The following is a 139,330-nucleotide window of genomic DNA, read 5'->3' on the forward strand; positions in this document are numbered from 1 at the left end:
CAGGGGCTGTGACCCCTCACCGTGGACGCTGGCGGTGACAGAGTGCATGTGGTCAGGGCAGAGCGTGTGCGCACACTGAGGAGCGGCTTAGGTCCGGAGCAGGGCGGGTCGGGGCTTTGATGGGGTGGTTGCTCTGGCTCCTGACTCACCTGCCCTCACGTGTCCCCCACCCCACTGTCCACCTCTTTTGGCCCCGGGCTTTCTGTTAACCTTCTCCCGGGTCCTGCTGCCGTCTGGACCTCGCCATGGTGACAGTGAGTGCACGCCTTGCTTCTGCAGGCCTGCTGGCCCCTGGGCGCGGTCTCCTGTGTCCTGGCCTGCCAGTGCCATCGGGATGGCCCCACCCCTGAGCTCCTCCGTAGCAGTGTCCTCTCGATGACTCTGGGGAGCCCTGTTGCCCTTGTCACATGAGCCCCCGGGCCTTCTGGGAGTCTCCTGGCCTCCCCCTGCCTTGGGCCAGGCCAGATCTGGTCTCTTCCTCCCTTCACCTGTGTTGGCGTCTCTGGCATCTCTCCATCTTAGAGAGCGACGTGGCGGGGAGCACTGCATTGAGCTAAATGCAGGGGTGGCCAGCAGACCTTTGTGGTCTGGCAGTGCTGGAGGCTGAAGTCTGGGGTCAGGAGGAAGCAGGGTTGGTTTCCATCATGGTTTCTCTCTGGATGCCCTAAAGCCTCCTGTGCTCACAGGCAGGGCTTTGGGAGGGGGTGGACCACAGGGCTCAAGGCTGACTGCTGTAGGGGTGGGGCTGGGTGAGGCGGTCATGAGGTGTGACCCGAAGGGAGTGTCCTTGTCCCCAGCTACTCCTTCTCTGCCTCCTGGCAGCCGTGATGTGAGCAGCTTCCTCCACTAGGCCCTTCCGCCATGATGTTCCTGCCTCGAAGCCTGCGACCATGGACCGAACCCCTGGACTGTGAGAGTGACAGCCTGGCCCAGAGCCTGGGCTCTGCCCTTCGATGTGGGGACACTGACTTGAGTTCACAGGGCTGCTGTGTATGTGAAGCTGCTTGGCAGATGGCAAGAAACTGCCCAGAGCCCAGGTTGGCTCTGCCCATCCCTGGTACGGCCATGTGTTCTTTAAGACTTCTGTTCTGAATTTACCAGGACAAGACTCACAGTGCCAGGCTCTGCGCTGTGAGCAGAGGGATGGAGTTGGGAGCCACCCCAGGACCTAGGAGACAGCACCCTGGGAAGAGCCTGGAGGAGGCAGGAAGGAACTGGGCCTCCAGGCCAGAAGGGGAGGGAAGTCAGGGGTGTAGAGGGCCCGACTGGCTCAGGGTACAGTGAGGGCTGCAGGTCTGGCAGGAGAACCAGGGCGCAGTGGGCAGCCTGCCGGACAGGGCATGGGGCACCATCGACAGAAGACTGGCAGGCTGGCCTCAGTGACCCCAGCAGTGTTGGTCTGGTGGGGCAGAAGGGACGCGTGGGCGCCCTGCCTGGCTCCAGAGGCTGGCACGTGCACACGAGCCCGCTTTCTGCCCCTGTGCCCCCGCTGTGAGGGGTCCCTGGCACCCTCCCCCTCCTGCCTACCCAGGGACGGAACTGGAGGCGCCAGTGGGGCAGCAGCCAGGTTGGAGCCTCCCGGAGCAGGACACTGCGGTGCACCAGGAGGGATGCGCTCCGCTCTGCCCCATAAAACCACCCCAACAACCCTGCCGGAACAGGGCCTCAGCTCCATGAAATTAGGAACTCGAGCTGCTTGGGTCCACCTGCTGCCCGGTAGAGAAGGGGACACTGACAAGGGCACGCCCGACCCCAATATGGGGAGAAGGTTGGGACTCTGCCTGGAATCCTCTGGGGCCAGGGGCATCACCAGCGTGCTTCTTAGTTCTGATGCTGGGCGTGGTGGCACAGGCCTGTGAGTCCAGCACTCTGGGAGGCTGAGGCAGAAGGGTTCCGAGTTCAAACCCAGCCTGGGAAACTTAGCAACCTAATGAGACACTGTCCCAAGATGAATGAATGAATAAACAAAATGGGGCTGGGGATAAGGCTAAGTGCAAGGCCCTGGGTTCAATCCCCAGTACTGCAAAAATAAAGTCAGTTGAAGATGGCGGCCACCCAGTACGAATGGACCATGGCAGATCCGGCTCCCTGGTTGGTTAAATCTGGGTTGCTCCAGCAGGCAGAGAGGCGGGTGGCTGCAGAGGGAAAGGGGTTTATGGAGGATGGAGGACCTCAAGCAAGTAATGTACTCCGTGTCAGCCCTGCTCTTTTCTGGCCGCCTTGTGTGACCAGTGCTGGTGGGGATCATGCTGGGCTCAGGGTTCCAGGCGGCATCTGCTGTGCTGATGCCCCTCCGGGACAGACAGGCCGTGTGCGCGAGCATGTGTGGTGAGGGCCTCCCTCTCAAAGGGGCTGGTTGCGTGGCCCAGGGCCAGCCTGTGCCAGACCCTGTGTCACCTGCCCCTTTGCCCACCGCCTTCCTGTTGAGTTTGGCCAGTGGGGGACTAGCTGGAGGCTGGCAGGGAGGAGGACAGAGAGAGGAGCACCCCTCTGTCCCCTTTCTTTAGGGCCAGGATTCTGCAGGTGGCTGCATCCTCCATGGCCACAGCTGCTGCCTCAGGTTCACAGTTCAGTTCTGCCCGTGTTCCTGGAACGATTTCAGCCTGAGAGGGTCAAAGTCCCCTGTCACTGGGGGGACCCCTTGCTAGCTGGGGTGTGGGTGAATCTGGCTCCAACAGAGCCGGGGCAGGGCTGGGTGGCCCAAGGGGGCTTCCCTGGTGTAGTATGGCCCTAATGGGGCCCTGCGGGCTGGGGTGGGGGCCTTTCCCCCGAGGGCCAACTCTTGGCCCCTGCAGCACAGAGGCCAGGGTGGCAGGGGTTCCACGTTCATCATGGGGCACACAAGGTCACTGCCTAGGGTAGGACAATTTGGCCTTTGATGACCCGAATGGCAGAGAGGGGCACCGGCTGCATGGGGCGGGGCCGTGTGGCCTGACACCCCAACGCTTATTACCAGAAGCAGTGCTTCCCCTCCCCCTCCACCGGGGTTTCTGGGTTCCCTTGACTTGCTGTGTGCCCACAGTTACTGCTTCTCCTGGAGACTTTGCTGGGGCCCTGCTCGGTGCCAGGTCCCGGAGCCCACTGGTGCTGTGACTGTGTCTGCACCATCACAAGGAGGAGGACTCCAGGGGTAAACTGAGGCACAGGGGGTGGGGCTCCCCTGGGCTCTGGGAACCTGTGGGGAGCTGGGCTTTGAGCCCAGTCAGCTCCCTGGCCAGTGGCTTCTTTTCACATTCCATCGTGTTAACATGTTTGCCGCAAGTGTGATTACGTCTCTGTGGAAGGCACTGCTCGAGGACGTCACACGCCCTAGTTCTTTCACTACCCTCCCCCCTTTCCCTGATCGGTCCTCTTTCCTGCTGAAAAAGCGCTATCTCCTGTTTCCTATTATTTACCTTTCCCTTTGTTCTTGTTTATTTCTACTTTGGATCTCTCATATTAGAGAAATATGAGAAACCATTAAATATCATGTGATATTTAAGGTTATGAGCCTGATTTATTTCACTTAACATGATGGTCGCAGGGTGCATCCGTTTTCCTACGAATGACCTGTTTATCCTTCTTCATGGCAGAGTAGTACTCCGTTGTGTGTGAATACCTCATTTGCCTTATCCATGCTTCTGCTGATGGACTCGCAGGCCGTGCTGCCCAGATTCAGCGACTGTGGATTGTGCTGCTATACATGAGGGTTGCGCGCGTCTCTGAAGTTCTGGAGAGATGCTTACCAGCAGGCTGCTCAGCTCAGGGGCGGGGAGGTCAGCCTATGAGAAGGAACGGAAGTGGGTCCCGAGAAAAGCCTGGCTGTCCGGTCCTGCAGCCCCGGGGAGGCAGGGGCGCGACTCCGGAAGACGCTTCCTGGAGGAGAAAGCGTAATGTCGGCGGGGCGTGGGGGAGGCGAACGCAGGGAGCAGGGTTCCGAGGAAGCAGCGCAGCCTCAGGCTGGGGGACCTGGGTGAGGCTGCTCCGTGAGGAAGCTGCAGGAGGAGCGGGGTCCTCAGAGGACCAGGCGCGCTGATGACCGGACAGGGAGCTGTGGGCCTGGGGGGAGGGGGAGGGGTCTCGTTTTGTCAGTGGGGGCGGGGAGGCCCAGGGAGCTGCAGGACTCCCGGTCACACTGGTGTGACCGCGACAGGTGTACAGCAGACACCGCGGTGCCTCCAGTCCCCGTGGTGTGGGGTGGGGTGGCCTCGTCACCCCTCAAAGCTCCTCTGCAGGGTCACCTGGCCGGTCCCTCCCGATGTCCACCCGGCCCCTCGGGCTGCAGGTATTGTAGCTGCATGGGGCGGGGTCCCAGCTGCACCTCCCGGCAGCCCAGGGCAGGGGGGAGGGCACTGCCCCTGGTCCATGAGGAGGGGTCGCTGAGGCCACCCAAGGCCACAGGCATCAACTTGTAGCCATTCCTGAAGGCTCCCATTAGGGTTCTGATTTGCATTTCTCTTATGGTTAAAAATGCTGGGCATTCTTTTTGTGTGCTTATCTGGGACTATTTTTTATTTTTTGGTTTTGTGAGACAGGGTCTCACTGCGTAGTTCAGGCTGGCCTTGAACTCACTATGTAGCCCAGGCTGGCCTCAAATTCAAGGCGACCCTCCTGCCTCAGCTTCCTGAGTGCTGGCGTTACAGGTGTGTGCCACACCCAGCCCTGAGACATTTAAACGTGTCCCAGTCCTGCGTTTTACACGTAGGTCTGTGGGCCATCTGGAGCCTTTTCTGTGAGGTGTGAGGCTTCTGTCCGGGTTTTGGTTCATTTGTTTTGGCAGATGGCTGCCACTGGCTTTGGCACCACGGGTTGGAAGGACAACCCCTCTCCCCAGGCCCCGGGCCTGGCAGAACTGGCTCCTTCGCTTTTCTGTAGCCTGCAGGGGTCTGCAGGGTTCGGTTAACCAGGCCCTGCCCTGTCTTTCTTGCAGGAGTGAGTCCCCAGCATTGGTTCCCAGGGGGGTGACCTTTCCACCCTCTGCTCGTGTGACTGCTCTCAGACATGGGGAGCATAGGGTCCGCGGGTCCTGGAGCTCGCTGCACGTCGGCACAGGGTTAGGGGAGCAGGACCGAGGCAGGAGAAAGAGACAGGTGAAGCAAGCGCGGGCAGCTCGACGGCCCAGATCCAAGCCCTGCACATTTGTGACGCAGACAATGTCACCAGCATCCCCGTGCCGGGGCCCCTGGCCAGCGTGAGGTGCCAAGGAGCACTGTTCGACCGTCTACTCCCCGCGGTTAGGGCCAGTCGCCCCTCTTTTTTTTCCTAGGTGGATCTCCACCCTTTTCCCGGGAGGCGGGGACCCTCCGGTTTGAACCCTGCCTTCACGTCCTGCTCTTTCTCATAACGGCCACCAGAGGGCGCCACGATCCAGTGGCCGCTGTTCTCGGTGCTGAATTCTGACCGCGGGTGGAGTGAGTGAACGCAAACGAAAAGGTCCCGATTTTAGCAACCACACAACACCCTTCTTGGGAGTTAGCCCTGCTACTGTGACCACTCCTGACACCCACCGAGCATGTGCCTGTGTCACGAGTGTCCGGTTGGGTGGGAAGCGGGCCCGGCCCGGCACAGAGCCCCTCCCTGGGAGCCCAGTTCCCCCCTGCGGCTGCGTGCAAGGCCTCGGACTCCGGTGGGAGTTTTTGATCATTGGTTTCCTGGAACACCGGTGTCTGGAGAGCCGTGCGCCTAGGATTGGACCTCATTTCCGCTTGCACCGTCAGAGCACCTCGGAAGTGAAAGCGAATGGACCTATTGGCTTTGAGCCGTGGCGCGGGTGTGATTCAGCCTCGCGGCGTCATCAGGCATTTATGGGAATACTGGTGCATAGACAGAATTTTCTGAGATGAGTTATAAGCAGATTCTTTCAAAAGACGTGGACTCTCTTGCCCACCATGATCTGCGATCCCTGAACAGTCTTGGCCCACCCTCTGCCTCCATCCTGCCAGGGTATTTTTTTGTTTTCTTATTTCTATTTTTTTAAATTAATTAATTAATTAATTTATTTATTTATTGGTAGTGGGGATTGAACTTGGGACCTTGCACTTGCGAGGCAGGTGCTGGAACCACTGAGCTAAATCCCCGGCCCTGTTTTTTGTTTTTTTAAATAAAAACCTACATATAAGAAAAGATATTGTTGCATGGTTTTTAAAAAATGTGAGCTTCCTTCTAGCCACACTGTGGGAGACGGGTCTGAAAGCTTACGATGCCTTGCTTTGATTAATCAAGCGCTTCCTGGCTGGGCACGGTGCCGGTCCGAGAGAGCCCTGCTGCTGGATGGGTCCCTTGGAAACGTGCGTGATTTCGGGCGCTGCGACCGGAAATGTCTTCATCCTCCTGGACACTGGATTTACATTCGGGGGGATTTATCCAAGAAAATTATCCATAAAAAGTGATAAATCTTTATGCCTAAAGATACCTACTGCAGAATTATTTAACAATAGACACAACACAGAACAAACCCGGAATCCACCCAAAGGTGCAGCAGTGGGGCAGAGCTTTGCAGCTGTAACACTGTTGGTCTCTGGGAGTCGGTGAGGATTTGTTTCGCTGGAGTCGCTGCAGACACCGGGCAAAGGGTGTTTGTTCCTCAAGGTTTTTATCTCAAAGGAAAGTGTTGCGCACTCCCTCTTCATCTCCGTGTGCAAACAAAAGGCTTGGGTTTAGGATGAGAAGAATGGGTGACATGGACTTGGGGTGGCTGGAGCTGAGAGACAGAGCTGATTCTTGAGCACAGAAGTTGGGGGTCTGCAGACCAGGCTGGCGGCACTGCTGGACCCCGCCGGACCTAGGCTCCTGCTGCCTCCTCTCTGCTGGGCTTGGCCGCGACCAGCTGTGCCTGTGCTGCTGCCTTCGCCTTTGGAGACCGAAGGGCCGTGTGTGCACATGGTCGGGCGGGGCTCACCGGGTCATTTTCTGCCCTCTCTGTGGAGGTTGCCCATTTTGGGGACTTGAAGATTTCCTGTTCAAGGCAGATCCAGCCCTGCCGGCAGCCCTGGGGACTCAGGAAGAGAGGGATGAGGTCCCATGAGGCTTGTGGTGTCACGGAGCCCATGTGAAAGCAGTATGGCTGCCCTGGCCTCCTACATTGGGGACGAGATTCCTGGGCATGGCTTTGCTCTGGGTCATGGGTGCCAGCTGGCCTTTGGTTGTGTAAGAAATTTTTTTTTTTTTGAGACAGGTTCTTGCTCTGCATTTCAGGCTGGAGAATTCACTATGTAGCCTAGGCTGCCCTTAAACTCATGGCGATCCTCCTGCCTCAGCCTCCCAGGGGTGTGCTACCATGCCCTGCATCCTGCCATCTTATTCCTGATGTTTGCAACCTATAGCACAGCTTAGGAAACATAAGAAAGTGAATGTCTGTACCTTCGCCACCCTGATAACGGGACAGAATCTTCCAGTACAGTAGCAGCCTCATGTGCACCTCAGCTGGACCTCACCCACCCCACCTCCGAAATGGCCGCTCCCTTGGGCTTTGTGTCAGTGGCTCCGCGGGCTTTACTTTAGTGCTGCACCCTTAAACAATGTGTTGTCTGTGGTCTTCGCTGCTGTTGAAATGAAATCATGCAGTGAGTTCTTGGCCACCTGCTAGTGTGGTTTTGAAGATTTTTCACACTGTGAGGGGTGTGGCCGTGGCCACTCACTCTCGCTGCTGTGTGGCATTTGATTTGTAAATAGGCCACGGTTGACTTTTTGGTTTTACTGTTGCTGGTGTTGGGTCACTCTGTTTCCGGTCCTGCATGTTTTCAGATCCGTCTTCCGGTGATGAGCATCCCGGGAGTCTGCAGGGCATGGTGGGGTGGACTGCTGAGCCCAGGGCTCCTGAGCGAGCTCATCTTTACCAAGGATCCAGGCTGTCTGCACAGGGGCCACCAGCTCTAAGCCTCCGGTTACCTTCCCTCCCTCCCTGTCTGCTGCTTCCTCGCTGCTGTGCAGAAAGCAGTGCAGGGTGGAGTGTGGGGCACAGGCCTGGAGACTCGGCCCGGAGGGGCGGCCGGTGGGCTGGGCAGGGGACAGAGGAGCAGAGATGACCCCGCAGGAGCTTGGGCTGTGCCGGCCCAGCCAGCTGTCCTGGCCGCCCCCAGATGGCCGCCTCCCTGTGTCCTGGTCGCGGCAGGAGCTGCCCTCGGAAGCGCTGCCGACCGTGGGCAGGAAGTCCCTCCTCGGGGACACCCGGGCTGGTGGCACATCTGCTCTCTTGGCAGCCTTGCATGGGTTGACAGAACCTGATTACCAGGTTTCCTTCCTTCAGTGCTTTCTGCACCTGGACCCTCAGCTTACTTACCTGGCTGCAGGAGTTGCAAGGGTGTGGCAGTGCAGCGCGTGTCTGCTTTCTTTCTCTCTTTCCTTCCTTTCTTTCATTCTGTTCCTTTTCTCTTTCCTCCCTTCCTTGCTCTCTTCCTTTCTTTTGTGTGGGGCTGGGGCTTGAACCCTGGGCCTTAGCATTGAGCTACACCGTCCTTTAAACTTTTTTTTTTAACTTGAGACAGCGTCTTGCCGAGTTGCTAAGTTGCCCAGGCTGGGCTCAAACTTGGGATCCTCCTGCCTTCCACACACGGTGCTGGGTTGCAGCTGTGCCACGACACCCAGCTGTGCACATCTGGCTTTCTATTTCTACTAGTGTCAGTTTGGGTGGGCTGTGTCTCTTCTGTGTTTTCACAATATTTTCTCCTTTTCTTTAAATCTCCGTGTCATGTCCATGTTCGTATGAGGCCATTCCTCCACACTTAGTGTTTCCCAGGGCTTATGCAATTTACTGATCTTTCCAGAGAGAGACGTGTGGTTCGTGGGAGACCCACTGGGCCTGACCCCTCCTCCATGGTGCAGCTACTCAGAGTCCACCCAAGGTCCGAAAATAGTAAGACAAAAATTCCAGAAGCAAATCATGCATGCATTTTATTTATTTATATTTATTTATTTATTTTGGTACTGGGGATCGACTTGGGACCTTGCACTTGCGAGGCAGGCGCCGGAACCACTGAGCTAAATCCCCGGCCCTATGCATGCATTTTAAATCACATGCGCTTCTGAGCATTGTCCTGAGATGTCACGCTGTCGCATTCTGCCCAGCCTTGTCCTTCCTGGGGCGCGTGTCGCCCCTTCCTCACCTAGAGAGTCCATGCTGTACACACCACACACCTGCCAGGCCCTCGGCAGCCTCCTGGTCATCAGCTGGATGCCGTCACCCTTACTACGCTGCATGGCTATAGCTGTCCTTGGTTATTGCTGCTCCTCTCTAACCGTGCCTGACTTACAATTCAGCTCGATCGTGGAGATGCATACATGGGTAGGGGCCGGTGCTTCCCTGGATTTGGTCAGGCACCGGGTGTCGGAGCAGCACCAGCACACCTGTGGCTGCCGGAACAGAGCCACAGCCGGGCTGGCTAAAAGCCAGGGAAGTTTCCTACCCCTAGGTGTGAGGCCGGGAGTCTGTGACCCTGGAGTGGGCAGGGCTGCTTCCTTCTGGTCCAACCTCTCTCCAGTCTGGTCTCTCATTCCCGGCCCTTGAGTCATCACCTGGCCTCCGCTCCCAGCATCACATGGCCTCTCCCCGTGGGCAGGTCCGAGCCCGACTTTCCCTTTCTATAAAGACCCCAGTGCGATTGGATTCAGCACATCAGTGACCTCCACTTCTCCAACGACATCAGCGATAATCTGATCTCCAAGTGTGTCACATTCTGAAGTACTTCAGCCTATAAATTCGAGGGGACATAACTAATCCATAGTTGTGCAGGCCAGAGGGGGCTTCGGGTGTGTAAAAGCATCCTGTGTGGTGTGCGTGTGCCACGTGTTTATCAAGTCCCTTCTCGGGGCAGGCCTGGGGCAGCAGCAGATGGCAGGTGACGTCTGGCCCTCACGTAACCCAAGCACCAGGGGCAGAAGCACCTTCGTGACAGGCTCCTATGCCTGTCACCTTCACAGCTGGACGGAATCAGAGGGACACAGCACCTTGGAGACCCACCTGGCTCTCTGAGCCGGAACATGCATGGTGCACAACTGCTCAGCGGACAAAGGCAGAAACTGTCCGGCCACAGTGGCTGCTCTGGGAAGACTGAGCAGGTGAGAGACGTGGAAAGGGTTTTCCTGGGTTTTGTTACTGTGGCAGGACTTGTATACTCGGTGTGATCACAAAATGCAGTGAGGGTTGAAATTTTAAAGTGATTGCAGTAAGAGATGTAGTGCCAAGAACCTCCCCCAAGTCCTCCCCCGCTGTGAACACACTCACCCGGGGTTCTTGCACTCTGTGAAGGGCTCTGGAGTCCTTTGAGGGGAGCTTTCCGTCTTCCTGCATAGAGGCTCTACCCCGTCCACCGCAGCCCGGGAGCTTCTCTCCTCCTTCCGCCCTGCACTAGAGATGGGGCACATAGGGCGACCACACTGCATTTGCTCTCTGTGACTGCTTGTGTCACTCAGCATAATAATGTCCCCGAGGGTCCCCATGTTGTAGCCTATGCCAGAACTTCCTTCCTTTCCAAGGCTGAATAGTGTCTGTAAAGAGGGTTTTAGTCTGTAAATTACCATGCCATTAAACACCTCTGACTTAGTTACTTTTCTTTTGTTACTGAGACAAAATACCCAACACTGAAAGTTAAAGGAAAGGTTTATTTAGCTCACAGTTTGTAGAGGTTTCAGTCCATCATTCAGTCCAAGGGAGAGTGGCACATGGCAGAGGGGCATCACAGAGGATAAACGGCTTATGGTGCTAGCAAAAGCAACAAGCGGGCCAGGGATTTAGCTCAGTGGTGCCGCGCCTGCCTTGCAAAGGGAAGGACCCGAGTTTGATCCCCGGTACCAAAAAAAAGAAGCAACAAGGGACCTTAGTAGGTCTTTCTGCTCCTTTTATCTTACCCAGGCTACTTAGGGTGGGCAGCACTCACACCCTTAATCCCGGTGCCCTTGAGCCTAGCATTGCACCATGAATCAGTCCCAGGATCACACACTCTGGATTCAGTCATCTCTGAAAAAGCCCCATGCATGAGGCTTTGGGGGGACATCCGGACACAGCCTCAAGTTCTACACGGTGCTGTGGTTCATAACTGGATGCACATTCTGCTCCTGGACCCATCTGTGTTTGCTGCAGCTGCAGTGGACACTTCCTGGACACGCGAACAGCGCCTACCTGCATCCCTGTCCCCCTGGTGAGGGGCTTCCTGGGTGCCCAGGTGGGCTGGCTGGGTGGTACTCGGAGCCCTGGGATCCTGGGGGTCTCTTGCCCTTTTGGTCCCAGCTGCTTACCTGTCAATAGGGATTATGATCCAACCTGCCTCAGAGAGGTGGTACGAGGTCAAACGAGACAAAGGCCCGACCGGTTGGGCTGGTATGAAATCAATTAGTTTGGAGTTGCAGGCAGAAATAAAGGTGTTCAATCACACAGATAAAGACAGAGAGAAGCGGAGGCTGCAGGGGTCAGGCAGGTAGTAAGAGTACAGTGGTTCGAACCCAGGTTCCCAACCTCAGCACAGGCCCTTTCTCCTCCCTGGGTGTCTCAATCACTCGCCTCATCATGGGGACACAATACCTGACAGCCACAGCTTAGAGGAGGAGGGGTGTATTTTGGTTCATGGTTGCAGAGGTCTCAGCCCGTGGCAGGCTGGCTTCAAGGCAGAAGGGGCCTGGTGGAAGGGCCTGGTGGAGGAGAACTGCTCACAGCATGGGGCACAGGAAGCAGAGAGTGAAGGAGCCACAGAGGTAGATAAACCCTTCCGGGCCACGCCTGGGTGATGCCTCTTCCCACCAGGCCCCGCCTCCTGACAGCAGTCAGCTCTGAGCCTTGAGATCCACCACCTTCCAAAAGCCCACCTATGAGAGTGGGAGACTCTGCAGACACCTAGATCTAAACCATGACACTGGGGAAGTGGAGGCCAATGTTTCTATACCTGCTGGTCCTGCAGAGGTGGGGGCTGCAGTCAGTGCAGGGGGGGCAGCGAGACTGGAACCCAGCCCTCGTGGTCACCAGCTCCTCAGGGAATCAGGGTTGCTTGCACCTAATGAGTGGGGTAGGGGTGCTGGCCTTGCATTCTCTGCTCCGAGGGAGGGAGGCAGCGTCATGCGTATTCATTTATGGAAAACCAGGGCACAGTCTTGGAGTCCCTCAGCTCCTCCCTCTCCTGCTGGAGCCCAGGGACCAGCACCAGGTTTGCTCCCTCCCATTGGCCCTGGAGGACACAGGACAGGACAGTCCCTGTGGCACAGAAGGGCTGCCACTGCACCAGGCACTCGACTTAGCCCCAGGAGACGGGAGGACTGGCAGCCATCTGTTCTTCCTTTCTCCTTAATTGGCACAACATTCACACATTCAGCAATTTCAAAGTGTGAAGTTTGGTGGTGTTTAGTACATTCACAAGGTACACAACCCTCATCACATCTAATTCCAGAACATTTCCCTCACTCTGTGATCCTCCTGCCTCTGCCTCCCAAGTGCTGGAAGACAGGCATGCCCGCTCTCCCCAGCTCCTGTAACAGTGAGCATTCCAGCTTCCAGGCTGATCCCATCAGCTGCTGTCACTGACACCTAGCTTCCCAGTGTGACCTTGAACATGGACTCTCCCCATTTCACAGATGAAGAAACCGAGGCCCAGCAAAGACAATGAACTTGCTGGAGAGGGCAATGAAGGACAGCGATTTGCCCACCACATGCCACTCCCATCCTTCCAGTTCCCGCCCAGGTCCTTAAGAAATGTTCTCTGCCTCTCGTGCCTCAGTTTCTTTGTGTGCTTACACAGAGAATCCCGAGGGCTGCTGGGAGGAGCACGGGGCCCATGCAGGATGCACCCTGGGCTGGGCCTGCCACACCGGCTCTGTCTCAGGCAGCCTCTCCCCGGGTGTGACGAGGGTTGTCAGTGCCGGAGAGACCCCGCCCAGAAGGACAACAGCTGCTTTTCTGTGAGGACAGCCCCATGGACAGGCTGGCGTGGAGGGGTGCTGTGACCGGCTGGACTCACGCGGACCTGGGGGGAGCTGGGGACAGGGACCCAGGCTGCCTACCTGTAGGCCTTCGCTGCAGTAGCCAGCAAGGCCAGAGATGCAGGCGGAGGGGACAGGGACCAGGTCCCCTGGGTCAGCATGGCCATTCCCACAGTGAGGCCCGCGGGGAGTCCTTGGCTTCCTTCCCTCAGTTCTGACCAAACTCGGCAGCGCACCCCCCATTGCCAGGTCCAAGCACAAGTGTGTCCAGCTGCTGACACCAGGCAGGGCTCTGTGTCAGGGTCACCCCAAGCTGGGAGGCTCCAAACCACGTGATCGAGCCTGGTGCAGTGGGACACACTTGTCAACCCAGCTCTCTCGGAGGCTGAGGCAGGAGGAGGGCCACTTAGTGACTTAGAGAGACCTCGTCTCCAAATGAAAAAAGGAAAAGGGCCGGGGGTAGAGCTCAGTATGAAGGCCCTGCGGTCCCTCCCCAGTGCTGCAAAAACAAACCAAAAATCAACCCTGCAGAAGCGGGTTGTCTTGTGGTTCTAAAGGCTGGAGCCTGTGGTCATGGCGCGGGGGCCTTGGAAGCTCTGAACCCTGCCCACTCCTGGGTTCTGTGGTCCTGGACCCCAGGAGCTCCTTCTAGACAGGGTCTCCCCAGTCTCTGCCTTACCCAGCCATATCTGTCTGGGCCGAGGCCCAGGGGATCTCTTTCCAGGGGCTCCGACCTTCAACCTTTGGGAGCCCAGCAGGGGTCTGGTTTAAAGGTCTGGGCTTGGGAGCTGGGCTGGGCCGGGGAAGGGGCGATCCGATCGGGGGTTTGGGAGAGGTGGCATGAGGTGGCGGGCAAGGGGCTGCCATGCAGGTTCGGGGCACAGGAGGCCAGAGGGCGACTGGGCTGGGGGACCTGTGTCCCCAAATCCAGGAGTGGGGACGGCCACAGGGGGCCCTTGGGGACAGGGACAAGGCTTTGACCAAAAGGCTCTGTGCAGTGTTTGTTCCCCCACGTGAAGCCACCGTGTCCCTCCCCCCAAGGACGCAGCGTGGAGGTGCCACACCAGAAGCAGAGGTCGGGGACCTGCCGGCACCTTGACCTTGGACTGCAGGGCTGTGAGCAGCTGCTTCCCATGCTCTGTGACTGAACTCCTAGTGCCACCAGCTTCACCTGCCAACCCAGCTCCAGTGCCCCCAGCTGTGGGGGCCAGGGGAGCCCCTGGGATTAACGCCCTCCTGTCTGGTCACTTTCCTAGCAGGGTGTCAGGGAGAGACAGGTGTCGCAGGGCTGCCTTCTTCCACTTCCTGAAATCCTGTCTTTGCAGCTCACATCCGGGTCCTTACTGCTCCCCATTCCCAGCTGGCAGGGGTCCTAGGACCCTCGGTTGCTGGCCCACGGCCTGTGTGTAAACATCTCCCAGAAGTGACAGGACCCCCCCCCCCGCCCCCGGGCAGGTGCTCTAACGCTTGCTGCCGGTGCTTGCCTGTTGCTCTCCCTAGCTCTTCTGAGAGAGTTCTGGGTCCTGCGAGATCTTCACACTGGAGAGGTGCTGCTTTCCTATGGCCTGCTGGCTAAGGGTGACAGAATAGAGCCGATGTGATGTTTTCTCCAAAGAGAAGTCCGTGACTAGCCCCCTGCCCCCAGGCATCTGAGTTGTGTCCCCCCTGGGAATGTGCTGGCACCCTCCCCTTGGGCACTGTGACTGTCACTGAATTTGGGAACAGGATCTTTGCTGCTGGTCAGTGAAGAGGGGGCGCTGCAGGGTTCTAGCAGGTCCTGCTCCCATGTGACAGTGTCCTAATAAGAAGAGCCACCGTGGCTGGGAATTTAGCTCAGTGGTTCTGCCGCCTGCCTTGCAAGTGCAAGGTCCCGAGTTCAATGCCCTGTACCAGAAAAAAAAACCAAGAAGAGGCACGGAGGTGCCAGGAGAAGGCCACGTGGAGCCAGGCAGAGACTGGAGCATCAGGGTCGGAGGCCACAGGAGAATCCAGGAGCCAGTGTGGGGCAGGCCCTTCCCCACCTTCATGGAGGGTGCAGCTCTGCCTTGATTTCAGGTTTCCAGCTCCCTGGGCTGTGCGGGAACACATTTTGGTTTTAAGCCACCCCTGTGTGGCACTTTTCTCTGGCAGCTGAGAAAACAAGCATTGCCTGGCTGACCTGTGTCTGCGCACCTCTGTCCCCATTCTGGGGCACGTCCTGGGCCCTGGGTGCCCGAGATGACACAGTAAGGTCTGTGCACGCAGGGAGGGAGGCACGGAGCCAAGAACACCAGGGACCTGGGGTCACTGGAGCAGGCTGAGCCCCAGCTTATGCTGGTGCTGAGGCCTCAGGCCAGCCAGGTGATGCCTTTGACCTCAGCCACCCCTTCCACGAAGGTGGCCATGGCAGTACTGCCTTGAGCAGTGGGAGATCAAAGGGGACAGATGCGATGGCACCTGGGCAGGACCTGATCCCACTTGAACACCTGGGAGGTGCCCGATCCTACCTGTTCTGCAGTAAATGCTTCTTAAATTGAACGAAGCAGAATAACAAACCATCAAGTTGGTTCATTCAATCAATGAAATTAAATTTCTCTCAATATCATAGCTCCACAGAATTGACAAGATTAATTGCACAATATTTTCATCCACTACTTAGATAAATAGGAAATGAATAACTCAATTATACCAGGTTTTATACTTTCTGAAAAGACAAAAGAACTGAAAGGGAGGTAAATGATTTTTTTCCTTACACAAAATGAATTCAGCCCTCATTAACAAGGTTCTGCTTTCGTATTCTTCTGCTTCCTAAATTCAAGAACTCCAATTTATGCACCTGCATCTGTATCGGGATATTTTTAGCTTGCCTCAGAATTAGTGGTGATTTCATTTATTGTCACCAAGGACGTGCAAGATATTTTCCTGAGTTAGCTGGAACCAGAGGTGATTCATGCAAGGAGAGAGTAGGCAAAGTCCACAGGGCTGGTGCTCCCTGGGGTGCGGGCTGCACCCTGTGCCCCACCACCTTCTCAGGGGTTCCCTGTACCCCAAGGCTGTGTCATGGCGGGACGGAGCTGCCCCTGGCCTGGTGGGCCACCCTCAGCCAGCTGGCCCCGCCTGTCCACCTCCTGCCTGACCTACCTGTGCAGTGCCCACATACCCGCTGTGACTTCCTCCAGCCCATCGGGAGGGAGCAGCAAAGACAGGGCCCGTCTGCTCAGCCTTCACTGTCTTCACCATCTGCTTAACATCGCCCTCCCCACAGTCACACCGTGCCTCTCCCAGGAAGCCTTCCTTTTACTAATCCAGTGCCTCTCCCATCCTGGGGAGACTGTCCTCTCCACTTCCTGGACACTGTGCGCTCCCTGCCTCAGCCTAGAGCCCACAGCTCCTCTGTTGGGACCTGACCCCCGCTCCGTACAAGCCAGACCTCAGCTTGGTGCCTGTTCCTTGGCCAGACCCTGTCGCACCCAGGGCCTCTGCATTCACTGCACACCAGAGCCCTGGGGGTGTGCTCCTTCCTGAGTGCTGTGGGGACTCGGGATGCTGCAGCTTTACTGAGTGGACGCTTGCTAAGTGCTTGAAACTGAGTGAATCAAGAGATGTCCGTTGGTGAATTTGCTAGCCCTGAGATGGAATCAAGTTATCCCAGCTACAGCAAGACTCTTTAAAACCTTCATACTTGGAGCAAAGTTACTCACATTATTAAATACAATTCCCTAAGATGCAACAAAGTGCAAGGAAGCCTGATTGTGCACCAGCTAGTGCTGTGCAAGCAGCTTTCTAAGGTGTGCTTTGTGGGGTCCGAGCTCCCCGGGTGTAACCGTAGATGACCCTATCTTTGGAACTGAAGCAAACTCCAGTGAAACTTAGAGCTCTTCAGCACTTGTCATTTCTGCAGCACCACCAGGCGCTCAAGTGTACACGAGACTGTTGTGCACAGCACTGGGTCCAGGCGGGGTCTCATCCTTGCTCTCTTCCTCATCAGTTTCACTGTCACCACCACCATCACCATCATCACCATCACTGTCATCATCATCATCATCATCATCATCATCATCATCATCATCATCATCATCAACACCATCACCATCACTACCATCCGTCATAATCATCAACACTTTCACCACCATCGGGTCAGCTCACCACCAGGAAGCTAACAGACGTTGGGCACTTGCCCCATCCCAGACACTCTCCTAAGCCTTTAGCTGGTTTCCTCATGTAACTCTCCCATAAACCCCTGCAATAGGCACCATCAATGTACCTCATGTCTGACCCTGTCATCATCCCTGTCCCCCCACACTCACTTCTTAGTGGCCTGTAGAACCTCAGAGGAGGTTGGTTTGCATTTTGTTTCCATGTGAACAGGGTCTATACTGGATGTTGGTAGAGCTCAGATTTGGGCTGAGTTCACACCTGGTATTTGGTGCCCTTGGCTCTGATTTTCTCCTCATTCCTCTGTTCCTGTCCTTGCCCTGTTGGCTGCTTCTTAAAGCTCTGGAGACAGCAAGTTTTGATGGCAGCTTAGTCATGCTGAATGTTCAGAAGGAGGATGGCCCTTGGGTGAAATGCCACAAAACAATAAAATTCACCAGCGCTCTCTCTTTTTGCAAGAGCCGATCCTTCCAGGGTCTGTCTGCTTTTGATTGTCTTTTGATGCCTCTGGGAGTGTGATAGTGAGTTTCCTGTTACTGTAACACAATGGCAGAAGTCATCAATGCAGAAAGAGGAAAGGGTTATTTTGGCTCACAGTTTAGGTGGTTTCAGTCCGTGGTCAGTCGGCCTTGTTGATTTTGGGTCAGTGGCAGCACCATACACTATGGGAGGAACACATGGCAGAGTGAGCTGGTCACCTCACGGCAACCAGAAAGCAAAAGAGAGAAAAGAACAGAATGGGTGTCCCAGAACCTCCTTAAGGGCCTGAGACCCCACTAAGGTTCCCACCACCTCTCAGTGGGGCCAGGCTAGTGACTAGGACTGTAAACCTGGGCCTGTGTGGCCACTCCAGACCCGAAGGGTACAGGTAGTTATGTTCGTGTTTGGTCTGAGTTCACCGTTGTTCCTCCTGGGAGGACTGATCTGATGCGAGTTCTTTTGCATTACTGAGAGCGGAACTCTTGGTACTCCATTCTTTTTAAATTTCTGAGTACTCTTTCTTATCTGCATTCTGCAGAGCATTTACCCACTCATTCTTCTGCTGATGGGCATGTGAGCTGTTGACAGGTTTCCGGTTCTTATGAATGCAGCTCCCATGAGCATCTATGTGGGAGTCTTTGGTAGGGACAGAAGTGTCCTGCTGTATAAACTTCCAGGTCCGAGGTCCAGGTCTCCCTCAGAGCCTGGGTCCAAGGAGGGTTACACAGGCTGTGTGTTGAGGACAGTGGCCAGGCTGCATGGGGATGTGGGAGCTAGCGGGGACTCGCAGCCAGGGTGAGGGCGGCCCGGGAGAGAGGCAGATGGGCAGTGATGGCTGCAACAGTTTGAAGGCAGAGCTGATGGGATTTGCTGACAGATAGGCGTGGGAGAGAGATGGGGCCAGGATGACTCCTAGAGCTTTCGGCCAAGTGACTGGAAGCACTGAGTGATGCAGAGTGATGCAAACGCTCAGTATCGATCTGGGGAAATGATGAGGGACACTTATTGGAAGCACGGGGACGGGAAGTGCATGACGTCACCGGGCTGTTGTCCTGCCAAGCTCTTTATGAACACAGTGTCTGGAAAGGGTTTGACTTCTTAGTTGCTTGTTTATTGTCTTTCTATCCTGCTGGAAGACAATCCAGGGAGCAGCTCAGGTTCTGACAGGTACAGGATCTGAGAATATTATGACACAAAAGGAAAGAAGGAGAGGAGAATGGAAGGAAACAGGAGGAGGAGGGAGGCTGGGCAGGAAGGAGGGACTTGCTGGCAGAAGCCACTGTCCCTGCCCTTCACTCAACCTAATGCCCGCTCATCCACCTGCACAGCCCTGTGGGGCACCACACACCCATGGGGGACTTGCTTGTCTCTCCTGAAGAGAGGTCCTGAGGGGTCTCCAGGGTGTGCCGAACTCAGGGCTTGAGGCTCAGGCTGGGCCTTGCCTTGGGGGTCCCCAATGACCATGCAAGTTTCCCATGGTGGAAGTTGCTTGTTTCAGCCCCGAGCAGTGCTGGTGGCAGGAATAATTGCGCCACGTGGAAGGACCACTCTGCCTCCTCGACCCCAGGTACCTATGACCCAGCCCCCGGCACCGGCTGGTTCCTGCTGCCCCGGGTGCAGCCTTTTGGGTGCCTAAAGACAGACATGTGGCCCCCAAATCCTACCTTTTCCAGGCCGGCTCCTCCTGTGCACCCGATGCCGCCTCTCTGCCCCACCAAATGAGTCCTGAGCCCCACTCTATCCATGGCCCTGTGCTGAGCTCTGGGGCCACGATCACATGGACCCTGGTCCTTGTCCTCACAGAGGCACGTGGGCCATTGCTGGTGCAGCGTGGGCCAGCTGCGACTTCCTGTGGCTCCGTGAGCAGCCAGGGTGCTGACAGGGCTGGGTAGCGGGGCCTCTGCAGCCCAGGGCTGCCCGAGCTCCAGCTTCCTTGTCCGTGAAACAGGCTGATGGTCATGCCTTCCTCGGGGGGACAAGGACATACCTCCTTTCTCTGCTTTCTGTGGCCAGCCCAGTGCTGAGGACCTGTGCTGAGGGAATAAAAGATGATTGCCTCGAGGGCGAATGGGGCCATGATCCCTAAACCCACAAGTGCTCCAGGATGGTGTCCTTGGAGGGGCTCGGGAGGCCCTGAGATCAGGGCTGGGCAACCCCGAGGGTCTTGGTGAACTTTGGCTGGAGGAGGGTCCAGACCAGTGCTGCTCCGGAGTCTGCTCTGTCCCTGAAGCAGCGAGGCTTGCCGGGCGCAGGCACACCCTGCTTGGGCCCTTGAACCCCTTCCCAGTAGCAGCCTGGTGATTGTCGCCTCTGCTCCAGAACCAGCAGTTCTGTTTTATGGCAGCAGCTGAGGCGAACATGTGGCAGCCAAACCTGGCATCCTGGGCACTGTGCAACGGAAGCGTGGAGTCTGGGCTTCTATTTGTCAGAAAATACCATCCCAGATCACTGAATAATTCAGAGCTAATTAGCCCCACTTAAAACGCCTTGGATCACGGTGTTTATTTCTCCCCCAGCGTTGCGTAGGTGCCCAAGCTGGCTGGCTGCAGCAGGCCCACGAGCTGCTGTTGCACCTGCTGAGGGTTCGAATCCCTGCCGGCCTGTGTGCATGTGTGTGTGAGTGTGTGTGTGTGTGTGCGCGCGCCATTGACAGCTTCAAAGTGGCATCGTTAATGCAGCCATTCTGTGCGTGTCAGGTTTTATTACCATTAACACCCAGCTCCCCCGGGGGCCTGCAAGGTCTCAGATCTCTCAAATTACAGCTGTTTGTCTGGGGTCAGGGTTTGGAGCTCTTCGAGCTGGGTGCCAGGGGTGTGTGTCACCCAGGCCCTGGGGCTACGCACCAGGCTCAGCTCACAGGAACCAGCTCCCTTTCTTCCTGGTCACAACCAAGGTGGCAGCTTGGGAGAGGCTCTAGGTGCTTCGGGGCGGCCCCTCCTGGGCTCACCTTGGTGGGGCCCTGGGGCTGTGGGCTGCTTCCCAATGAGGGGAGCTCCAAGTGGCTGCCCTGGGCGGCAGGGCCCACAGGGGGCTGATGACACCTGTCTCCCCACCTTCATTCTGCGGCTGAGGAAAAGAATCAGTCCCTTCCGTCCTAGTGGCTGGCTTTCTCTCTCTCTCTCTCTCTCTCTCTCTCTCTCTCTCTGTCTTTCTTTTATTCCTTTTCTTCTTTTTTTCTCTTTGAGCGAGTCTCGCTATGTAGTCCAGCCTGGCCTCAAACTCACAGCCATCCTCTGCCTCAGCCTCCAAAGTGCTGGGACTACAGCCGTGCGCCACTATGCCGGGCCTCTAGCGGTTTTCATTTGCTTGGCCCTGATCTGGGTCACCTCGGGCTGGGGACAGTTCTGGCTTGGGGATATAGTGGCAAAACAAAAACCAAAAACCAAAAACCTCCCGGAGGTTTCCTCCCCTCAAGCTCAAATCCAGTGGGAGGACAGATGGGACAGGAGTGACAAATGCACCCACCTCACGGCAGGCGTGAGGGGGGAGGACCCGGGGCTCTGGCTCACACCTCATGCAGGCCGGTGGGGAGAGGGCACTGTAAACCACAGGCATCGGTGCGGCGGGTGACTTAGGGTCACCTTTAGGGGCCCCCTGAGACCTGGTCAGGTGTCACTCGGGGCGTCTACAAGGGAGTTTCTGGGGAGATTATCTGGGAGTCTGCGGGGTCAACGAGGACAGCTTTGTGCCCGGGGTGGGCAGACAGCATCCAGGGACCAGGGCCTGGGAACCAGGACAGAAACAGGGAGTGGGGCTCCCTCTGGTTAGGAAAGGGGACGCTGCCTCCTGTCCTCAGATGCAGAGCTACAGGCTCCCCAGCTTCGACTCTGGGGCTCACAGCAGCAAACCTGAACTGTCTGGCCTTCACTTCAGACTGCAGGCCACATTCTCGCGGCCCTGTTTCTGTGGCCTCTCACCTGGACTGACCACACTGGCACATCCCAGGGTCTTGTTTATAGGTTGCCTCTGAGGGGCCCTCTCTGCCTGCATAATCATGTGCGCCAATGCCCCTAAGTGTCCCCTCTCAGGTATCTACCTCTCTGTATCCTGTTGGCTCCATCCCTCCATCCCTGGAGCTTTCCAGGCAGAGGCAACAGCACATGCAAAGGCCCTGAGGTAGGACTGTGTTTGGATGTTGGAGGAGCTGCAAGAAGACGGATGAGCAGAGAGAAGGGTGGGCACAAGGCTGGGGGTGGGCAGGGTCTGTGAGAGAGCAGGGGGCACTTGGGATTGTTCTTGGCATATTCATACCCGTTTCACTCCTGCAAGTGTCCCTGGAGCCAGCCCTTTGGAGGCCCTGCAGGAGGTGAGTCCCTCCCACCACGCAGTTCATGGTCTCTTTTTCATTCAGCCACTCAGCATGTGTCACAGAGTCTGAGCTCAGGGGCTGGGTCCCCAATCTGGTGGCAGAGCTTGAAGTCAAGAGCAGGTACACAGCTGCTGTCCGATCCTCACCCCTCGGGCAGCTTCCTGCTGCCTGCACCCAGCAGGCCGCTCCACAAGGTTCTCTGGGCCCTGGGATGCCTGGCTGCCCACAATTTCTTGAGGTAGACGACATCCCAGAGGGAGAAAGAAGGACTGGGAATCCGCCTGTTGCTTATCTGTCACCCACAAAGTCGAGTAGACTCAGGACTCCTTTTCTTCTTTTTCCTTTTTTTCTTCAGGTACCGCAAATCAAACTCAGGACCTTGTGGTTGCCAGGCAGGTGCAGTGCCACTGAACTAAATCCCTGGCTTGTGATGCCTGTTTCGATAGCAGCCTCATTAAGAAATGTGGAGGAGGGCCGGGAATTTAGCTCAGTGGTTCCACTGCCTGCCTTGCAACCAGAAGGACCGAAGTTCGATCCCTGGTAACAAAAAAAAAAAAAAAAAAAGGAAATGCGATGCAGAGAGGTGACAGGGTGGCCAGAGGGAGATGGGGAAGAGCCCTTCCCTGTGGTGATGGTGTATGGATTGGACCCAGAACGGCGCCCAGCGACTCTGACCCCTCAGTGGGTTAATTCACTGTGGGATAATAATTGAACGGACCACTGGGCGGGGTGCACCCGCAGGACTGGAGGCTGAGTAGGAGGAAGTGGGTCACTGGGGGCGCCCCCAAAGTGTGCAGCTTGTGCCCTCTGCCTCCCCTGTCACAGTGATAGAAAACTAATACAGATGGCTGGAATCACCTGTGTCCCCAGGAAGTTGCTCACACAGCCCGGGAGCTCACTAGGGTCAGAGCGTGTGGAGGGATGGATCTGCCGGAGGCTGGAGCTGCAGCTGGTGTCCTGTTCCCTGGGCTGTGCACAATTATCACTTAGTAATAAATCAAAGCATCTGAGGGCTGTATGCTAAGCCTGCAGCCTGTTATTCTGTGCTCCTCCTCCTCTTGCAGTTTTCCACTCCAACATTAACAGAAGGAACCACTACCTCCAGCTGTTCTGTGAATGGGCATGGGGTAGGCAAATCTCTATTGCTCTGACACAATACCTAAAGAATCAAGCTAGAGGAGGAGAGCATTATTAAGGCTCAGGGTTTCAGAGGGTTCAGTCCGTGGTAAGCTAGCTCTTTGCTAAGCCTGTGCTGAGGCAGAAACATCATGGTGGAAGGGCATGGTGGAGTCAAGCTGCTCACCTCATGGCAGTCAGGAAGGGAGAGGGTGAGGGAGGCAAGAAAGCCAAAGAAAGGGCCTGGGGCAAGTGGAAGTCCCAAGGTCGTTTGTCTGTGACCCACTTCCTTCAACCAGACCCCACCTCCTAAGTTCCTAGACCTCCCTGTAACACAGCCATGTTGAGTTCATGAGTTCACAACTAAATGGCTGCTGGGGTTGGGGCCTGGCTGGAGGACACAGGGCACTGTGGGTGCATGTGGAGAGTGTATCTTCTCCCAGCCTCTTTTCTCTCCTGTGGCAGAGTCTGCAGAGTGTGGGGAAACCCAAGCGGCAGCCACACTCTGGGAAGAGGTCACTGTGTCCCCCCAGGAAGCCCATTTCCACTTTCTGCACCTGCGCGGGGCCCAGCATGAAGGCCTCTCGCCGTGCCTGCCCTGCACACCTGTGCACTTCCCTGGATACGTGCCTGGTGCCCGCGTGCTGGCCCCTCCTTCTGCACCACTGGCTTCTGCAGTTCGAGACTGGCTCTGCTTCACCTCCTCTCACCCAGCATCCGTTGCTGAGCCTGCCCAGGGCGGCCCCTGGTCTGGCGACCAGCGCTGCTGTTGCTGTGTTGCCCAGAGCTCACCCAGGGGGGTGCAGTCTCACCGAGGGCAGGGTCTGGATCCAGGAAGCATCTGGAGCCATTTGTTGAGTGGGTGACCGAGTGGATGACCGAGTGGCTGAGCGGGTGAATGAATGCAGGCATGGTCAGCACGAGGGAGGCATGTCACGTCACCTTAGGCTGATGGTGGTGAGGAATAGAGGTCCCCTGCGTGCCTAGACATGGCATGGGTTGAGACCAGGCCTTCGGGTTGGATAGACACTTCCTGCCCCTCCTTGGCAGACAAGCCTGCTGGTCCAGGTCCTGTGCTGGCCTGGAGACCCGCTTTGGAGCTGAACAATAGGAGGGACCTAAGGTGCTTGACCAGGAACCCACCAGGGGGCTGAATGCTGGGTGCAGCCCAGGCACGGGGCAAATGACACGTTTGGATTTGAAAAGGCCAGAGTATCTACCAGCCGGGGGTTTGCCTCCATTCCTGCTCATTCTGTTGATTTATGGCTGTTGCTAGGCAACAGAGTACACGGAGTCGGGTGTGATTTGAAAGCTATGGCTCCAAGAAGGGAAGCCATTCGTGGGGGTGGGGACCCCGCTCCTCAGGGAAGTCTTCCCCTGCAGAAAGGCCCGGGCAAGGCACCTGGTATGTGCAGGGCGGGGTCCAGCCCCCAAGTGGGTGGAGCGTGGTCCAGGGCTTCTCCTGTCCGTTTTGACATCCCCTGCAGCTCCACACAGGCTGCACAGTCGCTGACACCCACCACGTGCCCAGCTCCAGTGCGACAGCAAGGACGACAAAGCCCCACTCCAAGGCTCTGGTGACAAGCAATGGTCACGATGAACGGGCAAATGTATTTGATGCTGTTAAAAACGCTATGGGAGAAAAGAAAAAGAAAAGCACAGAGGCCCAGGAGTAGGGGTGTGTGTGTGTGTGTGTGTGTGTGTGTGTGTGTGTGTGGCATTGGTGGCATCATGGAAAAGTTGACCTTTGAGCAACATCTGGAAGGAAGTGAGGAACTGACCCTTGCAGACCCCTGAGGCACAAGAGAGGGGCAGCAGGTGCAAAGGCCCTGAGGCCGGGACCTGTGTGCAGTGTGGGTGGGACAGCAGGGAGGCCCCAGGCCCAGAACACACCCTTGACGACAGACAGGTCAGAATCCTCAGCCCAAGTCCAGTCCCACCCTGGCACCCAGACCCTGCAGCCAGGCCTCCCCCTTGCCAAAGGCCAGCCCACTCCTCTTAGAACAGCCTGCTCTGATGTCCTTGCTGCTGCCTGGGCCTGCAGAGCGGAGGCAAGCACTGGGTGCAGGCAGGTCAGCACTGCAGGCCCCGGGGGAGCTGCCCGGGCACCTGGTGCTGTGGGGGTGGGTGCTCTCGGAGGAGGTCAGGGCACCGAGCTGAGTGTGCTCGCCCTGTGCCTGGAGGAGCAGCCTGAGGGGGACAGAATGAGGCCACCGGAGAGAGGAAGAGGGGACAGGCAGGGGTGGGGCAGGGTCTGTGACAGTCAAGCCCACGGTTCCTGGGGCTGAGCCACCTCCCAGGGCCTGGCCCGTGTCCTCCTTGTGCTGCGCAACCTCAGACTGTTTCTGTTGCTTGCCACCAGAATCCGGTCTGGCTCCCTCACGGTTTCTGGTGTCCCCAGGCCCTGCAGCAAGGCCAGCAGGTGGAGCTTGGCCTCAGCCCTGGCCATGTCCCCTGCCCGGCCCTGCTCCCAGGTGCCCCAGCTGCCCTGCCCACCTGAGCCACCTCCTGGCTAAGGCCCTCTGGGTTTAACAACGCACTGGGGGTGACACTGGCTCCACCTCCCGACCAGGGCTGCTTGGCCTGTGAGCGGCACCATGGCCTCAGGGAGGGGCAGCGGGAAGCTGCAGGAATGAGTGGCAGTGGCCACCTGGCCTGGTCACCACCGGGTCACTAATTCACGCGACAAACATGAAGCGCCCTGCTGCCTGCCTGGCCCTGGCACCCACACAGTGAACCACATACTAGTCTCTGTCCTCCTGGAGCCGCCACTGCAGTGGGGACCAGAAAACAAGGTGAGCTGGGGCTGGTGTGTGAGTGATGTCTTTGAAGGGGCGCTGTGGGAAGCAGAGCAGTGGCTGAGACGCCAGCGGGTGCAGCCTGTGTCCCAGCAGGAAGAGATTTGGGCCCCTCTGGGCCCAGGGGAGGCTGAGCAGATGCTGTGCGACCTCTTCAAGCCTCAGTTTTCCCATCTGTGAAATGGAGACACGGAAGTCCGCACCCCAGGTACAGTGGAGGTGAAGCGAAGCACACTGGGTGGAGCCTCTGTCCGGCCAGTGGGGTGTGCGGTGTGTAACCTGAGCTTATGCCCCCGACTCACCTTCCTGCTGAGGCCTGAGATGTGTGTACCCGACACACGGTGCCCCGACATCTCTCTCCCCGACAGGCTGAGCAGGGGAGTAGGAAGGCAAAACTAGTCCTGGGGACATGGCTGGTAGTTTTGACATTTCCCTGTTCATCAGTCCCACCTGTCCCTTGGACTGTGGTATCCCTGAGTCCTTGAGGGTAGTTTCTGCTCCGATGTCTACTGTAGCCTTGATTTTCTTTTGAGACAGAATCTCACTATGTAGCCCGAGCTGGCCTCCAACTTGTGGTGATCCTCCTGCCTCAGCCTCCTGAGTGCTGGGATTATAGGCATGCCTCACCATAACTGGCTGCAGCCTTGATTCTTAATTTATGTATTTGGTACTGGTGATTGAACCCAGGGCCTTTGTACTGAGCTACAGCCACAGGCCTTTGTTAAATTTACAATTTGGGGGAGAGGGGACTGGAGGTTAAACCCACCATTTTGCACTGAATTATATCCCAGCCACCCCTCCTCTTGCTGAGACAGGGTCTCACTGAGTCACTAAGTTGCCCAGGCTGTGCTCAAACTTGCTGTCCCCCTTCCTGCCTCACCATTCTGGAGTGCTGGGACAACAGGCATGTGGCACCACACCCAGCTAAATCATTTTTAAGGGAAATAGTGAATGGTGAATAAATGCTCTAAGGACTCAGCAAAGACCTCAGTCACTGAAGTAACCAGGAGGACTTCGTGGAGGCGGTGGGGCTGGAAGCAGCAGTGGGGAAGAAGATCTTGTTTCCTGATGTCCCAGGCCTGGAGGGAGGTGGAGGTGAACGCCTGACCTTCAGGGCTCTCAAGAGGCCGGCGCTGGCTGGAGGGATGGCGGTGGAGGCTGCAGGCCCGGCTGGCAAGTGCTGTGAATTATTGATCACAGACAGGAATGTGCAGCCGGGGCCATTTCCCTCCCAGGCCAAACTGCTCAATCAGGTTTAACTGCCGGTTTTCTAAATTCCCTCAGGGCTGGGCTGGGGGAGGGATTAGCTTTGTGTCCATTAATTCTGCCTGAATCCGGTGTGCAAGGGTAAAATTGGATGCTGTCCACTTCTCCTTGGTATAAAGTTAGAAAGAGTGGGTGGATGTATCAGGTGCTGAAGGGGGCCCCACACTGTCTGCCATTGCAAGAGGCTCCTCTCTGTGCACCCAACCCTCGAGTCCTGACTCACTTGTTTGAGTGGTGGGCTGGCAGGATCTGTGGAAATCAGGGGTGAGGAACTCCCCAGGCAGCTGCAGGGCACCAGGCTGTGTATATTGCCTCCGCCGTTCTCCCTGAGGCACAGAGACAGTGAAGAGGACATCCGCTGACCCTTTAGAAATAGGAACAGGCAGCTGGTCTCCTGGCCATAGTCTGCCAACCTCTGCTGTAGAAGAAAACAGGACAAACATTTTTTGTGGCCTTGAGTTAGCTGAAGATTTCTTAGAGATGACAGTCAAAGAATGACCCATAAAAGAGAAAAGCTGACTTGGATTCCATAAAAATGGAAAATACCTCCTCTTTGAAAGATATATTAAGAAAATGAAAATAGTAGCCCTAAACTAGGAGAAAATCTTTCTAGAGCATATATAGTATCTGATAAATGGCTTGTATCCAGAATACATAAAGAACCCCCAGGACTCAATAGTAAGAAAATGAATAAGCTAACTAATAAGGGGGGAAGTCTGGTCAGACAGTTCATCCAAGATGGTGAGTCAGTATATGAAAAGATGGGCTGGTTGCTTGCTGCTTGCTGCCTTCTGCCTGCCATGCACCATTTCCCCTTTGCCAAGCCATCCTGCCTTGGAGCCAGCCAACTGTGAACTGAAACCTCTACGAACTGTGAGCTATGATAAACCTCTCCTCCTTAAAAAAAAAAGATGAACATTGTTAGCATCATGGGATAATGCAAATTAAGGCCACAATGAGACACCACTACACACCTGAGAATGGCTAACACTAAAAAGGCTGCCTATGTCCAATTTTGGTAAGATGTGGAGGAACTGGAACTGTTATACGGTGCTGGTGGGAATGTGAAACTACAGAGGCACTTTGGAAATGGTGTGGAATACACTCTCCACCATTTACAACTATTCCATAAGTTGCAAGAAAAGTGCAAGAAAATTATTAGCTAATCCTATCTCTAAACATAGATGCAAAAACTCAAATTAAAATATCACCAAAATAAATATGAATATATCTGTACATTGAGCATGTAGCAATTCACTCTAGGAATTCAAGGATGGTTACAGACAAAATTGTGAATTAACTGATTCTATTGATAGATGACAGGTAAAAGCCCTATGATCACATCAGTAGATACAGCAAACCAAAGCAACCACACCAGATTGATTTCAAATCTCATTCTTGGTAAACTCTCTCAGAAAACTAGGAAGAGAATCCTCAATCTGAGAGAAGACACCACTCAAACCAACAGCCAACATCACTTCATGGGAAAGCTAAATCCCCGGCCCTTCCCCGATAGGATTTTTGATGGGATCTGAAAGGATGAAAAGCTGAAAAGCTGAACATTTATACAGAAGAGCAGAAGTCCAGAAAAGCTGAGACAGTGCCACCTGCCCCACTCAAGACTGACTGTTTACACTGTGCTACCCAAGATAGAGGTGGACACAAGGCCAGCAGAACAGAGCAGAGTGGGGAAATGGACTCATGAGCTCGGGAACTTGGGTGGAAGAGAGCTGGGTAGACATCAGCAGAGCAGGCAGGGAATGGGTTGGCTGTGAGTTTCCTTACATGGAAAGGCATGTAACAAGGCTGCTGCTTACCCTACACGGAGAGGTGTATTCTAGGCAGGCTACATCTCTAAACTTGCAGCTTCACAGGCAAATGCAAAGGAAGGCCATTCTGTAGGCTGCCTTCCTAGCTCAAGAGGATGAGGAGTATGATCAAAGAGGACACAAAAGGCACAATTAAAAAATAACATTGACAAACTTTGTTCAATTAGCATTATCAACTTATTTTTTTATTTTATGAAAATATAAAATTGACTGTCATATGAAATAATAAGAGAATAACGGTAGTTATTACACTGTGTATCATTATCTTCATAGTAGTTACTCAGTACAAGACATAAACCAAGAAGATTCTTATGAAAAATAAAGAGTAACACAAACTTTTTCAATGACCTAAGATAAAGTAGTAGTATATATAAAACAAGTTAGCATATATATTGAATTATTTTTAGAATAGTGGAATATGTAATTTAGGGAAGTAATTGAACTTGTTACTACTTCCTATTTATTTCTCTTCTATTTTTCTCTCTGTCTCACTCTCTCTGTGTATATGTGTATATATGGTTTGTTTCTCATGTAAGAAAAACCATGTGATAGTTGAGCTTCTGTTTCTGACTTATTTCACTTAACATTATGGTCTCAGGTGCATCCATCTGCCTATAAGTGCCCCAAGTTTATCTTTGTTTTTAGACAAGGTCTTGCTACATAGTTCAGGCTGGCCTTGAACTCATTACGTAGCCCAGGTTGGCCTCAAGTTCTTGGTGATCCTCCTGCCTCATCCTCCCAAGTGCTGGGATTACAGCACACCACAGCTGTACTGATTACAGTACCACCACACCTGGCTAAATTTATCTTTCTTTATGGCATCCTAGTATTTTGTTGTGTATAAATATCAGATTTTCTTTATCCATTCATTTGTTGATGGGCATATATGCTGTTTCCAAGATCTAGCTATGATACATTGTGCTGCAACATTAGCCACTGCTATAAGAGGAGTCTCATAAACAATATTAACAGAAAGGCAACAGATCAGAAGAGAATTGTCCAATACACATTGAAAAACAGAGTCTGGATGGAACTGTTATGTGAAAAGCTCCAGGAAGCCAGTCAGAAGAAAGGCCACACAAGCCACCCAGTGGACAAATGGGCAAAGGGAAAGAACAGGCAATTCAAAAAAGAAGACATGAGGGCCGGGGATTTAGCTCAGTGGTTTCGCCGCCTGCTGTGCAAGCGCAAGGACCAGAGTTCGATCCCCGGTACCAAAAAAACCCCCCAAAAAACAAAAAACAAAAAAGAAGACATGAAAGCCGCGGGGGAAAGATTCCCAGCCTGTCAGTAAACAGGAACTGAAAATTAAACAATCAGCAGATCAGCTCATGGTCAACTTCACATGAAATTAGTTCCTCTACAGCATCCCTGAGGACGAGATACCCTGCAGTAGGAGTGTAAATTATTTCTCGATTTGGCAGCAAGTTGGAAGTTAAACACCCACCTTCACTAGTATGCAGGGCCCAGCATACCCCAACAGTCTCCCCTCCATTTCCTCGAAATGGTCACCGGATTCTGGGGCACTGTAGACTCTTTTAGGGAAGCATTCCAGCTTCTTGGTGTCCTGAACAAAGAATTTGACAAGACACATGAAAACAGGTAGTGATGTTTTACACTTATTAAGGTAGATAAGAAGTACTCTGCGGAGTGAGGCCCACTGGGAGAAGCTGGCAGTGGCCACGAGGTTAATGGCAGAGTTCTTTGTATCTCTCCTTCTTCAGCCTGACCTCAGATCTAGGCTGTCCTATCAAAAACCGGCTTGGTTTGGAGCCAGAGGTGAAGATAACACTTTCTGATTGGTCTCCTTGTGGAGCTTGGAAACTGGCTCCTGTGCACCCAGTCTCTGTGATTGACAGGTCACGCCCACTGGTCCAGCCAGTTTGCCCCACCCTCATCTCCTACCTCCACACCTTTACATGGGTTTGGGAAAATGGGCAAAGGAGGTCACTGCAATGTTGTCTGAAACTCTAAAAGGTTGGAGACAACCTAAATATCCATCAACAGGAGTGGAGACAGGCTAGAAGAAATAACAAATCAGCTACAGTCAGTGATATGCTGGGAAATGCTTATCAACATGCTGTCACTTTGTTGCATTGGTGACTTCCAGGATGTAAATTGTCCCCCGTGGCTGATTCCTTGCTGCCCCATGGCATCTCTGGACCTCAAGCAGGGAAGAGGCTCAGATGGCTCTTGGAGGGGCTGTTGGGAGTGAGCGCCAGCACCCCATTGACGGCTGCCTTCCAGCGTCCGGATCAATGCAGACGAGACGGGGAGCGGAGAAAATAATGCCTAGGGAGGAAAAGTAATTTGCAATATGGGGTGATCAATGTGATAACGTTTATATAAATTTTGAAATTACACAAAATGAAATAATGTATGTGTATGTGTCAAAGAACAGAACGCGGATGAGAGAAAGCAATTCAGGGACAGTGTTTACCTCTGGAAAAAAGACGGGGAGGGGCAGGGCTGGGGGAGTTTCTCATTCATGTTTCACTCCGTCCCTCCCTCCCTCTTTTCATTTTATTTTACTTATTTATGTATTTATTTATTTATTTTTGGTACCGGGATTGAATTCAGGACCTTGTGCTTGCAAGGCAGGTGCCAGAACCACTGAGCTAAATCCCCGGCCCCCTCTTTTTATTTTTTAAATGAAAAGAGCTGAAGCAAATATGTCAGGATACTGAGGATGATTCATTTAAATCAATATTCAAAAGATTGCAATGAAGCAGGTCTTGCTTTACTTAAACTGTGTCATTAACACAGGTAAAACGCAGGAAATAAAAACTACCTGGAAAGGTCAGTGACACATCCAAAGGGAAGGTGTTGCTGGGCCTCCCGAGACACTGTGCACCCAGAGGCTTGGCGCCCTGGCCTGGGTATGTCAGAGGCCCTGGGGCTGTCATTCTGCTGGAGGACAGAGCTGCCTGCTGGCCCCATTTTAGCTGCCTCTACGAGGCTACAGCAGGTGGCTCAAGGTGCCAGGTGAGCCTCGAAGCCCAGCTCTGCACCTGGGTGGTGACAGCAGGGCCGCTGCAGAGTAGCCACAGCCAGGATCCACATGGACTCCAGGACATGTCAGCGCTGCCACATGCGAGCTCGGGACTTGGGGAAAATCACGCAGCACCTCTGTTAGCATTTATAACTGAGAACCTGTGTCGCCTGCTTCATTGTGCAGCCCTTCTGGAGGAGGACTGTCCTGCGCTCTTCCCGGGCCACATGGCTGTGTGACCTGGTGGCCCTCGCTGTCCCGTGGGGCTCAGTGGCGTGGGGCTCTGTGACGTGTGGGCCAGTGACCCTCTAGGTGTGAGCTCAGGCCCTGGCTCTCTTCTACCTCTTCATGCGGCCAGCAGAGAATAAATGTGTGGCTGTGGCTTTGGCCTGGGTACCGGCATAGACCAGAGTCACAGCCTTGCCACCCTGCATGGGCACGTGGCACGGTGAGGTGCCCGTAAGCTATGGTGTAGCTGCTGCCCAGGAGCTGGTCCCTTCGGGCTGCAGGCTGCTCCTGTTCTGGGACAGGCAGGACAGGGTGTAGTGGTCAGGACAGGGAGGGCTTGCGGCAGTGACAGGCAGCTTGAAGGGCAGAGTGATACCCCAGCCTGCTTGTTCTCCTCACTCTGCACCTGAATAGGGTCCTTGCTCTTCGCTGTCACTCGGGGTCCTGGCTGCCAGTCACCCTCTCCTGTGACTGTTATCAGCACACGCTCGCAGCATACAGCGATCACGCTCCTCGTGGGGAGGTGGCAATGGACATAACACATCTTCATTCTTCTTTCTTCCCGTTGCCTCCTGCTCCCCCTTGGTCTCCTTCCCATTTAAGGAAGATTTACCTCCCTACTTCCTACTACCTATCTGTTGTCTTGCTCTTTATTTATACTTTGGATTTCTCTCATAAGAGAAACCATGTGATACTTAAGCTTCAGCGTCTGATTTAATTCACTTAACATTATGGTCTCAAGGTGCATCCGTTTTCCTACAAGTGACTCAAGTTTATCCTTCTTTATGGCAGAGTAGTGCTCCATTGTGTATAAACATGTTTTCTTTGTGCATTCATCTGTGGAGGGACACATAGGCCCCTTCCAAGATTTAGCTATTGTGAGGTCGCTCCATCTTAATGGGTGCTTTTCCAAGGCCTCGAGGCAAACCACACAGAGGCTCCCATGCCTTTTGGAAGAGTCACTTCGCTCTCCAGCCACACATGCATTGTCCAAAGTATCTCAGGACCGTGGAAGTTTCTAGAGGGACAGGAAGTGGGGACGCAGAGAGCACAGAGGGAGAAGCAGGTGTAGTTGGCAGCTGAGGAGCTGGTTAAATTTGCAGTAGGGGGCGCACATTGGAAAGACCTTTTGGTGGTGCTGACGACTGAACCCAGAGCCTTCGCACTGAGCTCTTATGCCCTTTTCAATTCATATTTTGAGACAGGATCTTGGTGAGTTGCCCAGACTGGCCTTGAACCTTTGACCTCCTGCCCCAGCCTCCCAAGGTGCTGGCTTTACTGTGTGTGCTGCTGTGCCTGCTGGGAAGAGCCCTGAATGCAGACAGCATGCATGCCCGGGAGCCTGGAGATCTGGGGGCCCTGGGGGAGGCGGCCTGGATTTGGCAAGCCTCCGGGCTGGCTGGAGAGGGGGTGGGAAGGTGTGGCGAGCCGGGGCTGCCCCTGGTGGCAGGAGGAGCAGGCCAGTCCCATGCAGGGAAGGGATGGGGGCTCAACAGGGGTGGTGAGCGGCTGAGCCCACAACCTGTGGCAGTGGCTCTGTGAGGGAGGCTGGACAGCAGCAGGAGCTCTGTTCCTAGGAAGCTGCCCAGTGTCCGCAGCACAGCTTGACACCCACAGCTTGTCACGCGGGTGTCCTGGCAGTGCACACAGGGACGCTGAGATGTGAGAGCGCTGTCCTTTGCAGCCTCCGATCTGCAAAGCCATTGCAAAGGGCCACTAGCAGCGGGCAAATGGCCCTGTGCTTCCACAAATGAATACTACACAGCAGTGAAAATGAACAAATCACAGCTATGTATGTAAAAACATGAGTCTCAGAAACAAAATGTTGAGCAAAAATGAAAACAAAATTTGTACCCTATCAGTCTACTTGCCTAAACTAGCAAAACCACAGAGTTAGAAGTCAAGGTGGGGTTATCTTTGGGGGGGTCTTAGTCTTTCGGGGCTGCTATGACAATACCATTGCCTGGATGGCATAAGTAATGCACGTGTGTTTCTCACAGTGCCAGAGCTGCTGATGTTTTCCAGATCCCAAGAGTGGGGCCGGGGAGGACGGGGGCCTGGGGGGCAGGTGTGCCCTCTTTCCTGCCAAGGCCGCAGGTACAGCAGTGCTGCCCCGTGGCCGTGCGCTCAGGCGAACATTTAACTCTGCGCGTGCATCTGCCAATTTGGACAGCAGGATCGACTCCTGCAGCCCTGGAGGCCGGAAGTCCAAGGTCAGGGCGCCCGCCCCTTTGCTCCGGGGGAGGCTCCCTTCCTGGTGTGCAGCCGCCAGGCTCTTGTGGCTGTCCACAGGTAGCCCGGAGGGGCCGAGCGAGCTTTCCGTCGGCATCAGACAGCCCCACACAGGGCTTGGGCGGGGCCACATCTGCTCAGGTGTACTTTCCTGAAGCCCAGGCACTGGGAGGTGAGCCTGGCAGGGGCCTGAGGAGGAGCGACCTCTGTCCTGACCCAGCCAGAAGCAGCGGCGGGGCAGTATGAGCTGCCTGTGGGGGTGCCTGGGGTGGACAAGGACAGTGGGCTGGCGCCGCTCATGTCCGCTGGCGCAGGAGCCAGAAAGTCATTCGCACCACCCCCGTGCTGTGAGACCGGCTCCTTTTTTGGATGTCGCGTGGGAAGGTGATGAGAAGCCGCTACAGGGAGGGAGCAATCTTCATCGCAGGAGGAAGCAGGGGTGTGGCTGTGTCCTCCGCACCAGGACTGTGAACCCGGTACGGGCACAGGAGGGGCCCTCCGTTTGCCACTCTAGCCCCGTGCTGGGAAGTGCTGCATGTAGTAGGTGCTCAATAAACACACACCGTAAAGGAATGATGGGCAGGCGTGGTGGTGCACATCTGTAATCCCACCACTCTGGGAGGCTGAAGCGGGAGGACTGCAAGTTCAACCCCTGCCTGGGCAATTTAGCAAGACTTTGTCTCAAAATAAAAAATGGGCTGGGGATGTAGCTCAAAGCAAAGGCCCTGGGCTCAACGTTCAATCCCAAGTAAAGGGGGGTGTCATGAAGAGGGCGCTCTCCCTGATGCAGCCCCCACGAGGACAGACCCCTGTTAGGCAGAGGAGGCTGTGCTGGTCCGGCCCCCTTGCTGGCTGGCAGGACTGGAACCCCGGCTGCCTGTCCAGTGTGTGAGGCTGCAGCCACTTTGCAGTCCTGAGGTAGAGGTGAGCCTGGTGTAGGCAGAGTCGGGGTTGGGCTAGGCTGTGGGGTGTGGGGTGTGGGGCGTTGGGGAAGACCAGGTGCTAGTGAGAACGTGCAGGGCTGATGGGGGAGAGGATGGGACCCGCACCTTCCTAGGGGAGGGAGCGCTGCGAAAAGGCCCAGGCTGGACAGCTGCAGGGATGATGGAGGAAGGGAAGACGGGAGGGAGGAGAAGGCTGGCTCTGCTGCTGGCGGAGCCTGGGCGTAGGGCTGGCAGCCGGGGTGCGGGCTGCAGTGCCCCGCCCTCACCTGCACGGAGAGAGGCTCCGCCGCCGAGGTCACGCGCGACGCCAGGGGAGGCCGACCTGCGAGCCTGGCCCTGCGGGGCGCTGCCCACGCGCAGCTCTTCGCTCAGCTGCTCCGCGGCCCTGGCCCTAGTCTGTTCCCTTCCTGCCCACGCCAGCCGCGCCCACCCCGCCAGCCCTCCGGTCGCGGTCCTCTGCCAGCCTCCTCCGGACTCCGGTGCCCCTGCCCGAGCACCTGGGCACCCGAGGAGCCCCCGCCCCCACCCGGGCCGGCGACCTCCCTTCCCTCCCCTCCCCCGCGGCCCAGCACCCAGGTACCCGCCAGGCCGGGTCCCCCGCACCTGCCGGGCGGCCGAGGGGCGGGGTCGGCGCGGGGGAGGGGCCTGCGGAACGACGCGGCCGCCCCCGCCCGCCCGGCTCTCGGCGCAGCGCAGCGCAGCGCCGCGCGCGTCCCCAGGCCGCCGCCGCCTCTCGCGGGCGCACGACGCAGCGCGCTCGGCCCGGCCGGGATGCGCGCCCCGGGCCCCGCGCGCCCCAACCCGCGGCCGCCCGCGCCCCGCCCGCCCCCGGCCGCGATGCCCGTCCCTCGGGGCCCCGGCGGCCCGCGCCCCTGCTAGGCTGCGGCGGCATGGCCCGCGCGCCCGGCGCGACCTCTGCGGATTGCATCGGTGCGCGGCGGCGGGGCATGCCCAGGGCACCGGGCACGGCCTTCAATGGGCGAGGACACGGACACGCGGAAAATTAACCACAGCTTCCTGCGGGACCACAGCTATGTGACCGAAGGTAACGTACGTGTAGTCTGAGACCCCCTCCGGCCTGCCGCGGCGTGGGGATGCCGTCGCACCGAATGCCCTCCGAAGGTTTGGACCGCGCGCGTGTGTCTTGTGCCCCCGCCCCACCCCGTCACCCACCCGCCCGGCCCGGAAGGGAGGGAGGGGGCCCCGAACCGACCCTGCCGCCCCGCGCCCTCCTCCGCGCCGCCCTCCGGGCAGCGCCCGCCCGTGGCATCCTTTTCCAGAGGCCCTGCTGCGCCCTTCTCTTGCAGACCTTGGCTTGGCCCCGGAGCTGGGGCCGCCCACTCCCTGGAGACGAAGAGGGACCCAGAAAAATAAAGATAGAAAATAAATTAATGAAATCTATCGCCAGGTCCCCCAGAGGCGCTCCCGGCCTGGGCCCGCTTCGATTCCTAGGGAGTCGGGCCGGGACGGGAGTGGCCGCCCTCCCCCTCAGGGCTCCCAGAAAAGTGGGCTGTGCCGCCCGGACAGGCCCCGCGCCCCGAACGCCCCAAGTTGCTCGTTCCGCCCAGCCCCCACCCAAGGCTGACGGGACCCGGAGCCTCCGCGCCCCTCGCCCGCCCGAGGTCCAGAACTTCTGGGGTCCCTCTGCTCGGCCAGGCCGGGGCGCAGCCGGGGCGCGAGGGACCCCCGTGGAGGCTGCGGGGACCCTGCCGCGCGGGCCGCAGCGCTGGGGGCACTCGTGCCGCGACCTCCGGTGCGGGGAGGGGGCACCCCCCGGCCTGGTCCCGGCACGGTGGGTTTTGCAGAGGCCCCGGGGGAGGGGCTGGCCCAGGTCCCGCCGGCTGGCGCTCCTGGGTGGCCGAGCCAGGGACCCGCGTGGGCCCGCTCCGTGGCCGCGCTCCCCACCCGCCTCCCCGAGGCCGCGTTCGCCGGGCGAGCCGGTGCGGAGCAGAACCGCTGAGTCACGCTCGCTGCGGGCGCGGGAGGAGCGGGGCCGCTGGGGCTGGGACGGGGACCCGGACAGGGACGGGAGCCACGCGGACGGCCGAGCTCTGCTCTTTGTCGCCGGCTTAGTGAGGGGGAGCAGATCGCGTGTCCGGGGTGGGGCCGGAGGAGGCCTCGGCTGCCGGCAGGTGCCCGTTGGCCTCGGCGCACTGGACACAAAGCTCGCGCCGACCTTCAGTGCGTTTCCAGACGCGAATCCCTTTCGGCCCTGGGCAGCCCCCCCCCCCCCCATAAGTCCGCCAGCTCCTAGCAGGGAACACGGCGGGGGGTGAGGGCTCAGGCTTCCCGAGCACCCTCAGGCGCAGAGCTGCGGGTTCCCTATCCCCTGCAGCCTGCACTCTGGCAAGGAGCCCCGCGACCCCAGCGAGGCTCAGTTTCCCCGTCTGTGAATCAGGCGCGGGTAAGAAGCTCCTGCGCCCCACACTAGCGTCCGGAGTCTCTGGTCAGAGTTCATGGGAAGGAGGCCCAGGGTGTTGAGCACCACAGGGTGCCCGGCCCTCCCACTCCAGGGCTCACGATGAAGGACGAAGGACGGAGGCTCAGGTGCTGGGGACACAGAGAGGAACCAGCTCAGGAGGCCAGAGTCGAGAACAGGCAGCAGTAACTGTCAGGATTCAGTGAAGATTCTGGCCTCCCTATATGGACTTGGTGTTCACACTGTTGTATCTCGAGTGTATTTTATGCTCTGAGCATGAGATAGGTCACGGACCTGACCTATGTCAGACAAACATGTGTTAAAATTCTGCCTTTGATTCCACTGGCTGTGTTACCTTGGGCAGATTACTAAACCTCTCTGAGCTTTGCTTTCTTTCTTTTTTTTTTTAAAGGATGACTTTTTTGGGGGGGGGGATTGAACTCTGGACCTTGAGCTTTCGAGGCAGGTGCCGGAACCACTGAGCTAAAGTCCCAGTCCTGCTTTTTTTCTTGATAAAGGGAGCAATAATACTCACTTTTCTCCGGGGATTGTTCAGATAGTTGGTGATTGTGCTGAGGTAGAAAGTATGTGGCATAGAACTTAGACGACTTAGCCTGTGGAACACATTCAATAAATGGCACTGTTATAGTCCGTCATATAACCGGAAGAGCGGGAATGAGCAGTGGATGTTGAAATTCAGTTTGCCAAAATTCAGGGGTGCAATTTCCTGGTTGGGTGAAGCATTTTCTTTCTGGTCTCAGGGTCTTGCACTGGCAGTTGCTCTGCCTGGAACCTCCCTCCCGCCTCCTCTTTGCTGACTCATAGGAACCCTTCCTGGCCTCAGTCAGAAATCATCTTTGCCAGCTCCATAAGATCCTGTTAGTCATTCACACCTTGTTGTGAGTTAGTCAGGACAGCTTGGGCAGGGTTCTTCTTGTGCTCAGTTTCAGCTGAGCTCAGCTGTATTGAAGGTTGTTGGGATCTTTAGGTGTGGGTGCAGCGCACACTGAACTTGGGGGTGTGGGGTGAGCAGTGAAGTAGAGACTCTTACGACAGTGGGGGGATCTGGGGGGAAGGGACCCAGGGAAGTGAGGAAGCTGGAGAGCCAGTGTTCCCAGAAAGGATGCTCCTGACGGTGGGGCTGGAGCTCAGCTCCAGCATGAGCGAGGCAGGTGTTGATAGCAGGGCCCTCCAAGGAGCAAGGCCGTGGGTGGATCTGAATCTGGCACCCGGGCAGTTTCCCTGGAGGGGAATCAACTTCAGCGGCTCCTGGATACCAGTTCTCTGCCTGAGCCTGACCCGCACTGGAGAGGGAAGACCTAGCACTCGGGAACCAGTACCCCTGGGGCAGCCGTCTCCCGATCCAGCACCTGTCTCCCTCCCCCCACACAGTGCATGCATGGTCCTGGAAAGGGACCTGGGCCACAGCGGGTTCTGGTTGGTCCCAGGGTGATGTCCTCTCTTTGGCAGGGACTGGATCCAGAGTGCACGTGGGAGTCAGTCAGAGGTGGAGTGGGAAGTAAGAGAGCTGCAGTCCTCCCTCTTGGGACACGGATGCGGAGGAGTGAGGGTGTCCTGTCCACCTCCAGAATTCTAGTTACACTAGCACTGAGCTTCCAACAGTGCACTTTGAGCCAGGTCTGTTCCTTGAGGCCCACAGCGCCCCCTCCCCCCACCTTGAAGCAAGTCTGGGGAACCCCAAGGCTGCCTCAGATCCTGCAGCAGACTGGAGATTCGGGGAACCCAGGTAGCTGGTAGCCTCCAGGTTCACCTCTTTGATTTCATTCCTGTGAAGGTTGCCAAGCCCAGGGTGCAGCTCCCAAACCTGGTCTGGGAGACCGAGTTCCCGCCTGGCTCTGGGTCAGTGGTCTTGGGGGGCTTCCGTTTCCCTGGGCCTCAGTTTCCCTGAGCTCTGGTTGTCACAGGCTTAATGGACAAAGGCTGTGTGGATGCCGAAGTTGCACAGGGGTGGGGTTGGCTGCTGCCACCTTCGTCCCCATCATAAGCAACATAATCGTTCTTCATCAGTCACTGCGTTCTTAATCAGTCCCATGTTCTTTTTGAAGGATGAAATCAAGTGCTAATGAAGCGTTTCTGTATCCTTGCTGCTTATCTTCTTGTCTTGATTTTGGTTTTTGTCCTTAAAGCTTTAAGAGCTGAGGTGACATCTTGATGAGCTGTCTCATCACCTTCGACCTGGCCTCAGGGCTGGAGAGGCACTGGGGCTTCGTGGGGAGGGGACAGGTGGCACATCAAGGGCCCCTGATGTTGATCTTGCTAGCAATCTGTAGTTTTCCTTCCAACCTTCCTTAAATGCCCAAGTCTGTTTTTAATAAAAGCTGAAACCTCTTTTTACGTAAACTATGTTGAAGCTGCTTTTCGAATTTAGCTGAGTACATAGGATTTTCCAGGGCTTCACTGCAGGCTTGGAGGTCTCATGCATCCCCCGGGATAGAAGGTCCTGTGCTTGCTTCGTACCCTGTGTTGTTGTCTGGAAATGCGTTCCTCTGGGGCCAGCCCTGGTGTGGACTGCACACTTTGGCCTGTAAGGACTGACACCCGGTTCGGAGATCTTGGAACCCGCAGGAAGTGAATGAAATGAGTTGCTTTCCTGCAGCTCCGAGAAGCTCCGGTGGGAAGCAGATGCGAGTCTGAAATGTGAACTGTGGCTCCAGTAATTCTACTTCCCGACTCAGTGCTGGGGTCCCTGCGTGGGGCCCAAGGAGGTCACCCCCAAGAGGAGATGGGGGCTCAGCTCACACCTGTGGAGTAGATTCACCTACTTCTGCCACAGAAAAAGAATTTTTAGGATTCATCAGGAGAGGGATAGATTTATCAGGGCCGGGGATTTAGCTCAGTGGGACCACGCCTGCCTCACAAGCACAAGGTCCTGAGTTTGACCCCTATACCAAGAAAAGAAAAGAAAAGAGAAAAGATTTATCAGGCAGAAAGCAAAACATGGAAGGCCGCTCGGTGGGTGAGGTGTGTTATGGCCCAGATGGGGACATTATGTGTTTGGAGGGGTGGAAGTCTGGAATTTGCCAATCTGTAGAAGAGCTGGGCACAGTGTATAGGTGAGAAGTAGGAAGTGCCCATTTTGCAGGCTTACTGTATATTTTTTAAGACTTAGGAAAAAAATTTGGGGCTAAATGTCTTATAATGAGAAATTATAACCTTGGGCAATTCTGTGCCTTGAAGCTGCAGCTTTCTTAAAAGTGCAATTTAAAAATCACCCCTTCCCCTGTTTCCTTTCTACCTGTCTTTTATTTCTTCTACCCCGCCTTACTCTTCCATTATCACTTAAAATTGGAATGGTCCAGAATGCTGAGCTATGGAAATCGTGCTAAGAAAACTTTCTCTTTATTTTTGCTAAGTCGCAAATAACACCATGACAGATACGGAGGAAATGAAGAAGTGTTAGATTTTATACGTTTTCTTCCACCCCGGGCCTGGGACACACTTAACCCCACTTCCGACCATAGGTCGACTCCTTGGCCCCGCCCCTTCCTGGCTTTTCTGATTGATGGGAACCGTGAGAGCCTGGCATACATTGGACAGCTTTTCCCAAGGGGGCGGGATCCGAGCTTTAAGGGTCCCTGTTCTGGGGACGGTGACCCCATGTTCAGTTTTTTCCTCCTTTGCCATTTTGGAAGTCTTGTGTATTCTCGGGTCGTTATAGAGGAGACAGGTAATAGGGGCCACAGTGTCACCCCCAGATCCGAAGCATTCATAGCTGTCATCTGTTGGGTGATAGACGAGTCAGTGCAGAACTCCTTGCTGTGGTCTAGGCTGCTTTCTGCCCTTCTGTGATGAACGCTGAGTGAGTGAACTCTGTTCTTGAAGATTCCCTGCCCTGTCTTTCCCTCAGAGTGGGAAACAGTGTTCTTCAGAGAGAGAATCTTGGATGGCACGTGCAATTTGATGTAAAAGTTATGAATAATGTTCTTGATATATCCCACTGGATTATTCTGAGTTTCTCTATTTCACCACATGCTGAGCGACATTCAGTAGTCTAATTTATTTGACCTTTGTAAATTCCCTAGATGAAAAAATGTTTGTTTCAATTCCTGTCTGAAAACCAATGAGGTTGAACTCCCTTTTCCTTCTGTTCACAGCAGCTGCTGACTGCCCTTAGGTGCCGGGATGCACAAAGGTCAAGGTCAAGGTCAAGGTCAGCGGCATCAGCAGATATTTCTGGAGGATACGGAGGAGCTAGGAGGGTGAGAGTAGGCAAGAGGAAGGAGAGAGGAAAGCTGAGGTCATAGCTCCAGGTCCTTCCAGGGGACAGAGAAGGAGGCATCTGGAGCAGGGACAGATCTGGGTGGCCATGCTGAGGAGGGGGAATGGACAGGGGACAGACGAGGCCCCTCCCAGGAAGCAGGGAGGAGACCGACTTCCTCCGGCCTGGTGGAAGCATGTGCAGGCTCCTCCAGGGGCCTCTGTTGGGTGTGAAGACGCTTAACACCTGTTCCTGTCCCTGCTTCCCAGTGCCCCCCTTCTATGGCCCCTGCCTCCTTGCCCGGCCCTGTCCCCTCCTAGAGCGCCTGCTCCGGGTTCATTATGTGGACACGTGCCAGGCTGTGTTCTTCTGGAAACATGGGCCGAGGGACTTGGGTGCCAATGAGACAGTGGCCACCTGAGCACCTGGCTAACGTTGGGCGTGGACCCTGCACCCACACAAAGCCCTGGCGGGGTCTGCTGGTTAAACCAGGCCCTGCAAAGGCAGACATCTTGGCAAGGTGACCCAAGTAGCTAGGCGTGTTAGCACATGGCTGTAATCCTAGCATTCTTGGAGGACGAGGCAGGAGGATCACAAGTTCAAACCCAGCATGAGGAATTTAGTGACATAGTGAGAACCTGTCTCAGCATAGAACAAAAAAGGCTGGGGATGTAGCTCAGAGGGAAGGTCTTGGGCTCAGTCCCCAGTACAGGAAAAAAGTGACCCACGTGGACTTTTGGATTAAATAATGGTAAAGCGGACACAATGGCCATTGTTGTGGTTTGTTGCTTGGCAAGTGCCTGCTCTCTGCTGGACATGACGCTGTGGGCACCACCGTCACCCAATGTGGTGGGCATTATGTCCCCATTTTCAGGGGAGAAAACAGGTGTGGGCACTTGCCTAGTGTGGTACAGTTAGGAAGGACCATCGGGCAGGGCTTGCCCCCTCCTGATGTGACACCATGCTCAGAAGGTGTTGGGATTGGAACCTGGTGCTGCAGGGGATCTGCAGGGTGCTGTCTGCAGTACCCTTGGGAGCCAGGCACACCTGGGAGCGGCCGGGCTGCCCAGCACCCTTGCTCAGTGGGGCCATTGTCCACCAGAGCCGGCTGAATGACCCATTGAGGCAGAACAAAGGCTGCCCACAGGACCCGGCCCCCCGGGAGGACACTGCCCCCTGCAGGCACTGGCCAGGGCCCATCTGGGCCTCGCAGCTGGTGAGGCTGGGACCTGGGCCTGGACTCTGGCTGAGCTGGGCTCTGGCACCACATCGGGCCTTTGGCAGCGTCTGTGGCCTCTGAGCCGAGTCCCCATCCACACAGCAGTGAGAATGTCCACCCGCCTAGGCTTTTAGCCAAGATTACATGAAATAAGGTATGAACCACACACAAGTCAGAGTCAAAAGGGGCAATGTTGATTATTAACTACTGACATTTTAAAAAAGTAATTCCAAAATGGTTTTATGAAAGCTTTGAAATATGTACTAAAGTAGAGAAAATAATATGTTGCATTGCTACTAATCCAGTCCCTTTAGATTTTGTTCTGCTTCCACCATTTCCATACCCACTCCTCTTCCTGGCTTTTGGCTGAAGAATTATTTTTAAGCAAATGCAAGGCTCCTGTGGTTACATCACCAGGCCTCTGAATGCTGAGGAGTTTTCTTGCATAACCAAATACCACTAACCCACCCAACAGTGCATACTAATTCCTGGTTATCTAAGTTCTGGCCCAGGTCCCGAGTTGTCTCACAGATGCCTTTACCATGGGTTGGTTTCACCCAGTCTCAGTCCTGCCGTTCTTTTTCTTAAGTTTTTCCTGATGTGGACCAGGCAGCCCTCCGTCTCATTTCCAGATCCCTGACGGGCTGACACGTGGATGGGCGTTGCAGAAGGGTTACAGGGCCGCCGTCCTGTCTCTGACCCCTGCCAGACTGGCATTGGCTGCTGGTGCCCGGGAACCAGCCCTGGGGCGGCCCCTCTTCAGCAGGGCCCCTCCCTACCAGTAGGTGCCTGCCCAGCGTCCTGGTCTTGGGGGGTGGCTCAGCCAGGCCACCTGGTGACAGTAGCTGCTCCTGCCTCCGGGGCTGTGGCTGGGTTTGAGGGAGATGGTGCCAGAACCCAGCTCCTGGTGCAGCTGATGTGGACCCTGCCTGCCTGCTCCGGCTTCCAAGTGCTTGCTTTTTATTTATTTTTTAGTACTGGGGATTGAGCCCAGGGCCTTCACACTTAGCTACTTCCCCGATCCTTTTAAATTTTTTGTTTATTTAAAAAAAATTTTTTTTTTGGTACCAGGGATCGAACTCAGGTCCTTGTGCTTGCAAGGCAGGCGGCGCAACCACTGAGCTAAATCCCTGGCCCTACTTTTTTAAGTTTTTAAGACAAGGTCTTAAACTGGGTTGCCCAGGCTGGCCTGGAACTTGCAGTCCTCCTGGCTCATCCTCCCAGAGTGCTGGGATTACAGTCCTGCAGCACCGTCCCAGCTCCAGCCAATGGTTTCTGAGAAGCGAGAGTGTGCTGTGGCCAGCTTGTTCCATTTGCAGGCAACACTGTAGTTACAGTGGCTGCAGAGAGCTCCCGGGTCAGTGGCTTCACACCGGGGAGCTCTGCTCTGGTAACTGTCACAGGTGGTGGCAGTCGACTCCACCGAGTAGTGGGGCTCAGGCCCCACACCCTGCCAGCCCCTCATCCTTTCCCTTCTCTGAGAAAGAGTGTGGGGGAGGTGCCCTCCATTCTGACCCACGAGGGCCGGGCCCAGAAGTGCCGCCCGCCACCCTGGAGCCTGACGGCCCCGCCCAGCTGCATAGGAGGCAGCAGGTGGCCCTCTCGTTGGGGAGCCCGGGCCCACCCTTCGTGGGGCAGAGGGCGTGGACCTTGGTGACAGCGAGCCGCTGTTGCCCCCTGAGCTGACAAGACAAACTGCCACATTTCAGTCTGAAAAATCCTAAGAATTGCGCACCGGAGGCCTCGCTTGACCCCTAACCCTTGGGTCCCTGCCTCGGTGTCCGTGTGCACACAGGGGGATGGAGGGCAGAGGCTCCCGTCCTCGGGGAGGCTGGGGACACTGTCTTGGGAGCCTGGGGTCTGAGCTGGACCCTGAGAGCCAAGTGGGCCGAGCGCAGGTGGATCAGGCAGGAGGGGCTCAGGCTGCTGGCTTGGGGAGCTCAGCTTGGAGAGGGGCTGTCCCCCAGGCTTAGCAGCTGTGTCTGCTGGGCCGGGCACAGCGGAAGGGAGATAGGAAGGTTTGGCGAAAGGCTTTGAGTGCAGTGAGAAGGAGTTGGATTTCATCTTGTTGACATTATGGAATCACATAGAGGTGGTTCCCCCCTCCTTTGAAAGTATTTTAATTTCTATTGTTTGATTGTTTTACCACAAAAAAACACTGGACATGTACTCATTGGAGGGAATTCAGAAAACATAGAAAGAGAAAAGGAGAAATAAAATCCTACCACTGGCTTATTTTTCTTTGCGTATGTGTATTCATCCCATCTATTGGTCCGTCTGTCTGTTGGTTTAGCTATCTAGCTATCTATCTAATCTGTCTCTTTCTTTCTGTCTCTCTCTATCCATCCCCACATTTACTCCTTCAGTGAAAATCACAGGCTTTGAGCGCCTACCATGTGCTCATCTTTTATCCACTTTTCAGCTTTCCCATAATCCTATCTGTGGACAGTTTTCCAGGTTAGAAAACACGGAGCACGTTGCACCAGTCTGCTCTGGCCACCGTAGCAAAGCCCTGGGGACCACGGGCTGTGACAGCGCAGGGTGATTAATTTCCACTCCAGACAGGGAGGTCTAAAGTTGGGTGTCAGCGGGGCCGGCCCCTCCTGGGGCTCCCTGCTTGGCTTGCAGTGGGTCTTCTCTCTGAGTCCTCACGTGGCCGTCCTTGGCAGGACACCAGGGCTACTGCACCAGGGCCGCCCGTGTGAGCACATCTTACTTTAATCACCTCTAGGATGGCCTGAGTGCAGTCACATTCTGAGGTCCTGGCATTAGGGGGACAGCCATCATTGGAACGATCCGTCATGTGCTTTAATTGGCTCCACCCTGGCGGTGTCAGGGAGACACTCAGTCTGCACAGAGTCATCAACAGTGCAGTGATGGGTGCCTTTGCACATCTTGGTGATTTTCCTGGGAGGTGGAATGGCTGCTTTTGAGTCTGTTAACACAGGTTTTCTTGACAACCAAACCCGGAGGTGTCTGTGGCTCCTCCCCCAGGGCCTCTTGGACCCATGTGTTCCATATTTGCTGAGGTAACCATGGGACAAGCCGTGCTTCTTGACGCACCAGCTTTCCTCGAGGTTGAGCCTCCTTGGCTGTGCTGATTGGCTATGGTGTTCCTCCAGCCGTGGGTGGTGCATATGCTTTGCCTGTTTTTCCACATCAGGTGTCATCTCTGTCCCTGACACAGCCCCTTGGCTTGTCGTTTGCCTCTGGTTGTTTAATTCTGTGTGTCTAGGTGCTGGGTTTGGCCGTCTGTAATTCAGGACTCTCCCCAGGAGTTGGATCTTCCGGTTCCTTGGCTGTGACAGGAACCCACAGAGCGCAGTGGGGGTGATGCTGTATGGCTTTGGAGGCCAGGTCGCCGCAGAGCCAGCTTTGTCTTTTCGGGACGCTTGGTTTTGGAAGCCGGCCACCCTGTGTCGGAAGCCCAGGCAGGCTGTGGCGAGGTCCACGGAGGGGGGGAGCTACCAGCCAGAGGTGAGGGGACCATGGAGATGGCAGAACCCCCCCGCCCCCGACAAGCCTCCAGGATGGAGGGAAGAGAGCCATCTCCACCTCCCCCTGCCTGGGGGCTTCTGTGTAGAGCCCTCCAGTCGGGTGCTTTGGTGCCCAGCTGCGGGCCGCTGGCTTGTTCCTGGGTGCCCACCTCCACCTTTTCCTGCTCCTTCCGAGGCCCTGTGTCCCGCCGCTGCACACTCTCCTGATTCTGCAGTTCCTGGGAGCCTCTCGCCCTCTTCCTTCTTGGCATATGTTTGCCTCCTGATGGCTGAGGAGCTCAGACACAAGTGCCTGCTCCAGCCTGGAGGAGCTCAGCTCAGCGCAGTCACAGACAGCACTGGAATCCAGGGCTTCCTGCCTCGTCCGAACTTGGCTCAGGACCTGCTCTTCACTGGTGCCCGGGGGATGTCTTTGATTGGCAGAGTGAGCAGGCAGAGGCAGCTGTGTGTGACCTCAGCCAGTGCGCGTCACCCCGCTTCTGGTCAGACACCCGGGCAGCAGCCTTCACCTGGCCCAGTCCACGCACATCGATTTCAGTTACCATGGATTCAGGGATGCCGGCCCACAGCAGTGCCACTAGGGTCTCACTCGGGAACTGTGAGTGTCCCACAGAGCGGCACTATGTGGCTCACTCCGCAGTCCCCAGATGGACCCTGTGACTTGTTCCACGCACAGCTGTTCACCCACAGACAGCACTGTGCTAAACAGGACTGCTTCCTTGTCTCCCCACTACATGCAGCCCAAATGGACCAAGCCATTCCCAGGGACAGATGCACATGACATTTCACAGATACAGATAATTAGCTGAGTATGGTAGTGGAGGTCTGTAATCCCAGAACTTGGGAGGCTGAGGCAGGAGGATTGCCATGAGTTCGAGGCCAGCCTGGGCTACAAAGTGAGTTCAAGGACAGCCTGAACTATGTAGCAGGACCCTGTTTCAAGAAACCAAAAAACAAAAACCAAAAAACCAGATGACTGAAAGAAAGAATTGGCCAAGTGGTCATTCAGCAAAGACAAGAAACATGATAATGTGCTTGTGAAGCATGCAAGAGGCCCTGGATCCATCCCAGCACCCATTGGGAAAAAGAAAACCCACAGAATGATGTTGCCGGACGTGGGGCCTGAGTTGAATACAGATGGAGCTGCAGAAGAAGTGGAGCATCCTGGGAATGCAGAAGCTGCCGCCCCTCAAGAGGCTGCCCTGGCCCAGAGTATCTGCGCAGACGTGAACTTCTGCATGGAAATGTAGAAAGTCCACGAGTCCCGGAGGACGAGGTGCTGGGGGAAGTGAGGAAAACACCTGGTGTTGAAGGAGCTCTTGAAGGTCTTGCATAATGTTGAATCCTCAGCTGAAATCCTGACTGTGTTCCCCATGTCTGAAATGCCAGTGTCCTAAATAAATAGCAATTTACTTTTAGTTCCCTGTACATTTGTAACAGTCAGTACGTGAGTTTTTAATGTCTTGACAAAGAGTTTTAAAGGTCGCAGGGTGACTGTAAATCTCTTTGATTGCTAGGATGGCTTTGGACAGTTTCCGCCTGGGGGGTCGTTTTTGGGGGTTGCAGGTGGCTGTGCGAAGTGAGAACTGCTTGCCGTCCCCCAGATGGGCAGCATGGCACCGGGGAGCCCGTCCATCCGCAGGCAGAGGCCATCCTGAGGTTTCTGTCCCTGGCCCGGATCACAGTCACTGTTCCCTGTACTGGCTGTAGCAGCTCAGGAAGAGGAAGTAACTGGGATCCCCGGCCGTGGTCAGGCAGCCCACAGGTCCCTGAGAAGGGTGGGCCAGCCTCTCTGCTCTGGAACGACCCAGATGGAGCAGTCATGAGACTGGATGACAGTGGTTTCTACACCAGCTTTCAACGAGAAAGGTGATAAAAACAACTGTGAATTTTTTATAGCCCCAAGGAGAGGCCAGGCTCTTTATTGAAGCTGTGAAAACATAATCCATCATCATGCGTCCCAGGCCATCAGACCCGGGAGCTAAGTTGCATTCCTGTTAAGGTGCTCCTGGTGGAGAGATTGTAATCATATTTCTGTATTTTATCTCAGTATAGAAACACTTGAAAATGCAAAAAGTAGTATTAAAAGGGGTGGTGTTGGGGGGAGTAATGTCCTTGGTTTCAGTGCCCCAGAAACATTGTTGGCATTTTATACACTTGTTGCTATTGATCCCCCCTAGATTGTAACATAAATAACAGTTTTGTATCATTTAAAATATTAAGCACACTGTAAACATTTCCTCCCTTTATCATAGACTGAGTAAACAGTTTTTATCAGCTGCATAGTATTCCATGGCGTGGGGATTCTTATTCAGTCAACAGCTATGTGTGGATTCATTCATCAAATTGTGTTGTCTGTAGTTAATGTGTGCATGGGGCAGGAGGATGCAGGGAGGAGGGACAGGGCCAGGCCTCTCCCCCAGACTTCTGGAACCAGGGTGACATAACAGATTGCCCTAATCCAGCGTGGTTGGCAGGGGGCCCTGTTGCAGTGGCCCAGGAGCAGGTGGCATGAAAGATTCAAAGGCTACTTGGTGGCCAAGGAGCAGTTGGTGCTACACACCATAGGGAGCAGGGCACAGCAGGACGAGGGCATCCAGGCAGGAGGGGCCTTGTGGCCACACACAGAGGTGAGACTCGCTGGCATGCCAGGCTGGCTGGGAGCATTACTTGGCATCTTGGAGACCCCAGCAAGTGTGGTGGAGTCTGTCCAGGCAGGGAAGGAGGGGGCAGCTGAGTGTGAGGACAGTCTCAGGATCCCAGAAGGGGACGTGGGGGTCACAGGAGGCAAGGGAGGCATGGGCGCTTCCGGCAAAGGCCAGAAAGTGCCAGGGAGATCCCAGAGCTGAAGTGAAGGCACTGTTTGGCGAGGTGTCCAGGCCACGTTGAAGCTGCTTGGGTGTAGAGGAGGGAAGGCCAGGTGTCCTCTCGGGGTCACTGGTAAATCCCAGACCCCAGGGCGGGGAGGCCTAGAATGTGGTGGGTGGAAGATCGGGAGCTCTTCTTGTCTTAGTCCCTTTCTCGCTGCTGGGACACAATACCTGACATCCTCAGTGTAAAGGAAGAAAGGTTGATTTTGGCTCACAGTTTCAGAAGTTTCAGTCCATGGTAAGCTAGCTCTAATGCAGAAACAGCATGTCAGATGGGCCTGGCGGAGGACAACTGCTCACATTATGGTGGCCAGGAAGCAGAGAGAGAAGCGAGGAGCTGGGGAGGGAGATGAACCCTTGCAGCCCATGCCCCAGGGACCACCTATTCCGAGCAGCTCCCCCAGCACATTTAGCTCTGATCAGCTTTGAATTCTTTGGTGGGCTATTCCACTTGTGAATGCAGGCCCCCCATGATCCAGTCACCCTCCCAAAGCCCTGCCTCTGAGCACACGAGGCTTTTGGGGAGCATTCTGGATCTAAACCATAACACCCCTCTATTATTTGACCTCCACTGGCCCTACTTCAATGTTTCTGATTCAGGTGTGATGACTATTCCTGTATTTCCGAGTATTCCCCTTTCTGGCTCTCTAGCAATGCAGTTTCTTGGCGAAAGGCTAGGCATGTTAAGCTTTGCATATCATGGTGCCTACTAAGCTAGAGTTCAAACTGGCAAAATATTTTTGCATGAGTTTTAAGAATCAGTGTGCACCTCCATAGATTAGAGGCAACTTGCTAGTGTTTGTCTTTCTAAGATAGTGTTGCTGTGTGGGACTCGCCTGTAGGCCTCTGTCCCCCCTAGGAGGTGGTGACCATGACACTTCAGGAAATGAGCCTCAGAGCGCCGAGTCACACACCCAGTCACATCCGGGGGACATGGTTACAGCGGCCAACACTGGGGCGCCCGTTTATTCTGTCCCCTGCTTCTGTGGGGCAGGAGTTTGGGCAGAGCGTTAGCCGGCAGATCTTCCATGCAGTGTCGCCTGCCCAGCCTCCCTTTGAAGCTGAGATGGTTTTGCCACACCTCATGCGTTGGGGGGCAATGGCTGAGGGCTGGGCCCCCTCTCCAGGAGGCTGTCTGGGGACAGTGGGACCCCTTAGTGGCGGCTGGTGTTCCCAGGTTAGGATGCTCAGGTGAAGCCACCTGGCCTTCCCTGAGGTCCCTGAAGGCTCCCAGCATCTGGATGTGGGCGAGGCCTGCATTTTTGTCCAGGAGCCGATGGACAGGGCAGGATGGGTAGGGCTGCCATGGGCGCTTGGCTGTCTGACCTTTGGTTCTGCCCCCTGCGAAGCCACAGGCTCTCATCCTCCCGCCTGGGCAGAGGAGGCCTTGGCGTCCCTCTCCAAAAGCAGCAAACGCATCCCTTCCTTTTGCTCACTGAAATCCAGAAGCGAGGAGGTGAGTGGAAGCTTTCCTTAGGGGCAGGCTGGACCTGGGGCACCTGCATCCCGAGCGTGCAGGAGGGGACTCTCAGTGCATACCGCGTAGCTGGGCACCCGGGTCCTCGCCCCTCCTGTCCGCTCTGCAGGTTGGAGGTGCCCGCATCAGGGCTCGGTGGCCACGTGGGGCTGCACCGCTGTCTGTGTGGGGAACAGCTTGGGAACTGTGAGCAGGCTGGTCTTCTGCCCGGCTGACTCGGTGCAGCCTGGTGTCAGGAAGGACGCGGCAACCTCCGGATCTGCCCCTTTGCCCATGGAAGCTGTGTTAGCGCCAGCATGGTGGTCTGGGCCCAGGCGGGTGCCCTTTGGGACGCTTCAGACTTGGGCAGGACCGGGTATCATCGATTGAGCCCCAGCCACCCAGCCCAGCCCCGCAGAGGACAAGGCTGTGAGGGAGAAGGGGGAGTTCAGTGTACACAGGAGGAAGCCACCAAGGTGTCCTTTGTCCCGTCCTCCCTGGCTACCTCCAGCCTGGGGGGCTGAGACTTCAGTATGCTTTCTCTCTAAACAGGCAGCCATAAAGCCTATCAGCAGCACAGCACCTTCTCCATAAAACAGGTTCCTCGGGATTTATGACCCAGGCCCTCCTCCAGGCCGGCAAAGTGAAGCGAGGGAGGCGCCCCGCCCCCAACCCCTCTGCCGCAGGGAGCAGACAGGAAGCACTTTTGCCGCACATGTGCTGGGGCGTGGGTGCCAGTGAGAAGTTGGATGTCACTGGGGATCATGGTTATTTAAGAATGAGCTGGGGTCCGGGGATTTAGCTCAGTGGTTTCACCACCTGCTGTGCAAGCACAAGGACCTGAGTTTGATCCCTGGTACCAAAAAAGAAAAGAAAAAAAAAAAAAGAATGAGCTGGGGTTCTTAGGAGGCTGAGGCAGGAGGATTGCAAGTTCATAGTCAGTCTGGGCAATTTAGTCGGGGGAAAGGGCTGGGGGTGTGACTCAGTGGCAGAGCGCTTGCCTAGAGAGTGGAAGGCCCTGGGTTTCATCCCCAGCACAGTAAAAAGGAGCTGGGAGAGCAGCGGAAGTTGTTGCCTGTGCTGAGAAGCTGGGCCCTGTAGGAAGGAAGGGGTCCGAGGTGGCGGCTGGGACTCTGCAGAGTCCTCCAGTGTGCAGTGTGTTGACACGTTGGTGATACGGGTGTCCACGGGGAGTTTGGCCATGCAGTCATTGACAAGTCTGTGACCTGTGTCCCTGAGCCAGGCCGTGTGGGCAGTGGTCAGCGCGGGGACAGTGTGGGAGGAGCCTGCGGCCCAGGTGCCGGCCTGGGCGGGCTTCCAGGAGGAGGGAGGGTGGGAAAGCTCAAGAGTGCCCGGAAGGCAGTGAGGCAGGAGTTGGGGGTACTGGAGAAGAGAGTGAGGGGACCCGGAGTGCGGGGTCCTGCAGGGTGGGCAGGAGGGGCTGTGCAGCCGCCCAGCTGAGGTGTCCTGACCTGCCTGAGACCCCTCTCCCAGGTGGGACGTGTCGCCTCCAGTGGGCAGACAGGGAAACTGAGGCAGGAGCGTCATAGCTTAGGAGTGGATGTCTGGGGCTTGAACCCAGGTTTGTAGTCTCCACGCCCAGTTCTTGCTTAGGTCGACCTGAACCTCCCTACACCCGGGCTCGGGGCGGCCATCCTGGACTGGGGCTGGATCCTTTGGACCCTTCTCACTGCCTTCTTTCATCACTGGCTTGGTGGCCCTGCTGGCAGAGCTGCCCTGAGGGGCCGGGCCCTGAGCTGACCCGCTGAGCTCATTTGCTGTCTCCCTTCCTGGACTTTGAGCTTTGAGCGTGAGGCTGATGAAGATGTCCTTTTCTCCCTCCTCTGACCCAGATAAAGGCTGGGGTAACTGTTCACCCCATAAGAGGAGCTGCTGTATTCAGGTTAGAAATGGGGGAGTTAGCCAGATGCTGTGGCATGTACCTGAAATCCCAGCACTTTGGGAGGCTGAGGCAGGAGGATCCCAAGTTCAAGTCCTGGCTGAGTGGAGCAGCGACTTAGTATGACCCTCTCTCAAAATAAGAAATAAAAAAGGGCTGGGGATGCAGCTCAGTGGGAAGGCCCTGAGTTCAGTCCTCAGCACTGCAGTGAATGAATGAATGAACGGGAATACTGAGGGCCGGTGTTTCTTTTTTTTGGTACCAGGGATTGAACTTGGGACCTTGGGCTTGCGAGGCAGGCGGCAGAACCACTGAGCTGAATCCCCGGGCCAAACAGCAACTCTGTCGGCGCCTGTAGAGTAGGTTCTGGAGCCCGGCCCACCAGACACGGCCATTGGTGCTGTCCCCGCCCACACCCCAAAGCTGAGAGCGTTGGAGCTCAGAGAGGCCAGGCCCTCACCCAGAGCCACAGGACCGACCGGGTTGGTGGAATTGGGGTTTGGCCACCGAGATGACTCCTGGCAGATGCGGTTCCCACAGCACCCAATGTCTCCCAGCATTAATTCTGCTCCTGCAGGAAACTCCACCCCAAGGCAGACAGCTGGATGGCGGTGAATCTGGGGGGATCCTGGCCATTCGATTACTGTGGCAGGTGGGTGGGCTGCAGAGGCCTCGGTGGTTGGGGCTGGGTCCCCATTCCCCATCTAGGTCTGGCTGGTTCTCTGGAATGTACCCCACGAGATTTGGCTCCTAGAGAGAGGAGAAGACCAGCACTCAGCACAGGTCCCTGGTGGAGATGTTGCCGGCTGCCAGAACTTGAGGGCTGGGCTGCAGCCTGTGAGCCCCCTGGGATGGCACTCAGGACCAGGGACTTGGGGCCGTGTGTGGGTGGGCTGAATGTGGGGCACCTGGAGACTGTGGGTTTCCATCTAGTCTTGCAGCCCCACGGCTTGGGGGTCCCTCCTCTCTGGACTCAGTGGAGAGGACGGGGCTGTTACTGAAAGTGACTCTGTGTGTTCCTGAGGCCCAGCGCCTCAGAGTAGACAGAGGTGTACGGGAGGACAGGACACCCAGACACGACTGTCCCTGAGTAGCTGCGGGTGTCACTGTAGGGGCAGACGCAGTCCCTGCCTCTTGAGTGTCTGGTCTTGTATTCCTCGATCCTGCACGATGCCAGCAGTTGGTGCATGACGGGGGGCTGCACTTGCCCCTTGCAGAGCTGTTCCGAAGAAACTCGCTCCAGGGAGCTGGTTCCCAGAGGCCCCCCCGGCTGAGTGCATAGGCAGGGACACTCCTGCCACCTGCTGGGGTGGGTGGTGGCCCCTGGGGTCTGTGCACCCCTTGTGACCATGGCCACTGGCTTGTGGTTCTGTTGCTGGCCTGGGGCAAGGGAATGGCTGGGCACAGATGAGGGGCTGAGAGGTGGTAGTTCTGGTCCTTGCTCTGTGTTCCAGCTGGAGGCCTTGGAAGGTCACCTGACTTCTCATCAGTGCACTTCGGCCCTGGCAGCTCAGGCTGCAGCGGGAGCGGAGGGGCCCTGGGGCTGAGGGAGGCCTCTCGGTCCCTCAGTGTCCCTGGCAAAGCAGGGGCAGGGTTGGTTTCTCAAATCCCAGCACGGCTGTGGGGGCCGCACAGGAAATGGAAGGAAGGGCATTGCTTGGGCCTGGCTCTGAGAAAGTAGCAGCAGATGCTCGCTGTGGTCCTGACAGCTCCTCCTCACCAGCCTGATGCTCTCTGGACCCCTCTTGAGCCGAGGTCTTCCGTCTGTCAGCTGTCTTGGTGACTGCCAATGTCGTGCTGGGTCATGGCGTGGTTCCTGGATGGGGAGGGCCACAGGGCTTCCTACCCTCTTGCCCAGTCGAGGCAGGGGTCTGGACGCCACTGCCGCATGAGCAACCGGGCAAGCCAGAGAGCTTCCCATGCGCTCAGGACACTCGGTCCTGCGAGAGGCGCACCCTGGTCCCTGGCTCTTGGCTAACTGTGAGCCGTTCAGAGGCTTCTAGAGTCACACGAAGCCTCTGGATCCGACTCCAGGCCGCGTCCCTGCAAACGGCGGCCTGGCAAGGGTGTTATGGCGCCTCTCCCGGGGAGATGGATGGATGCTGTGCCCATAGGATTGCCAGTTTCCTCTTTTCCACTAAATCCCTGCACCCCATAAAGCAGAGGGAGGGAAGAAAGGTTAGGTGGCCCGTATGTGAGTGGGGCGGGGAGCGGGGAGTGGGGAGCAGGGGGGGGGACTGGAGACACCTGGGTCTCAGATTTCCTGGACATCCTGGAGGCCTGGGAGCACCTGCCTCCCTGCAGAACTGCATTTCTTCTGAGCTGGTCCTCCGCGCGCAGGCGAGAGTAACAGCCACTGTGGGGTTATTTCAAGGGGGTTCCCATGGAAACAGGCGTGGGCGGCTCCCCTCAGCACATGTGCAGTGGAGTTGGCTGAGGTGGTGGCGCAGCCCGGCTGGAGGGTGCGAGGGGCCTGCTCTGCACCATGGGACCTTCGAGAGCCTGGCGCCCCTTACATGCCCCGCTCCAGCCCCTGGCTCGTTGGTGTGGGGTGCAGACAGCTCCTCAGGGGTCCAGTCCTGGCCTCGGCCGAAATATCTTTCTGTAAGAGGCACAACTTCTGGCTTCCTTCTTGGGAGAGCTCCGTGCCCGGCCGTCACTCCTCCCCCGAGACCTTTCCCCACGTGGCCCAGTCAAGTCTGAGGACCCCCATTTTGTCCTGCAGACTCGTCACCCACCCACCCTATAGCTGACAGGATTTTGTTTTCAACAAGCAGAGCCCTTTGCTGGGAGAGAACGCCCGAGCCTCGACCCCCGCCCGTCAGATGATGAGTAGGGCGGGTGGTGCTGCCCCGCCCACCTCTGAGAATCCCAGAGCAGCGTGAAGGTGGCTGAGCAGGAGTCACAGCACTCCCGTGACACTGGTCTGGTGGCCCATGATGCTCTCCCAGAGGCAGGGAGACCGCTGGGAGCTGGTGCCCTGCAGAGTGGCCCCTGGCCCTGGGGTCTCCAGCTCCCAAAGGCCCCGGCTGGGTGGCTGTGTTGGATTCGTGCCCTGGGCCTGTGAGGCTGGTGATGTTAACCTCCACTCTACAGGTGGGGAAACTGAGGCTGGGGCGGGGGAGTATGATCCTGGCCCATGCCTGGAGGAGGCAGAGCTGGGATTCCGGCCCAGGTCTGGCTACCACCCAGTGATCTTTGCAAGGATCCAAGGTTGAGGGGGCTGGGAGACACCCTGGGTTCTGGTGACTGGGGTTAGGTCTGGTATTTCCCAGGTAGTTCCTGCGGGCCAGACACTGTCCTGAGCGCTTTGCTTCAATCTTCAACATCCCCCTGAGACTAGGTACCATTGTTTGTGGATTTTCTACAGGAGGAAACTGAGGCACAAAGAGGTTAGGTAATGTATCCAGGGCACTCAGCCAGAAGCAGCATCAAGAAACACTGGTCTCAGGGTCCGAGAAGAGGGTCCAGAGCAGCTGCCTGTGTTGGGAGACCTGGCGGCCTTGGAGGTGGGACACATGGCGAGGTGGAGTCCGGGCCTGCCTCAGAGTGTCTCGGGGACGGCTTTCCGAGCACATGGGCCTCGGTGCTGAGAAAGCACTGGGCTCCCCTGGGCGGTCAGAGTCACGCATTTAAAATTCCCCTTGCCCTGAGGCGTGAACTTTGCAGTCTGGCCAGTCTGTGCTCAGGGTGTATGTTGGGGTAGGCTGCCCCTGGTCCCTGAGTACTAGTTAGCAGGGAGGCGGGCTGGGGTGTCTCTGACTCTGCTCCCCCAGTTCGCCCATTTGCAAACTTAGTTCCACAGCTTCCTTTCCATGGGACGAGTTAAGTGCGTAGTTGCAGATTCCAGCAGGGCTTCCTGGCACTGGACGGAGTCTGGAATGTTTTGAGCAGTTGTGGAGCGATGGTGAGGAGGGTGACACAAGGGTGCAGGTCCGTGGGGTCCGGGGCGGCCGCCTTCCCTGTCTGGGATCTGCACAGTGAGTCTGAGGAGACGCTGCTGAGGGCACGGCCCCATCACGTGGAAGCAAGGAGGTGCTTTAGTTTGCACCACGAGCAGCTTCCTGGAGGTGAAAAAATTGGGAACCCAAACCCCATGCAGTATTCTCCACATGGCAGGATAATTGGCTCCGAGGCCATGGGAAAAGAAGAAATGAGGGGGTTTGATAATTTGGAGAAACCTTGGGGAGATTCGCAGCTGGGCTGCATGAGCATCCCGAGATGGCAGCGCGAAGTATTTGGAACTCCCCGTCGTCCTGGCTGCCCAGGGCAGGTTAGATAACCTCCCTCAGCCTGGGTCTTTTTGTATGTAAAATGAGGATCCTCCTGCCTCAGCTTTCTGAGTGCTGGGATTACAGGTATGTGCCACCGTGCCTGGAGGATCGCCGTGAATTCCAGGCCACCCTGGGCTACAGAGTGAGTTCAGGGCCAGCCTGAACTACATAGTGAGAACCTGTTTCAAAAAACAAAACAAAATAAAACAAAAATTAAGTAAATAAAATGGGAGGCAAAGCAGTGAGGCTTTGGTGCTGTCTGGAAGAATAAATAAGAAAATGGGTCTGCCAGGGCAGTTCGGCCCGGCCCTCCTCCCTGCTCTCCACTCCCCGAATGTGGCCTTGCTCCCCGAATGTCTGATGTCTGTCCCTGAAGACAGGTCTCTGGCCTGTGTGGGGCTTGGGGCAGTCAAGTACACTACCGGTCCTGATTTGCCTACTCTTTCCTAAAAGGCGTTTGAACCAGGCCAGGGTCCCAGATACCATTGTGGGCGGAGAGGGCTGCAGGGCGGCCTGTGTGTGACCAGGGCGGGGCTGCAGGCTGCTGTCGGCTTGGATTGGCACTGTGCCCGCCCCAGCCTGGGCTGCGTGGGCGAAGGAGATGGCAGAGAAGAACGCACTGGAGCCATCTGCCTCACCCTTGGACCAGATGGGCTGCAGAGACTCCTGGGGGTGGTGGGCGGGGTGCGTTTGCCCAGCACCCAGCACCCAGCACCCAGCACCTTCCGGAGGCTCCGCACAGCCCGAGGAGCGCCACCTTGCCTCTGTGTTCACAGTGGCCATGAACACGGGGCCCACAGGGGCCGAGTCACTGGCGAAGGTGACGCAGCCTGGGAGTTTGAGCCAGGGCTCCCTGACTCCCAGCTGTGTCTCTCGTGCTGGCTACTGAGGTGCAGCTGAGAGCCATGCAGTGGCTCATGAGAAAGACCCTGCGTGGGGTGACTCCTACAGGACAGAGCTGGGCCCTCCTCAGTGCCTGATGCCCCCAGGGCCTACTGTGCCCTTGGGCATTGCCTGACCGTCCGTCCTGTGTCCCGCAGCTCCGATGGACAGCCAGGCAGAGCTGGGGCTGGACAGTGCCCTGTGTGAATCACAAAGTGCCCTTTGCCGACAAAAACCTGTCTAACTGGGGATGGAGGCAAGCTTCTGTAGTCCTAGCTGCTCTGGAAGCTGAGGCAGGAGGGTTGCAATTTTGAAGCCACCCTGGGCGGCTTAGGAAAACCTGTCTCAACATGAAAATAAAATGAAAAAGGCTGGGGATGTAACTCAGTGGTAGAACGCTTGCGTGGGATCCATGAAACCCTGGGGTTCACCCCCAGCACTGTCAGAACCAAACCAGAGCAGATCTTCCCAGTTAGTTGGTATGAAGCAGGTAGCTCTGGGAACACAGTAGGTGCCCAGTTTGTCTTGATGCCTGAGATAATCACCATGATCATCACTGTGGTCCCGTGTCCCCTCCGGCCAGCCCACTGGGCCATGCTTGGGGTACACAGTGGGACTGAAGCCACCTGAACTAAACTAAACTGAATGGTCAGTAAGCCACATGGTCATGGGTTGGTGGCACCAGGAGCTGAGAGAATTGTCTGCTGCCCACAGCCTGAGGGGAGGACAGGCCTCCTGCCAGGGCCAGATGGCCAGAGCGGCAGGCTAGGTGCTCGATGCTGTGCGGGAGATGGCATGTTAGGAACAGTCTGGTGGCCTCCTCGGGGCACAGGCTGGAGTCTTGCTCTAGGCTCCCTGGCCTCTGGCAGTCTGAGTCACAGCAGGATGTGGCAACCTGAGGAATGTGAAGGGAGAGGAGGTGTCCCCTTGGCCACCTGCCTTCTCCTGCCCGTGGCCAGAGCCTGGCTCAGCCTGGGTTCACTCTGGGCCTGCTGGTGGCCTGGTGGCTTCTACGGTGGCCTGTGGGGTGCAGAGGGGCAGGAAGGAGACACAGAGGACTGAGAGCATCAGGTGATCTGATGGTGACGCTGAAGGAGGGACCACGACTGGAGGGGTCCCAGGACTGAGGTGTCTGTGGCTGCCCAGAACACGGGCAAGGTGGGGCAGGGTCTCCTAAGGGTGCAGGGGTGCCCAGCCCTCCCTTTCTTTCTTGTCATGGTCACTCTGTGTCTCTTATCCTTTTATCGGAGTCCCTGCACTCCTCCCTGGGTGGCAGAGGCCTAGGCACAGGAGAGGGCGGGGCCTGGGTGTGCTGAGCTGAGCTGAAGAGCTGGCTGGGCTCCTTGGGAGGATGCCACAGTGTGGGCGTGTGGTCAGTGAGGCTGGGGTTGGGCTGCAGACCCGGAGGCCTTGTAGGGCAGGTGCAGGAGCTGGGATCCCTGCACTGGAGGGTTGGGGACAGGCTGTGAGCTGAGGAGGGGAGGCCAGGCAGGTGGAGAAGGGTTGCTGTGGTGTCTGTGTGGCGAGGGGCTTGAGGGAGGAGCTGGAGGCAGGGCTGTGCCTGGTGCGTCAGGCCTCTGCTGGTCCTGTGCCGTGTGGTGCTCCCGAGCAGAGACCCGTGGTGCTTTCTCTCCAGGGCTGCACTTGGCCCTGTGGGCCGCTGTCCTCCGGTAGCTGGAACCCTCTGCTCATGCATCTGCAGAACTGCAGTGCAAGGCAGCCTCACCCAGGGACCACTAGGACCTGAGGGACGACTACCTCAGAGGTGTCACCTGCTCTGTCCCCAGAGCTCTGGAGGGACTAGGCCACCTGTCCTTCTTCCAGTCCCAGGCTCACCCCCCACACTTTCTGGTCTCTCGGAAGCTCTTCCCAGTCACTTCCACACCATTCCCCCCGCCCCGCCCCCGGCCCAGCTCAGGAGGCCCCGGGCCAGTAGAGGGAGCACAGGGCTGGGGCAGCAGTGCAGGTGCGGTGACAGTGGAGGAGGGGCTGTCTGCTGTCTCAGGAGGTACCTGAGGCACAGGTGGGAGGCTCCAGGCCGGAGGCTGCGTGTCAGCACCACGGACAGCGCCAGCGGCTTCCCAAGGGGTGTGTTAGCAGGGCTCCCAGGCTTGGGGCAGCTCTGCCCATGCTGTCCCACTGCAGAGAGCTGCTGGCTGCTGTGGGTGCTGCGCTGTCCCAGGGGCTGGGGCCTCCCTGGGGAGGTGCTGAGGAGCCCCATGTGCCCACCCTGCAGACCTGGTCCCTGGGGAAGGATCTGATGGGATCTTGGGTTCCGTTCCTGCCTCTGGGGCTGGGGCTGGGCTGGACTTGGCTAGAACGGATGCTCAGGGGTGGGGCCCTGGAGATGACATCCTTCCCCCCCAGGACTTCCTGGAAGTGAACTTGCTGGACATCGCTGGGCTGTCCCTCTGTCCCTCCATCCAACACGTTGTCTCGGTCTGTTTTGTGCTGCTGTTGCAGATTGCCAGAGGCTGGGAGGAATTTATTTATAAGGAAGAGGAATTTATTTCTTACAGTTCTGAAGGCCGAGAAGCCCCAGATCAAGGGGCTAGCACCCTGCAAGGGTCCCCTGGTGGGAGGCAGAGGTGCAGGGAGGGTAGGAGCCAGCCAGAGGGAGCCCAGTCTTTCCAACAAACCCAATTTTATGCTAATTACCTCTCCCGGGTAGAGGACATGAATTGGTCCTGAGGGTGTCCTGGGTCCCGGTCAGTTCTCTAGGTCCCACCTCCCAGCAGTGATGCCTCGGGGATTAAATTTCCTGCAAATGAAAACTGGGCATGGTGGCACAGGCCTGTAACCCCAGCTGTCCGGAAGCTGAGGCAGGAGGATTGCCAGGAGTTCAAGGACAGCCTGGGTTACATAGTGAGCCCCTGTCTCAAAGCAAAACAGAAGAAAATGTTTCCTCCATGTGAAACTTGGGGAACAGTGCAGCGCTTAGCATTTCCACTTAGGGAGAGGAAACTGAGCCTGTGGGGGTGGAGTTGGGATTGGGCATGAAGGAGGCCAGCCCCGGGGCGGGGCTTGGCTGTGAGTGGGTGACTAGAATCCTCCCTCACCCTGATCACATCTCCCTAATTTAGCAGAAAATAAGAGGAAAGGGCTTTTTCATCTCTGCCTCTTCTGGGTGGAAAGGAGCTATTTTGAAGCATGTTAAAATTAGCTTTCTAATTTTCTTTTAATCTGTGTCTGCTTTGGAGCATTAGAAACAGGAAACCCTGTGAACGCGGTGCCATAAATCAGTGCAGGGCACCTCCGCAGGCACGCGTCGTTTCTACAAGCGTGCACTGCCGTGCATTTGTAATAAATCTGATTCTTTATCTTTTGGGGCCCCAACCTGGAGTAATTAGTCATTTCTGCTGATCCTGCAGAGTAGTGCCCGTGCGGGGTTAATGGGAGCAGATTTCCAGGAGCTGCCGGGCTGGTTCCTCTGAATGTCCTTCCATGTCCCCTCTGCCCATTTCTGGAGGACAAACTGCTGGAAACCAGGGAGGCAGCGATGGTGACAAGTGGTGTTTCCAGGATCCTTGGGTTCTCGGCACATCCCTGGCACTGGTCAGGGTCTCAGAAAGAAAGGACCTTTTGTCTGCCCTGCGTGTTGCCAGGTTACTTGCCCGATCCAGTCCTGTGCTGGCTTCTGCTCTGTGTCCATGCTGATCACGTTCCTTCCTCCTCAACTCCTCTTGGCCAGGAGCCACCTGTAAGCACTCGAATATTATTCACCTCCTGTTTCCTTAGTAACCAGCACATCCAGCCCCAATGGAAGTGACTGAAGAGGAGCCCCAGATTCTGCCCTCGTGAGACCCAGGCATCCCCAAGGCCAAGGGGTCTCCAGTGCTGCGAACCCATGTGTGCATGGCATCAGGGCCCTAGACCAAAAGTGGTTGGCGTCAACCCCTGATAATCGGTGTGATGTGTCCCTAGGCATTAGCAGAAGTCAGAACAGTCCTATACAGATTGGGCTTTAAAAACCTGTTAATACCCCATAAGGAATACTGCAGCGAATCTAGCCTTTCCTCGGAGGAAAAGGGGAAGGTCGTTCAGTGGAAGGGGCTGGAAGGCAGGGCGCTGAAAGGGACGGGGCTTGTCTGAGCCTGGAGCGGGGGGGATCGCATGCTCCGTGGGGCCCTGTTGCCCTGCAGTGCGCCCTGCCAGCCCCTGGTGGGTTCGTTGAAGCTGCTCACAGCCAGCTCAGGACGCAGCACATTGACGCCGAAGCTGTGCTGAAACCCAGCCCTCCCAGGGCGCTGACCTAGTTCTCCTGTTTATGGGTCATGTGGGACCTGGTTTGCTTTGTGGAACCCGTGGGCCACGCAGAGGCAGGAAGGTTGCAGACAGTGAGGACCAGGCTGTGACTCCAGACTGCTGCTCAGGTGCAGGATTGGAAGAGGGGGGCCAGGCTCTCTGTGGCCAAACAAACTTGGGTGATGGTCAGGGCTGGGGTTGGCCCAGGGAGCGGAAGAGGAGCCCCAAGCTGCACTGTCTGTCCCTGGCCTGCCGAGGACCTGTCACTGTTGCTGTGAACCACAGTTCCCTCTCCTGGATCTCAGCTGAAGGAGGCGGCCGGTGGTGGCATCATCATTGTCTGGGATGAAGAGGCCCAGCACCTGTCACTTCCACAGGAAGGGGACAGACACTGAGGTGTGCTGTCCCCAGCCATGCCTGTCTCTGCAAGGCATTCAGCCTACTTGGGTCCTGCATGTCACATGATGCTGGGAACATGCTGCTCCATCCAGGTCCAGGCTGCGCTCTGTGCTGAAGGAGGCCCCGGGGCTGAGGAATGACAGGGTCCAGACTTAAGTGACATCTGATGAGCACTCTTCCTGGCTTCCCGGGATGCTGCTCTAGCCCTGTTCCCCTCTGTGGTGCCATTGCCATCTTTAGAACAAAGAGGTAGAAGCAGAGGGTGCAGTGGCCTTCCCAGCTATGTCCCTCAGGGTCTGAGTCACCAGCAGGCAAAGGGACAGTTCAGGGTTCAGATGCAGCCTGCTTCTGATTGGGAACAGTGTCCCCTTCTACAGGGGACTGAACCCAGGGCCTTTGCCATGAGCTCCCTCCCCATCTCCAATCCTTCTTAGTTTATATTTCAGATGTGGTGTCCCTAAGTCACTAGTTGCACTGACTGGGCTTGAATTTGCAGTCTTCCTGCCTCAGCCTCCCAGAGTGCTGGGATTCCCAGCATGTGACACCGTGCCCGGAGTTGTGTCTTTGGGCAGCTGTGCACAGCCAGGTGCTTTACCAAGCTTTTTGAAGAAGTGGAGCAAGGTGCTTGACCTTTGTTTTGGTGACTGTTACAACTTGGTGTCAGAGGAAACCAGACAGGCGGTCCGTGGGCAGCTGCAAAGGGGGACCCCGTGCAGCAGGGTGTCAGGGAGTGGCGGGAACTGTGATGCCAGGGAGCCCGGCCCTGCGGGACTCGTGACACCCCGTGGGGTCGTTTGGAAGATCACTCGTCTGTGCGGCATGCAGAGGGGCTGAGGGTGTCCAGGCCTGCGCCCCTCCTGTCCCCTGCTGTCAGGAGGACTGCAAATGTCAGCTGGGCGCAAGGAAACCCATTCAGCAACACTCAGGAGTCCCGAAGTTCTGAGAGTCACAGATTTTTCCTAACTCATTCGGCAGTGAAACTGACCTAAATTGATGCGATGCTATTTATGCCCCCCGTAATGTGGGTTTTCGTGTGCTCTGCAGAAAGGAATGTGTCTGCGGCTGCCCTGATCCTTGGGGGGCGTGGGGTGTGTGGTCAGGGCCAAGCTGCCATCCTGGCCCAGGATGCTCTCCAGCCTGAAGAGCCGGGTTCTGCCCGAGATTTGGGGGCTATGATTGGGGACTGGGATGTTAAGGATCCCACGAAGGCGCTGGTGGGGGGTGCCTTGCGGGCCACTCCTGGGGCCTGTGGATGCCCTGGGGCCTTTGGCACACTGTGCGCTGTGTCCACGGGTCCAGCATCATCTTTGTGCCCATCAGAGCCGCAGTGTGGCCTGAAGGATGGGTCCCCTCGTAGTCCCTGCGTTGAATCCTGACCACTGACTGGTATCAGCAGGCGATTTGCTCTGGAAGGCGGAGCCCTCTTGACTGAGACATGGGTCTTTATGAAAGAGACCCCAGAAGGCAAGAGTGGTGGTGCATGCCTGTGATCCTAGCACTCTGGGAGGCTGAGACAGGAGAATGGTGAGTTTGAGCTCAGCCTTGGCAATTTAGCAAAATCCTGTCTCAAAATAAAAAGAAGAGAAAGGGCCGGGGAGGTAGCTCAGTTGGAAGGCCCTGGGTTCAATCCTCAGTATTGCAAACAAAGGAAAAACAGTGCTTGGGGGACCAAAGGGCACCGTGGGAAGTGGCAGGGAGGGTGTGGCTTCGGGGCAAGGGGCTCCACCTGCCTGCTAGGATCTGGGGCCAGAATAGTGGTAAGAACCTCTCTGCTGCACCCTCCCTGGTCTCTGCAGAGGTAGGGAAGCTGCTACTGGAGCGAAGGCATCTCCTCGGAGAGTGGGTGCAGGTGGCTGGCGACAGAAGCAGGGAGAAGCCACACGAGGTCAGCTGGGCAAACAGACCGGAAGCAGTGACCCTCCCTGGCTGTGAGCTCAGCCCCTCATCTGGGAGTGGGGTTGGGGTCACCGGTGACCTGGGTGGGTGCTGGCCTCTGTCCCAGCCCTGTGTGCTGCTGTCTGGGGGAGCCTGGAAGCCTGGGAGATGGGGTGCTGCTGGGGAGGTAGACGTTGGCACCTGCTCACCCGGGAGGGGTCTGACTGATGTCTGGCTTGGGAGGTGGCAGCCCTGCCATCAGCCGCTCTGCTGTTGGTCATTAGAAATCGGCCAGGTCGGGTGCTCACACTGGGCTGCGCATGGCACTGTGTGGCCAGGCTGCTTTCCCAGGGTGGTGGAGCTGTCGCCAGTGGGCTGGCTGCCCCTCAGCCCCCAGCTCCTCCCCTTGGGCTTGGAAACTGCAGCCCTGTGGGTCCCCTACGGTGTGTTTCTTAAACTGGGGCAAACGACAGAGCCCCAGGGCAGTGGGAGTGTGAGAAACCCCTTCCTCTCGGGCACCGGCTGAGCTGTCCTGTGCAGACTGCAGGGCGAATGTGTCATGGAAGTGGCCTGGATTTTCCAAACGCCACGCCAGCCTGTCTGCGAGTGCGCTGGCAGCCGGCCACTATTGTCCCCAGCACTGTGCGCATGCTTTGGAGCTTCAGTGGCCCTGGGGACTCTGGCTGTGGGCCTCAGCACACCAGGACGCTGAGCTGCTGCCCCACCCTGGGAGTGCCTCATGTAGAGGTCGCCTCTCTGGTGACTCAGGCTCCCTTTGGCACTTCCCTGATCCAGGGCAGGAAATGGAGCAGAGAAAGCACAGCTTCGGAACCCAATCCCTGGCCAGGGCTGTGTGGCCTCAGGCAGCATGCCTGGCCTCTCTGGCCTCCGTGTCCACCTGGAGCAGGCATCTTCAAATGGGCTGCCCCCGGACCTTCCCCGATGCTGTGGGGATCCGCTGGCCCTGCCCTCGCAGGCCCTGCCCTCTCCGATGTCATGGGGCCTGCTTTTATCCCGCCCGGAAACTGTCTTGGCACCAAAGCTGGGGAAACTTCTTGTGGCAGTTGTCTGTCTGGCTTTGCCTCCATGCCTCGTGTCCTTGTTGCTGAAAAGGGGAAGCAGGCCAGGCAGTGCAGTGCCTTCCTCTTGCTTCCGAGCAGCCGTCCGACTCTTGGTGTTTGTCACCCTGGCTCTCCGCTACTGTTCTGAGGTGTCAGCACTAAAATTAATTTTGCGATGCTTGACAGCTTGCCGCTGAGTTCCTTTTAAGATTTGCGTTAGATTTCTGCAGTGAAGTTTCTCCTTTGCAGCCCTAAAGTGCACCGAGTGCAGATTTCTGTCTTTGTGGTCTCCTGCAAGGGACTAGGGACTGGCTGTTCATTGATTATTGATGATTGATTATTACTCACCTTTTAAGGGATGTGGAAAATTAGCCCAGATGTGGAAACAAAGGTGCAGTGTTTAAGTTAGAAAAAGGCAATGTCTCAGGCAGAAATTGAGGACAACGGTGCTCTGTCCCGTGGTGTGGAGTGGGCATGACCCAGCCTGTCTCTGAGTAAAGGTTTATTTGAACACCGCCATGTGCACTCATTACATCCTGTTGTGGCTCCTCTTCCAATTCTGTTGCAGGGCCCCCAGAGCCCCCCAAAGACTCTGTCTCTTTCTAGGGTTTGCTGGTTCCTGGTACTGAGGAAGTTAGCAGCTTGGAGTTAGACACCTGCACGGGAAGACTGCAGGGCTCGGAGCCAGGCAGACTGGGGTTCCAGTCACAGCCCTGATGCCCCTGGCTGTGAACTCAAGCCAGTTCCTTTACCACTCTGCACTGGTTATGTGTCTATAAAGTGCAGGGAAAACTGCCCACTGTCCTGGGCTCTTATTTCAGACTGAGACACTTAACAAGGGGCCCGGCTCCTGATCAGTGTGCAGTGATTGGCATTGTCAGTGTTACCATTTAAATGGATGGTCTGACTTATTCTTCAGCCTCTGGTGAGTTTGGTCCAAGGGAGTCAGCCCTCCAGACCTGTTAAATCGTGAGCTCCCTCAAGAGAAGCCAGCGAGGCAGCCTGTGAGTGTCACAGGGATCAGGAGATCCGCTTCTGTTGTTTGAGCTTCCAGGCTTCGGGGTTTTATTAGGGTGGCCCTGATGGACTGAGTTACCTGGTACCTCCTTTAATTCTCCAGGCGCTCTTGGGAAGGGTTTCCTGTTTTAAACGAGGGAGGGTGAACTCACCACCCTGGATGCAGTGCCGTTGGTCAGCGGTCAGGCACCACCCTGACCCTGGCTAGAAGTCTTCCCCACGGACCCCGGGTTGGGTGGACCTGGGGGTCTCACCCCTGCTGGCCCAGAGCCGATGCGCTCTCGCCCAGCTGCTGAGCACAGAGGGCTCCTGTATATCTCAGAAAGTCCCAGTGACACCCATGTTTTTGGGGTCTCGGTCTCCCTCTTGGGTGGAGGGGTGTTTCTGAGAGACAAAGGCTCTATTACTCAAGCTAGAGAAGACAAGAAAGTTCTCTTGTGAGACCCGCGGGTTGCTGGGTCTCAGGGGCAGGATGTGGTTTTCACGGCCTGTGGCTGCTCCTGAAACATTGCAGGGAATTCTTTTTTCTTTTTTTTGGTACCAGGGATTGAACTCGGATCCTTCTGCTTTCGAGGCAGGTGGCAGAACCACTGAGCTAAATCCCCAGCGTGGGGAATTCTTTTTAAAAAAACTTCCAGCTGGACCTGGCCACAGTGGCACACACCTATAATCCCAGCACTTTGGGAGGCAGGGGCAGGACGTCCTCAAGTTCAAACCCAGCCCAGGCAACTTAGTGACTCCATCCCCAGTGCCACACACACGAAAAATTCCAGGTTGACTCGGCACCTGCACCTTTGCTCAGCCTGTGTGTGAGATATCCGGTGCCAGGTGAGTGTGCCCCGGGCTGGTCATGGAGCTGCTTTCCACAGGGAGGTGGGCAGGGCAGGTCCTGAATGTCCCACCACTCAGATTGGCAGGTGCTGACCCTTAGGAAGGTGGCCCCTCAGTGCCCCTCACTGCTGCACCCCCTCACGTCAGAGATCACCAGGTAAGTAGGTTTGTTACTTGGTCACACAGCCCCTGTGGCCATGGTTGAATTCAGTCACAACCCTCTTTTGATAGAGTGTGTTCATGAATGAGTCCAAGTAGGAGGATCTGATTGGCCCATGTAGGTCATGTGGCAACCAGGAAGTGGTGTGTGATTGGCCAAGCCTAGGCCCTATGCGTCTCTGTGGTTTGCAGGAAAAGAGAGGAGGGTGTAGCCCTTCCATTTCTGAGGTGCGTACTCAGTGGGAGGCTCCCCTAAACAGGAAGGGGTGCACACAGAGCCACCAAAAATGCAGCAGAGCCTGCCATACCTCCTGACTGGGTGCCCAGCGATCCTGGGGAGAAGGGTAATTGAGGGCAGGGTCAGCTTGAGGTTTTGCTATCACGTGATGTTGGTGGCCTTGTCCTGTCGCCTTGCTCTGTGGCGTGGGATTGGGCCTCTGTCCTGCTGGTCCCCTCCCAAGAACTTGCTTTGTCCTTTCAGTGCCCAGACCCTGCAGCTCCCCCAGAGCCCCTGCCCCCTGGGTCCCTGTTGAGGACCAGTTGTCCATTCTGTGGGCCGCGGCCCCACTGTGAGATGTGGTGAACACTTACCAGAATGTGCCTCTGGGACATTCACAAGCACGTAGTGCGCATCTACTGTGTGCCCAGGCCATCTGGGTCACCAGGTATGCCGCCATCACTGCTCCACGTCAGATACCTCTTGTGCCATCCTTAGGTCTGGTGCCAGACCTGCCACAGATGGTAGAGGTCCGGTGCCCTTCTCTTGAGGGTCTTAGTCCGTAGTCCTTAGTCCTCAGTACAGGGACTGGGTCATTTATGAGGAAACATATGCCAAGGAGCTGACCCTGCTGAGGGTCCTCTTGGTTCGTTGTGGGAGGGTTCGAGGTGTCACGTGGCCAGAGCTACCAAGGCAGGGCTGAACTTGCCTTTGTGACAAACTTGTTTTTCTGAGGAGCCCGCTCCCACTGTAGCGGTGCCATCCATCCATTAGCAGAGCCCTGTCAGGCTGAGGAGCACATCGCTGCATGACAGTCCTAGGTGGCAGGGTCCTCAGGGGGCAGCAGGAGTCCACCAGGGTCAGGTGGGAGTGCCAGGTGGGCATGGGGAAGCACGGCTGTCAAGGCAGGGCTGGCACATTCTGCAGAAAAAGGGCATCTGTCCTTGGGGCTGGAAGATGCACGTGCAACTCGGAGCCCCAGGCTGGCCCCATGAAGTCCCGAAGCCTGCTGCTAAGGGAAGGGAGGGGCTTTTGGTTCTCCTGCAGCAAATGATCTTGTTCTCACCTTCACCACCTGAGGTACGTTCTGGGGGAAGGAGACGTTGGCAGTGGGACTTGGCAAGAGACCAGTCATTTGTCAGGGCCATGTGCCAGCCTGAGCGTCGTCCCACAGCCTGTCCTTGGGAAGTCGTGCCCACCTGTCATGTGCAGTATGCATGCACGCACGTGTGTGTGTGTGTGTGTGTGTGTGTGTGTGTGTGTGTGTGTGAGAGAAAGAGAGAGAGAGAGATACCCACCTCTAAGAATATCGTTCCCATCCTTACTTCGGCAGCACAGTATACTAAAATAAGAATACAGGGCTGGGGATTTAACTCAGTGGTTTCGCTGCCTGCTGCACAACCGCAAGGACCTGAGTTTGATCCCCGGTACCAAAAAAAAAAAAAGAATACAGTTCCCTGCCTCCTGCCTCGCAAGCGCAAGGTCCCGGTTTGATCCCCGGTACCAAAAAAAAAATACAGTTTCCCACAAAATTGGGGGTTCCAGACTGTAGTGTGAATAATGTTCCCCCAAATGTGTACCCACCTAGAACCTCAGAATATGATTGTATTTGGAAATAGAGACCTTGTGTGTGTAACCAGTTAAGATGAAATCACAGTGGATAAGAATCAGTTGGAAATGTAGCCGATGGAGAGGGGCGGAGGCCTTGAGGACAGAGGCACAGACAGGAGGCACACATCTGCAAACCAAGAAGTGACAGGATGTCTGATCCCCGCAGCTGGGAGAGCGAGCCCTGGGACCCACCTTCCCTGTGCGTACCCAGGGGCACTGACCCTGCGCCCACCTTGATTTTGGCTCCAGAACACATGGGAGTCGCTCCCTGATGCTTTGAGCTGCACCATTGGCACCAATGCCCAGTCCTGCCCTTCACTTTTGGACCCTCATTCTCTGCAGCTGCACAGGGAGGTGCTGCCCCCTGCAGCAGCGGGGTTGGCGCTCTGTTTCTGCAAAGGTTGATGGTTAAAGAGCTAGGCTTGGCGTATGTTCTCTGTTGTGTATTTTTCTTTGTTTTGTTGTTTGTTTTATGGCCCTTTAAAAATGCGGGAAGCATTCTTAGCTTTTAGGCTGGACTCAGCCCATGGGTGAAGGGACCCCTTGACTCATTAGTTTCTCCCTGAGTGTCCCTTGCCACGCACAGCCCGTTAGAGGCTCACCAGACAGGGACTTGCCGTGGCCTGGGTCTCTGCCGGGGGTGGAGCGATGATCTCCCGGGTGTGGCCAGGGACAGTGTGGCCGGCCTGTGGGTCTCACACTTTACTCCTGGGTGCGGAGCTCAGGGCTCAGTGCAGATTAGAGCTCAGGTGAGAGTTGCAGGGAGGAACTTTCTTGAAGCCCTCTGGCCACTCAGCAGGCAGGGCTGAGCTCCCGTCCACTGACCTGGGCTCCTTTCTCTGTTGTGAGGTGACTTCATTGTTGCCTAGAGAAGGCAGGGAGCCACTGAGTCATCTCACAGGGTGCAGTGTCGAGGGACCATCTTGGCCAGCAGGGGATGTGTGGGACAGGGTTCCAGGCCACCGCCTGGTCCTGCACTGGACCACTGGGAGCCAGGAGGACTGGGTCCAGGGTGTGATGGTCACAGGGGCTGGGAGCTGGGCCTGGACTTGAATTCTGGCTTCGCTGTTTGGCCTCCATCAGCTCGGGTTGGTGAAGGCCGGTTTGTGCTGGACCAGGAGGCAGCTGTGAGTTCCTGCTGTGTGTCAGTGGCTGTGGATTGGGTCCCCAGGGACCCCCCCCAGAGCCTTGGCAGGTGAATGTGTTTACACCGAAGCTGGCGCAGTGTCCAGAGGGAGCCGGGCGTGGGCGTGCCAGGCAGGGAGGCCGGAAAGGCCCCTGGAGACGTTGCCCTCGGGATTTGAGGAGCCCAGGCTGAACCCCAGCATGGTGCAAGGTGGGGTGGGCGACCTCTGCAGGCCACACCAAGGTCACCCAAGGTCTTACCAGGGGGGAGGCTGCTGACCTAGCAAGAATAGTCATGCTCAGTGGAAGAGGCTCGCAGCCCAAGCCTGGGACAATGGTCTTGGGGGTTGGGGGTCACGGCCATGCCCTTTAGGAATGTAACCTGGGGCAGGATCCTGTGGAAACCCAGGCGACTGGGAGCTCAAAGCAGCTTCATCTGCCCTCCCTCCAGCATCACCTCTTCCCTCTCTGACTGCATCACTGCCTCAGGCCAGCATGGCCCCCCAGAAATGCTGCCCACCTGGGGACCCAGTCTGTCCAGTATCTGAGGGGGGGGGTCTCCCTCCTGCCAACCATGTCGCTTGGCTGGTGAGGGGTGTTGCTCAGCCCAGGTGAGCAGGTCCCGGGCGCCTCTCCCTGGGAGGAAGGGGGTGGAGATGGCCCAGGAGCATCCTCCTGGGCGCAAGAGGCGTCTCCCCTGCAGCACCCCTGTCAGGAGGGCCCCATCTGGAGGCTGTGCCCTGTGGGCCTGTGGTAGGAACCGAAGGTTTCAAGCGAGAGGGATCCGGATGTGGAGTTGGCTGTGGCCGTGGCCGTGGCTTCCTTGTGGTCCTGGGTGCCACAAGGTCCCCTCCCCCCAGAGTCACTGTAGCTCTCTGCTGGGGGGCGGAGCCAGTGAGTGCTTGAGACTTACTGCCTCCCTACCCCTTCTGCACTGCGTGGCGTTTGTCACCCTGCGTTGACCCACCTGGGGCTGGCTGGAGCCCTGGTCCTTGCTGGTCTTGTCTGCTGCACTTGTCTTCAAGGGCACACTTTGGAATGGAGTTGGGGTCCCTTCTCCCCCCGAAGTGCTCGCACAGAACACACCTGGGCTTGTCCATGGCTGCGACTGCACCCAGCTCCCCAAGATGGAGCAGCCCAGACGCTGGCTGCCTTGGTGCTCGAGGTGCTGTCCGGGAGGCCTGGGGCACCTGTCGCTGCGCACTCCAACCCCCCACACCCAGCAGAGCACTGGAGCCTGTGCTGTGGTTTCAGAGAGCCTGTCTGAGCCTGTTTTCTTTTGCTATAACTGAAGGCCTGAGCCCGGGTAATTTTAGAGTCGAAGGTTCTGGAGGCTGGAGGTCCAGGAGTGGTGAGGGCCTGATGCTGGATCACGACCTGGCGAGAGAGCAGTGTGCCAGCTCAGGTCTCTTCCTCTTCTACAGCCTCGATCTTGCCCAGGGCCCCACCTTATGGCCTCGTGGCCCCCTAATTACCTCCTTCGGGCCCCGCCCCCAGAGTTCGGGATTAAGTTTCCAACACTGGAAACTTTGGGGACACTCGAAGCCATAGCAGAGCGCACCTGGCAGGGCGCAGGGCCACCTGGGGACCATAGGAGGTGCAGCGGCACAGCGATCAGGCCGGCCATGGGACCGACCCGATCTGGGTCCTGGCCCCCTTCTGCCGGAGGCCCAGCCCCATTCTGGGTGAGGGGCCCGGAGCACCCACCCACCCCAGGGGCCGCTAAGAACGGAAGGTTTTTAGAGTCGTGGAGCATGCATGTAGCCTGCTGTTTGCTGAGCATTGTTCCAGTTAATTCTCAACCATGAATGCATGGAATCCTTAAAACAATCCCTCGAGGTCCTGTTGTCTCCATTTCTCAGACAAAGAAACCGAGGCACTGAGGAAACAAGCAGCCCGGGCCCTTGGCAGAGATGCTGGGGCCGTGCGATGGCAGGACACCAGGCGACCAGAGACGGGCATTGGAGAACTTACAGGCAGGGCGCAGACAGGTGTGATGGCTGGGGAGGCTGAGGCTCGAGAGCAGAGAGCTGCACCCCCTCACACTGTCCTGCCATAGTGGACCAGGCTGGGGTGTCACGAACAACGTCAGCCCTGCATTCACTCTGCGCTCCGGGTCGGCTTCCGGTTTCCTCCTGAGGCAGGGTGGCTCCGTCCTGCTCCACCTACGCTCACTCGCCCTCAGCATCCTTGTGATTAAATGTGGGTGACGGTAGTACCTGCCCCCAAGGGCTGCTGCTAGGGTGAAGGGGACCAGCGAGCCTGGGGGCTCCCACGTATCGGGGTCCAGGCAGCAGAGCTGGGTCCCGCCACCCTCTAGTGCCCTGTGCACACCTCCCGGCCACCAGAACGGCCTTCACGGCCACCCCTTTGCCCACCAGCCCCTGTCCTGCACCAGGGTGCCTCTCCAGCTCTGTGACACTTTTCTGTCCAAATGGGAACTCAGGTCCCAGCCCGCACTCTGCTGCCAAGTCCCAGCTCTGTGTGCCCAGGAGTTTTTCATCCCTGCGGCTGCCCCCAATCGGGGTTTGGGAATCTGCGGGGCGACCGGGGGTGACCAGGCACAGCCGAGTGGAGGGCTAATTAAAGTGCATGCTGAGCTGTGTAGAACACGGGACGCTTCATTAGGCCCTGCGTGAGCGAGCACGCCCGCCGTCCGTCTGTCCCTGGGCGCTGGCACTGTGTAATTCCAGCTTGTACGGCCTCATTAGCTGGGGAGGCTGCATTCGGGAGGGCCCAGCCCAGGGCTGGGCCTGCTGCTGTCTGTCTGTCCATCCTTCCGTCCGCATGCTGGCTGGCATGGTGGGGGGCCGGGGCCCCTGTGACACTAAGGGCCTCCGAGGGACACGCATCACATAGATGAGCCCAGGGCTCAGACGGAGAGGCAGTGTCGGTCTGTGGTCACAGCCTTGGTTCTGGCACCTCCCTCCTGCTGCCCAGTGGGCGTTGACCGTGGTCTGTACCTGTCCTGCTGGGAGGCCCCGCCTGGCTCATCCCCAGAGCCCGCCCCTCCCCCTCCTCCTCAAGGGCTGGCTGGTCCTGGCACAGCTCAGGGCCGTCGAGGGAGGAGGGGCGCTGTGTCCATCTGCTCTGGCTTGGCAGCCCCAGGTGCCCAGGCCAGGCTTCAGGAAGCTCCCCAAGGCCACCAGGGCTTGGTTTCCCCCTAGCCCGAGTCAGTTCCACTCTGGCAAGTCTTAGGCCAAGGTGAGGTTTTTGTTTGTGATTTGTTTTGGTTTTGCTCCTGTCCTTCTCTATGTGATATATTTTCAAGGAGAAGTTTTACTTATTTTAAAAAATAAAGCTGGGCCTAGTGGCACATGTGTGTAATCCTGTGGGAGGCTGAGGCAGGGGGATTGCAAGTTCAAGCCTAACCTGGGCAACTTAGCAAGACTCCGTCTCAAAGTAAAAACTTAAAAAGGGGGTGAGGATGGAACTTACTGTGAAGATCCTGGTTCAATCCCTAGTACCGAAATTTTTTCTTTTTCTTTAAAAACAGCTCGCTCACAATACAGCCATTACTTTATTTACATAGTTCGGGGAGCCAAGGGAACAGACTGCTGTTTCCCCCTTTTAATCCCGACCATGGCCTTCTGTATGTGCCCTCCCCCTAGCTGATCGCCTGAATCCCTACAATCTCGATGTCCAGGGCAGTGAATAAAACGCCGCAGTTGGCTTTTTTTAATGATGAAGAAACCAGCAGCAGTGTTTCACGTGCATTAAAGTCTGAGTATTTGTGATCCTTAATAAATGCCTGAGGGTCCTTTAGGAACCTGGGACAGCAACAGCCCCGGTCCATCTGGTCCCTGTGTGCTCTCCAGGCCCCAGTCTGTCCGTGTGACCTGCAGGCCACCCATGGCACTCTGTATTATCTGTGTTCCAGGGGCCTCCGTGTCTCTCAGCCTTCAACCTCACTCCTCTGCAGGCAGGGCTAGTACCCTCCTCCTGCCTCCAGATTCCTGGGACAGAAATATGGTTGGCTCCGCTCTCTGGGAAGCCTGGTGATTGGCTTTCTCTAGAAGGGCGAGGTCAGGTGTGAAGGACTGCTGTCTAGCCAGGACTTCAGCTCTATCTCTTTTAGGAGTTGGCGGTGCCCTGGAAGGGGGGCAGCAGGAAGCCACTGCTGGGGTTAGATTATCAACTTATCTAACATTTGATCCCTTTTGGGTCTCTTCTGCCATTTGTTGGCATTGTAATTTTTTGTTAAGTAATCTAAAGACACAACTTAATTTTTAAATTCCCAGTATCCCCTGCATCAGTGCTGAGCAGATGGAATTTAATGGGAACCTCGTGTGTAATTTTAAAATCTCAGCCATAGTACACAAATGGAAAGAAAAAGGCAAAATTAATGGTAATAATGTCTGTATCCAAAAGTCTTAAAATAATATGTTGTTTTCCACACTGAGCCTCTGAAACAGATGTGTGTTCGGTGCCTACAGTGGGCCCTCTCACCTCAGCCTGGCTCTGACCCAAGGCCTCGGTGGCCTTTTAAGGCTGGAATCCACAACACTGGGCCCAGCAGGTCTCAGCAATGACTTTGCTTCATAACTCTGGAGTATAAGTTTTAATCCATCTTTTATCTTTAAGGAAAAAATTTAACATCTGTCTTAGCTACTTTTGAATAATTGAAGATTTGTTTAGCTCACTCTTCTAAGGGTATTTGACTTAAAATGTTGGAATTTTAAGCTGGGCATGGTGGCCCAGGTCTGTAGTCCCAACGTCTGCAAAGGCTGAATGAGGAGGATCTCAAGTCCAAGCTTAGCCTGGGCAACTTAGCAACTTCATGGGAACCTGTCTCAAAGCAAAAAAGAAGAAAGAAGGGCTGGGGATATAGCTCAGTGGTGCCAGCGCCTGCCTGGCAAGTGTAAGGTACTGAGTTTGATCCCTGGTACCAGGAAGAAAAAAGAGCTGGGGATGTAGCTCAGTGCAGAAGCCCTGGGTTCAATCCCCAAAATTGGGGGCCGGGGGTGGAGTCAGGATTTTAGCAACAGATGCTCACATAATCTGCTGTGGTTTGGAGGACGCAGCATTTTCATCCTATCCTGTTTTGCCGGGTTGTGGTTGACTCTGGCCGCCCAACACGTCTTGAAGGCCAGGTAGGAACACCGTCCACCTTCATTTCCAATTCACGACCCCATAAGCATCCAGCAGCTGCCAGAACTGTACTACACATTGGGTGCCTTAAAACAACAGAAACCTCTCCTTCCCCAAGTCTTCAGGCCGAAGCCCAAAGCCCAGGCACACAGGAGAGAATCCTCTCTTGCTTAGAGGCCGCCAGCTCCACCCAACTCCAGTTTCTGCCACGGTTTAGCATCACCCCCCTCTCCTTGCCATCTCCTCTGTCTTTATAAGGACATTTGTCACTGGGTTGAGGCCTACTGGGAATCAGGTGAGCTCCTCATCTCAAGATCTTAGAGACACTTTTTCCAAACAAGGTCATGTTACAGGTTCTGGGGATTCGAACACGTACACATCGCTGCGCAGTGAGATGTTAGGTTTTGACAGGAGGAGGACGCAAAAGGGACGAGGCAGCGTTTTATTTTTCCAGCCATGAGCCTTCCAAGATGCTAGTGGGTGATGAACAGCCACCTTCCCAATGGGCAGTGCCAGCCACTGGGCAGTTCCATGAACAAACACAAGGCAGAGTGGGAGAGAGCAGAAGAGCAGAATGTCTGAAGTTGTTCAGAAGTAAATACGTTGATACTTGTGACATGTTCAGAGTAGGGCCAGGCCCAGCCCAGGGACTTAATAAATGCTATCGATCATCGTGGCAATTGTAATTACCATTATGATGTATTATCTCCATATCATATACTTCTGTATTATTAATGGGAGTGATCATCCTGACACTAAAGGAAAGAGAGTCCCCCCAGGGTACAACACAAAGAGCTGAGTGGGTTCCGATGGCAGCCACCTTCATGGGCCTCCCAGCCCTCTGAGAGGCCACTGCCACAGTCACGCCTGCTCGTGGCTCCTGTTATGTCCCCACCCTTCTCTTATATGGTCGTCAGGGTGGCACTAATTTGGGTCTGCCAATGAGGCTTTCTGCATGTTGTCATGTCAGCATCTGGAGTCCAGGCTCAGCCCTGCCTCTCCACTCACTGCCCAGGAATCTGGGGGATTGGCCAGGGGTCCCCCAAGCAGTAAAGGATGATGCAAGTGCTCCCGGGCTGTGCACAGGGGGAGCCCTCAGCCCCTCCTCATAATTAAATTGGGGATTCTCCTTCTGCCTCTGACTTCCGGGAACCCTGGCACCCTTTCACCTCTCCATCATGGCCAGTTATTCGCCTGTTTATTTGTTTATTAAACCCGGCTGAGTGGCTGCAAGACACAGCTGAGCAGGTGGTTGGGAGAAGTGAAGGGGGCTGACCCAGGGCCCTTGAGACCTTGGGAGCGCCTTTAAGCCTTCCCTCTCGGTTTCCTCGCCTGTGAAACAGGAAGCCTGATCCAGCAGCCACTCCCTGGACGTGAACTCTGCAGGCTTGACTCTGTCTTAGGCACGCGTAGGTCACGAGTGTCGCTGTTATTTTGCCCGTGGGGCAGTGGAGGCCCAGGGAGGTGTTGCCCTGCTCTGACTGGCACCAGCAGAAACGCTGTGCTCCCCGGCTGACCTGGCCGCGGAGTGGGAACCGCCTCGGGTGCCCATGCCACGTCAGACTCTCCACTGCAGTTGTCCCATCGCCTTGAATGACACACAGAGAAAGAGTCCCACAGCTCCACGTGGACCTGGGAGTAGAAGAGTGTCGCTGAGGGAACGCAGGTGCTGTGCAAATGAGGTGAGCGTTCGGGAGGTGGAGGCCAGTGGGAGTTTCTAAAGGCAAAACCAGGCAGGTGTCATCAGATATTCTGAGGCAGTAACCCTTGGCCCCAGGATCAACAGCCAGGCCGGCGCCAGTTCAGGTTAAACAGACAGCACTGGGCAGCCATCCTCGCAGACCCTTGTGTGGGCTGTGGTTCTGGGGGAATCTGAGTAGCTGCTGTCATCAGGCCCATGGGACGTGTCCTTGCTTCAGCGCCTCCTGGCTTCATTTACCTGTTTGGGCAAGAGTTTCACAAAAGCGACTCCATTTTGATTCTGGCTGCTTTCCTGCCTGAATCCCATGTCTTTCCATACCTCCTGCCCTGTGCGGACCACAGCTCCTGGCTCCCCCTTAGGAGCTCCGCGCGGTGCCTGTTTATTAGATTCCCGGGCCTCTCCCCCGGTCCCCCAAGTCAGGATTTTCAGGGCTGACCATTTCCTGACAGGCTGTGGGTGATTCTCATGCCCCTGCAGGATCGGGGATAGTCTCTGCAGGCCTTGGAGGGTCGTCCTCCAAGTCTTTAGGGTGACCCCTGTGCCCTTTGGGTGCTTCCCGACTGATGCTGGGAACATTTGACCAAGCAGCAAGCAAATGTTCGTGTACCCGTGAAGTGCTGGGCAGATGCCCAGGTCGGGGTGGCGTCTGCCCCACCCCATAGGTGGAACCTGTGGATGAGAGGGACCTAGATGGCCTTCTTTTGGGGAGCCCTGCTGGGGAGCTCCTGGCAGCCAGGGCCCTGTGACCTCGTCCCACAGATAGTTTCTCCTGAGCTCTGTGCACTTGGACGCGGAGCTGGAATTTAAGCCCAATTTCATCTTCCTTTTCCCAATCAAGCGAGACATTGGGGAGGGAAGGGAGAGGCTGAGAAGGAGGAGTTCGTGTTATTCTTGTTGCTGAACCACCTCTGCAGTGGGCCTCTCTGTGTCTGAGGCTCTGACCCCACCAGGAGCAACGGCCATTTCAGCTGGAGAACCGCCCAGGCTCCTGCCTTTCGTTAATTCCCCCCGAGAGCAACATCCAAGCTTGGCACGGCTCTGCGGGAAGCGCTCTCCTGCCCGAGTGCTGGTGGGTCTGATTAGCCCAGGGTTCCTCCTGGCCTCTGCTGCCCCCAGGTTCCCCGGCCAGGCCTCGGAGGTGCTCTGGAGATGGCCTCCTTGCGAAGTGGGCTTTCTCAGTGGGTGCTGCAGGCCTCCTCCTCCAGGAAGCTGCCCCATCCCCATGACCCCAGCAGCCACCCTGTCCTCTCCAGGGTCCTCCTCAGCCCTGTCTTCTCCCACTCGGTCCTGCACATCCGATGCTGCCGTCCGCGGCCTGCGCAGCTGGAAGCCCGGGCTTATTCCCCAGACTTGGCTTCCCGCCATCCTCTGTGAGCTCCCTGCCAGGGTGGTGTGACCGGGGGTCACCACCTGTGGCTGCGGCCCAGAGCCATGTGTGTAGAACCCTGGTGACAGAGGGCAGTGGGCCTCCTGGGTCACACAGAGGAGCGTGGGGCCTCGGGCCCAGCTGGGCAGGGCCTGGCAGCCGCTCCACGTGTTGATTTTGCCTTGTTCTCTGGGGGCCGGACCGCTGCATCATCCTCACCGTGAGCTCCCTGGGGTCACTGAGTGTCACCCTGTAGCTGCTGTGTGGGATGCCTTTCTGAGTGAGCATGTGCAGAACTCAGGAATGTACCTGGGAGGGAAATGGCTCGGTCAAATGGAATTTCTAGTTTTAGTTTTTTGAGAAATTGCTAATTTTCAGAAAGAGTTAAAGACATCACCTTACAGTGCATAGCTCACAATAGCTAAATCTTGGAAGTGGCCTATATGTCCATCAGCAGATGAGTGGATAAAGAAAATATGGTATCGGGCTGGGGATTTAGCTCAGTGGTTTCACCGCCTGCTGCACAAGCGCAAGGAGCCGAGTTCGATCCCTGGTACCAAAAAAAAAAAAAATATGGTATTTACACACAATAGAGTACTACTCTGCCATGAAGAAGGTTGAACTTGAGTCATTTGTAGGAAAATGGATGCACCTGCAGACCATAATGTTAAGTGAAATAAATCAGACACTTGAATATCGCATGGTTTCTCTTATATGAGAAACCCAGAGTATAAATAAATTAAAGAGCAAAATAAAAAGGTAGATGATTGGAAACGGAGATAAATCCTTTGTAAAATGGAAGGGAAGGGGCAGAGGAAGGAGACATCAAAAGGGCTCAGATGTGTTACGCCACGGACCAGCTCCCCATGATGAATGTATTCACTGTGCACAGAGAGTGTAGACGAATGTTTTTACAAGAGTGAATCTACAGATGAGGGAGGCAGGTAGAGACTTCCGGGGAAACCAACAGAAGCATCTCCCGAGTCCCGAGTTCTCATTTGTGGGGTTTTGTAGGGGAAACCCTATAAATCCCTGCAAAGGTTTGGGGACCCCTGGGTGCTGAGAACCCTGACAGGGCGGTGCTGGGTCCCTGGAGCCCTAGCGGTGCCCCACTGGGAGCCAGGCCAGGAAAGCGGCTCAGCCCTGCTGGCCTGGCTGCGGGCTTTGGTCCTGACCTCCATCCTATGGCTCAGCTGTCTGGGCTCTCTTTCTGCTGCAGGCTTCTGTGATCCGGTGCTGGGCATCTCTGGTGGACACCTGCCTGCCAGGACCTGCCGGCTGCCCACTGGTTTTCAGGATTTGCCCCAGTATTTCCCCTTCCCTGCCCACTGCAGCCCCAAATGCCACATTTGGGGACCTGGAAGGGGTAGAGTCCGTGGAGGGGCAGCCATGGGCCTCCCCGAGGGCCAACTCAGGCCTCCTCTCTGGCTTCCGGTTCTGGTTGGCCCCCAGGGGGCTGTGAGTACCTGGACGAGTTCAGTGTTACCCATCCATTCCACGGCACCTAGCGAGCCTCCAGGCCGAGGGTCAGACCTCCTCGGATGGATTTGGGAGACTTTGAGACTTGTGATCTGGGTTCCTGGAAATGGGCTGAACTGGTGTTTCCATTGATGTGGTTACCTGGACGGTGGATTCGATTATCCGGCCTTCACGGGGTTGGAGTGGCAGCTTGCTGGAGGCCTCAGGTGGCGACGGGGTTGCTGCTTCTCCTGTTCCCCTTTCTCCCTCTTTGCCCTTACTGCAAACAAAGACTTAAACAATTTCAGTCCAATAAATGGCATCCACTTGAAGTGTCGTGTTACGTAGGTGTGGCAGCTGTGTGCACTTACGAAGCCAGCCAGGCTGAGAACATCACCGCCTCTTAAAGCGTTCCTTGCCTCTTAAAGCGTTCCTTGCCTCTTAAAGCGTTCCTTGCCTCTTAAAGCATCCTTCGTTCTCTGTGGTCCTTCCTGGCCCTGCCCTGCACCCTGATCAGCGCTGATCAGCTTTCTGTCGGCTGTGGTGTTCATTTGCGCTTTCTAGAATTGCGCAGAAATGGAACCATGCCGTGCTTTTTTTTTTTAATCTGGCCTCTCTGGCTCAACGTAATTATTCCGAGATACACCCGTGTTGTCCTGTATATCGATAGCGTGTTCTTGAGTACTGCTGAGCGGTTGTCTGTTGTATGGTTGTGCCGTAGCTTGTTTATCCTTTCACCTGTTGAAGGACATCTAGGCTGAGCTGTTGTATGTATGAACAGGTGTGTATAAGCGTGTGTGCGCACGTGTTTTCTGCTCTCCATTAAGAGTGTTTGGATGGGATGCTGGGCTTGTGGTTAACTTTCTAAGACAGGTTCTCTGTAGCCCAGGCTGGCCTCAAATTCATGGTGATCTTTTTGCCTCAGCCTCCTGAGTGCTGGGATCACACGCATGTGCCACCACACCCATCTTTGTGTTTAACTCTGGAAGGAGCTTCCAGGCTGTCTCCCAGAGGGGCCTGAGCCCTGGGTATTCCCATTGTACAGGCATGGGGTGAATGCTCCCGGCACCCCACATCCTCACCAGGTTGGTGCCATCGGTCCTGTAAACATGAGCTGTTCTCAAGCGTTTCTGTCTGCCTGCGATCTTACTGCGAGTCTCGCTGGGGGCTTGGAGGCTGGGCACCTTTCTGGTGCGCACTGGCTGTCTACACCGCTTGCTCTAGGAGGTGTCTCCTCCTGTCTTCCTCTCCTCACTGGTGCTCCTGTGACTCAGCTGTGGGAGGTCCTCACACAGCGCAGACACAAGTGGTTGTCCCTCACCTGCATCCCGAATATTTCCTCTGGTCCCATCGATGGCTCTTTGTTCATAATGGTTTCTTCCAGAGAGCACACAGTTTTGACTTTGGTAATGTCCAGCTCATTTGTTTCTCTTTTGCTATTCATGCTTTTCATGTCTTGTCAGAAATCCTGGGCCACTCCCTTGGGATCTGCCCCGGGTGGGAGTCGGGGCTGGTGTTCACGCCTCCCGCATGGGGCTCGTCCATGGGGAAGACCCTCCTTTCCTCACGGACTTGCTCAGATGACTCTGGCAAAAACCAGTGGCACTTAGTTGGAGGACGGGGCATGGCCACTGAATACATAAATCGCCTCTTTTGGAGAGATGGAAAATGCCTGGGCGGGGTTGGGGTCCTGTTGGAAATACTGAGCAGGAGGTGTGGCCAGGCAGCCGGGACCTGACCTGCAGCTGAAGGGCGGCTGTAAGGCGGATGACCTCTGAAACTGACAGTGGCCCTGCCAGCCCTGACCTCAGCACCAGCTTGGGGAAATCGGGCCAGGACACAGCAGCCCCTGACCTGCGGGAGCAGACGGCCTGGCTGGTGGGTCTGGCGGGATGCTGATGTGCTGGGACCCAAGAGGCGTCCTTGTCACCAGGCCAGCGTGGCCCCCACTTGCTCGTCTGCCGGCTGTAGCCTGAGCAGGAGGGGCCCACAGGACCCCCACACAGGGAGGACAGAAGCCGGCCCGGGCCAGCTGCCCGGTCCAGACGGAGCGGTCGGCGGGACTCAGTGTGAGGCCGCTGGGCACCTCCTCCTCCTGGCACTGGACCACGCTTCCCAGTTTGCCGAACCGCTGGCTCGGCCAGCTCTGGGCAGTGCGCTGGGGACGGAAGGGAAAGGCAGACGGGTGAGGGTCGCACCGGCAGCCTGAGCCGAGAGTGGAGCCAGGGCGCCCGGCACACACACCGCATCTCTCTCCCTGTGCTCTGTGCATCCATCCTTCTCTCCGGCCCTGATTTACTGTGGATACACGATTCACAGTGTGATCGAAAAATACAGTGAATGTTTAAATATAAAAGAAAATATATTAAAATAAAAAGACATGTTGCCATGGATCTCTCTCAAAACACTCCCCTAAGTGTGGAACACACTCATCCCAGCGTTCTTGCCGCTTCCTGAAGCAGCTCAGAGTCCTCTGTCGTGAGTGTCTTTAGTTGCACTGTTGTAGCTGCTTTGATGTCCAGAATCCATTCAAAATATTTACTTTTCATGGTCATTTTGACCTTGGGGAAGAGCCAGGAGTTGCCCTGTGCCGGACCCGGTGAATAAGGTGGGTGAGGACAGGGTGTCATGTTTTTAGGAGCTGCCTTTCCGCTGGACGGCGCTCAGCAGTAGCATTCACTGGATTTTGATCACAACGAAAGAGGACTGCAGAGCTGCTTCAGAAAGTGGTGAGTGTGTTTGAAGAAGGGCACTAGGTAGTGCACGCTCTCGGGGGTGCTCGATGGCAATGTGTCTTACTGTAATAAGTGTTTTTTTGTTTTTGTGTTTTTTGGCAGTACCAGGGATTGAACTCAGGACCTTGAGCTTGCAAGGCAGGCATGGCACCACTGAGCTAAATCCCCGGCCCAATAAGTGTTTTAAAATGTAAACATTCCCCATGTATTTTCATCACACCTCCTCCTCAGCATCATCGCCATCATCCATTACTAACTGCAGCTGACACTTTTGCTGGTTTCTGGGCACCAGGGGATTCTCTCTGCATTTCATGGCGTCCTCACATCCGGCCCTGAGTCTCCTGCCCCTTCAGAGATGGGGGCTGAGTCCCAGAGGCTGTAACTTGCTGTGCATCAGGGGCCTCCCTCCCCGCTGTCAGTGCTTTGCCTTTGCCCTCAGACCTCAGCACGGGCGTTCCAGGCCCTGGCGACCTGGCCAGTGCTAGGGGATGCAGGGGATCCCTGTCCTCAGGGGAGACACCTGGGTGACCAGGATGTCTCAGGGGCCGTTCTGTAAGAAAGCAGGCAGGGCCAGCCGGTCTCCTCTCCATCTCCTTCTTGTCCTGTCCCAAGGCCGGATGCGGGCCCAGGCCACCTGGCCACCTTTGAACCCTGGCCTTAGGGTTCTGATTGAGGGATGGCACCCAGCAGGCTGTGCTGAGGCCGGAACTGGTGTCCCCTCCGCCCTGAGCACACTCCCACCTGGCCTGGCAGACCCAGCATCCTGAGCGGACTCTGATGCTCATAGGCAGACCCGCGGTGCCCCCGTCCCCCTCTCAGGCCATCTGCCTCTACCAGCCTGGCCAGCAGACACTCGGTGAGGGCTCTGGGCTGGGATCAGCTGGCAGCCATCGTCTGGGCCTCCCCCTACCTGTGCCCTGTGGAGTGGCCTGGAAGGGGCAGCCATGTCCACCCTGCAGCAATCTCTGGGCTGGCAGAGCTGGGCACAGCCACAGTTTAGAGGTGGGGACACAGGGATTTGCTGAGGCTCATGATGCCCCATCTTTTCTGGGACTGGGTTTCTGTTTGATGAGCAAGGGACTGTCTTAAAAAATGTGTTGGGACGCAGTAGAATATTACTCAGCCATAAAAAGGAACTGGCATGCCTAGGGAAGCACTGTGTCAGGTGAAAGAAGGTGGATAGCCACAGAGGCCATGCGTGCTGTGACCACATTTATATGACATGTCCGTAGGACAATCCGTAGGTACAGAAGGTGGGGTCATGGTGGCCTTGAACTCACTACATAGCCCAGGCTGGCCTCGAACTCATGGTGATCCTCCTGCCTCAGCCTCCCGAGTGCTGGGATCACAGGTGTGCGCCACTGCACCCAGATGCAATTTATTCTCTCTCTCAGAGCAGACACTTGGCCAAACTCCATGGTAGACACTGGTGAGCCCAGCCTGGCCTCAGGTCCACCCATCTCACTTTAGCTTAGCCTGCCAGGTGCCTGTATGGCATGGGGTCAGGCAGAGGTCCTGTTTTCTGGGTTATCAGACTTTGAGGTCCTGGGTGGCTCTCAGCACAGGACACCACTGGGCCTCGTGCTCAGGATGACAGCGGAAGCCAGGACTCTTGCCTGGCACAGAGCCGTCCTTGCACTTGGCCTGCGCTTGGTGGCGTGTCATGCTGTTGTTCTGTCCCCGCCTCTGTGTGTCGCGTGTGGCTGCGTGTGGCACATGGTGAAGACTACTGCCCTGGGCATGGAGTGGGAAGGCCAGGAGGGCTTCCGGAGGAGGTGGCACCGGACAGGGTCCCAACCCAAGGGGAGTAGGCGGCTTGTCCCTGATGTGGGGGTCCCAGGGGTGGGACCCCTGGCTCTCAGTGCAGACAGCTTTTCCTAAGGCAAACCCCAACGATATTCACTCAAAACATAGGCAGATATATCTGTAATCAATGCACTGTTGGAGGGTGAGGCAGGAGGATTGCAAATTCAAACCCAGCCTGGGCAACTTAATGAGACCTTATCTCAGAAAATAAAGTGGGCTGGGGATCAGCTCAGCACAGAGGCCCTGGGCTCAACCCCCAGTACTGCAGCAAACAGATCCCACAACCAGATGTTCATCATCCATAGGCCTTTGCTGAGCCTGAGGTGGCACTGCCTCGGCCTGGGTGGGAGGGACTGGAGTCAGCAGCAGCTCTGTAAGTTTTGCGCAGCAGGACAGAGGGCCTGGGGCTGGGGACGGTGCTCGGTGAGGCTGGGCCCGGGTCCATCTGTACACTTCTGAGCCTGTGGCTGCAGACTGTAGGCCAGAAGCAGAGGCAGCACAGACTCCAGCCCAGCCTTGGTCTGGTCACGGGGTGCTGCCCTCGGGAGGATTCCTTCTCCCACTGCCAAATGGGAGAGCGGGGATGTCCCCCCGGGAGCGGGATGAGGTGCAGAGAGGGCAGTGGATCTGAAATGACTCAGAAATTGTAAATCGCTCGAAGACGTTAGTGCCTGTTACTGTGGTAACCGCCCAGTGATGGTGGACCTCATGTCCCGGATAGCGGTGATTCTGTTTAATTTAATAGCATTGTTATTTTCCCCATCATAAAAATAACATGCATTATGCATGTGTCTAAACGCACCAGACATACACATTAAATTCTGCAATTTTGTCAATTATACCCCAGTAAAACAATTAAAAATACATTCGTTACGGAAAATGTAGAAAACAGAAAAGTAGAAAGAGGAGAAAAAAATTATTCTGTTTTAACCACACCAAAGCAATCCCTGTTAGCATTTTGGAGACTCCTCTCCCAGCTTTCCCTGCTTGCTTGCCTGTTTCACAGGGCTCTGTGATCACTGGTCTATATAATTAAACACGTTTTATATACAGTTTTACATCCTGTTCTTTGCCCTTAGGGGCTTTTAATATGCAATAGCCAGAACCAGAGCCACCCAACCAGAGGCTCCGACTTCAGCCCCTGGGTGTCCCTGGCTGGGCAGCTGCCCATGGAGGGGCAGCGTGGGGTGGCTGGGACCTGGTGACCCCACGCTCAGTGGCTCCGCAGTGGTCTTCCCCAGCACACTGCTTTCCTGGTCTTGTCCAAGTACAATGGCGTGTGTGTCACCTTGATCCATGAATGTGTGCAGCCTCTCATCCCGCTTCTGACCCTTCTCTCTCCTCTCCCCTCACCATCAAAGCTGGCATCCACCAGGGTACAGAGGGCCAGGCAGCCGGGGGCCGTCTCCGAAAGGCGTGTGTTGAACAAGTGTCTGGTTGCGCCTGCTACACATAGGACCACGGAGGCCTTCAAGTGCGCGTGGCCTTGAAGCCCAGGAGCTGCAGTGGCAGAGGAGGTAGATCACAGGCAGGGCAAGTGTCCCGGAAGAAAAGACCAGGGTGAGGGACATCAGGCTGCTCTGCTTGGGCTCCGGGTGCAGATGGCAGATTCAGCAAGGGGCTCACGTTGGGCCTCTGAGGAGCAGAAGTGACAGTGGAGACCAGAGCCCACTGTCAGGAGTGGAAGGAGGGAGAGGCAGTAGAGGAGGCTGGGCTGCACAGAATGGGTTTCCTTTGGCTTCCTTTGGTTTCCTTTGTCTTCCTTTAGCTTTTGGGGCTACTGAGGCCCTAATGGGCTAGGCCTAGGCTTGGCCAGCGCCTCTGCCTGCCTCCATGGGCAGCCATGACAGGCCTGTCCCCCGCAGAGGCAGAGGCAGAGGGCACAACCCAGGGCCGAGCCCCTTCCAGGCTCGCTTACAGCTCACCTGCTGATGTCCCACAGGCCCCATTCAGAGCCATGGGCAGGGGACAGGGCCGGACCAGAGTGGGGCCCCGCCGAGTTCCACGGAGAAGGGCGAAGGTGCACAGCTGGGGTTACTGGGGAGCTCCGCCGGGGCTGTCAGGCCACCCTGAGACCTTTGCTGCCCTGACTGCAAAGTGGGGACCGACGAGGGGGCTTGAGCAGGGGACAGTCAGTCTCCGGTGTCGCCAGCCCCCTCCTCTGCCCCATGCAGCCAGCCTGTGGTGGGTGAGGGAGATGTGAGTGGATCTGCTGGGAGGCGTCACAGGGTCCAGGCGGGATGGAATAAGTGGCTGGAATCCCCTTGTGCTGGGGGGTCCCGGGGCTCCGGAGGGGAGGGGTGGTGACCCCAGCTGGTGAGTGCCACTCCTGCAGGCACTGTGTGTCCGTCTGCGGTGGGCAGGGAAGGGCTGGCCTGTCCCTGTGGCTGGAGCGCGGGCCCCTGGTGGGGTCTAAGCCAGGAGGGCGAGGCCATGTCCGGGTGGCTCTAGATGCCACCGTCCCTTTGCATCCACATGCTGAGGTGTCTCTGCTGTGGTGCCCGTCCCAACCCTGGTCCTCTCTGGGGCTCCCCAAAGGGTCCGTGTGCGGGTCACTGTCTGGCGCTTTGCCCAGCTGCCCCATGCCCGCCCTGCCTGTCCCCGAGGCTTGGGCCCCAGACCACCTGCTGTCGTGTGCCCTGCCCCGTGGAGACACCCCTGCAGACTGCTTCCTGGAGGAGGGAGGGACAGGAAGCTCTCGAAGCCCATCCCGACCCTCCGACCCTCCGCCCAGGGCTGTCCCCTGCTGGTGGCTGTCTCAAGAGCACCCCTCCTGTCTCTCCACAGCCGATATCATCTCTACTGTCGAGTTCAACCACACCGGGGAGCTGCTGGCCACAGGTGACAAGGGTGGCCGGGTCGTCATCTTCCAGCGGGAACCAGAGGTGTGGAGGGGGTCTGTGGGGAGGGGCAGGGCCAGAGGGGCGGGGTTGGGATCGGCGGGTCTGGTGGGGGTCAGGCGGCAGGCTGGGCTGAGGGCCACAATAGAAGGGCCTCTGGCCCACAGGTTTACCGTGCGTCCTGCCCAGTTGCCTCCCTGAGCCCGGCTCTGCCTGGGTCCTGGGGAAGGGGGTGGGGACGGGCACCAGCAGGTGCAACCATAGAGTTCTGGGGTCCAGCGGGCTCACAGAGCCTCTGAGCCCCTCCACCCCGCAGAGCTTGGCTGATTGCTCCCTGCCTGTTGTGCTACTGTCCTTGACCCCAGAAAACCAGGGACTGTGCTGCTGCGCTGTTGAAGCCCCAGTTAATCTACCCCCTGCAGCCCACAGGCTCGGCTTGGCTCTTGCTTAGGCCTCAGCCCTCCCAGCCTGTCCCCATTTCCTCCCCTGTCCCTGCCTGACAGAAGGAGCCTAGGACAGCTGCCCCGAGGGCCATTTTGAAACCCTGACAGCTCTCGTGATAAAAGACCCCCCATTTACTGAGCACCTACTGTGCCCAGATGCCCTGCTAAGCACCTCCTAATTGCTCCCACAGAGGTACAGATGCACACCCACTTCACAGATGGGGAAAGTCCTGGGTCACCCAGCTGGTGACCAGAGGGCCAGACACAGGACCCGGGCTGTGGGTGCCGAGACTGTGGCCGTGCTGAAAGCAGGAGGGGTGGGTGGGCAGGATGAGGGAGGAGCCGAGTTCGCTCCACCCCTCACCCGGAGCTTCCCCCAGGCGAGCAGTCACTCCCCTGACCGCAGCAGCAGGGCTCACTCTGGGTCCTCGAGGACAGGCTAGGGGCCGCCTGTGCATCAGCGGTCCAGGCGGTGCCGTGGCTGGCACTGTGGGTTGCCTTTTGCTTGGCCTTGGAGAGAAATTAAATTGGCAGAAACCGGTGGCTGTGTTTTGAATTTTTCTCCTTTAGTTGTTTCTTCATTCTGTTCCCCTGACCTTTGTCACAACCTGTGATCATTTCCAGGGAAGTGAACTGGAGGCGAAAGTATTAAAGAGCTTCAGAGCTTTTCAAAAGTGACAGGTGACAGGACTAGGAACCTAAAAATAGATACTTTAAAATAATGAACAGAAAAATGGATACTTTAAAAAATGAACAGAGAGGCAGGAAGCTGTTGGCTGTCTTCCTTTGCCCCGGTCCTGGGCGGCAGAGCCACCCCCACGGCAGGGGTCTTTGTCACAGGGAGGTCTGCTGTCCCAACCAAGATGGAACTGCAAGGCGGGCCGGGGACCCTAACCCACCCCAGGCGGGCCTGATGGCTGCGGGACGTCCACCCCAGTGTGCCTCTGCTCCAAAGTGCAGGCCTGCGAGTCTGGCCAGGATGGACACACAGGCACAGGCCAGCGCAGTGATCGTGAGGCCCTGGAAGGTGCCCTGGTGTCTGGGTCTCCGCCTGCTGCTCTGTATGACTGGGGAGAGTGACCCTGTGCCCCCACCCCAGAGAGGAGCACGGAGGAGGGGAGGTGTGGGAGCCCTTGCTCAGTGCCCAGCACATAGTAGGTGCTCAGTAAACACAAACTCACTGGGATGTGGCTCTTACTGCCTCACTGTGTAGAAAGTGACATGCGGTTTCCTTTGGACATTGAGTTGGACCCACTCACCGGTGCTGCTTAGTAGCCATGATGAGGCGGTGTCAGGCTGTCCTGCAGCTCAGCCCACCCCTGGGTTTCCTTGCAGAGCAAAAATGCACCTCACAGCCAGGGCGAATATGACGTGTACAGCACCTTCCAGAGCCACGAGCCCGAGTTCGACTATCTCAAGAGCCTGGAGATAGAGGAGAAGATCAATAAGATCAAATGGCTCCCACAGCAGAACGCCGCCCACTCGCTGCTGTCCACCAACGGTGAGCTGGGGCCGGCGTGCACGTGGCTGGGGTCCCCGGGAGCTGAGTGTGTTTCTGTGTACGGAGAAACCAGGCTGGAATTTCCTGTTTGTGCTGGCTGGACATGGGTCATTCCCGCTACTGTAAACAGTGCTGGCTTTGGGGGTGTGGGGGCCAGGTCAGGAAACCCAGTGAGCCCTGACACAGACTGTTGGAATCCGGGACCCGTGGCTCGGGGCGCCCCTCCTGGTGGGTGTAGGAAGGCAGAAGGAGCAGGATGGGGTAGGGGGTCCCTACCTCACAGAGGACTCGGTCTGCACCGCTAGATTCTGCCACAGACCCAGGGTTCCACCCTCCCGCTGCCTCTGAGCCTCAGCGGTTCCCTGTGGGATGAGGGGTGGGTGGTGATGCCCACCCATGGCCTGGAGAGCGGCAGGTGCTGCCGAGCCTGATGGCTGCTGCCCTCACGGTGACCTGTGCAGAGCATCCTCCCCAGGCAGGGTCGCCCTCAGTGCCTCATCCCCTGTCCAGAGCCCTGGCTGTCCCACATCCCCAGGGTGGGAGCCCCACCCAGATCTGCCGGGTCCTGTGCTCAGGGCCCAACCTCAGGCACCAACAGAGCCAGGGCGCCACAGTGCCAGTCTCCTCGCTGCTTCCTTCCCCTGGCCATGCTGCGTTTATTCTGGGTGCTCTGCTAGGCAGGGTTCCACCACATGAAGGAAAGTCACCTGCTTTGCTGACTTGACTTTTAGCCTTATGTAAGAACCTCTCACAGCAGGGCCTGAGACATGTTTAGCCAAGGTGACACCTGGAATTAACCAACACAGCTATGGAAGCTTCCTACATGATGTGGAGTCCAGGGAAGTGAGGCTCCCAGGAGCCAGCTGCTGGACAGCAGGGTGCTGCTCCTTCAGGAAGAGCACAGGGGTCACCTTGTCAGCGAAGGACTTTAAATAGTAGGACTGTGTAGCCTATAACCCAGCACTCTGGGAAGCTGAGGCAGGAGGATCCAAAGTTTGGGCTCAAGAGTGGGCAATTTAGGGACTTGGTGAGACTCTGTCTCAATATTATAAATGAATGAACGAATGACTGAATGGGAGTATAGCTTAGTGCAAAGGTCCTGGGTTTAATCCCAATACCCCTCAAACAGAGTAGGGAAGTACAGTGGTCCTAGGTCCGCAAATCAGTTTAGGAGTTGATGGATGTTGGCCCCAGAAAGCAGTGCTGCCTTTAGGATCAGCGACGAGGAGGGAGCTGCATGGGGACAGGCACTGCACAGGGTGCCAGCGGGCACACTGTCCAGGAATGGGGTGACGCCACGTGGCCCCGATTTCCATGTGAGCACGCGGCCGGCTGCGGTGGGTACTCCGTGCTCTGCCCTGGTGGGGGGTCACATGTCCGATTTCTCCATTCTGTCCTTAAAGATAAAACCATCAAGTTATGGAAGATCACCGAGAGGGATAAAAGGCCCGAGGGCTACAACCTGAAGGACGAGGAGGGAAAGCTGAAGGACCTGTCCACAGTGACATCGCTGCAGGTGTGCCTGGTGGTCCCACGGGAGAGAGGGGTGCTTGGGCTCTTTTATTAAACCCAGAGGATTTTAGGGCTTGAGGGGCTTTTGGGGTGAGCCCCGGGCCGTTCTGCATCGTGGCTGGGCTGCGTCGTCCGGTGGCTGGGGGCTCTTTCTCCACTGTGCCTCAGTTTCTCACCAAGAGGCTCCGATCTCCAGAAGGATGTGCAGGTGCCACATTGCTCTCCCTCCCCACCCCCGCAGACTGAGCAGGTCCCTGTTGAGCCCCCAGCGCGTCACCAGTAGGCAGCAAGGATCAGTGTTGTCCCTGAAGGAGAAGTAAATGTTTACACACGCTGGCCTCTAATGATGAGCAGATTACACAGATAAGCTCAGAGGACCCAGGGGAGCCAGTTCACTTCTGTGTTGGGCAGGGGGTGGCAATTCCTGCCCCTGCACCCCCAGCCCAGGGAGGCATACGGGGGCTTTATCTAGTGGAGGGATGCAATTATCACGTCTTGATTGGTCTGGCGTTTTGAGGCAGAGCCTGGGGAAGATGGGAATCACACATACTTCCCTCCCGGCCTGGGAGTTTTCTCTATGTCACCTGCATCCCAGGATGCTTAACTGTAAACTGAGGCTGGAGGAGGGAACTTGGGTGTTGTACTTGTTAGGGTTCTCCAGAGGAACAGAGTCCATAGGATGTAGATCTTTATGCAAAGGATCAGGGGATTAATCAGACCAGCTCACAGGAGGAGGGGCGGAGTCCACAGTGGCAGTGTGCCTGCTGCAGAGAGGAAGAGCCGCTCAGCCTGAGAAGCTGACGATGCAGGACAAGACAGGCCAAGGAGGCAGCGCCAGTCCAAGGCCGCAGGCCTGGAAGCTCCCTGGGGAGCCGCTGGTGTGAATCTGCCTTGCAAGGCTGGAGAAGCTGGAGTCTGGTGTCCTCAGGGGACGGCAGCAAAAGATGCCCAGGCTCTGCAGAAGGGAGCTCTTCAAGTGCAGGCCGACTTCCTCCTCCTTCCCTTTCATTCCATCTGCCTGCAAGCTGATTGGCTGGAGCCACGCCTGCCAGGGCGGGCCTTCCCCTCCATTTGCTAGCCCACATGCCAGTCATCTCTGGGAACACCCACACACCCACCCAGAAGCTGTACAAGTCCCCTAGGCGACCCCTAACCCAGTCAAGTTGGCATTGTGATTAACCAGCGCAGAAGGCCTGGTCAGGCCTTGTCTTGCCTCTGATCTCATTTGTTCATTTTGCTGAAGCCACCCTGATTGTACCTGGCTTTCTGCCTAATCCTAGTCATGATGGCAGAGCCAATGTGTGCTGAATAGCTGCTGCATGTGAGGCCCTGTGTTAGGGCCCAGAGCCCCAGAGATGAATCCAGGACTCACACCCTTCCCTTAAAGTGTCCCAGCCCCCACCTCAGGAGACAAACACAGAATCACCATCACACTGATGTTCAGTGCTGTGGCAGAGGGACACACAGGGCTGTGAGGGCTTAGAAGGCCTTTCTCTACTTTCTCTATTTGGTGAATTCCTATTCACCCTTTAAAACCCTGTCAGCCCTCCCCTCTGGAAGCCTTTCCTACGTAAGACAGAAGAAAATTATTGTGCTTCCTGTGCCCACTCTAGCCTTTTGTATTCCACACCATTCTGTCTTCAGTGCTGGGGTTTGTCTTCCTGTGCATCACCTTGACCAGACCGTGACTTCTGGAGGGATGGGGAGGACGTTTAGTTCCTGACACTCCCAAACCTTCAGGGCAGGCTGCCTTTCTTCCTGTCCCTTTTTACTTAAGTGGCCTTGGTGACTGGTTTGGAGGATGGCAGTGCCAGGAGGAAGCACTGTGGCCCAAGGAGGAGGAGATGCCAGGACTTTGCTGGGCCGGGGATGCCCTGAGCTCACGGTCCAGAGCACCCAGACTTCCTGTCTCTTGCACCTGAGGGTCCGCAGTGGGATGGTGGCCATGCCCGGGGGCAGGGAAGGTTTGCGGCAGACTTGGAATATCCCACAGGCAGGGACCAGCACAGGGAGGCCTCCGTGGGTCTAGACACAAGGACACAGACTCCCAGGCATGCACCATGGATGTGCAAACCCAGGCAGCAACACTGGAACCACCAGAGCGAGGCGGGCACAGGTGCCCCGGTGCGTGAGAACATAGGCTGTCACCCGCCTCACCTGACACAGCCCAGGGACACTGCAGGGACCGGCAGCTCCAGCCGCTATGACCCAAAACCCAGCACCCAGGGCTGCAGACAGAAATGTGTTTCTCGTGGTGGAGAGGTCCAGCATGGGTGCTCCTGTTTAGCTGTTGCTCTCTGCAGGCTTCTTCCACCCTCGCCCCTAGGGTCGGAGTCCTCATCTTCCAGGTGGAAAAACCACTGCTTACCCAGCTGCTCACATCTCATTGGTCAGAACCAGTCATATGCCCACACTCAGAGGCAAGGGATCCTAGGAAATGTAGTCCCTATCTGGGTAGCTTCTTCCAGTCATATCATTGCGGAACAGAGATGCAGTGTTCGGTGGACAGTTGGCTGGCTCTGCTGTGTTACTCTTTTCCATTTTACAGATGAGACTGGGGGCAGAGGGCTCCAGCTACTCATTCACAGACACACAGTGGAGAAGCATCCAGGCTGGGTTCAGGACCAGTCTCAGGAGTCTGCCTGGGTAGAGCGAGCAGCTTTTCCTGCAGGGCAGGGCAGGCGAGGGGTGTTTGTCATCTGTCCCTGCTTGTTTCAGTCCCTGCAGCACCAGGATGGACGGCTGCCCAAGTGGTGCAGCCTTTCCTTAGGTCACGGGCCCGATGCACCTGCCAGCCTCCCTGTCCCTCGCCACTCAGCTCTGACCCTGCCCCCTCCACAGGTGCCAGTGCTGAAGCCCATGGACCTGATGGTGGAGGTGAGCCCGAGGAGGATCTTTGCAAATGGCCACACCTACCACATCAACTCCATCTCCGTCAACAGCGACTGCGAGACCTACATGTCGGCCGACGACCTGCGCATCAACCTCTGGCACCTGGCAGTCACCGACAGGAGCTTCAGTATCCTTGACCTGGGGGAGGGCAGCTTCGGGGTGGGTGGGGCTTCTGCTCTCTTTCACTTCTTCATCCAGGATCCTTCCAGTTAGCATAGGTGAGGCCCAGATGTGGAATTATGTGTTGTCTACTTAGGAAAGCATGACAGTCCCAGCTGCTGGGGGTCAGGCCTAAGTGGCTGTGGTTCCCATCACCCTGGCCCTACAGAGACCATGCAGGAGGGAGAGAGCCCAGGGTCCATCACCCTGGAGGGGGACAGCTGGCCCAAGGACAGCTCCCTCATTGTCCCCTCCCCAGGGCCCAAGGCAGCCTGTACCTGAGTTGGATGGACAGCCCTGGGGTCCTGCCCAGGACATAGAGGGGTCCGGGGGCCCTGTGCTCAGTGTCCCTGTTTGAGGCTAAGTCTGGGTCAAGTGTGGTGACTGAGTCCCAGCAGACAGTGAGGACAGGTGGCTGGCATGGAGCCCTGGCTGTGCAGACATCACTCCCGAGTGAGGCTCCGGGTGCTGATGCCATGCCTGGTAGCACCTGTTAATTTTGTAACCGGGGGCTGACACTGTTGTGAGCTCGCAGCTGCTGTCAGCTGGAATTAATACCCGGCTTGTGTGGGGGACACTGCCCAGGTGTGTGGCCGAGGGTGGGGACCTCCTGGACTCTCATGCAACCAGACTGTCTCCGAGGGCCTGCTGGGGACCCAGAGGGAAGGGGAGTGGGCGGCCCGGTTAGAAGGAAGGAAAGAGGCTGACAGAGGCCCAGAAAAGTAGGAGCCCAGGGAGGAGGGAGTTGGGAAAGGCTCGGAGCCAAGCAAGAGGCATGGGGCACACACCGGCCAGGGCTTTGCAGCCAGCCGGAAGCTCTCCCTGGGAGCATGACTGCCACCTCCGACCTCTGTGCCCTCGGTGGAGTTGCTGCACCTCTCTGGGCTCATTTACTCTGATCCCTCCACGTGGGATGAGTCAGCCCCTGGTGTCCTGGGACCTCCACACCTGTCCTGGTCCCTGGCTGTGGTGAGTGGAGGGTGGGAGAGAACTGAGGGTCGGGAGGCTCCAGGAGCACTGGAGAGTAGTGAGGTGGACAGCTCCAGTTCTAGTGGGGTGGGCAGTGCTGGGCTGAACTACTTGGGCTGCAAACCCTGCAGCCCGCTGGTTCCTGCCGGTTGGAGCAGGGGTAGTTGGGGCTTTTCTGTTGCAGGGTCAGACCCCTCACTGGGGCTGCTCAGGGTGAACATGGGTATTCATGGGTCTTTGTAAGAGACCTTCAGGCATGGGTGGATCCAGGGGCTCAAATGGTGTCCCTGGGGTGGTGCTTTCTGGTCGTTGTCTCTGGTCTGCATCCTGGTTTGTCTTGGGCTCCATATGGTGGCATTTGTGTGCTAGCAGCCTGGGCTCCATCCCACTAGGACCCTCAAGTGCACCCCATTGGCTCTCTCTGGGGCTGGCTTCCTCTGAACCAATCACTGTTGAGGAAGGAGAATGCCCTGCTCTGGTTGGCCAAGCAGGACTCACAGCTGTGCTCTGCAGTTAGGGAGAGGGCCAAGGAGGAGGATGAAATGCAAGGACCCCAGGTCTGCAAATTGGGGAGGGTGGGACCCACAGAGCATCCTGGATAGGACTCTGCAGTTTCCAGAGCCATTCATTCTCTCAGTGGGCTCCAAGGCAGGGCGGCCGACACTGGGGATGGCGGAGGAGAAGGTGCTGGGGCAGGGTGGCCAGGAAGCAGGCCAGCAAAGACCCTTCCAGGCCACGCCCCGGCGCTGAGCCCTTCTGACCGGCTCCACCTCCGTCAGCACACTTAGCGGTAAACTCCCCGAGTGGGCGAATCCCCAGATGAACGAACAGTGGGGACCTCCCAACGCCTCCCTGTGCGCACAGGAGGCCGGGGGACTCATGGGGGCTGGGAGTGGGCATGCGGAGATGTGATGAGCCCACGGGTGGGAGTGTAAGCTGAGGCTCCCCGGGGGCGGGGCTTCTGAGCATCTCATTCCAGGAAACCTTCACAACCGTTGCTGCATCTGCTCTCCATGCGTTTTTTTTTCCTCTCAGTTTTATTTATTATCTTTAAATCAGGTTGCTAAATTTTTGCGTAAGTCACCATCTTTTGAAAGGGAATTAGCTTTACTATTATAGATTAAAACATATCCCATCAGCCAGCTGTGGTGGTGTTCACCTGTAATCCCAGTCAGGAGGCTGAGGCAGGAGGATCACTGTGTTCAAGGCCAGCCTGAACTGCATAGGAAGACCCTGTCTCTAAAAAATAAAAATAAAACATACCATATACCATAAATAGGAAGTGGCTATAAAAGATAAATACCATGAAAGCATTTGTAATGTTTATATTTGACAAAGGAATGGAGCCACACACTCTGCGCCAGGATGCAGGATTCTGGGTTCGAGCTGCTGCTCGGATCCTGCTGGCTGCGGGTGCACCTTGAGGTCCTGAGCTGTGACTGGCCAGTGTGGACCCGCATGTTTTACTTGGTGCACTTTCATTTGTTCAGACCTCAGGTTCTGCAGTGTCGCGGCTCTGGGGAGCTGTGTGTCCTGGGCTGGCCGGGCCCCGCTTGAAGCTCCCAGCGGCTCCTTCAGCGCCTGGTGGAGTTGCCAACAGCGGCTGGCTCCTGGTGCCACCTGACTGTTCCCAGGCATGGGGCTTGGACTGGGCCGTGCCCACCTCTGCTGGCCCCTCCCCGGCGTCTCTCCCTAGCCTCTGGCCCCATTGCCTGCTGCCTCCTGCCTGCCTCTCCCCGGCCCTCGGGGCTCCTTGGCCCACCCTGGTCACCCATGTTTGCTATAGATGCAGCCAACTCCAAGCTTTCCGCTGGGGAAGCCCTGGGATTTAGAACCTGGGCATGGCCTCTCACAGGCCCTGCACACAGTAGGGCTGTGAGCGGCCATAGATGGAGCAGCAGGAGACGTCAGGGTGAGGACACGTGCCATTTTCACGTGCTCCCAGGACATGGACATCCCCCGTGGACCCCTGGGCTCCAGGTGGCTCAGACTGTAGACTCCAAAAAGCCAAGGGGGTACCTCTGCTCCGGGGCCCAGAGGTCTGGGCTCAGACCTGTTGCTCATCCTCCCCGGGTATCAGCTTTTATGAACAAAACTTCTTTCATGAACAAAATTTCTCCTAGGATTATTTGTTCTTCTTTTTTTGGCTTGTTACCCTTTGGTGGTACTGGGGATTGAACCCAAGGCCTTTGCACTGAGCTATGTCCCCAGACCACTTTTTATTTTGAGGCAGGAGCTCTCTGAGTTGCCCAGTTTGGGCTCAAACTTGGAATCCTCCTGCCTCAGCCTCTCAGAGTGCTGGGTTCCAGCCATGTGCCACCATGCCCAGCTCTCCTAAGGTTATTTGTACAGGGCAAAAAACTGCACCGTCATGGCCCAGCTGCTAATTAGGATCCAGCAACAGGCTGGTATTATTCTCTATCTCAGACAAGAACCCCTCAGTAGTTGATGTGGGTTCTCATAAAGCCCCACATCTTTGCTCAGTAAAGTTTTTCCCCCATGCTGCAGCTCAACATCTGTTTGGAAAAACCTCTTGCATCCTTTAATATCAACATTTCGAGATGGGTGTGCAGCTCCGGGGGATTTTTCTAGAGCTGGGTGCATCTTAAAGGTAACAAATTGACAAGAGGCTGAGCTGATGGATCTGCTTTATTTTTAGCGCTCGAAGAATTTTAAAGATGGTTTGATTGATTTTTCTTCCCCTGAGCGATTTCTCATGCTGGGAGCGAGCAGCTCAGCCAGCCTCGACCTGGGGTGGATTTGGAATTCTCATTCCTGGTGCAGTCTGGAGGCCGGCTGGAGGAAGGGGAGCTGGGAAGGGGTGGCTCAGGCCACAGTGGTAGTGTTGCAGTCGAGACATCTGCAGACAGCACAGAATGAGCCCTCCTTTTCCGTCCTGAAGGCAGCAGGCAAGATGGCAGACCTCAGCGTCTGCCTCGGGCGGGGCAGCTGGCTGGGCAGCCCCTCCCCGGCTGAGGGCTTCCGGCGTGGCCGCTGTCCTTGGTGCTGACGGCATCGGGAGCCAATGGCACCTCCTTCCCGCTGTCGGTCCTCACCAGGCACTTCCCGTTTCTCCCTTCTGACCGAGGGGGAAACTGAGCCACCCCAAGGCTGGTGATCTGACCCAAGTCCTGCGGCTGAGCTCTCTCGGGGGCCGTCAGGGTGTGGAAGCCACACACCCGACTGTCACACTGGTGCACTTGGGTCACGACTGACCAGCACACACACTCGCCCGCGTCCCGGCCCCGGCCCTGGCCTGGCTGCGCCTGCGAGAAGCGTGTTGCGTTTAACTCTCTTGCAGCTCGCAGAGGAGGCGCTGCTCTCCCCATTTTCCAGAGGGGGAGACAGCTCTGAGAGGCGGGTCCCTTGCATGCCTCCTGCACCCCGCTCCCTCCGACTGCCCAGCCCCCTCTGGGAAACATTTCCTGGTGCTCATGTGAGACACCGAGGAGCAGGCCTTCATGCCCCTGCAGGGCAGGTGGGAGACTCGCCTGTCACCAAGGGATGAGCTTCCTTTCCAAAGACGCCTGCTGCTGCCCCAGCCTCATCGAAGAGTCCCCGCCTCCCACCTTCCCTCCTCACCCTGGGGACTCGCTGAGCCTCCTCCATTTTTTATTTTGAGATAGGGTCCCACTAAGTTGCTAAGTTGCCCAGACTGGACTCAAACTTGTGGTCTTCCTGCCTCGGCCTCCCCCAGTGCTGGGGTTACAGGAGTGCGCCACCACACCTGGCTAGGCCCCAGCTCCTGGAAACCAGGGCATACTGTTCAGCAGACCCTCCTGGGCCTTCTAGGGTGATAGCATTGCACATTTTGCAACCTGCTCAGTTTTATGGGTTCTCCCATGCCCCAGAGAGAGAGAAAGCCTGATTTTGATTCTGATCTGGCCAACTCGAGTTTCATAACTTCAACTGTGTGCTAGGCCTTTGTCAGATGTCCTCTCCTCAGTGCTCAGGATGGCCCTGGGCGGAAGTGACCACCACCTTCCAGACGGGAGGGCAGAGCGCAGAGAGGCTGAAGCTGGGAGAGGCCACATGGCTCCGGGGGTGTGGCTGGACGCTCAAGCCCTGCTCTTTGTCAGCAGCCCTCTTCCACCCCTGAAATGAGAGTCCTGCTCCCCAAGAGGGGCTGCCCCATCACAGTCAAGAGGGTGCTCTGCACAGAGACAAGAGGGGCCACCACACACTGAGCTGCCCCCACCAGTAACGCAGGGCCTCAGGGTGAGGCTGTCCAGAGGTGGGCGTTGGAGGAATTGTTAGGTCACAGTCAGGTTACTGGGGTGGTGTCCTTATAGAAGAGGGTCCAGGACACACGGACACCAAGGATTGTGAGCACGGGGAAGCCATGTGAGGACACAGGAAGCAGTGGTCACCTTAAAGCCCAGGGACAGGACTTAGGAGGAGCCAGCCCTGCTGTCACTTTGACAAAGAACTTCTGGACTCCGCGGCAGTGGGAACTAAGGAGATGGGAGCCGCTGCACCCCATGTCCCTGGCCAACCCCTGAGGGGCCCTTTCATGGCGTGGCCCTCAGCAGGGCTGCCTCTGTCTTTCCCCACCAATGGCTGCTCTGTTGCCATGGGAACACCCTGAGAGCAGCTTCAGTGACAAATGTGCACGAACTGCGCTCTGCTGGCTTAAATCTATGGAGCCCAAGGCCACGGTCTCCCTCACAGAGCCATGGTCAGTGCTCAGCCTCAGCTTGGTGAGGGACAGCCCAGACCACGGGTCCCACCATCCGGGCCCTGGGGTGCAGAGCCATGGGGAGAGCTGGGTGTGGCTGGAATTCACTTGCTGGGGTCCCTTCCTCCAGGAAGGCTTCCGTGCCTGCCTGTGTCTGGGCACTGCACTGGGGGGTGCTTGCTGATCTGGGAGCTCAGTTCGTCCCCGTGTCTCTGCAGACCAGCCTGTCACAGCATCTCTACCAAAGCCGTTGGACACGGGTGGCCTTGTTTGGGCATTTATGGGACACTTCCCACACTGGCCTCTCCCTCAGGCTTCTTGTGGGAACGACCAGGCTGGTTCTTCGGGTATGGGCTGGCACCGTGGAGTGGCAGGGGGGACACCGAGCTCCACCTGGTGAAGCTCATCGGCCCCAGGCTAGGCGCTCAGTGGGGGCTGTCCTGGGTGCAGAGGGACCTGGTCTCTGACACTCCTCAGCTCTGGAAGCACACGATGCTGGTATTGCCTGGCCAGGCCAGAGATCCGCCGGTGCCCTTGGCCACGGGAGACAAAGGAGCTTCTTTAAAAAGTCTGCAACCTGAGGACTCTGAAGAAGCTGTGGATCACATTTCCTATGTCCTTGGCTGGAAGGCCTGGACTTCACTCTTGGGGCTGAACACCCTGCCCCCTCGCTTCTGAGCCTTGTTGACTCCCCCAGTGCAGGCTCTGCCCCCCACCTGTCACCTGGCTCCCTCACCTTGGCTGATGGAGCCAGGGGCCTCCCTCTGGTTGGGTCTACTTGTTTCCTCAGGGCTGTGCCTGTTCCAGTTCCAGCCACCCCTGCCTCTCCCAGCTCCAGAGGCTGTCACCAGTCCTTGTGGCTGTGGCCCTAGGTCACTGCCTCCACCTCCACATGGCCAACCCCTTGGGTGTCTGTCTCTCTCCTGGGTGCCTCTTATGAGGACCCACTTAGATTGGGCCAAGCAAGGTGATCTGACCTCAGATCCCAAACGGTATTCCACCTGCACGGATGCTTCTCCCACATAAACCATGGTCATTTTTGGGGATCAGGGTTTGTGCATGCATCTTTAGGGGGCCACACGCAGCCCCTGACACTGCAGAAAGTAGTCCACAGCGAGTGGAGGTGTCTGGCACTCAGAGGTGATTTCACCTGCCCTCCTCCCCTTCTTTCCCACCTCCTCCTCTTCTACTCCCTCCTCTTCCTCTTCGTCCTCTTCCTCTTCCTCCTCTTCCTCTTTCTCTTCCTCCTCTTCCTCCTCCTCCTCCTCCTCTTCCCCATGTGCCTGATCTTCTCCAGAGTTCCAGGAAACCAACTCTTAGCTTCCAGCACCGTAGCCCCTTGGGCAGACAGAGCTGGGGCGTGGGGTCACACCCCAGAGCTGGGATCTGGGCTCACCTGCAGTGGAGAGGTTGGGACAGTGCGGGCAGAGACCCGATCACCAGAAGCAGCTCAGGGCACAGCTCAGCCCCCGCAGGCTGAGGGTGTGGGCGTGGCAGGAGGCAGTGGGCCCTGCCCGGGGCCTGGGAGCCTGAGGCAGCGCAGCCCCAGGCTGGATGAGTTTTCGGCCTCCTTGACCCCGTGCCCCAGACATCGTGGACATCAAGCCGGCCAACATGGAGGACCTCACGGAGGTGATAACGGCGTCCGAGTTCCACCCCCACCACTGCAACCTCTTCGTCTACAGCAGCAGCAAGGGCTCCCTGCGGCTGTGCGACATGCGGGCGGCCGCGCTGTGTGACAAGCACTCCAAGCGTAAGTGGCCGCTTGCTCGGGGAGGACGGCGGGCTGTGGAGTGGGCTCCTGGTCTCAGCTCTGACTGCCGGGCCTGGTCCGCCAGAGCTGTCAGGGCGCAGGAGCCTGGGGATCCAGGGGCGGCCAGCGGAAGCACCACCTCCTCCGGGAAGTGCCCCTGATTCCGTGCTGGCCAGGGCCCCCCTCTGCCTGCGGCCCCCAGTCTTCCTCCCTGGTGGGCTCTGCTCCGGGGACTTCCTGCTCCCCCGCCCTGGGTGCGTGACCCGTCACCTCCTCCCTAGGGCCCACCAGGGGGCGCCGTGGGGGTCTGGGGCCTAGGGACCCCTCAGCCAGCATCTCTGAGCCCTGCGTGTCCTAACCTGTCCCACATGACAGGGCCCAGCTCGAGGCAGTGCCGCTGGGCCTTCAGGACCCCTGTGGGGCAGGTCCTGAGCTCCTGGCGGAGGCCAGGTGTTCTCTGGGAAATTCCCAAGGCCTGCAGCGGGCCACACGATTTGTGAGTTTGAGGTAAGCTTCTCACATGCGTGTGCCCCGTGCAGTTGGTCTTTCTTTTCCTGTTGTCTCTTTGCCTGATTTTATTACAGTGCTCGACTGTCCTAGCAGGCTGGGCAGCACGCTTCCTTCTCTGGAAGTTGGGACAATAAATCTGCCCAGTGGGGTCTCGGCAAAGCTCACATGTCAGTCTGTCCAGTGTTATTTTAAGGGAGAGGTTTGTTTTTTTTTTCAAAAAACAACCAATTCAATTTCTTTTTGTGGAACTAGGGCTTGAACCCAGGGCCTCTGCACTGAACCACACCCTGTCCCTTTTTATGTTGAGAGAACTGAAACATTACATTGTCCAGGCTGAGCTCAAATTGTGATCCTCCTGCCTCAGCCTTCCAGACTGTTGGGATTAGAGGTGTGCAACACCACAGCCAGATTTTAGCTCTTTTTTTTTTTTTTGGTACCAGGATTGAACTCAGGTCTTTGCGCTTGCACAGCAGGCGGTAAAACCACTGAGCTAAATCCCCCGCCCAACCACAGCCAGATTTTAAAGCTTTCTAGAATGTTTGTTTTCAAGCTCAGTATCTTGCACAGAGTCTCTCTCTCTCTCCCTCTCTCCTGGGGATTGAACCCAGGCCTCACACACGCCGGGGAAACGTTCCGCCCCAGCCAGCCTCTGTCTAAATGCCGGTAGCATGACCCTCGACGAGTCCTAATTGCTCTCCCAGCCTGTTTTCCTGGTCCCGTTTCGTTTGGTGTAAAGCAGCCGTGAGCAGCTGAGCTGTGCCCTTGTGCTGTGTCCGGACTCTGTTGCCCTGGCCATCGGAGTGAGTCAGCGAGCAGGCCGTCTCACTCAGCAGGTGGCTGGTCTGTTTCTAATCAGAACGCAAAGGGCTGATTCCACCTGACTCTTGCCGGAGATCTGGAGGTCAGACTGATTCTCTGCCTCCCACTTGCTCGGTTGATTCATCTGCGCTGAAGCCCCGGGGTGCCCTGGACGGATGAGGAAACCGAGGGTCCGAGGGCACAGTCACCCCCCAGTCCTGTCCACCTCCGGCCCTGCTGGGGCACCAGGCCGCCCCATCCCCTGTCCCCGGCTTCTGTCTCCCTCCCTGAAGCCTTGGAAACTGGGGTCTTTTGTCTGCTAGGCTTTGTGACAGGGTAACCATGGAAACAGCCATCATGCGCCTCAGAATAGACAGTGATTTCTGGCTTTGGCAGTGCACGTGGGGAGGAAGGCTGAGCCCAGGGTGCAGGGGTGTCTCAGAGGTGGGGCAATGCCAGTCGGGCTCTCATGGATGCAGATGGATCTGTGCCACTGTGGGGGCCAAAGGTCTGGGGTCAAGGCTGTGGCAAGCTGGTCTCTTCCCGATCGTGCCCTTGCCACTTCCGGCCCCTAGAGGGCGCGGTGTCCCTCGGCAGGTCCCCATCCCCTCCTCACCTGTTCCTTCTGCCTGGGCCCTCGCTCCCTGGGTCTCCATGACCCTGTGTCAGCCCTCAGGACACCCCCGGTTCCAAGGTCCTTTGCCCAGCCACACACCTGTGAGGTCCCTTCTGCCACAGGCACGGGTTCCAGGAAGGAGGCCATGTTGACGCACAGAGAAGCTGAGACATTTGCCCAAGGTCACACAGCTAGGTGGCGCCAAGTTAGCCTCCAAGAGTCTCCTGCCATCAACCTGAGGTCTTTCTCTTGAAGTCTTGAATTGTGGGTGGGCCAGGCTCATTTAAAGGGGCCTGTGGGGTAGACACCCAGGGCTCACTCTGCTAAAGGATCTGCAGCAGAAAGGCAGCCTCAGCCAGGGGACGCAGAGGTGGGAGTGGCTAGTGCAAAGGCCCTGTGGCCAGGTCTCAAGGCCTGCATAGCAGGAGCGAAGCGGGGGGGGGGGGGGATGTGGGGGAGGGGCCCCTGTGAGAGCTTCCAGGCCACAGCCCACAGCCAGAGCTTTGGTCTGTTCTGAAAGCTGTGAAGCCACATGGGCCTCTGAGTGGGCAGTGTCTTGGCCTGGTCCATCAGGGCTGCAAAATGAGGAAAAGAATTTCAGGGAGAGGAAAGGAAAAAATGAAACAGGAAAGCTAGCGGGTCCACCCTGGGCCAGTGTCTCTGGCTTTAGCTTTGCAGTCCCAGCGTCCTCATGGCCCAGAGAAGTAGGGCTCACCTGAGGTCACAGAGCGGTGTGGCCAGGGCATGAGGGTCACCCACTCCCAGCAGCCTGCCCTCAGACGTGAGCTGTGACCCAGCCCTGCAGGGGTGCGCTGGGGGTGGCAGGAGGGCTGGCACCCGGTCAGGGAGGAGCGGGGCAGCCTCAGGTGGGATCCTGAGCCTCGGTCCTGGGCACTGGGGAGCCATGGGGGAGTCGGGCAAGAGGAGTGCACCTCAGCTGTGTGAGGCTGGGAGGAGCGCTGGGTGCTATTGCAGGGCAAGGGTTCCATGGGGATAGGTTCATCTGTCTTCTCAAAAAGCCTGTATCAAAAATTTCCCTTTTTTTCCAAAAGTTTCATAGACCTGTTTTTAAAAGCAAAGTAAGAACTTTTAGAGATAATATTTTTCAGGTTAAGTAATATCCTTCCCACTTACCCTCTGGACCTCTGGCCTGTTTGTCCTTAAAACCATCAGAACACCTGGCACCTTGGCTCATGTCTGTTATCCCAGCTCTCTGGAGGCTGAGGCAGGAGGATCGCAAATTTGAGTTCAGCCTGGGTAACCTAGTGAGACTGTCTCAAAATAATCAAAATAAAACAGAAAGGGGTGGGGATGTAGCTCAGTGCAAAGGCCTGACTTTCATCCTCAGTACCACCACCACCAAAAAAAAGGGAAGGAGGGAGGATGAATCTATCAGAAACACCCGAGGGCCGGGGATTTAGCTCAGTGGTTCCACTGACTGCCTCGCAAGTGCAAGGTCCTGAGTTTGATCCTTGGTACCAAAAAAAAAAAGAAAAATGCCCCAGTACAGCTGGGACGGGTGAGCCGCAGCCAGCGAGCCTTGCTGTCTGTTTTCAGCTGCAGGCTAGAGGGCTTCACGGTCTCTGGCCTCTGTGTCTCCTCCTCCAGGCTGGTGGGAGGCTCCCCAGTGCCCCCAGCCCTGAGGGCAGGGTGCACCTCTGCCACGGGGCCCATTCCAGCCTCACTCCGCAAGGCATGCTGGGACTCTGGTCAGGGCGGAGGAGCGGGGCCATCCCCAACGTGGGCACAGGGATGGCCCAGCTTGGGGTGCTGGCCCCAGAGGTGGGGGTGCCAGCCCGGCCCAGAGGGGTCCCCAGGCAGGGTTGGGGTGGGGGCTCAGGTCCCAGTGAGAGGCTGGGCCTCACTCCCATCTGCAGCAGCCCAGGGTCCTGCTGCTCTCAGCGTCCACCCCGTTCCTCCCGAGCAGGGGCTGTGCTCTGTCCCTGAGACAGCACTGGCCCTCACCGGAGGCCTGAGTCGCACAGTGACTCATCCCAGTTGGTTCAGACTTACGGTGGACAGGAGATGACAGGGGCCCCCCTGCAGCATCAAGGCGGACGAGCCTGTGCAGCCCCTGCTTCCAGCCCTCCTTGGCTCCCGGGGCCCTGGGCCCCAGCGTCCGCCCCTGGGCTCAGCCAGGACCCTGGTGCCATGAGGACATGGGTGGCTCCTCCGGTGGAGGCAGGAGCCTTTGCTAGTGGGGAAGTAGCTTCCCTCCCTCCCCGCTGGGCCGAGGCGGTGGTGAGTCCGCTCTGCACTCTGCGCCCACCCGGCCTCGGGTCATCCCTTCCTGCCCTGAAGCAGACTCACTCCCGGGCACCCTGCCTGTCCTTGGCCTCTGCACCGCCCAGTGCCGGTGTCCTCGCCCTCGGCCTGCCCTCAGGTCCTGGTGGGGTGGTCCTCACATCCCCTCCTCCCCTCTCACACCTGTGAGGTCTGCACGACCCTCCAGGCCGGCCTCGGGCCTTGGCACGAGCTGCTCCTGCTGCCTGGAGCGCTCCTTGCCCAGGGGTCACTGCCCATGAGAGGGAGCCGGGGCTGTGCCTGGGGAACGCAGAGGCCTGCAGCTGCCCCGTGGAGGGGAGCTGGCTGAGAATTGCATGTGTACAAAAGGTGAAAGCAGGAAGAGCATGGACCCTGGACAGGAAGGGAATGAGGCGGCGAGGACCCAGAGAGGCTCAGGGCTGGGGCTCGAGACCAGGAGGCGCTGGCAGGGAGGGAAGCTCAGGAGCCCCTGAGCTCTGGTCAGGTTCCTTGTCCTCATCTCCGGCCTGGAGTCAGAACAGGCCCAGGCAGGGCTGCCGAGCCCTCGGTTTCCATGGGGATAGTTGCGAGGGTTGCCTGTGTTTAAGTCTGCCGTCACTGGCCCCTTCCGTGGTGTTAATGCCTGGCCCTGCAGGACCCTGGTCCCCACCTGCTGCAGCCCCAGGGCCACTGTAGGACGCCTGTGACCAGGCCCTGACAAGGCCACCTCGCCTAGCGCTGGCCTCCATGTCACCAGGAGGGGGCGGCAGAGGCCAGCAGGGCTCTGGGTTCCGTGCACTGCGTTCTTGTAGCTCTGAGGCCGGACCGAGATGTACAGACCACTGTAGTTTTCTTGACGAAAAGTGAGGGTGATAAGGATATCAACTGACATTTTTACTGAGGGTTAGACAAGCTAATACAGTAGATAATCAAAATATATGGAGTGTTTACATTTAAAAAATGATCACAGTGAAAGTTGCATTGCCATAAATCCCCTCAAGCAGTCCCTTCACTTTCAACCACGGATCCCATCCCTCGCTGCTTTCTGCAGCAGCTCTGGAGTCCTCTTTCCTGCCTGTCTTTATGAGGCATGATAAAACCAGGGAATGCTGCTGCCCAGCGCCATCCGAAGGAAAGGCATCCTAAAAACATGACGCAGTGTCCTCATCCACCTTAGTCACCGGATCTGGCACCGTGTGACTCTGGCTCTTCCACGAAGTCAAAATGACCATGACAGGGAAACGTTTTGAATCCACTCAGGACCCTGAGGCAGCCAGGACAGTGCAACTAGACACTCACGAAAGAAGATTCCAGAACTGCTGCCAAAAGTGGCAGGAAAGACGGGATGAGTGTCTGAAGCAAGGGGGAGGATTTTGAGGGGGATTCATGACAGTGGATTTTACTGTAATACACTTGAGTTTTAAAAAATGTTCACTGTAGTTTTTTGATCACGCTGTGCACACAGGAAGAGCCTGCACAGAACCTGCCTCGGAGTAGCTGCTGTGAACACTGTTCACACTGGTCCCTGTGCTGGTCCCTCCCCTGTGCAGGGCCAGTTTGGGCCGGTGCCTGAGAGGTGTTCTGTAGGTTTGATGAATGAATGAGCAAGTGTACACATGACAGCTGAACCCGGGGTACACACCCGTCCTTGGGGCTCTTTGTCTCCGCAGTCTTCGAGGAGCCCGAGGACCCCAGCAGCCGCTCCTTCTTCTCCGAGATCATCTCCTCGGTGTCCGATGTGAAGTTCAGCCACAGTGGCCGCTACATGCTCACGCGGGACTACCTCACGGTCAAGGTCTGGGACCTGAACATGGAGGCACGGCCCATCGAGACCTACCAGGTGGGCCTCCAGGCTGCCGTGGGAGAGCCAGAGCTCAGGAAGGAGCCGGCGGGGCTGCACACGAGGCCTCCCACGCCTCCCTGGAGCTGGTGCCTGGGATTGCAGCGCCATGTGGTCTGAGCACTGCCCTTCCCAGGGAGCCCCCGCCAGCAGCGCCAGCAGGGGTGATGCAGGTGCACCCAGGTTTCTGGGCCCTCAGCACAGGGGCAGCATTATTTGTTATTCTTCTGTGTGGTCTGTCCTTCAGGTTGGGGTAGAAAACAGAATTTGCATGGTGTTAGCTCAGCCCGTAGAGGCAAAGTGGGTGGTGCTCACCTGGAATCCCAGCTCTCTGAGAGGCTGAGGCAGGAGGATCCTAGGTTCAAGCCCAGCCTGCACAACTTAGCAACTTAAGCAGACACTATCTCAAAATTTTAAAAAGGGCTGGGAAGGGAGGGAGGTGTCTCACAGCTGACCGGAGCGATTCCGAGCTGACTCCGAATCCTTTGCTCCCTGTAGAGGCCAGGCCGGGCCATGTCCTGGGGGAGGAGGAGGGCCTGGGAAGGGGCACAGGGCTTCCGGGTCCGCCACCTGTGAGCCCACAACAGTGTCCGTGGCTCCCCCACCTCCATGTCCCTCAGAGGCCTGAGCTGGGGACAGGGCCAAGATAAGCCCAGCTCACACGGGCAGGCATGCCAGCCCGGGCTCCTCCCTGTCCACGTGCCTGTGAACCGCGTGCGCTGATCTGCAGACACTTTGAAGGGGTGCAGAACCTTTAAGGGTCCCAGGGTCATGGGGACCCCATAAAGCAAGAGAATTGAGGCTCTGGGTCGGGTGGGGTCCGAAGCTGGGCGCCTGGGTGTTGGCCTGCAGGTGCACTGATTCTAAAGCAGAAACAACAGCAGCCCAGCAACTTGCCTTTGGGGGAGACTTTAGCGTCTGCTGGAAGCTGCGTGTGCAGGCCCGTGTGTGGCTGGCTTGGGCTGCTTTTCTCCTCACGAGTGGTCCGGGTGGGGCGGTCCAGGGATGGTGACTGGCCCTGCAGCTCCTTCTCGGGTGCCGCCCTTGGCTAGGTAGGCCTTGGGTTCCCCCACACGTGGACGGCACCCACCGCTCACCCTCTGCTCCCCGCAGGTGCATGATTACCTTCGCAGCAAGCTCTGCTCGCTCTACGAGAATGACTGCATCTTCGACAAGTTCGAGTGCGCCTGGAACGGCAGCGACAGGTGAGGCCCTCCCAGCACTAATTCCAGGGCCAGAAATGCACCTTTCACCTCCGCTGCCTGATCCCGACGGCCTCTCCGAGCCCCTGTCCAGGGGATGTATGTAGGCAGCCCAGGCCCCCGGCTAAGCAGCCTGTTCCCCCGCGTCCTCAGGGCTGAGGGCAGTACCCCAGCACCTCAGGCTCCTCCAGGAAGCGAGCGGTTCACACTTGTCCCTGGCCCTGGCCCACACCACATGCCCTGAGAGGGCCATCCGCCCTTCCAGCCCCACTCCTGAGACCCTGTGCCTGACGTGAGCTCCATGTGGCCACAGCCCGGGTGGCTCCTAGCAGGGTCCTCACCACTCCCCGAGGGTCCTCTACTCCACGTGTCCCAGGGCCCAGAGATTCTCTCTGACCCCGGGCAGGAAAGTCCTCCTCCTCCATCCACATGATCCTCCAGGACACCGAGCTTCTGCTCCAGCTGCAGGGCTCGGACTCCACTTCCCCGATCCACAGAGCCGAGAGGTGGCTCCTCAGTGCTGGCTTCTGTCGGACACTTGTGTCCAGGAGAGGCTCTCATGGTGACAGGGAGCAGGGATGAAGCCTGTCCTGGCTTGAGGCTCAGAACTGCTGAGGCCGGCAGTGGACAGTGCGGCTGTGGCCCTGGAGGGGCTGCCGTGCCTGGACCCCTGGGGCCTGGGGCCTGGGGCCATGGCTGGGCCTGCAGGAGGAGCTGAGGAGGGACAGGGACAGGACCAGGAGGGGTCTCCAGGCAGAGCCGGGCCCCCACAGAGGGGCCGGATCCACCAGAGGATGCTTAGGCGCCCAGGACAGAGCCCGGCCTGAGGCTGAGTGGCCCTTGGGGACCCTCTCCTGCCCACAGGCTGTGTGCACACCCGGGACCAGGGACCCTTGGAATCTCTCAAGTTGGAGCCCTGCATGTTTGGGGCTCCACTGTGACTATTCTGAGGGGCAGGTCCCTGTGGCTGCCACCCTTGCCCATCCTTCCTCGTGTTGCCACCAGGGGGCGCGCATGACCAGGCAATGCTGCACCCCGTGCCTGAGTGAGCCCCTCAGTCTGCCCACCCGGGAAGCCTCTCCAGGGAAGTTGTCCTCTCCTGCTGGTCACAGGTCCCCGATGGCAGTGGATGCTGGTAGGCCTGCAGCCTCCCTGTCACCTGCCCCAGCATCCTGCCACCCTCCAGGCCCAGCTCCATGTCTCGGCTCTGTGGGAGGAGGGGTTGTGGGTCACGCCTTGCCCTAGGCTGCCCACCTTGAAGAGGCCACAGGAGCAGGGGATCCCGAGTAGGGTCAGGTGTCTGACCATGACCGTTCCCGAATGTCCACTCCCCCTTGCCCGAGGAAATCCCAGCAAGCCCCTTCTGCAGCCCCAGCTGCACCTGCCCGGCGGGAACACTTTGGGACGGACGCAGGGCCCTGTCTTGCCCAGGAAGCCCCGATTTCGCTGGCCTCAGCTCTCCCCAGTGTGGCCCTCACGGGTGATCTCGTGGGTCCATGTGCACAGGGTGCCTGCTGTAGTGTGACTGCCCCACAGACTGCCTGTCTCACCCTCTGGGGGTCATTGCCCTCCCCTCCCTTTCTCTGCCTGGTCTCCCTCCTGAGCCCTGATGAGGGCCTTGGGCCTCTGCCTGGCCAGGGCCATGGCCGTGGTCTGTGGACTGCAGTTCCAGTGTCCTGGGCCTCAGGGCAGTGTCTGGGCACCCAGCAGCTCTCAGGTGGGCCTGGGACACCCAGACGGGCTCGCCCCCAGTCCTCCCTGGCCTGCGGGTTTTCGCTGCCTCGGCTGCTCCTGCGCTGGGTGGGCACGTGGTCGTGGGGTCTCTGGGTCATCACCCCACCGAGGTGACAGGAGTAGGGAGCAGGCCCCGGGAGGCGGGTGCAGGAGGGAACAGTGTGGGGTGGGGGCTGTCCCGCCCGCTGGTGCCCCCAGCCGGCTCTCCAGGGTGACCTCCGACTCATGGTCTCGGCAGCACACGGGCTCTTCACGTGCACTACGGTTTCGGGGTGAATTTCAGGACAGAAAAGTGGAGCCCAAACACACGTCGGAACTCCTCCCCACCGCGGGGAGGTCGGGCTGTTGGACCTGTTCCCCAGGCCCTCTGGGGCTTCGTCTCCTGGCCTGTTCTCCGCTCAGGGTGGCCGGGCCAGGCGTTCCCCACCCTGCTAGAACCTCTGCGGTGGTGGCGGCCACCGTGTGGCCCAGGCTCGTGTGCGTGTGTGCGTGGGTGGCCCTGGCATGTGTCCCTCGCTTTCTTCCCTCCCCTCTCTTCCGTCCTGCGCAGGCTCACCCTAGAGCAGAGCTCAGCTCCTTGAGCAGAGGCCTGATGGGGAGGTGCCTCCCCAAGGATCGAGACAGGACCCTTTTGCCCTCAGGACCCCGTCCTCACAGTGCCCCGGGAACCCGAGGCCGCAGGAGCCCCTCTCTGCACTGTCCTCGGCCCGGGGCCGCTTACTCTTTCTGTCACCAGGCGGAAGTGCCTGGTTAGGAGGAGAGGTGGCTAGGAGTGGGCAGTCTGTCGGGTCTGGGAAGACTGGACCCAGGGCCACGAGTGTTCTTCCTTTCAGGTGACTGCTTGGGGACCCGGCCTGGGGCCCTCAGACCCCTGCCCTGGCCCCTGGGGAGGTCACTCCCGGGCATCTGCAGCACTGTTTCCTCAGGTGGAGAAGCCAGGGTCAGTTCCTGCACCAAGGGAGGGTGACGGAGGGCTTTGCGTCTGTGTTTGGGCAGAGCCTGAAAGGGGCCTGGCCGTGTGGTCCCGAAGTCTGAGTGGCAGTGGCAGCTGTGACCTGGGCTTCCCAGCCCCGTCCCTGTCTGTCCCCTGGCTGACACTGTCCCTCTCCCACCAGTGTCATCATGACTGGGGCCTACAACAATTTCTTCCGCATGTTCGACCGCAACAGCAAGCGGGATGTGACCCTGGAGGCGTCGCGCGAGAGCAGCAAGCCGAGGGCCGTGCTCAAGCCCCGGCGCGTGTGCATCGGTGGCAAGCGGCGGCGTGACGACATCAGCGTGGACAGCTTGGACTTCGCCAAGAAGATCCTGCACACGGCCTGGCACCCGGCGGAGAACATCATCGCCATCGCTGCCACCAACAACCTCTACATCTTCCAGGACAAGGTCAACTCCGACATGCACTAGGGGCCCTTCACACCTGCGGCACGGGAGGGGCCGTCGTGGGGCGGAGGGCGCCTGGGCCTGCTCCCACACTGCCAGCCCCCGTGGCCCTGGCCGGCCAGGATCTGTGTAAAGAAGGAAGAGGTCCACGGCACAAGGCCTCACACGGCCATGGTCACCGAGCCGTCAGAGTCCGGGCTTCTTTCCATCCACTCTGCTCCCGGTCTCGGGCTGCGGTCTTCCGCACACTATTAATTGTCCATCCAGCCAGTCTTTTCAGAGGGAGCTGGAGCTGGGGGCTCCAGGGACAGAGGCAGAGGGTCACCGGGGCCAGCGGAGGGCTTGGACGTCAGTGAGTGGGTAGCTTGCGCTGCCTGGGGGCTGGTCCCGCCCCGGCTTTCTGGATGGGGAATTTGCACTGATCTGTAGTTGTCCCACGGTAGGGCCCTCCTCGAGTGCTGGTCCTCCCGCCTCATTGCCCGCCTTTGCTGAGCGGCTGTGGCACCTGGCCAGGGTGCTCAGCCTGAGGTGCATCCGTTGGATTCCTGCAGCCCGGTCCACGGCAGCTGCACGGTCCTCCCCCAGGGATGCTGGCTCCTGCCCACAGCCATCACATGGGTGTCTGTTCCCGTCCCCTACACACCGGCTGTCCCTGGGTGCCAGCGCTGTAGTGGGAACCAGCATGGAGGGTGAAGAATGATTGTCCCCGTCATGCCTGAGAGGAAACCAAGCTCTGGGTAGACACAGCCGCCCAAGGCAGGCACCATGGACTGTCGCCATTGGGGGTGCTGTCCCTGCTCCGCTAAGGCGCCAGTGGCTCACAGCCCAGTGCTGAGGGGTGCCGTCTCCTCACTCGCATCTCGACGACAAGGGATGACACTGAGGGCGGATGGAGAAGCTCGCCGTGTTTGGTGATGTCAGGATGTCCCCTCCCGAGAACTGTCACCCAGGGGCGCCTCCACTCCTTCTCCAGCCATGCTGAACTGCCTCCAAGAGGAAATGCATGTCGTGACCATTTTAGGATGTTTTCTTTGAGGACCACACACTCATTTGGGGGACCCTCCCCACAAACCAACACATGGCTGCAGAGAATGTGGTCTCCGCAGTGAGTCCTGCTTGGAGACGCTGGACTCTACCCAGTTTCATCTGGCCCAGGAGACGGCAGCAGAATCAGGCGGTTTGGGCCTGGGCTCCGAGAGCAGAGTGCAGGCAGGGCTGGGCCGAGCCAGGGTCCTGTCTTCACTGCGTGCACTGCAGACATCACCAGGAAACGGGCCCGCCTGAGGGTGTCCTCGGGGGCACCCTTGGACTTGTGTGTGTGTAAAAGCACAAAACGCATGTGCACTCACTCCTGGCCATATTTTACTTACACACCAGTGGGTCCATTGAGTTTTTCTTTTTAATCAACATGAATGAAGAATGTCTGTTTATAATAGCGCTGTAAAATCCAGGCGACCTGGACAGTATTATATGTACATATCTACCTAATTAAACTTAACAATCACAAGATCGGACGACTTTATCCCCTGAGGATGTGGTAAATTGTACAGAAATCTTGCTGAAGCCAAAATCCAGCTCTGAGGGCCCTACACACTTGCCGGGGTCTTCGGTGCCAGCGTCTCCCTTTGTGATTCCGATGTCCAAGAGGAAACGAGTTTGAAGCGAGAAGTTCCATCAAATCATAGGTTTAACATTCACCATCTTCAAAGTCCCGATTTTACACAGCCTTTGGAGGGAGTCTTAACACAGTTCCTACTTCCTGACATCTGTTTGAAACTTTGGGTACCAAACCACAAAGCGGGTTGGGTAGACAGAGGGCTCAGAAGCAAAGTGTGTCTTTGGGTGCCTGGAAGATAACCGTGTGGATAATGAAATGTGGGCAAGGAAACGTGGCGGGGGGGTGGAGAGCCAGGCGGGCGGGGCTGCGGGGTCTGGGTCGCCGCTTCCGCGTCCGCCCCTGCTCCGCTTGGGTGTGGGGCATTCGCACCGTGGTCGTGCTGTGCTGGGTTTTGGTTATTTCTTCCCCTTGGGCGGCTCTCTGAGGGCAGAGCCCTGGGGGGAAGGGAAGAGGGTGAAGTAGGTCCGCGCTTTGGATTCTGTAACACTAGGTGCATTCTTTTTTTTCTCGGGTGTTTCAATGGATTATCCAACTGTTGAATAAAATTATAAATATGTTAATACCAGCTTTTTTCCAATAAAATAACAAATGTTACATCTAACCGGAGGCCCAGAATGCTGTTTCACGAGGCCGACCCCAGGGGGCGCAGAGCCTGTCATGGGGCATGGGTCACATGCGGCTCTGCAGGGCCACCTGGTTCCCATGGGGCTTTGCTGCCTCCTGGCCTCAGGGTCTTGAGGCCCCCCCACCTGGTGGAGAGAAGCCAGGGCACTGGGCTGGTTTAGGAAGCCAGAGAGGCCCAGCCTCAGCTGTGCTGCCTACTGGTGGACAGGAGCAAGTGGGGAAGGGCTGTCAGCCCAGGGTCCCTGGGCCTCGCCTCTTGCACCCGAGACATCCACACTCCGGTCCAGTCCCCAGGATGGCTTGAGGGAGAAGGTGCTTCCTGGCTCTAACCTCTGGCCCCCTGCTTACCTCTGACCCAGAGGTGCAAACAGCACAAGACTCCTCTGCGCTGCCCGGTGACGAATGGGACCCGGTTCTGCTGTGCTGTTGACATGACACATGCAGGGAAGGTGTCCTCTTGTTTACGTGTCGCAAGATCCTCTTGGCAGGGGAAGAGGGAAGTCCTATTGTGACCCCCCCTCAATTTATAGGTGGAGAAACTGAGGTTAAGAGGGATGAAGTAATATTTAGGCCTAAATTCAAAGAACTAGGAAGTGGGAGGGGGAGTCAGTCTTCAAACCACCACGGTGACAGTGCCCACACACGGTGGGAGCTTGGGACTGTGACAGACACTGTGGTCCTGGCCCCCCAAATCCAGCTTCAGCCAGTGCCGATGGAGCTCCGACCCAGATTATGCAGATGTGTTTGGGGAAGTGCACTTTGGGACTGGTGCATCTCCTAGATTCCCCAGCACAGCCCCATCTGACCCCACAAGTCCCACCTGTGTTTGGAGGGAGAGGACTGGGGTGTAACATGGGGCCGCCATGGCCATTGCTGACTGAAGACGGGGTCAGGGGAACCCGGGTCCCCTAGGAGCTGGGGAAGGCCAGGAACAGATTCTCCTGAGAGCCCCAGAAAGCTCGGCCCTGCCCCCCTTGACTTTGCCCCACAGAGACCCCTGTCATTCTGACCTCTGGGCTGGACGATAATAAATGTGTGTTCTGCTAAGCCACCGAGTTTGTAGTCCTTTGTCACAGCAGCCCTGGGGACCAATATCCCTAGGTACGTTCACCCTCATCCCATAGCTACCCCTTTAGGAGAGGGTTCTTGCCTCTGTTTACAGATAGGGGTGCTTTAGAGTGGCCCATGTACTTGCCCTGAGTCACATGGCACATGAGCTTGTATGGCAGGGCAGGCATGATTTGTGTCCCTGGTGACAGCTGAGTTTCCTAGAGGGGACAAGGATGGGTCCCCACTGGGGAGCTCCTGGCGGTGGGACTGCAGGAGGCAGGGGTGCAGGCACGGGCTGCTGCACAGCTGGGTGTTTGGGGCCCCGCTGTGCCCCACCCTGTGCGCCAGCTGTGGACGCCTGGGGAAGGTGCAGGTGGTTGCAGGATGCAGTGCTCAAGCCTGGACTCCCTCCCTACCCTCGAGGCTGACAGACAGTCACCTTCTGTTCTCTAGAAGAACAGAAACAGCAGGGGAAAAAAATGTATATATATATATATATATATATATATATATATATATATATATATACCTATACATATAGGTATATATAACCAGTTCATAGGGGGAGGGCAGAGTCCACGTGGCCGTCTGCGTGCCATAGCTGGATAGCCATTAGCTGCTGGGTTCAAGGAGCTGAAGCCACAGGACAAGATGGGCCAAGGAGGCAGCGCCAGTCCAAGGCCGCAGGCCTGGAAGCTCCCTGGGGAGCCGCTGGTGTGAGTCTGCCTTGCAAGGCTGGAGAAGCTGGAGTCTGGTGTCCTCAGGGGACGGCAGCAAAAGCCGCCCAGGCTCCGCAGAAGGGAGCTCTTCAAGTGCAGGCGGACTTCCTCCTCCTTCCCTTTCATTCCATCTGCCTGCAAGCCGATTGGATGGAGCCACCCCACCAGGGTGGGCCTTCCCCTCCATTTGCTAGCCCACATGCCAATCATCTCTGGAAACACCTCCCCCAAAGTGTGCTTTACTAACCTAGGTAGCTCTTAATCCAGTAAGTTGGCACCGTGTGTAACAGTCACAGCCCTGGAAACAACTGGGTTCACATCTCTCCCCGGGGTCCCCAACACACTGGTGGCCCTCGGTGACCTGCATTCTTGCCTGTCCTTGCACAGCGTGTCATTACAGTATGAACAGGACACCTCTGAGCCGTGTGCAGTACTGAACGCTCCACATGTGTGGCTCGTTCACCCACAGTCACCCTAGGCACGGGGCGCTGTAATTCTCCCCACTTCACACACAGGAGGGTGACTCAATCAGGGCCACACTCTGCATGCAAGGTCGTAATTACCGTACTGTCCCAGATGCTCTGGCCCCCAGGCGTCTTCAGTCCCTGAAGGTGCTCTTCTTCCCAGGGACCCTGCTGGCCACTGTCCAGGTCCTCCTCCTCCTCCTCCCTCCTGCACCCTTTGCTTCCCAAGAACCTCCTGGGCTGGGAGCCTAAGGCTCAAGCCCCTCCCCCCTTCCCAGGCCAGGTCAGGGGCCACTGGCCCTGCCGCTCCTCCTCTTCAGTGTCACAGCACAAGCCACCCATGCTGCCTGCCCTGGCCAGAGACCACCTGCACTACCTACTGTGTCTCTGCTCAGCCCAGCATGGCACTGACTCCTTGCAGGAGCTTGCTGAGAGGCCTGTCTGGACTGCTTGGCCCCTGTGCGTGGCCCCGAGGCCCTGGTGCACATCCCAGACTGAACCTTCCTGTCCCCTACCCCTCACTTCCGAGCTCCACCGTGGTGACAGCCAAGGGATGAATGCAGAAAGCCATGAGGCCGGGGAAGGGGCAGGAAGACAGTCCATAAGCTCTGGGAAGCATGCAGGGGCAATGGCTTCAAGACAGCAGAGCCCAGTGGGCAGGGAGGGACAGCAGAGGACCCCAGGAGGGCTCTGTGCCTTGGCACCAGACCCTGAAGTGGGGTGCTGCAGGGGAGGGGAAGCTGCACCTTTCTGAGAACTGGCCCCAGTAGGCCTCTGCCCTTGCAGAAGGAGGGCAGCTTGTGCCTAGAGATGGTGCTGAGGGCCTCGGGACCGAGGAGGAGCTGGGCACTGAGAATGGGAAATGCCCACTGCCATGCCAGGGAGCAGGGGAAGGCTCCCACACTGGGACCCTGGGACCCTAACTCGGGCATCTGGAGGACCCAATAGGATGTGGTGGACCAAAGCATCCGTTGGGGAAGCAGCGTAGGATCAGCATCTCTCCCTCCCTGCCCACCACACAGCTTCCGGGCAGCATGGTGTGAGCTGCAAGTACTGGCGGCTTCTGGGGACAGCCCTGCTTCAGAAAAGACCAAGACAAAAACAAGCCAACAACACAGAACAAACAGGAACGGGAGCCTTCAGATGGATGCAATAATTGAATGAAGGTTTTCTAACATTGTAATAAATGTCCATATGAGATGAGAGAAGACAGGAAATGTTCAAAGAATAGAAAGAAACCATGGGAACTGGAAGTGTGATTGCAGAAACAAAGATTTCTCCAGAGATTGGAAGATAAAATTTAGGAAATTTCTCAGGATGTAGACTTTTAAAATCAAAGAGAGGGCCGAGGATTTGGCTCAGTGGTTTCGCCACCTGCTGCGCAAATGCAAGGACCTGAGTTTGATCCCCGGTACCCCAAAAAACCAAACCAAAACGAAGAGAATCTCAGAGGAAATACAGCGGGTCAGTGCTCTTAAGGAGCAAATAGGAGGAAGTCAGGAAGGAAAAAGCAGAGAAGATGGAGGGCAGGAAGTGACTAGAGATTACTGGACCTCAAGAGTCAACATTTCCAGATGGAACGAGGCCACCATGTCTGGAGCAGCACCGTGTCACAGCCAGGTTAACAACCTCGGCCCACGGTGACAATGAGGACGCCATGAAAGATTGCTCAGGCGAATCAGAATCCACATGAGCTTCCCAGGCAAGGAGGGAGGTTAGAAATCAAGGAAGCACTGCTCCCAGGGTCTACACAGGACTCCTTCTAACCCAGAATTGGAACCTGTTGGATGATGTGTGAGGGGAAATAAAGACCTTTCTTTCACACACACAGTCTTGTGTCCATTAGCTTCTGCTGTGTAACTAACCACCCCCACAGTGTAGTGGCTTAAGAAAACACTAAGTACTTGCTATGTCTCACCATTCTCATCTCAAGCTGCATATTCTAAATGGCCTCCCTGGCACCTGTGGGCTTGGCTCAAGGTTGAGCAGAGCAACCTGGCTGCCACCACCTGCCTCAGGTCACCCGCATGCTCTCTTCACAATGACGCCCAGCATCTCCTACAGCAGCAGGACAAGCGCAAGACACTTGTGCTTCTCAGGCCTCTGCTTGTGTCACATGTGCTGTGGTCCCACTGGCCAAACAAGTCCCATGGCCCAGGCCGGCATCAGTGTCTGAGGAGCCCACGTGAGGGGAGGAGTGCACGCTGGGAAGTGTTTGAAACTCCTCCCATCAATGTATGCGCCATTTCTCAGGAAGCCACTGAGGATGTATTTACCAATGTGAGGGCAGAAGCCAGGAAGGAAGAAAATACCAAGGAAGGGAGTCCTGGCTGTTCCCACTGGGACATTCGCTCCTCACACATCAACAGGGCTGTCATCTGGCCACATGACCATGCACAAGGGCTACATTTCCCAGCCTCCCCTGGGGCCAGACATGGCCAAGGGGAAGCAGATGGGTGGGGCGGCTCCCAGTGTTGCTCTGGAGTGACTCATGCCTTTGCCCTTTGACTTCATGCTTTTGCCCTTTGACCCTTAACACTGGCTAGACTAGGAACACAATGTGGAGGCTGGAGCGACTTTTAGATTTCCAGAGGGAAAACATGGATCAAAAGAGGCCAACAAGATGGGAGAAGCCTGTGTTGAGCTGGTGCAGCAGCCTTGGTCCAAATACTCACATTGAGCTAAGAGAAAAGAAAATCTACTTTGCTTAAACCAGTGCATTGGGCTCTTTGCCAAAGAAGCCTGACTTATTTCCTAGCTAATATATATGACGTCCCTGAAACCTGGATGCAGCATAAGAGACGCAAAGAACACCGAGGAAAGGGGACAGGAGTGTAGGAGGTACCGGGGGACAGCCAGGGGGAGCACGACTGAAAGCCAACAGTCCAGAGCAAGGCCGGAAGGTGGGAAGTTTGGAAGAGAGGGCCTAGGGGTGCAGAAGCAGAAACTGAGCACTCACTTCTCTGTTTTCACATATCTAGGATTTATGACATTTAGCAAATGGATTAGAGATCAACAGAGAAAAAGCCAGACAAATAAAAAGCCAGATAATTGTTAAACCAGGATAGACAAAAATCTTACCAGAAAGAAAACGAAGGCTGTTTACGTGATGCCAGAATGTAAACAATGGATATTGACACTCGATCGGACGGCCTGCAAGGTCTAAATGTTTGTCTTCCGTGTGTCTGTGGACAGCGTCTAAATCTGGAAAATTGGAAGAGCGTGTGACTATCGTCTCAGTGCATTTGGACTGCTGCCACAGAATGCCTTCGGCCGCATCATTTATGAACAGCAGAAATCGTCACTCATTGTTCCAGAGGCTGGGGAGGCTGAGGTCAAGGTGGCAGTGATTTGGTGGCAGCTCATGGATTTGGAGGCTGAAAATCCAAGATTGGGGGTCGGTGTAGATTTGGCCTCTGGTGAAAACCCTGCGGTGCATCAGGACATAGTGGAGGAGCAGAAAGGGAAATGGAGGCATGTGGGTGGGGTCAAGCCTGTGGGCGGCCTCACATCCTCAAGTCCACTCTCTCAGAAGCTTAACTCACCCCATGAGACCAGCACTGGCCCCTCCCAAGGGCAGTGTGTCTGTCAGGGCCTGCAGGGATTCCACCACACGGGACCCACCTGCTCCGGGGACAAGCCACATCCAATCCCTGGCGAATGTACCAGAGCCCTCCTCTGGGCCTCGAAAGCAGAGAGAGAGCCAGACCAGGAGTCAGACGGGGAGGATAAAGGTGGAGGCCCATGGCACCACCGTGCCTCCTGCCGTGGCTTAGTGCTCGGGTGACTTTGAAATTGTTGCAGCCCTGTGGGCAGAAAAACTGCACTCACTTTAAGCCTCATGAGAGCGAATCAAGGCAGGGCTGGTGGAAATATCTAGAAAAATACAAGTCAAACGGGGAGAGGTGAGGGCCACCCTCTGGAAAATTGAACAGCCCAGGAGTTGGGTGAGGACATTCTGAGATTCCTGGGGGCTTTTAAGGGGCTGGGAAAGGAGCCTGAAAGGGACCTGACAGCTGGCCTGGGGGCAGGGCCATTGTCTCTGTTTTCTGCAGCTCTGGAACAAACTATCCCCAACTCCAGCAGTGTAAAACCACAATACTGAGGCTGAAGAAGGGGGATCATAATTTCGAGGTCAGACTGGGCAACTCAGCAAGACCTTTTTTCAAAATAAAAAATAAACAGGGCTGGGGATGTAGCTCAGTGGTAAAGTCCATGCCTAGTACACACAAAGCCCTCAATTCCATCCCAGCACCATACACACAAAAAAGGCCACTATTTATCTTCTCTCATGGCTTCCGTGGGTCAGGATCCAGGTGTAGATCATCCAGTCCTGGCTCAGGGTCTCCTAGGGGTCCGTGGCCAGTCTTTGGCTGTGGCCACTGCCTCTGGGTAGAGCTCAGCTCCTCACCATTCGGGCTTCTGCGCAGGGCTGCTCACGACACAGCTGATTCACGCGGATGGAGAGGCCAGGCTGCTGCCAGAGATTCTTACAGACAAACCTCAGGAGTGACCTCGGGTCCCCTCCGCCTTACCGCGGTGTCCTGCTGCTGGGGAGGGAGCTGGGCGGGGGGACCTTTGGGTCTCAGGCCATCTTTGCTGTGGCTCTGTGTGGCCCAGGCTCCCTGTGTATGAAGCAGGGACAACAGCGCCACCCTTAGCAGCCTGGTGAGCCCGAAGTGAGATGCCATTACCCCCGCCACCCGTGATGCTCAGGCCCTGCCCCCCCCCCCGAGATATGGGGGCACCTGGCCGCCGTCCGGGTGGCCTTGCTCAGCAGGGCCCCTGGAAGGTGAGAGAACCCAAGCGCCCCCTGCCTTTTGGGTTTGGTTTCACCCAAACTACTTTTCAAAGTGGTGCTTTGACAACCAGCCCCAGAGGGTGGTTCCTAGCAACCAGAAAGCTTTGGGAGCCCGAAATAATTGCTCACATGGGGAGGGCGTCTTTTCACACAGCGAGGTCCTTTTTAAAAACACAAAGCCCCACTGTCCTCTCCGGAGCTGTTAGATTGAGGCAGTGCCCAGGCAGTCAAATGATACCAGAGAGGGTCTGGGAGAATTGCAAAGGCAGCAAGAGCAGGAGGAAGAGTGAAGAGTGAACATGCTGAGGGCGCCATCACCCACTCAGGCTGTGCCTCCCCAGATCTGAGAAGTGAATTGCTCATGTGATACACTTGCAAAGGCTCTGAGAGGCGCAGTCTGTCAAGACAGCCCTGGTCCCCACGGACAGGTCAGCGTTCACCTTGCACTGCTGGCCGTCATCTGCTCACGGAATGCAAGTTTCCCGAGCCCCTACTGCCTTAGTACCTGAAGCTCCAAGCCCTGGGCTCTGATCCTTGCTTGACACCAGCTTCGGGTCCTGAGGACGGCACCCTGACCTTCTGGCCTCGGCCTTCTCATCTACAGTGTGAGGAGTAACCAGCCCCCTGTGGGGTGACTCCCTTTCCTCTGCCTGTGACCAGCCCTGGAGGGAAGCCCTGCTAAGCCCTGCAGCTGGGTCCTGGCCACCCTAGGACAGTCTGTGCCTGTGCTGGGCCTTGGAGTCCTCATGAGGATGGCTGCTGCTTCCTGAGGTGTGGGACGGGGAGGAGGAATGAGGAGGAGGAACGGGGGTGAGGCAGCTGGGAGCCAGCACCGGCAGAGGGCGGCCTGGGGGTCTGAGTCCGTCAGTCAGTCGGCCAGCAGGAGGATGAGGCTCATGGCTGCCATCGCCACCTCCCTTCAGCTCCCACTGGGCTCCGAGATGGTGAGGGAGAGGCCCTAGTGCCCAGTGAGGAGCACAGTCAGTGGGAGGACACTGCTGCCAGAGATCCCGAATTATGCCTTGTCTCTGACGGAAGGTCTGAGCTAGTGCGGTGCCCCCACCATTGTTCCTCATCCTTGGGGTTTGTCACTGTCCTGACAGCCAATGTGGCAGGAGATGCCCCTCTCCTTCAGGGGTACAGTGAGTCATCCTTCCCCTGATGGGACAAAATTAGCGGTGTGATCGAAATATACGGTGAACGTTTACTTTTTTTTTTTTACATGTTCTGGAAGTCCTCTCTCATGAGTCTTTACCAGATATGATAAAAAATGCAGTCAACACTGCTGCTGCAAGCCATCCAATGGGAAGGCAGCCTTATAAAAACATCATGATGTGCCCTCATTTACCTTATTCACAGGATTTGGCACACTGTGACTTCTGGCTCTTCCCTAAAGTCAAAATGACCATGAAAGGCAAATATTTTTAATAGCTTCAGGACATCGAGGCAGCCATGACAGTTCAACTAAAGACCCTCAAGACAGAGGACTTTCAGCGATGCTTCAGAAAGTGGTAAGAATGATGTGATGAGTGTGTTCAGAGACAGTGGGGAGACTGAGTGGGATTCATGGCAATGTGTCTTTTACTATAATAAGCTTTTTAATTTAAACATTCACTGTATTTTTTATCACACATCATACCTGAGAAAATAAACTCTTTTTGTTTGTTTGCTTTTTGGTGGGTACCGGGATCGAACTCGGGTCCTTGCGCTTGCTCAGCAGGTGGCGAAACCACTGAGCTAAATCCCCAGCCCCTGAGAAAATAAACTTAAAGGAGGAAATTTTAGCTTACGGTTTCAGAGGGCACAGTCCATGGTAAGCTGGCCCCATTGTTTCTAGCCTGTGGTGAAGCAGAATATCATGATGGAAGGGTGTAGAGGAGGAGAGCTGCTCACTTGTGGCTGACAGAGGCAGTGAGAAGAGGGCCTGGGTCAGAACATCCCCTTCCGAGGTGCGACCCCAGGAACCTACTTCCTCCACCAGGCCCTGGCTCCTTGAGTTTCCACCACCTCCCAGTAGAGCTGCAGCTGGGTTCCAAGCTTTAAACACATAAATGTCTGGGGGACATTTAAGAACCAAAGCATCTTAGGGCAGGACCTGGAAGTTGCTCTTGACCCTTTCAATCAGCTCCATGGGCCAACGATTATTCACTGGGCTTCAGGGCTGTCATGGTTTAGATCTAGGTGGTCCCCCAGAGCCTCATAGGATCATGGGCGGGGCTTTTGGAGAGTGATTGGACTATGGGGCCCATAGCTGACTGCTGTAGGGGCAGGGCCTGGTAGGAGGAGGTGGTCACCAGGGTGTGGCCTGGAAGGGTTCATCTCCCTCCCAGCCCCTCCCTTCTCTCTGCCATGCCCTGAGCAGCTCTCCTGAGGCAGGCCCTGTGGCATGCTGTTCTTCCTTGGAGCCAGCTGACTATGGACTGAAGGGTGAGCCCAAATGAGCCTCTTTCCTTAAGTTGTGGGTGTCAGGTGTTTTATCCCAGCCAGGAGGAAAGTGACTGCAAGGGAGCCTGGGAAATGTGGCTGGGCCCAAGGACTAGCTTCAGGCCAAGGCATCTATTCCTATGGAAGAAGTGGTCTCAGCTGCTTCTGTCAACAGAAAAATGGTGCTGTTTGTCAGGTAAAAGGCCGAAGACCAAGACCAGCCCAGGCCACAACAAGCCTTTATTAGGGGAATAGATCTGCCAGGCTGTCTCTGAACAAAGGAGAGACAAAAGCAATATGGCCGGGGCAGGGAGAGTCTTTTATAGAGACTGCAGTGGGGTTTGTAGGGGCTGAGGTGGGGTTGAGTGAGGCAGTGACTAGGGAATGGAGGAGCCGGTGACGTCACTAGGTGGTAGGAGGTGAGCGAGTATTAGGTTACGCTCTAGGCGGGACCAGGGGCATGCTGGGAAGAAGGGTTTGTTCTTTGGTGGGAGCAGCCATCCTGGCATGATGTCACACAGGGGAGGGGGCAAGGCACGATAGGAAGAGGGCAGCTACGATACATAATAGCTGCTGAGCTGGTGGGAGACCTATCACTGTTCACCCCAGTTCTGTGCCTACGCAAACCCCGATGCCTCAGGTTGGCCGTTCACACGAGGCCAGCCCGAAGCCCACACAGGGGTCTTCCCAGGGAGCCAGCATTCAGTCCTGGAGTTGCCACCAGGCTGACTGGTGCGTGAGATCTTCGCCTGCTTGATTCCACTGATCTGATGGAGCTTCATGCATGGGCCCTGGACAGTGGCCAAAAGCGGGTGACTGGGGCACGGAGCGGGGCAGACCCTGGTCCTTGGGCACTGACCGGGACAAACTCCGCAGGGACGCAGTGGCTGGAGGCAGCTGGACGTGATGAGCAGAGGGACTGCCCGGGACAAGGTCAGGGAGGACAGAGAGCAGGACATCAGCCAGGCCAGGATGTGGCCCAGGCTGAGGAAGGAGAACACCGACCACAAGCCTCTGCTTTCTGAAGGCTCTGGCTGCGTGCGTGAGTGCGTGCGTGCGTGCGTGTGATCAGCAGCTCTGGGGGCCGGGGGTAGGGTGAAGACAGTGCTTGGTTCTCCCAGCTCTTCCACTCCTAGCTATGGGACTGGGAGACTTGCTTACCCATGAGCCTTCAAGAATTGTCATTTATGTGTGCTCATTTACATATCATTTACATAACACTGAGGGACGGGGCCCTGGTCTCTTTGGCCCAACTGAAACAAAGTGGCGGAAAACCAGCATGGTGCTTAGGAATATAGTCCCCCTTCAGAGGCGGGGGTCACCTCCTCCAGCAGCAGCCTCTGCCCCATCAGGTGTTACCTCAGGTGTCTCCAGGGGCCTGACAGCTCGTCCTGGCCATGAAGGAGCAGCCTGGTGACCCACAGCAGAGAACAGGGAGACTGTCAGAGGCCCTGGTCCTGGGGCTGCAACATCCTTGCTGATCTGAGACAGCTCTGGAGGAACCAAGGCCTGCTGGGAAGGGGGAACCTTTCCATCTCTCCTCTCTCCAACCTGGCCTCTCAGGACTGCCCTGCCGGGCTACCCAAGCTCAGCCTGACCTCACCCAGGTTCCTGCAGGACAAAGGCCACGCCCCCAAAGTGACCTCCACTGGCTCTCCAGCCACCCAGCGGCTCCCGGCCTTGCCTTCCCTGGCCTCTCTGGGTCCCAGGCCCGCCCCCCCCCCCCCCCCCCGCCAAGCCTTTACCATCCTGGGTCTCTCCCCTCCCTGCTCTTCTGGGAACAGTGCTGGGGACATCTGGGGCAACCCTGCAGGGTTGTGATTTCCGGAGGCCAGGAGGGAGTTTGAGACAGGCCCACCCCAGTCACGCCACGGTAAATATTTGTTCAAGGGCGGCCGTACTGCGTTCAAGGAGATTAGTTAAAATGAACGGGGAATGTTGAGGTCATGAGTCAGATGTTGGCCTGCTTCTGCCTGTGTGGTGGGGGTGGATGAACCCTCCCTCCTTCGGGAGGGCCAGGGCTGTCTGTGCTGACGACTGGGCCACCCGGTCAGTTCCCATCTGAGTTCTAAATTCTTCCAATGCCAGCAAGGATGTTACCGTCTGCTGGTGAAGGTCCATCTCTTGGGTGATGCAGAAGCTTCCCAAATGTTTACCCCTTTTATTTTTTTTTAAATTCTTTTATCGGTACATTGTAGGTATACAATATGTTTACATTTATCACTGGGTGCTTGTACCTGTACATGATGTATCTTAGTTCTTATTTTTTTCCCCATTACCTGTGCGCCCTTCACCCCTCCACCCTTTCCTATTTACATAGATTTTGTTTCCATTTTCTTTCTTTTCTCATTTTTTCTTTCCCTTCTTCCCTTTCCCCTTCCCCTCCCACCACCCCTACACCTTTTTTTTCCCCCTTTTAAAAAACTACCAAATGTTGGGGCCGGGGATTTAACTCTGGTTTTGCTGCCTGCTGCTCAAGCTCAAGGACCCGAGTTCGATCCCCAGTACAAAAAAAAAAAATTACCCAATGTTTACGGAGCATGTACTCATGCTGGACACTTTTCTAACCACTTTGCCAGAAAACTAACTCCTTTTCCCATTAAAACAGCCAATGAGCTGGGGGTTTAGCTCAGTGGTTCCCCCACCTGCCTTGCAAGCAGAAGTCCCAAGTTTGATCCCCGGTACGGGGTTGGGGGGCAGCCAATGAGGCAGATCCTGTTAGATCCCCATTGTAGGTGAGGAAACCGGGGCCGGGAAAGCTGGGACTTGCCCAAGGTCATGCAGCCGAGAGGCTGAGCCACAGACTGGGATCTAGGCTGTGAGGCCCCGGCCCTCCCACCATGCATGCTGTTTTTGAATGGAGCAGGGACATGTTTATGGACCGCACCTTGGAGTTCTGTACAGCACTGAGTTTCTTCCCCAGGGGATCGTAAACCACTGGCCCAGGACACAGAGGCCTGGGGACAGGTGCCATGCAAGGGGCTTGTGGTGGGGTGAACAGTAGCACCTGGGACCCAGTGAGTTCGAACTGTCTCCTCCTCCCTCCTCGTGGCCCTGCGGGTTGGCTGAGGACTCATCACAGGGTGGTGCTGGGTAGCAGCGTGATGGCCCTGGGGCAGGGCCTGTGCATGCGCCCTGGCTCTGCTGCTCCCGTGGGCTGCCACCTCCTCTGTGAACCCTGAGGACCTGCTGTGACTCTGGACTGCCCCTCAGTGGGGCTCTGGGTGGCAGAGCCCCTCAGTCCTCGCATCTCATGGCTTCTGGATCTGCAGGACGGGGAGGGTGACTGAGGCCAGCTTTAATCCCACCCAGCTCCCCGAGAGGAAAACCAGGAGCAAACTCCTGTGCGCTCCCTAACTCAGGGGAACTCAGGCAAACCCTGCTGGCCAGAAGGGACGAGACTGCCGGCACCCATGTCATGCACAATGCCCAGGGGAAACTGAGGCAGGCACACCCTAAACTGCCAATAGAGGTGGCCAGACCAGAGGCTGCGCATTCACTCCATGCTCCCCAATCTGACTTACAGGCGGTTCGGGGGGTGCAGGACCCGGCCCCACCCCAGGGTAGAAACTGAGGACCCCAGGGCCTCAGGCAGCAGGTGCGACTGAGCTGCTCAGCCCCCCACGTGACCCGAGCTCTGAATAATCCCTGGATTACCACCATGCATGACGAGCGCCGGACGGTTTCACAAACACCTCACAAGTTGAGAGCCACCATGCTGCTCTATTTCACCAGGAATCTGGGCTTCAGAGATCACCGTGGCCGTGTGCACTTCTTTCCCAAACATCTGGTCAGCAGCTGGGCTGCTGGCAGGGTCTCGGCAGAGACCTCAGGGCCCATCGCACTTGGGGTGGCGCTGGCCGGTGGAGCTGCTCCTGGGCATTGGGCGTCAACTGTGAACAATGGTTCTGCCCTCCTAAAACCCAAACTGCACTTGTGTTTCATTCACAGGAAACAAGCACCTGCTGGTGGTCAGAAAGGGACAAGAACGACCTTTAAACAGAGATGAGGACAGGCATGGAGATTCTTCCACAAAAGGTCTTTATTTCGGCTGCTTTGGGACAGTGACCTTCTGCTCTACGGCAACCTGGCTGAGCTCTTGAGCACTGGGCAGGATGCCCGGGGCTCCGTTTCCCCAGCCCAGGCGGGTGCAGAGAGGGGTCCCACACTTGCCCACCACCCACTGGGCAGGACAGCCTCCAGGGTGGCTTCGACCCAGGCCCGGACACGCTGGTCCCTCTCAGGCCTTGGCACGTGATAAGCCACAGGCAGCTGTGCAGGCCGCAGGACAGGCCCACAGCTGTCAGGGCTTAGCAGTGACCGAATAAATAAGAAAAGCCACCCATGAGTCTGCACAGACACACCTTTGGTTCTTTATAAAAAACCCAACACAGAAGTAAATAAAGGCTAACTGGGTGTGTGGAGGAGGGGGAGGAGACTCCATCTGTAAAGTGCTTTTCGGGACAGGGATCCTGCTGGTTTAGCCTGACACCCCAGCGTCCCTGGGAAAGGCGGGGATCGTGGGAAAGGGCTGCATGCAGCTTTCAGGGATGCTTCACTCCCTCAGCCAAGGGACACAGTGAAGTGAGTGCCACCCCTGCGGTGGGGTCTGGGCAGCCTACACACGAGCAAAAGGTCCCCAGGCACTGGTCTGCACATAGGGCACACGGCACGCTCAGCTGGGTGTCCCTGGGGTGGGACCGGGGCTCACACGGCAGACAGGAAGGGGAAGAAGAAGAAGTCGAAGGTGAACTTGAGAGCACCATGCATGCTGCTCTGCCAGTCGCGCTCGATCTTCACGTGGCGCCGGGCCGGTGACAGCTGCGCCATGCAGTTGAGGCAGCTGATGGCCTTGAGCTCGAAGACAGGCCACTTGCTGCCCAGGCGGCCCTCGAGGATGGTGCTGAACTCGATGACGCTGCCCTGGCGCAGGCTGAGCAGCACGCCCTTGAACTCGCTGCTGGCCCGCAGCACGATGTCCTTGGTGATGTCATCCTCCTCATGGGTGCGGCTGCCGTTGCCAAAGGGCATGCCCACCGTGATCTCAAACTTGTAGCGGTCAAACTTCTTGATGTGGCATGGGTGCTTGGCCAGCAGCTTGAGGCGGCACAGCTCCTCCTCGGCCGTGGACGTGTTGCCAGGGCTGCACGCTGGGTAGGCCTCGCCATAGAGGCAGCGCATCCAGTCACCGATGAAGAATGGGAGCATGTTGATGGCCGACTCAGCGCTGTTGTCGATCTCCGTCACCCGCACGTACTTGAAGCGGCCCTTCCACGTGACCCGGTGGCCCTCCAGGTGGCTGCACAGGATCTGGGTGCGCGCCATGTTGGTCTCCTTCCAGGCCCGCGGCCCACACAGGTGGCTGTACTGCTGCCAGGTCAGCGTGGAGTTGTAGACCTTCATGCCCTCTGAGCGGTACACGTAGAACCAGCAGAAGAGCATGATGGCTGTGAGCCACACCAGGATGAGCTTGACCATGGAGCTGCGTGTCAGGGACTTGACCATCTCTACCACAGAGAAGCTGGCCTTGCTCCACCAGCGCAACAGCAGGGGCACGCTGCAGATCGCCATGGTGACCAGGATTTTGGTGAGGTCCAGGGACACGAACCAGCGCATGAACTGCACCACACCCATGAGCGCCAGGCCAGCCACCAGGACGGGCAGAGTGAAGAGGAACAGGAAGTAGCCGATGGAGGCGCGGACCAGGCCCAGGCCGGTGGACTCGAGCAGGATGACCACGGAGAGCTCACACCACATGAAGCACACCAGGTAGGGCACCAGGTAGCAGTAGGTGCCCTTGAAGTTCCGCAGCTGGGCCATGCGGAAGAAGAGGTAGAGGAGGTAGACGTAGAGCAGGCAGGGCAGGCTGATGTTCAGGATGACAAAGTGGCCAACGGGCACAGTGAAGAAGGTCTGCCCAAGCACCTTCAGGTAGTGCCCATCTAGTGGCATGGTGGGCAGCAGGGACAGCAGCCCAGCGGCCACCTCAGTGACCAGGGCCCTCCTGGTGTAGGGCTCGGCGGAGCTGCTGAGGCTCATGTAGCTGGTGATGGTGAAGAAGGCAGCAATGACGGCCAGCTCCGAGCAGGGGATGCAGTCCTTGCTGGCCAGCGGGAAGGAGAAGATGACGAAGACGACAGAGAGCAGGAAGTGGGCGTAGGGCTCCAGGTGGTTCCAGCCGAAGTTGACCTCGGCCTGGTCCACGTCCAGGTCAGGCTCGAAGCGCAGCAGCAGGTCAGTGAGGGTGCGGAAGTTCTCCCAGGCCTTGCTGTCCTGGAAGACCTTGAGGGTGCAGATCACCATGGACACGAAGGACAGGTAGAAGATGACGAGCGGGATGCAGAAGGCGAAGAAGTCGATGGTGAGGTTGCTGATGATGAAGAAGAAGATGAGGGCGTTGATGTGGTGGGTGGGCACGATGGTGGACAGCCAGTGCATGCCCGCCTTGGAGGCCGCGTCGATCAGGTACTCCTTGATCTCCATGATGGCGTGCAGCGGGTACTTCACCACCTGCAGGGAGACGGGACGCTGGAGCCGGCGGGCATGGAGCCCCTCACCTCACCCGATGCCTGCAGCCACCCTCGCCCTGTACAGAGTGAACAACCAACTGCCTGCTGTTATCCTGACACCCACCAGGCCCTTCTGCCTGCTCTGCCCGCCCCAACCTGGCCAGGGATCTCCAAGCTCTACAAGCTGTGAGCGAAAAACACGGAGAACGTTTAAGCAAAAAACTATCACAGTGAAAGACACATGCCAATAATGCTCCCCTCACTTTGGAAACACTTATCCCACTGTTCTTGCCGCTTTCTGAAGCAGCTCTGGAAGTCCTCTTTCCTGAGTGTCTTTAGTTGCACGGTTGTGGATGCCTTGATGTCCTGAATCGATTCAAAGCACTCTGGCTTTGGGGAAGAGCCAGAAGTCACACGGTGCCAGATCCAGCGAGTAAGGTGAACGAGGACGCAGCCGCGCCTGCCCCTGGATGGCCGTGGGCACCAGCACTCACTGTATTTCCCATCGCACCACGTAAGACAAAAAAAGGACTTCCAGAGCTGCTTCAGAAAGGGGGAAGATGATGGACGCATGTGTCTGAAGCAAGGGGGAGGATTTTGAAGTGGGTTCACAGCAATGTGTCTTTTATCCTGATAGTTTTTTACATTTTTTAAAAATTTAAACACTGACCATAGACTTTAGTCGCACTGGGTGCAGTCCGCACAGGCCTCCCCGGCTCTCCATCCCCTTCGCCCCAAGCCCGGCCCTCCATCTTCTGGGCTCAGCCGTTCTCTGCCTTTGGCCAGGGTGACAGGACTCAGTGGAGCCCCTGGAGGAAGCCAGCTGCTCCCCTCCTCCTCCCTGGAGGAGCAGGTGACAGAGCCCTGGGCTGCCTGCCTGGGAGCCAGCTTTGCAACTCTCTCCGTTGCAGCAAGGTCAGCTCCCCGTGCCTCAGCTCCCCCCTCCATCAAGGGGGACGTAACCACTACTCTACAAGGCCACACGGGCTCTGAGGGGTGCGGTGGGAGCAGATCCGGGGCTCCTGAGTAGCTCTCGCAGCTGGGCACCACCACGGACAGCAGGCGCGGTGTGGGTCTCCCAACAAAGCGTGGGTTGAGCTGCACTGGCCGCGGGAGACCCCGAGAGCCAGCTGCCCGCCCTGTCCACTGCCACATGGCACATACAACACCCCCGCGCTGTTCACAGCAGACACCGCCCCTCATAGCCTCCCCCAGAGCCGCCTGCTCCCACCCAGGGCCCCTCTCCCGGTGGGCACTTGGCAGTCCCCGCCTTTGTCACAGCCAAAGGACCCTGGAGAGCTGTGGAAGGTGAGGCAGGCCCTGGGGAGTCCCCCAGCTGCAGTTTGCAGGCCCCCGAAGGTGCCCAGCTCTGCCAGGGCCCAGGGGGATGGGAAGAGTGGAGAGAGAGCGTGGATAGCCATGCAGTGGGGCCTAAGTGCGGGCCAGGGTCCAGGAAGCACCTGCTTCCTATATATGCAGCCCTGGGTCTGATCCCCATACTGAAACAAACAAAACCAAAAACCTGCAAAGGATCGAGTTGTAAGAAAAGAAGGGTGTTGGGCTGGGGATTTAGCTCAGTGGTGCCGCTGCCTGCCTCGAAAGCACAAGGTCCTGAGTTCGATCCCCAGTACCAAAAGAAAGAAAATAAGAGTGAAGCCTGCTGTGTCCAGGCGCGAGGGGCCACCCTTTCACCTTTCACTGGACAAGAGACAGGCAGAGCACTGTGACCCAAGCCAGGCATGGAAGGAGCCAGGGCCGAGTCAATAATCCGGGGAAGCGAGGGACCCAAAACACCCTGTTCAGGCCTGGGAGGCAACGTCCCCGCGCTGGGAACACGTCAGGGCCGTCCAATGTCACTCAGGTCCCTCAGAGGGCCTGCCTGTCCTGGCCACCCGGCGTCAGGAGTGCGCCTCGTGGGGGCAAAGTCTGCCCGCCAATGGTGCCCGTCATGTCTTGTCCTGAGGGCGGCCCCTGCCCTGCTCTCCCCCCTGTCCCACGAGGCCATCAGAGGCCGGAGCGGAGTCTGTGCTGGGGACACCGTGACAGCTCGCTGCCTCTGGTTGGCTCTCAGTGAGACACTGGGAGAGGAGTCAAAGCCCTAACGGCTCCGGAGGACACACAGGGCCTTGTTTACTTCTTGGCAGAGAACTTGGAGTCTCCCTCTCCCTAAAAGGACCTCAACTCACAGCTGCGGCTCAGCACCCGTCTCGGGGTGACACACACACTCCTGCCCAGACCGAGCCCCGGGAAGGACAGCATTAGTGCTCCCGTCGGGACACCCGGCCCCAGAGTGTGTTCCAGCGACGCGTACCTCTGACCACACCCGGATTTGCCAGGAACCACCTCATCACCCTGCTTCCTTCCACAGGCTGGGAAGGGAGTCAGGGTGTCCTGCCTGGGAACACACGCGGCCCTCAGCCCAGGTCCAAGCTCCGCAGCACCAGGCTCCGGGCAACAGCATCCGGACCCTGCTGTGGACGGCTCTCCTGACCTGGACATGCTCAGAGGGGAAGGGAGGATTTTAACTTGACGCCCCAGGGGACCCACGCTCAAGTCCCTGAGCCGCGGCGACAGTGCCACTGCTCCTTGGGCCACAGCTTCTCCTGTTCCCTGTGCCTCCTCCCCGTGCTGGTCTGTGTCTACTCCGGCTCCCGCATGGCTCCGTCTCAGCGGACTTCCCGTTGGCCAGCAGCTGAGTCATCCACCCGCTCTGACACACGCGTGGGCTCAGCACCTCCTTGGCAGCTACACCGCAGCCCAGGAACGCCTGGGTGACAGAGCCTGCCGAGTAGGCCCTCTGCTCAGACCCAGGCCGATCGCAGTCTTGTCTGGGTTATTAGGAGGCCCAGCTTCTGGGGACCCTGGTGGCCCTGAAGACCAGAGACCCCACGAGCTGAGCAGGGTGTTCCATGAGCGGCCCCCACGGCTACATCGTGCATGTGCACTCTGAGGCCCAAACCCGGCAGCTGCTCAGTCCTGCCCTTGTCGGGGGCACCTTCAAGGAGCCGGGCCCACCCTGTGCCACAGGTGCTTTCTCTGCTCGGTGAGCCGCACGAAGCCCGACCGAGTCCGGCCTGCTCTCTGCATGGCGCTCTGCACAGGAAGATGTCAGTGTCCCCCAGGCCCGCCTGCCTGCCACCGCCCGCGTTCCCAGCCCGTTGGTGAGAGGCCTCCTCCTGCAGACCATCCTCACACAGGGCCGAGGGGCACAGCGCCGGGGGCCGCGAAGGCGAGGACCCCTTCACAGAGGGGCAGGCCACTCACCCTGCGGTGCAGCGGCAGGTCCTCAGGGTTCTTCCCAGCCACCTCGTCCTCGTCATCGTCGTCCTGCAGGAACAGGTTGGCGGGGATGACGCCCTTGGCGTACTTCTTGGTGATCTCCACGAAGTCGTCCAGCGCGATGTAGTTCTTGGCTGAAAGCCCCAGAGAAAAGGGTTGGGGTCCCCCGGTCCGAAAGCCCGCCAGGACCCTGATGGGGATGGGCGATGAGGACGGTGTCCTGGGGCGGCTGGGGCAGGAGCCAAGCGAGCTCGGGTGCAGGGCTCTCTTCCCTGGCAGGGAGACAGTGGCAACTGGCCACATGCTGCCCAGAAGTGGACGCCCTCTGAGCTCTTGAGGCCCAGGGCCCTGCCCCTGTGAGCCGCTCCACTGCCCTACAGCCACCACCCAGAGACTCCCAACGGGATGCAAAGCCTACTGTGCGCCTGCTACCCCTCTACCTAGCAGGACCAGCTCAGGGCCCACTGGGTACCACTAACCCTCCACCCAACCGTGCCAAGCCCTTCTCCAGGAACTGGAAATACTCAGGACAGCAAGCAAAACCCAGCGTGTGCCGATGCCCGGGCTCCCCATCTAGCAAGGGAGGTGGATGCTGGACAAGGGCCTGGTGTCGCGAGGTGCTGCATCCACAACAAAAGCTCTCCCCTGCGCTGCTGACCAGGTGCATGAGGAATCCCCACGAGGGAGCCACAGCGGTACCACCTCTCCCACCCACCCCTCCTCAGCTTCCGGCTAATACCGAGCACAGCGCATTCCTTGCCCACTGTCTCCTCAAGAACAGAGCCTGGGCCCTGGACTGCAGATGCGGGGGCCATCAGGCTGAGCACTGCCCATGGAGGGCGGGAACACGTCTTCTAATTCCCTAACCCCAGGCTTCCCAGAGGAACCCCAGCTCAGGGCACCCCAAACCTCTAAGCCCTCCTCAGGTGCCCTCATACCCCTGCTGCTCCCTACCCGCGCTGTCCCCTCTGCCTAGAGCACCCACACTTGCTGCTGGTGGCACCAACTCCCTCCTCACCCAAGCACGGCAGACATGGGTCTCCCCGCCTCTCACTGTCCAGCAGGGATGGCCATGTTGTTCCCAGTGGGCAGGCTCCAGACCCCAGTGGCCCAAACACTGACACCCACAGGGCCTGCACCAAGAGTCGGTTCCCATGCCCCATGCCCGCACGTTGGACGCAGCAGGCACCGCAGGCAGCAGGCGCAGGCCAGGCGGACCTACTCACACTCACTGCTGACCAGGCACTCCAGCATCCGCCGCTGCTTCTGCAGGGACTTGGGCACGGGGCCCGGCTGCGCCCCTCCATCTGCAGGGCTCAGAGAGGACTGGGTCAGGGCTGGCTGTCTCCTAGTGGCCTGCAGCCCCTGGGTGTTTGGGGACCTCGAGGGTTCCCCACACTCTGGGGACCACAGGGCCTGGGCCCTTCACGGTAGCACCTGCGCCTTGCAAGGGCCACCCCCTCCCCTACCCCAGCAGCTACCTCGAGTCTCCCCACAGGAACACTGAGCGGTGCGCTCTCCTGAGCACTGGGCAGGCCAGTTCTGTGCTTAGCCCTGCCCGGCCCAGCCACCTCTGGCTTAGCCTGTGCCCGTCCCTCAGTCCCCACGCTCTCCACCCCGTTCCCACCAAGGCCCGAGCCTGGGACGCCTGCCCACCATGCTCGTTGACCTGCCCGACGTTCTCCAGCAGCTCCGACACGGCCACCTGCTTCTTCTTCTTGGGGTTGAGCTTCCAGTACATGACCAGGGCGGCCTTGCGCACGGCGCGCTCCAGGTCGGTCTCGGAGGACAGCTGTCGCACCTGCGGCTCGTTCTCAGAGGTGATGCCTGGGGGACGGGGGCCACAGTGAGCCGCATCCCGCTGCCTGGGCCCCTGCACCCTCAAGGGGTTGGTCAGGCTCCTGTGCCTAATAAATGGCAGGGAGACGTGACACAAAAGGACATCCAGGCCAGCCAGGCGCGGTGGTGCACGCCTGGGATCCCAGCACTGTGGGTGGCTGAGGCAGAAGGATCGCAGTTCAAGCCCAGCCTGGCCTGACTCTGGCCCAAAAATTTAAAAAGGGGCCAAGGATGTAGGCAAGGGCAAAGGCCCTGGTTCAATCCTTGTCCTACACCTACTTACTGCATTTTCTGTATATTCTGTGCTTTATACGATAAGCATAAAAAGCTTTTACAATCTAAAAAGGAAACCACACACGCACACACACATGCACACACACGGCGTGGCTATGTCTCTCAGTGGCGAGGCCACCAGCCAGGGGGCCACTGCTCAATTCCCAGCAGCACCAGGGTTTCCGGTTGTTATTATTTTAGCCGCTCACTTAGCAAGTGGAGTGCCGTGTGCAGCCCTCAACTCACCTTTCCTGTCCGCCAGGCACCGGCGCAGCAGCTTCACGGCCTCACGCCGGCCCTGCTTGGCCGCCAGCAGCAGCCAGTCCACGGCCGTGCAGCTGTTGAGCTCCTCGTCGGCGGTGTCCGCCAGCCGCAGGTAGTGCTTCCCCACCTGCAGGGCGGCACAGTCACCAGCACTGCGGCAGGCCCACGGCCCTTCTGCTCTGCTCTTCATCCAGGCCAGGAAGAAAGATGGCGGGAACAGGTCCCACTGGGGATCCCTGGAGATGGGCACTACGGGCTGAGCCATGGGGCTCCTCCTTGAGCTGCTCCTGCCTTGTGGAGCCCGAGGCTCGCCATGTGGACAAAGCTGAGAGTGATGGCCAGTGCACTGACCGCCTCTCCAAGTGGCCAGGGGACAGAACATCAGGGCTGGATGGGCCCCGGCCAGCCAGGGGCAGCACTGGCCCTCAGGCTAAACGCTTCTTCTTATTTTGTAAATAAAGTTTTATTGGAACACAACCATGGCCACTCATGTACAAGCTACTGGACATGGCAGCTTGTTTTGCATTCTGTGGTAAAACTGAATCAGAATCCAAAATATTTACTATCTGGCTGTCTGCAAGAAAAGCTTACTGGTCTAGTCCCATCCTCTCATCCTACAGATGGAAAAAGTGAGGCCCAGGACACAGACAGGATGCACAAAAGGGTCATGTGTACACCCCAGCTTTGGATGCCGGGAGGCTGGCTGTAGAACCTCAGAGCCCAACATGGGTGCGAGGTTAGGGGGCGAATTCTTTGTCCACAGCTGGCATGGAGGCCATTCTTGTCCTTGGGGACAAGTGGGGGTGTGAGTCTCCTGCACGGCTGTTGTCACTTACTCAAGCCATGCAGAGGGTCAGGTCATTGCATGTGTCGTGTCTGGAGGGCCTTTCTGGAATGATGAGGGCAGCTGGGACGAAGCCAGAGGCAGCTGGGTCTACAGGGCCCCGTTTCAGTAAGGAAACTGCTGGATGGGGCGAGGTGGGGGCCACAAAGCACTCACTGCCTCGCTCCTCCTGGCTTTCAGGGTCCCCACAGGGAACAGACAGCTGGACTCTGGCTCCCCTGCTCCACTGCCCAGAGCCCACGGGCTGAGTCCACAAGCCACGGGACTGCAGCGGTGCCGTGCAGCGCCAGGAATGGGAGGGTAGTCCGGGCCCTGGTGGTGGCCCTGTGAAGCTGGGCTGATCACCAGGGCTCTCTGGCCTTAGTCATCCTCATCGCAGGGATGCTGGTTCCCACTTCCAAGGACATCCCAAGCCTGTGCCTGAGCTGGGGACACAGTGGCACACAGGATGGGGCAGGCCTGAGTCCTGCCATGCCCTAGGGTCCCGCATATGGCTAAGGACACGGAGGACAAGGAGACCAGACCAAAAGAGAGGGTGGCACACGGCGGGGCCCAGCGGGGCTGGCTCCCTGTCCCCAGCACGAGCCCTGCCTGTGGACTGCAGAGCGCCCAGCCAGGCTGGCCGTGTGGGGGCTGCGTCCTGGGTCTCCCTTCCGGTCACCCCAGTCCTCACCTCGGTCTGTGCCTTGGGGTCTCCGGCCTTGGCCTTCTCCAGGACTTCCTCAAAGGGGATATACATGTCGCTCTTCATAGGCCCTGGGAGAAACAAGCAGAACTGTCTTGGGGACTGCCACTGCTGGAGGAGCGGAGCGAGACAAGGCAGGAGCGGGCTTCAGCCGGGGCTGATCCTCCCTGCAAAACCAGGCTGGGAGGGCCGGGGATTTAGCTCAGTGTTTCTGCCGCCTGCCTTGCACGTGCAAGGACCTGAGTGCGATCTCCAGTACCGAAAAAAAAAAAGAAATAAATAAAATGTCTCGGGCCAGGGATTTAGCTCAGTGGTTCTGTCGCCTGCCTTGCAAGCGCAAGGACCTGAGTTCGATCCCTGGTACCAAAAAAAAAACCAGGCTGGGAGCACAGGGACAGGCAGAGGCGGGAAGGGGGGTTTCCTTCCAAGGCTGCACTGCCACCCTACCTGGCCGACCCCTAACCTGAGTTCCACCTCTGCCCCTCAGCTCAAGCCTGCTCTCGATGGGGCTGCAGTTTGAATTTGAAAGCCCGTGACCTACAGGACAGAACCCACCCAATGCTCAGCACCCCATCACAAGATGGAGAGCATATACTGAGGTCACAGCATGTGCACAGATAATATCACAACCCTGTCCAGTGAAGGTGAGCGGCCTCGATGGACCCCAGGCAGCAGGAGTTTGTGGCCGCAGGTCTGGAGCTGCAAGTCCAAGATCAAGGTGCCAGCAAAGTGGGCGTCTGCAGTGAACCTGGCTCACGGCGCATGCTCAGCACCAGCTTGCTGCCTACGCACACAGGGGAAAGGCAGCTGTCTGGGGTCTCTAAGAAGGCACTGATCCCTTCACCAGGGCTCCACCCTCATAACCAGGTCACTCCTGGCCCCACCTCCTGGTTCTGTCACATGGGGTGGGGACGAATGCACACCTCCAGGCCACAGCAGGCAACCATCTCAGTTCCACCACATCCCCTGTACCTTCAGAGGCTGGGGCCAAGTCCCCTCAAGGGCACCTGGCCTTTCCTGTCGCATTCAGCTTCCTCCCCATAGTCCCTTATTTTATAAAAGGGTGCTGTGATGGCTGAGTGATTGTGTCAGTTGGGAAAGTTGGTTAAGAGAAGCTTAGCTAAATCCACACCCTAGGGCGTGGGAGGTCCACCCGGGGGCTGCTCCTCCTCCTTTCGTGGACTCTTCAGCCTTCCGTGCAGACCCATCAGCCTCCTGATACAGGGCCCCCAGGACACTGCAGTGAGCTCCAGGCCTTCTACTGAATCCTTCAGTGTCCAGTGCAGACGGACCCTCTGCACTCATCCTCATCCGACCCTGCGGGCGGCCACCGTAAGCCAGTTTTGGAACTAACGCCTCGCATATATTTACACAGCTGTGCTACAGCTGTCTCTAGTAAATACCGGCTGATGCAGGTGCCAAAAGCCATTTCGCATGCACCTTTTCTTTTCCCGGGGGAAGTTCTTCTAACACAGGTCAGTTGAATTCTAGGCCAAATGTCCAAGCATCACATGGCTTGCGCCATGCTCTACTGTCCCAAGTCACCCCAATTTCCAAGGTCATGTGACTCCACCAATTTCCCAGCAGCCTTCCTAATCCCCACTGTAATGGGGATTACAATACATAGAATTAAAAAAAGTTGTTACCAGGCTCCTTGATTTAGGAAACCAGTACTTAAGGGCCAGCACCCGGCTCCACAGGCTGATCTACTCCATCCATCTCCGCTCCCCAGCTTCTGGCTTAGCACTGGAGGGGACGGGGGGGGCGCGGGGGGGCGGTGCAGGGGCGGGGGGCGGGGGGAAGGATGACCGAGGACCCACCGTGAGCAGCCCCTGCACTTCCCACCTGTCCCCCAAATCCCACTGCGTCCGGGGTGCAGCCTGCACTTGGCCTAGCCACCGAATGGCCAAGCTCAGCTCCCTGGTTGGAGTGTGGATTCTTCAGAGGAGACCGTGGGGCACAGCAGGGGAGCACGGGCCACACTGGGCAGCCGGCCCGCCCTGCGCCGAGCTCCGCCGGCAGGGAGCCAGCTGCTTCTGCTTGGTCACTGAGGCTGTCTAGCTATGCCTGAGTGTTTCTTAAAGTTTTCAAATGCAAGCCAAATATTTTTACAAGAGCACAGTGGTAAACGCAGCCCCTGAACGTGACGCCACAGTTGTCTCTAAGGGGCTCTATCACCCAACCCCTCACTTGCTGGCCCTGGGCTCTAGCATCTGTCCCTGCAG

General features: G+C 57.2%; 2 protein-coding genes across 3 annotated transcripts in view; one reads left to right on the forward strand and one right to left on the reverse strand.

Moving 5' to 3' along the window:
- Window positions 1-36,038: 36,038 nt before the first annotated feature.
- On the forward strand, window positions 36,039-113,931 carry Ppp2r2c (protein phosphatase 2 regulatory subunit Bgamma). 2 transcript variants are annotated; one of them, XM_004847320.4, is made up of 9 exons: window positions 36,039-36,326; window positions 87,426-87,523; window positions 89,257-89,422; window positions 90,826-90,938; window positions 93,776-93,953; window positions 101,221-101,385; window positions 107,224-107,393; window positions 108,507-108,598; window positions 111,445-113,931. In XM_004847320.4, exons 1-9 carry the CDS (start codon window positions 36,299-36,301, stop codon window positions 111,734-111,736), a joined length of 1,302 nt encoding a protein of 433 aa, XP_004847377.1. In that variant the 5' UTR covers window positions 36,039-36,298; the 3' UTR covers window positions 111,737-113,931. The 2 variants fall into 2 exon arrangements, with proteins under 2 accessions (XP_004847377.1, XP_004847376.1); XM_004847319.4 differs by having other exon boundaries at window positions 36,058-36,249.
- A 13,505-nt stretch (window positions 113,932-127,436) lies between these two features.
- The window catches only part of Wfs1 (wolframin ER transmembrane glycoprotein), a 23,038-nt gene continuing 11,144 nt past the window's right edge, over window positions 127,437-139,330 (reverse strand). The window contains exons 3-8 of the mRNA XM_004847316.4: window positions 137,094-137,176; window positions 135,559-135,703; window positions 134,857-135,027; window positions 134,427-134,507; window positions 133,186-133,334; window positions 127,437-129,922 (exon numbers count right to left, since the gene is read on the reverse strand). Coding sequence (XP_004847373.1) covers window positions 128,120-129,922; window positions 133,186-133,334; window positions 134,427-134,507; window positions 134,857-135,027; window positions 135,559-135,703; window positions 137,094-137,176 — 2,432 coding nt within the window. The 3' untranslated portion in view covers window positions 127,437-128,119. The remainder of the gene's footprint in view (window positions 129,923-133,185; window positions 133,335-134,426; window positions 134,508-134,856; window positions 135,028-135,558; window positions 135,704-137,093; window positions 137,177-139,330) is intronic.

This window comes from Heterocephalus glaber, unplaced genomic scaffold (genome assembly GCF_053883595.1).
Source record: "Heterocephalus glaber isolate CG9 unplaced genomic scaffold, H.glaber_assembly_v1.0 deba00001509, whole genome shotgun sequence".
Lineage (NCBI taxonomy): Eukaryota > Metazoa > Chordata > Mammalia > Rodentia > Bathyergidae > Heterocephalus > Heterocephalus glaber.

Coding starts and splice junctions, on each gene's coding strand:
- Ppp2r2c (XM_004847319.4), top strand. CDS start 36,180: ATGGGCGAGGACACGGACACGCGGAAAATTAACCACAGCTTCCTGCGG. Junction 90,939..93,775: donor CCACAGTGACATCGCTGCAG/GTGTGCCTGGTG, acceptor CCCCCTCCACAG/GTGCCAGTGCTGAAGCCCAT. Junction 108,599..111,444: donor GCCTGGAACGGCAGCGACAG/GTGAGGCCCTCC, acceptor CTCTCCCACCAG/TGTCATCATGACTGGGGCCT.